Here is a 144,179-nt window from a genome sequence, read left to right as displayed (position 1 = left end):
TAATCATGGTATTTTAAAACCCAGGCTCTTTGGTTTAGATCTGCTAAAACTTGGGAGAATTCTGCTTGACTTATATCATGATATTGGAATCTTAATACAAATCTATATGCTTAATATACTTAATGTAAAATGAGCATCGTGTTGCTCTTATTTTAAAGGTCTTTTTTTAAAAAATTTACTTATTTGAAAGAGAGAGAGAACACACGAGCAGTGGGGAGGAATAGAGGGAGAGGGACAAGCAGACTCCCCGCTAAGCAGGGAGTCCAATGTGGGGCTTGATCCCAGGACTCTGGGATCATGACCTGAGCCAAAGACAGATGTTTAACCGACTGAGCCACCCATGCACCCTTATTTTAAAGGTTTTAAATAATTGTATTTCAACCTTGGTTTCAGTTTCCTACCAACCGCTCCTTTCTCCAACCATACTCTGATGGTGATTGACATCACGAAGGTCCAGCCACCTACGAACAGTTTTCAATAACACTTTCTTGAATTAATTATGCATATTGCTCAAAATAGGTTCAGAAGGCACCTACTGAAGCAGAATTAAATCAGAAAGGAATGTGGTGATCACAAAAACTGCTTATTTTTTGTATAATAGACAATTATCAGCATTTTCAGAATGAATAATAAATTGAGACAAGCACAATTAAAATGACCTATTTCTGCCAAATTTATCAGTTTATGAAATTTAATGTATAAATGTCAAGTCAACTGAATGTATAAATGTGACACATTTTATACTCATGAAGAGAGTTGGTAGGCAGTATCTTTATTTTTTCTGCCAACACATTATTCTAGTTGGTGCTAACTCTAGGCCCTCTGAGAAAATGCAAATTAAAAACAGATATACGGTCTTACCCTTCAGGAGATCTGCAATTTGCTGATGCCAAAAATATAAACATTAAAGAAATGCAAACATAAAAACCATAAGTATTTATTTAGATCCAACTCATTTTGTTTTCAGGAAATCTAAATATAATACAATATAATTTTTGAAAGAATGTATCCATTTGGATTTGCATTTTTGTATGTTATTTTTCATAATGGTATCATGAACGTACTCAATTTCATTGAATTTTATCTTAGTTTTAACATATACCTTTATTACTTGAAATCATTCTGTTCTTAGTTTATTATGCTCTTTCACATCATTAGACAGAATCTTATTTCTTCCAGGTATTCATATTCATTCAATATATATTTTTTACCCTACTGTGTGCAAGGTACTGTTCTAAGGACAAACATTAATTAGGTGTTACTTTCTGTCCTGTCCCATACGTAAAGGTCTTCCCAATTGCTGAATCATCAATCATCAAACCCCAGGAAATTTTTTTTTTTAAAGATTTTATTTATTTATTCATGAGAGACAGAGAGAGGCAGAGGGAGAAGCAGGCTCCCAAGGAGCAGGGAGCCCAATGCGGGACTTGATCCCAGGACCCTGGGATCATGACCTGAGCCGAAGGCAGACGCTTAACCATCTGAGCCACCCAGGCGCCCAACCCCAGGAAATTTTTGAGTCACTCATTTTCTCACTTCTTTCCATTCTTCAGTCTTTTCTATGGCTTCAAATTTTGCCTCTAAAAAAATGACCTCTGAGTCTTTTCTTCATCCCCCTGATGTCTTACCTGAATTTTATTCTCATGTTATCAAACACATATCAAACACTTCCATTTAGATACCCTTCTTTAAGCTGATCTTCGTCCAGAACATCCTTGACATCCTATGGATCCATCCTTGACTATCATTCTCCCTCTGCCCTCAGGCAGAGCCCTTCCACCAGATTTTATGCATTACTCAGTAGGAACACTCTGGTCTACTAAGAGAGCTTTTCCTCTGCACATCTCATAAGCCATGCTCACACTATCTCCTCTGTTCCTTTATTCCTTTTGCTCTGCAAATGTTTATTGGGCACCAGTTACGGGTCAAGCACTCTTCTAAGTGCATGGATAAAAAACAAAAACAGAAAACAAAAAACAAAACTGTCTCCATGGAGCAACATTCTAGTAGGTTCTGATACTGTCCTGGTTGAATTAGTAATAATAATAGCTAACATTAACTGAATGAATGGTTATGTGCCAGACACTGTGCTAATCTTTTTATATTCATTCAACAAATATTTATTGAGTGCTACTCCAGAATATCCTAGGTGCTTCATATATAACAGTGAACAAAATATATCCTACTGCTGGGAAAGAGACACTAAACATTGACCAAAATAAATTAGCAATTATAGAATATGTTAGAAGGTGACCATTATGGGAACAAAAAAAGAGTAGAACAGGATAAGCAAGAACAGGAGCCTCTGCAATTTTAGATATGGTGGTCAGGGTAATTCTCATTTGAAAAGGTAACATTTAAGCAAAGACATCAAGGAAATGAGGAAGTTAACCCTGTTGATATCTCGGAGAAGAACCTATAAGGAAGAGGGAACAGTCCATAAAAATATCCTAAGAAGATAGCATACCTGGCATGTTCGAGAACAGCAAAGAAGCTGAGTGTCTGCTGTAGAAGGTGCAAAATGTAGAAAGAGTAAAGGAGGTCACAGGAATAAGGTGGACGTTTTCAGCCAGTGTAAGGATTTCAACTTGGACTCTAAGTGAAATAGGTAACCATGGAAGGTTTGGAACAAAACTGGGATGTGTCTTAGGATTTTAAAAGATCATTCCAACTGCAATGTTGGGAATTAAGCATAAAGGGGCAAGGATTAAAGGGAGAAGATCAGTGAGGAAACTATTAAAAAAGATCCAGGAAGAGATGATAGCATAGCACCACTGTACATCAGGGGAAGTTTTACTGGATGAAAAAAAACAGAGCCTTAGCAAGCAGAAGTAACTTGTCCTTATCTAGACTGCACACTGAGCTCTTTAACTACTCTGTCTCCCTCCTGCCTCCCACTGAGACCGCTTTGAGCTCAAAACGATCTCATGAAGTCAGTATGAATGGTGCCTGGAAAATGGCAGATCATTTCATGAGGTAAGCCTTCAAACTGTTAAAGGAAAAACTGCTTCTTTAGCCAAATTACAAGTTCTGCCCGTCATTTAAAGTCCATTAGCAAGTTCCAAGAGCTACTCTGGCTCTTACTTGAAATCCTGTTGCATTATATTTGGTGCTACATATTCTCTCATATCTCTGTAAGTTTTTATGATTCCTCAATGGTATTGTGAATCCTTGAGGGCAGGAAACAGGATCACATCAATATCTCCAACATTGCCTGGAATAAAATAGGGATATTGATATTTTAAAATATTGACTGATTGATTTTCATCAGCATCTCATTTTGAAAGTGTTCTGCAAATAATGCAAATGTAAAATTATTTTTTAAAGGCTCATATGGAAGGGAAAGAAGATAAATGGTCTGTACTTTATATATAAACCCTGACATTAATAATATATGATAGATAAGGAATTTATTATGAAAGTAGAATTGTTCATATTTATATAGTACACTACTGATTACTTAGTCATTTCACACAAATTACTTATTTTGATCATTGTAGTGTCTGTGATTTTATTCTCACATTGATACTTTTTGAAAAGACCAAAATTATCAAATAATGCTTGATTAAAGATGCATAATGTATCAAGGGAAAAATCAATCCAAAATTAAATTTAAATTCTGTGCACTGTACCTTAGGATTTCTATTTTATAAGAACCACTAAAAAGTGGAAAAAATGATTAATTAAGAGTACATTCTGGTGACTTGAAAGTAGTGTGGGTTCTATGGTAAATACTTCTACTTTTCTCAAATATGTTCCACACATAGATCCACACATACTCCTTCTCACAGGTGAATTAAGCACATACTTAAAGCTGACCTCTCTGTCCTCTTTCAGCACCTTGCCATTTGATGTGGGTTTTAAATGTCATCTCCTCGCATATCCTTTTTTTCTCAACCACACAAAGACCATTAATCATGCTCATCTGTATGCAACATTGCACAGAGTCATATTAACTACGATGCATGCCTATAACTCCCATCCCTCTCAGATAGAATTACCACATTTGGGTTCTCAACCCTTCTTCAGATTTTCACCATTCATTCCTTCCATGGAATTCTAAATACTTTAATACAGCTTCCTCTTTATTATCTGTGCTAATGGCACACCAGGGTAAGTGAGAGTCACAGAAAACTTGTAACCTCAATTTAGCCTTTGAACCTCCCCCTTCACCGTCCTTTACATGAGTTGCTAATGAGCAATGAAGTTGACAGATTGAAATATCACCTCTTTCTGCCCTCTGATATAAGTGTTAATGAAAATGAATATGACAAGGGGCTGATAGGACATTAGGCAAAGAAAAGTAAGGGCCTGCCTGACCTATATGACAGTCAACTCTTCTTCATAATTGAGTTTATTTTAGCTATTTCTTTTACAAATTATCCTGTGAGTTGGGGTTGCATATTATACTCTTCTTATTTCTGATTTTGTAACCAAGTAAGTCACTGAGTACTTCCAACTCATGGGTTTTCTATATAGTCAGGTTGGTCAACTAAAATATTCATGGCAATTTCATAACTCAAAACTATAGGACATAGTTTTCCATTTCAGATTTGCTCTCTTTCAATTTCTCATTAAGAAACCCATAAAAAGGCAGAAAAGGATTATATGGCATAACAGAAAATCATGACTCAAAGCCATCTTGTTGCCAGGAAATGAGAATATTTTCTACCCCTGCATCATCAATGCAGCGGACTTCAGAATCCCACATGGTAGCTCGTGCATATTTTGCTTCCATAAATGGAACATATCTACCAAGCTGAAAAAGACTAAAGGGAAAGTTTGTACCCTCATAATTTTCTACTCCTTCAGAGACCCAGAGGCTACAGCAACAGGAAACTCAGCAGCTATCCTTCAAGACAGATGCTGTTGGAAAGAATACCCCTTCCAACACTATTTTTCTACTTCTCTTCAGAAACTAATTTCTAGAGGCGAACATGATGAGGGAAACAAAGGCAGAAGAAAAATTATTAAATTTCCTTACTACCTAGAGCCCACTGACAAGTCCTTGAAACAGGCATAGTGACATTCCTCTAGGGACTCAACTGCCTCGATGTTAATACTTTGCTAAGGGCAAAAGGCAATTCTAGTCTGACTCCCTTCCCCCAATCCTGTAAGTCTACTTTAACGTTTAAGAATTCCTTTGGAAACTTCCTTTATCTGTAAACCCTCTAAGATACATGTTGGCAATCATCCCCCAAGCGTATGGCCCACCGATATACATCTGAAGGGTCTCATGACTAAGGTTTTATTAGACAGTAATAAATGACCTTTTCCCAACAATAGCTAGCCCTCTCAAGGTCCTGGAAACCTTGCTTCCAAAATTCCTTAGAGACTTATGCTATCCCTAACCCCCTCCCAACTTGAAAATATATAATGGGACACTCCTCATGACCCCATTGCAGCTCTTTCTGCCCACGGGTCCTGTACCCGTGCTTTAATAAAATCACCTTTTTGCACCAAAGACGTCTCAAGAATTCTTTCTTGGCTGTCGGTTTCAAACCCTAATAACATCTTTCCCACATCAAACACACTTCAAAATGAGAGGTAAAGAGAGGTAGCAATGCTACATTACACAGCATTTAACTTGTTAAAGTCATAGCAACAACAAACTACAGAAACAAGAAGATCCTGACAATGGCATATACTGAGAAGGAAAATGATAGTGCCCCTCTCCGGGAAAAATGCCACTAAAGCCAAAGAGCCACCCTAGAAAGATGCCTGCTAGAGAAACTTTAACGCATCAACCTGTCTTCCAGTTGAAGATCTGAGGATATGTTTTACCAAAGCCCAAGGAGTCAAGGAGGCAGGAGAAGCGTCATCCACTCACCCGGCCTATTGGCAAATATGAAGATTAGAGAGATCTCATATCATTCCAGTGTGGGTAAGTAGAAAGAAAATAACATGGAATCCTGAAAATGTAGAAGAGTAAGAGAGATGGAAGATCATCCTGAAAGTTTAGAGTAAAAACATACTTTTCAAAATAATTAACGACAGTAACTAGAAGGTTTTTTTAAGATTATTAATTATGAATTATCAATAAGGTATAAAATTTTATGATTTCTCTGAAACAGGATGAGAAAGTCATGTAAAAAAGTACATGTAGATAAAATGACAATCCAATAAGTTATAAAGATAATATGCTGAAATGAAAAGAGATCTGAGTGAGATAAAGAAGGATTAAAAAATAACTAAATAAAAATAAAAGGAATGGAAAATGCAAAATGAGAAAGATGATAGTAAGAAGAGCAGACAAAACAGATCCAGTCCCCAAGGGATAGATATTCCTAAGGAAGAATTTAAGGTGGTTGAAAACAACATAACAATGAAGATATAATTAAGGAAAGTATCTCTGAAACCGAAAAAAAAAAATTAGCTGAGCATGTCAATTGAAATGTTTCCTTTTATTCCCTGATAAATTACTAGACCTATATTTATGTACATGCATTACTTTATTTTATAAACTTATTATATATTTATTATATAGCTATATTTATATATTTAAATATTAAACATTTATTATATTATACATAAATAAGTATATAAAATATTTCAAATATATAGAAAAACTAAGCCAGTTGCATCTTTTCTTCATTTTCTATATTTAAAAGATGTTATGAAATGTTTATTTATATCTTTCAAATTTTACCTAAAAGTCAGTTGTATCTTTAAATGACAGCTTTCTTTGAAAATTATATATTCTAATAAGTCCATTGCCCACAGACGGGGACCTATTGTCTTGTCTATGCAAAGGTATGTTCATACTGAGTAATGGCAAGAGTTAAATTGCTTGGTGTATTCAATAGCGGGAATTGAGTTTCTGGGGCATTCCAAGTGGGAGAAGTAAAGAAATTAATGGCATAGAGAGAAGAATGATGTAAGGGGAGATGGAATTGAGGGTCTAGGGAAAGAGGAGGCTAAAGAGAGTCAGCTAGTGACAGATTCCCAAGATCTTTAAGAATGCGGTGTTATTGTACTCCCCGCAAATGAGCAAATATTTATCAAAAACATGAACAAGAATGTTTATAGTGCTTTATCCGTAATAGTCCCAAACTGGAAACTACCCAAATGCCCATCAGCAATAGAATAGATAAGTACAATGTGTTTTACTCACATGAGGGAATACTACAAATACTTAAATACAAATACAAAATGATAGTAAACTACAACTTCAAGTGACAACATGGATGAATCTCATAAGTGTAAATTTGAGCAAAAAAAGCCAATACAGAAGCATGCTTTACTGTATGATTCCTTCTATATAAAGGTTAAAATAAGTAAAACTAATTTTGGCATTAAAAGTCAGGATAGTGATTATTCTTGGGGGGATTTTGACTAGACGAGAACACAGTCAGGGAATTTTGGAATGCTGGTAGCATGCTATGTCCTGATCTGGGTACCAGTCACAACTGTGTTAGGTATGTGAAAAGCTGTTGAGTTTTACAATTGTGATTTATACTTTTTTTTTTCTGAGTATTTGTTATCTAATAAAAAAGGAGGGGCACTTGGGTAGCTCAGTTTGTTAGGTGTCCGACTCTTGATTTTGGCTCAGGTCACGATCTCAGGGTTTTGAGATCAGAGTCCCATGTCAGGCTCTGAGCTGAGAGTACAGCCTGCTTAAGATTCTCTCTCTCCTTCTCCCTAGGAAAAATATGGGGACGTTTGTGCTGTGGGGGATCCTTTATGCTGCCTCAAGAACTCTGGTAAAAGTGTACTATATCTGAACCACACTGGGAGGAAATCAAGGCTGTATGTTCGCCACATATCTATATTATGAATGAAAGGGGTATGTATGTTTTGGTTATAAAATATACCTGCAAATCCCTTATTCACTCACCTTTCCTTACAAGCCTTCTCTATCAGATAGTCCATTCCTGCTTTTTCTCCTTTTTGATATCTATTTCCTCCTACATCCTCGGAAATATGGCTTCCATCTCAGCTGCTTTACCAAAATGACTGGTACCGAATTTCTTAAAAAATCTAATGGTCTTTCCTCTATCCTTTTTTTTTTTTTTCACCCAGTAGAGAAATATGCATTGAGGAGCAACCATGTGTGGGCCACTGTTCTAAGAGTTAGCAGTATGGAAGTGAATAAAACAGACCCAAATTCCTGGCCCTGTGATGCCTGTATTTTCTATTTTTGATAAATGTGGCGAATGATTATTCTCTCTTAACAACCATTATCATATACCATACCAGTGCCTTACTACATCTCCAAATCTCACTGTAGACACTAACTCCTGACTGCTAACTCTTGGGTGTTACGAGCCCTTTAATTTTTCTCTGATGTTCTCCCTTGGAGAGTTCACTTTTACACAAAGCTTCAACACCGGCCTACTTATTAGGGCTTATGGATCCATCTCTCTGGCCCTGACTGTGTACCCAGCCTAAGGCCCCATTTCCATTTCCATGATAACACCATCGGCATCCCCACTTCTCACTTCAATAGCACATGTGCATGATCGAATTCCTCTTCTCATTCTCCTCAAGTTCCTCATGCTTTTCAATAAAAATACCATTTTCCATGTCATCTAAACTAAAAACTTGAGATCAATTTTTAGTTTTTCTTCACTTACTACATTTGATTTGTTCTTAAATCCAATTTGTTTTTATCGAGTATGTCTAAAAGAGTACAGTAGTCCAATGCTTTATTTCCACATGACTGCAATAAATTGGATCTGTTTTCTAATTTCTTTCCAGCTTCCAGGACACCCTGCTTACCATAGTTTGGATAACTTCCCAAGATCCTGCTTTCATGGTCAGACCCCAGTGCCCACATAAGCTGGGTCCCAGCCCTGATGTCAGATAGGAAGGAGTATCCAGGGCTAAGGACACTATCGAAGGCTGTGTGGGACAAGAAAATGAAGATATTGCACAAGAAGACAGAAATCTGGGTGTCAGAAGAAAGCAGGTGACTGTTATATTTTCCAATTCTTCATTTTAATACATTTCTTATATTTTTTTAGTTAAAGGCTAACCAAATTCAACACCTAATGAATTCGTAGAATATGAAAATTTATATGTACAGAGGGCATGAAGAAAACCTGTTTAGTGGAAACACTACTAACATGTTCTTTTATGCTTCTGTTTGAGTTTTGGCTATTACAAAACAGAAACATAGAATTTTCCACTTCTGAACCTTTAACGAGGATGTCACAAAATTCACTGACAGAAAAGATCCGTTTGCAAGAAAGCACCAACAGTAAGCATTGACAGCTGCTGGACAGGAGCATCCCACAAGGCAAACAGGGACTCCGCAATGAGGCAGCATCTTGGAGGAGCAATTATTAAGGAAATGGATGTTGCTGTCATTGCAAGAAAGAAGGAAAATGCTAATGTTTTTCCTCTGAAGTAACATTTTCTTTCCAAGATCATGAAGTTGTGCCTACTTAGCATAGTTGGTTTTATCACATCTTATATTTAAAAAAAAATCAGGAAGATCATATGTATTTCAGAAAGTAAAAGTCAACATAAAGAACTTGGTGGAAAATTCTCTAATTCTTCAATAAGATTTGTGGCACATAATTTTTAAGCTATTTTTAAAATCCCAAGGCATTTTTGGACATATAATATCTAATTTGTGGTGCCCTTTCTTTATCCAGGGGGGTAATTGATATTTTTTAAAGAAAATTCCTGCATTTTGAGCTGCTATAGGTTTGCTCCATTTAATAGGCTTCCCTTTCCTAATACTGACCAACTCAGAACTATTGCCTATAAAAATGCATAGCCTTCCCCAGTTAACTATGGTTAGTTTTATTTTTTATTGTAGTAAAACACACATAGCATAAAACATACCATTTTAACCATTTTTAAGTGTAAAGTTCAGTGAACGTTAGGGCATTTACGTTGTTGCGCAGCTATCACCACCATCTATCTCCAGAACTTTTTCATTTCCTCCAACCGAAATTCTGTCTCCATTGAACACTAACTCCCCATTCCTCCTCCCCCCAAGCCTTGGCAACCACAATTCTGCTTTCCGTCCCTGTGAATTTGACTATCCCGGGTACCTCATATAAGTGGAATCATACAATATTTGTCCTTTTGAAACTGGCTTATTCATTTAGCGTATTGCCTTCAAGATTCCTCCGTCTTGTAGTGTATATCAAAATGTCCTTCCTTATTAAGGCAAAATAATATTCCAGTATATGGATATACCACATTTTGTTTATCCATACAGTAATGGACACGTGGGTTGTTTCCACCTTTTGGCTATTGTGAATAATGTTGCTGTGAACATGGATGTACAAATATATATTCGATTTCCTGCTTTCGCTTCTTTTGCCTATATATCCGGAAGTGAAATTGCTGGATCATATCATAATTTATGTTTATTCTTTGAGGAATCACCATACAGCTTTCCACAGTAGCTGTACCACTTTACATGCCCAGCAACAACACAAAAGTGTTCCAGTTTCTCTACACCTTTGCCAACACTTGTCATTTTTTGGTTTGTTTTTAATAGCCATCTTAACTGGTATGAATTGGTTAGTCTTGTATTTGTTTTGAACAAGAGGAAGAATGCTGTGCCCGAGCTAGATTAAAGTGGGGCTTTAAGGGAAGCTAAAACATTGCTGGACTAAATTAACCACATAACCTAATTTCTTCATGCCCCAACTTATATAAAACAGACCAATTGTAAATTAGCTGGTATCTTGAGTTAAAGGAGGGGAGGTGGAACTGAACTTTCTCTGGTGAAATTGGGCAAGTCATAGGCTGCAATTAAAGCTATGACCCCAAAGTTGAGACTCTCAGTCTGATATTGGTTGAAGTCAATAGCTGCAATTACTTGAAATTCTGAAACTAAATAATATATTATATAAAGCTGTTTACTGGCAATTTATTGTAATCTATTGTATAAACTAAAATTTAAAACTTTTGCTACCCTTCCTTGGAAGTTTTCTGGTTTTCACACACACACACACACATAATAGGTTAAGAGCTACAGAAATATAGGAATTTTTTACACACACAGAAGCCAGAAAAAATAAGTTTTAGACATGAATGGGATTTGAAAATGACTTCACAACTAAAATCACAGACTACATTATGTCATTTAGAGTCAAGAAACAGATGGCACACTTAAACCAGTAGAATTTCATAGATCTACAAAGTTGTGAGCAGGGTCTAGGGAAGCCAACAAGGGATTATGCCATTGAGTGAGCCCTTACCACTCCTAGACCTACAAGGGCAATGGAAGAGAGTAGTTTTCAGGGAAGGATGAAGCTGATCTGCAGCAACCCAGCGGGGAGGGACCTAGGAGAATTTCTACCCCAATCTTTCCTCCTGGCCTCCCATTGCCCGCTGATACTTAACAGTTGTCTGAATCCATTGGAAGCCAGGGGACAAAGCAGCCCTGAATGCAGGCGTACAGCCTCCTGTAACAAAGAGCAAGATGAAGAGTGGTGTGAGGATACAGAGGAGCAAACATATAAGTCAATCAGAGAAAGATATGTATCATACGATCTCACTGATATGAGGAATTCTTAATCTCAGGAAACAAACTGAGGGTTGCTGGAGTGGTGGGGGGTAGGATGGATGAGGTGGCTAGGTGATAGACATTGGGGAGGGTAGGTGCTATGGTGAGTGCTGTGAATTGTGTAAGACTGATGAGTCACAGACCTGTACCTCGGAAACAAATAATACATTATATGTTAAAAAAAAAAAAAAAAGAAGAAGATAGCAGGAAGGGAAAAATGAAGGGGGGAATCGGAGGGGGAGACGAACCATGAGAGACAATGGACTCTGAGAAACAAACTGAGGGTTCTGGGGGGGATGGGTTAGCCTGGTGATGGGTATTAAAGAGGGCACGTACTGAATGGAGCACTGGGTGTTATATGCAAACAATGAATCATGGAACACTACATCAAAAACTAATGATGTAATGTATGGTGGTTAACATAACATAATAAAATTAAATTAAAAAAAAAGAATATTTAGCAGAGTGGCCTCTATCTTCAGAAACTGGGACTAACACCATCCACTTATGAGTAACAGAAATACTAAGAAGAAATACTATTCTAAATATATATTTGAAAGTATATATTTAAGATATATACTTATATTCAGTGATTATATATTAAATATATTTTATATTCACTGACTATAATGAATCTTGAATTTTCAGCGTTAAAGAGATACATAATTTTAATTAATTCAAAATCAATTTTTCTTCCCTTCAGTAAACCAATATGATACCAATACTAAAAATATCAGATAAAAGGGGGGTCAATTATCATTCTGCCTGGGGCTCACATCTGCCAAAATCCAGTTCTTGTTCATTATCTGACATCCAATGTCTTCCAAACTATTGTTTCATATTTTGCTCAGTTTTATAGTTGTTTCAGGTGTGAGAGTCAATCTGGTCTCTATTCCTACATCTTGATCAGAGATAGAAGCCCTTGCCATTGTTAAATACTACATTCAAAGCAGTTTTATTTTTGGTTTAAGAGTTTGTAAAAAAAAATCATATCTTTAAAGTAAAATATAATACAAATTAATTTTCCTGTTTGTATTTAAAAATACAGAACATAAGTGCCAGTAACCATTATTATTTAACTTACTTAATTTCATTTTTATATAAATGTGAAACATTAACTTGATAAGTACAAGAAAATTATGCTTATCCTGTTCCAGTATTTTTAAATGTTCCATTCAAATAGTTATTTCTAAACCCCGTGGAGATAAGGGGGTTGAAACAGGTGTCTCTGGGTCCTTGTGCCTTGAACACAGCCTTCACTACAGCAATGCCACTTTTCATTTATCTTGAAGGTAAGATGTCATTTGGTTTTGGATGCCTGCTTCCACCACCAGTAAAAATTAGAGCTCTCATAGTCTCTTTCAAGGGTGTTAGAGTTGCTTGCTACAACTGTAAGCAAAGAACAGCTTCAAAAAATGCCAACTAATAACATGAATTCACCAGCAATCAGCAATTGAAACATTCCATGTATCTTCTCTTCCCTAAGATTCCAGTGTGTTCTTGGACTTAGAAATTTCACATGTGTTCTGTCCCTAGTAAATGCTAGATGTGTTTAATGGTAATATGATATTCAAGGATAAGAGATCTTCAGGCAAACCCTGGTTCTTCCTGATACTTAACTACCTGTTCTTTTCAATAAACATGGAATGTGCTGTATGGACATCAGAACAGTGTCTATAACCAAAATTCTTTATTTGTGTCTGTTGTGATCTTAAGGACTTCACTTCTTACTTGAAAGTTCAGAGGTAATCAGGGCTTTACTGGGAAAATCCATTTATTAGCCAATAAATAGCATTAGGATGAAACTATTGGAGATGATTGAAAATAGGATATTATAAATATTTTTTTCTCATTCTACTAAATTTCTGCTTTTTATGTTGGTGGAATCATAGACATTGAAACAATATTCAGATGCAATAAACACTGGCTAATGGATGGAGGGATCTCTTCCTCCATAACTACTGAAAGAATGAATAATAAAACTCAAGTTGTTCAACTCTTTAAAATGGGGTCTGCTTGGGGCGCCTGGGTGGCTCAGTTGGTTAAGCATCTGCCTTCAGCTCAGGTCATGATCTTGGGGTCCTGGGATCAAGCCCTGCATCGGGCTCCCTGCTCAGTGAGGAGCCTGCTTCCCCCTCTCTCTCTCTGCCCCCCCACCCCCACTCACTCTCTCTCCCTGTCTCTTTCTTTCTCAAATAAATAAAATCTTTAAAATGGGGTCTGCTTAATCCTTAAGATAATCCTTATTTCCTTATACTCTAGACTTATTTTTGCATGTATAATAAAATCTGTACTTTACCTTTGGGTAGAGTAGGTTACTAGCTCACAAAATAAGAAAACAAGAAAGCAAAATGAAAATTAATAATGTGTTTTGAAATTCAATTAAGTGGTGTTTGCTGGATGCTTTTAAAAAAGCATATGGAGACATAAATTATTTTTCTGAAAAAAAAAAAATGATTTTGGTATCTACCAACCAGGGTATCTCATCTGATAAATTTCTACCAGAACTTCTTCCTCGCTGGAACAGACCAGGCGCTCTGGACACATGACATGTGTTCTGCCTTCTGCCCCACATTCCCCGTCTCTCCCTTTACTCCCAGAGCCTCGCTAAGGACTTCCCAGTCTCAAGAGATCTGAGATGACACATCCCTCCTCCCTGCTGAATGGGCTTGTGCCCCTGCTTGTCTTCTTCCTATTCTCCCTTTCCCTCTCTTCAATACTACAGTCAAATACAGGATTTTCAAAATCCTCTCCCAACACCTCATCCACTAACCTCTCCACAAGTGCATCACCCACTACTGGAGTCAATTACGACCCATGAGCAGCTAATCCCTCCAGAAGGTTTCAGTTTTCCATGATATATGCAGATTTTCCCTGCAGAAAGGAGCTCACCCAAATTCCACCACCACAGTTGAAATCAATTCAGAAGCATGCAAATGAGACCAGAACTCCAGTGTTGGGGAAGCTCTGCTTTCTGCAACTCCCAGTTCATCAAACCAGGTCTTTTGAGGACAGGAGTTAGTGCTCAGTGATATCTGCTGCACTATGCTTTTTTTCAAATAACATGGAGAACCTTTTTTTAAATTAATCTCTTCTACCTGAACACTTTGGCTTTATTTTACCTGGCATTTCCAGGCTCTAGTGACTTAATTCAACAGATTATTAGTTAGCGTCTGTAGAGTATTTCCACTTTATTTTTTACAGTAGTATATTTTTTTGCCATCATCAGAATTAATACTCTTCCTTAATCTAGTCAAGATAACAATTCCAATTTTAAATTGTTGGTTGTTAATGGCTCATTAAACTTTTCACAAAAGTTGTAATAGCCCGGCATGTGTCTTTGTTCCCAAGGACAACTTTGGCACGGCCCACACTCTCTCCAGCCTGATTTGCCTCCCATTTTATAGGTGGTTCATAAGTGGAGCTGAGATTGTTTCAAGTCAGCCTGACCTCAGAGTTTCCACGCCCACATACCACCTCTGTAGCAGATACACTGCCTTGCCCTTTCTGTATGTTCAGTCGATGTCTGCAAACTAAACTAAAGGAGATCTAAAAGTTTCTATCATAAAGTAAAATGCAGAATTAGACAATATGCAGAAATTTATCAAAGCTATAGGTAGAAATGTCTAACATGTACAATGTGCTTATCTTTTAGGATACTAGAAAATAATGCCTTACTACTTAAGGAAGGGAGTGGGTAAACTTGAGAATATAATTTCTATTATGATGATACATAAATTCAAGACACTTTCTGGAAAAAATATGAAAAGGTACCTTAATGAATATTGAGCTTTTTACTCTGTGCTTTTCTGAAACTGTGACTCATCTATAAAACATTATTCTGTAAATATAAATTTTTATCCTCTTAGCATATAGGAAGGGTTTTCAAATGTACCCAACTCGGCTCAAATGGTTTATATGTAGTTTTCTTTAATTAACATATAATGTATTATTTGTTTCAGGGGTACAGGTCTGTGATTCATCAGTCTTACACAATTCACAGCGCTAACCATAGCACATACCCTCCCCAATGTAGTTTTTTATATACACCTAGCTCTGCCTAAATGATTTCTAGGTGATAAATGTTTCAGATCTCAAAAAGCCATTAGTAAAAATAACCTGTTGACATTGTGATTGATATTAACAGACTCTACTGTTACAAATAATTAAATGATATTATTAAAGTTAAAACCACAGATCTGATTATTATAGGTTATACTGGTAAAACTACCCATACTGCCTGGAGTAAATAGGTGACCTGTACCTTCAGCACAGCCCCACCAGACCACAGGCAGACAGTGTGACCAGCAGAGTGGCTGGGGACCACAGGCACACTCTGATCTCCACAGTTGCATCTGACTCTGACTCTGGTCCATCCCCTTAGATCCTCCATTCCCATAGTGGCCTCTCCATCAACAGCCACTGGTATTCCCAGGATGCCCTTCCTAAGTATACGGTATATTGGAGTCAACATGCATGTTTCTGAAACAAGTAGGTTTTAAGAAACACTTGTTAACATAATTAATTCAGATTTTCTAGAGCAGTGATGGTCCTTTGGGACCACTCTCTTCCCAATTCATATTGTTTCAGCTCAGCACAGAGGAACCCCATTCCACAGCCTTGTAGAACCTAGGGAGTTCTCCCTCCATTCCTCTCCCCCACTCCCCTCCTGCAGGTCTCACCTGCTCCTCCTCCTTCCTCACTTGCCTCATGTTTTCCCAGAGAAATCACTATCTATTATGCCCCAGACCTGAATTATAACATCATCGATGAGAAATTTCCAACCAAAACATTTATTTGCCATCATATAAGACAGGGTGACCCTTTCTTGATGTTTTTACACATTGCTGAATGCCATCTTGTGTATCTACTCTTTTCTTTTAAAGGTTTATTTATTTATTTGAGGGAGAGAGAACACGCACATGCGGGGGGAGGGGGTGTGCAGAGAAAGCAGACTCTGTGCTCAACTTGGAGCCCCACTTAGAGCCCAACATGGGGCTCAATCTCAGGACCCTGAGATCAGGACCTGAGCCCAAACCAAGAGCAGACGCTCAGCGGACTGCACCAGCCAGGCGCCCTGGGTTTCTACTCTTTACCCAAGGGGTGCCTCCTAACAGAGTAATAGGTGAGTAGATCAGGAAGACTTTTGAGAGTGCGTTCAGATACACCTAGCCCTTCATAAGAACTTAGGACCTCTTTGCTTGACTGAAAAATAATTATGACTTTTTAAAAATTCTCCTAAATTTCAGAATCCTCATCCGAAGGATGAATATTTCGTAAATTCTCTTTGTTGGATATTCTTTTGTTATAAAAAAAAAAAAGTACCCAGGATATTTCAAATCACCTTTTTAATGATATATTATTAACTTTATCCCCCCACACCAAAGTGAGGTAAGAATCTACTCTTCTTGGAAACTAATTAAAATATAAAAAGGTTGATGTTGTCATAGTAATAAAAATCCTGTTGCTGAGCACTTAGACATTCCCACATCATTTTATGGTATCCAGGTCCAGTTTAGATGTAATTGTGCAATGTGACCCAAGACAAGATTGAACGAGAACCAGATATTTATGAACAGATTAAAGTCTCAAAGTTTATTCCTAAGACTTTTTGCTCAAAAAATACAAGCTTCCACTAACCCCACCTGTTGGGCAGAGCTGACCCACTTCTACTATTGTAGGCAACTTTCTTCATATCTGTGAAATTTCATAAATGGGAAGTTTTAAGTCTAGGAGCTTCCTTAATAAAGAGAAAGTATTTTACATTGCCTACTGCCATCATCAAATCTGAGCTCATCAGAGAAAACCAATCATCAGTATTCTGTGGACTAACCTGACTTTTAAAACTCCAATAGTGAATAGAAACAGAGTTTCAGACTAAATGTCCATTCACATGTGGCCTTTTTTGAAAAGTATAACTAAGGACACCACCACCTTGTTTTTGAATTTACTCTCAAACAGAGCCACAAATGAAGTTAGAGTCACAGAAATAGTTGAAGTGTTATCAGCCATCTTTCAATTCACAGATGTGTAAACAGAGGCTCAGGGAAACAAGGCTCCGATGCCAGATCATCTAGGAAGTAGATGGTGGGACTCTCAGTCCAGGGCTCCTACAATGTGATGTCCTCTTCCTATCATGCAAGGGTAATGAGGAGAGAGTCAGGAGATTTAAAGTGCTTTTTGCTAGCTTGTTAGCCAAACCTTTGATTAACCTAAATCATAGTACTGAAGTCTGGTACATAAAGGATTTCACTTTAGTTATTTTAGAAATCAAAATAAATGGTAGGAATATTTAAATTGAAAATCCAGACTAAGCAGTATCTCTCAGTTCCACTATAAAGGAAAGATCTGAGTGCTGGAAATTCTAGATTCCCAGGCAACCTACTTTCTTTTGCATGACATTAGCCCTTTTCCTAAATGACATTTCATCTGACCATTGTGAGCACCTCACTCCCAGGTTTGTCAACTACAAATTATAGTATAAATCCTCCATGGTGTAAGACACAGTACATTCTGAATTAAGGCCTTCTTCATGAAACCTGCTCCCATTAATATCTATTATGTCTCAACTCCATGTGTGAGTAACAACAAAAAGAAAGGCCAGGAGATTGAAAGGGAAATAGAGCTGAACAGTTACATTATTTGGCTTTCCTTTACTTCCATGGTTTACAAAAAATGTGGCTGTCCTGTATCTTATATTTGCCTCTTTTCACAACTGAAGTGTTCCTTCACTTCATAATCTACTTTCCTATACTGCCTCGGTCTTTATCCTTTGTTTCCTTTGACAACAACATACCCCAGAGGAGAAGGATCAAGAATGCCCTAGAGGAAAAGGGTCAAGAACTCCTCAGAATTGAAGTGAGATCAGCCACAAGCCATTCTGAATCCTCCTCCATAACAGGCTAGAGAAAGAGAAGAGAAACTACCCAAAAAGATGGAAGGCAGAAGGTGTTTAAGAAGCTCTTGTGTATATTAGGTGTGAGGGGTTCAATGGGTGGCACATTCTGACCTTCTCAAGGCAGATGACAGAGTCTAAGGGGTGCCCATCTAGTCGGTTGAGCAAAGCAGCAGGGCAGTAGCTGTAAAGTTTCCTGAGGCAGCAGCTGTGCTAAGACAAGCTTGTAGCAGCCTCACGGCTCACAATGATCTAATGATTTGGCAGTTAGGGTCCAAATTCCAGCCAGAGGTTAGGATAAAGGAGACATTTACAGCCCAGAAGTGATAACCAAGCAGGTAGTAGGCAGGATCAGACTTGGGCCTGGGCCTTAGAAAATCCCAGGGACACCATTCAAATTACATTCTATGCAACTGAGCTCATCCCAGCCAAACTCAGGTTGAACCTAATGAAGAATAAAAGGAACTGGACAAGCATAGAAGGCCATGACATGGTCTGATTTCTGTTTGAAAAGATCACTCTGTCTAGAGTATAAAGAAAGTAGCCATTAGGAATCTTTGTAAGAGACCCAAAAAATGGCTTAGAGGGCATTGGTTAGTGCATGTTGCTGAAAAGTTTAGAGAAAGAAAGGGCTTTAGGCATGGATTGAAGGGGATTTTGCTCCATTTCTCTGAGATTCCGATAGCTCTGCCTTCTACTCCGGTGGCTTTATCCTCAGGCTGGCTGTGCAAGATGGCCCCCAATCTGCATACCACCTCATGCTATCTCCTCCATGTCCAGGAATAAAGAACAGGATGCCTTCCATCAACTATTTGACAAATGCCTTACGTTTTGCACTAACTGAACCATCTTGAACCAGTCTTTTGGCTAGATAGATGTCAGGGGCTGATTGGATTTGTGCTGAATTATCCAAACCAATTATGTTACAACAGGGTTTGGATTTTCTTGATAAGCATTAAGTCATTAGAGGTTGCCCTGGAGATGGGGGTGGGGCCAATCTCACAAAATCAACACAACTACCACAGCAGAGAGAGGTGACTGGAGGTTGTCAAGACAACCGTCATACCAACTGAGGGGAGGAAGAGAGAAAGAGCAGAACTAGATAGAATACTTTTTGTCACCATTGCCCAATTAAGAGAGGATAGTGGCTTGGCCTGGGATGCTGGCCATGCAAGTGAAAAGAAGTGGATAGATTCTGAAGGTAGAGTCAAGAGGACTTACCACTAGATTGGGATGGGGGGAGGGGTTATGTGTTAAATTTTTAAGTATGAAAACCAGGTCAGAAAGCACTGGGTGTTGCCCACTTCTGCTCCTAGTTTGTCTCCAGGCAGAATAAAGATCAGAACAGTGTTGAGTGGCAGGCTCAGCTCTGAGCCAATTTATACCAGAGAACAAGCCTCTCTGCTTTTCAATGCAAATTCCTTCTAGGCAGCAATATCAACAGGCAAGTCAGATATGAAAATACTTAATGATTAGTTGACATTTTAAAACAAGCGAGAAACCCAGTGTAGGTGTCATACCCAGAAGTTGATCATGCAGCCTCAATTTGACCCTCTTAAACACAAGCCAGTTTATTTTCCTCATGATCAAAGCTTCTATCTCAGGCACAAGCCCCTCCTATTTTCCTCTCTAGCTCCTTCTCAGTATATTATCATCATAGGTTGGAACCTGAATGAATTCATTACAATTCTATGTGCCAGGTTCTGTGCTAGGACTTACATACATTGCCTCATTAATTTGAAGGTAAGTGTCATCCCCATTCCCAAAATGAAGAAATTCAAGTTGTGTGGGCTGGAGATTTGGAGTGAAGGAGACTACAATTTTTGAAAGGCCACCGTCTTGCTTCACACCTTCTATGTTACATAGTGGTCATAACAATGCTAAGATTATCACTTGCATAAGAAAATGAGATTCTGAGAGATTCAGTATTGTGGACAGGTCACACACCAAATTAGGAGGAGAGTGGGGTTTCCAGCCCTGGTTTTTGTTTTCTGGATTCCCAGTCTTTCCACCACACCACGATGTCTTTCTGGGCAGAGATACCCATCACAGACTTGGGTGGAGAAATGCTGAGCTGAGCTGAGCTTCAACAAATAAAGAGTAAGAAGGTGCCTCTAGGAAGCCATCAGCACAGTCTTCTCTCCTGACTTTAAAGAAAGGTCCCAAGACTTTCCTTGGGAGATTTTCTCATCCAGGTGAATAAATTTTATCCTCCATCACCCCCACCAATCTGTTCTGCTCACCCTGACTCTCCACAGCAGTCTCTGCTTGAATGAGGACACTTTTTTTTTTAAAGATTTATTTATTTATTTGAGAGAGAGAGTGAGAGAGAGAGAGAAAAAAAGAGGGGGAGGGGCAAAGAGAGAAGGAGAGAGAGAATCTCAAGCAGACTCCACACCAAGCACAGAGCCCAACACAGGCTCAATCTCAGGACCCTGAGATCACAACCTGAACAGAAACCAAGAGTCAGACATTCACCGACTGACGCCCCTGAATGAGGACACTCTTGATGACCAAAGTCCATGCCTACAGGTGGTCATATACATATGGGAGGGAGTGTAATAGTAGTAATAATACATGTTGGAGCTTTTCCATACACATTCCTTTTCTCACTGGATCTTTCAGCAACTCTGAGAGATAAACAGAGTGGATCTTTTTATTCCTTCTCTGCTTATGAAGAAACTAAATCTCAGAGAGGTAAAGGGACTGATCCAATACTGTTTGGCCCCAGAAGGAATACATATGTTCTAAATGTATGTAAATGTATGCCACTGGGTGAAACTTACTTGCAAACAAAGGAATTGGGTTATTTTAATTTTTAATTTTAATTTTTTCCATCCTCTAACAACAGCATAATGAGTTAAGTAGTTGTTTCATGAGCAATGTTGTACAGAAGGATGAGCATATAAGAGGCGTTATAATTACCATATAAACCCTCTGAAGATCCCCAGCTTTCCCATCTGCAGACGACACTGGAGAACGCAGCACTTTGACGTGGATGCTCTGAATGCTAAGGCTGATATTGTTTCCCCTGTGTAGCTCCCAGGCCCCACCGCCCTGTGTGGAGGTGCCCGTGAGGCTGTGTGAGCCACGTGCTCCCGCTGTCTTTCAAGTTTTAAGGTCACGTTATTCTCCACCAGGCTGGCACCGCTTGTCTTCTCACCCTGCAGGGCCCCGTGCTGTCATCTGTCCAGAGCTTCCTCCAAATTTCAATGCAGATGAAATTCACCCAGACCATGTGTGACAGTAATTTGAAAATAGCAATATGCATGGAACACATTTGAGTTCATTCCGGGAGAAGGCACTTACTGAGCGCCTACCATCTTCTACACAAGATGCTGAAAGATGATTGATTTAAGGCCACAGATACTGAAGCACTTAAAATAGAATTTAATATCCCCTAAAGATAATATATACATTATTTATACATATATATGTGTATATATATGTGTGTGTGTATATGTGTGTGTGTGTGTGTGTGTGTGTTGCGGAAAAACATCTCTCAGTGTGCTTCCCTTCTTTCCACTACTAGAAAATAGTATCTTCCAAAGCAGGAACCATATCTGCTATATTCTCTTTATCCTTTCTTGGCACCTAGTGCAGTAAAACCAAATAAATGCTATTCACTGATTCAAAAACAAGTTGGTCTGTTTAAATGAAAGGAGAATTGATTTGGATTGATGCCTATGTCTGCTTCATTTCCTGACTACCCCCCCTAAAAAAATGCAGTGACCAAGAGTGACCAAAAAATGATATCATGGAGGAAAACTGAATAAAATTAAAAATACCTCTTTATCACCATATTTGGCTATTTGTTTGCATAAATCATAATTAGTATGTGGTGACAGGTCATTTTATTCTAAATGCGCTCACAGTGTAATGTTTGCTGAAAAGGTAAACTAAAAGCAATGTGCTTTACATGTATAAATTGTAAAAAATTTATTTTCAAATCTATTGTGCTTCAGAAGTTACTTAGTGGGAATTTTACCTGATGATTTTGAAAAGAAGAAATTAATCAACAAATTCTAAATGATTACTTCTTCATTGAAATAACTGTTTTGTTTTGTTTTTTCCTTAACTGTATGGGAAGGAGACCCCCTGTCCTGTATGTTAGCTGAGATCTCTTCACATTATGACTGGCATTTATGCCTAAAAGCCCAGTTCTCTAAAACATCCTTGTCCAATAAAAGGGACCTTGGCCACATGTTCTTAATTTGCTTTATAACATTTTAAAATCTTAACAGTAGACAAATCGAAAACATAGAACATTCTGTAAGACTCTTCAAAAAAGTCAGTGATGTAAAAAATGAACAAAAGAAGTCAGGGGACTGTTCTAGATTAAAAGAGTCAAAAGCAACACAGACAAATGCAATGCACGAAGCTTCATTAGATACAAGATTGAAAAAAGAAAACAGGCTATACAATAAGACATTTGGGGGACAACTGGGAAAATGTAAGTGCATTTTCCACAATAGGGAATTATTGTTAATTTTCTCAGGTGAAAGATACATTGTTAATTATATTAGTCTTACAACTTTTTAAATAGATTTTTAAAACTTCAAAATAAAAAAAATGAGGAGACAGAAACCCCAGGGGGGAGTAGGTATGAAAGAGGAGGTACTCCACCCTGTGTCTGAGTCTCCACCGTGAGCACCTGAACAGGGCTTACCCAGGTTTTAAATGTCTATATACTGCAAACAGGAAGTGTTGATATCAAGCTTGGCTACTGCTTACACATCATTAGTGGCAACATCACTGAATATGCCACAGGCCAAAAATGTTCATTCACTCAACTATTCCCTCAACAAACACGTACTAGATATCCCTATGTTGGATGCAACAATGAATAAGGAACCAATGTCTGCCTGCAAGTTGCTCAGAGAGATCTATATGTTGAGTGACCATAGAATTCTACAACAGTCACTACAGTGACCAGTGAATTCTACAAATTCTATGAATTTTTTAAAAGCCTTTGTTATATTGAAAAAATGAAATAAACAAAATAGTTATTTGAAGTACATACGCATGTGTTTCTATCATTTGCCTAGTTGCATCTGTCTTAAAATGGCACTAGTATTTCCTTGAAGAACGTATTTTTTTAAGATTTTATTTATTTACTTGAGAGAGAGTGAGCTAGAGAGAGAGAGAGAGAACAAGCTGGGGAGGAGTAAAGGGAGAGGGAGAAGCAGACTCCCTGCCAAGACCCTGGGATCATGACCTGAGCCGAAAGCAGAGGCTTAACTGATTGAGCCACCTAGGTGCCCCGAAGAATGTATTTATTAATATCTTATTATTTTTAAATTATTCATCAATTGTAATCTTCAGAATTTTACATTGGTTGCTAATACATTTGAAATTGCTGACACCTGAAATTGACACTTGTCTATACTTTTCCTTGATAAAATGCTGTGTCCATAAGGTGCTGAGGTAGCTAATAAACTCAAAGCCAATCATAGAGAATATTCCCAATTCCAAGTTTTCTGCTTAAATATGCAAATAGTTTACCCCAAATATTGTCACAGGTACCAATTTTGCCTCCATTCAGAGTACATTTCATTGATAAATCATTTTTGCAAGGAAAAAAAACTCGTTAAAAAAAGACTCTATTTATTATTCTTTTGAATATTTTGCCAAATATATAAACATTGAAAAATCTAAGTTTTTTTAGTATCTTTCAGTTCCAGTTGATGATATAAATTTATCCAAAGTAGGAGCTCCCTCAGTATATTCTTTCCATAAGTCAAGATATTCAAAGGCTCAACTGTAAATTTCAAAATTTGTACCTGTACACACTATTTGAGTTCTCTATAGTTTCTTCAGTTCCTCTGTGGTTTTGTAGAATTGAACTTTAATGTCTTCCATGTTATAGGATTTTTTTTTATATGTATTTATTTATTGAGAGAGAGAGCAGGCACATGTGTGAGTGGTGGGGGGGAGAGGCAGAGAGAAAGAGAGAGAGAACCCCAAGGAGGTGCCATGCTCAGTGCAGAGCCCGACCCAAGGCTCGATCTCACCACCCAGAGATCACAACCAAAGCCAAAATCAAGAGTCAGACACTTAACCGACTGAGCCACCCAGGCATCCCATAGGATTTAAAAAATGAACTATTTAAAAAAATGAACTTTCTCTTTTAGAAGTATTTTAGGTTTATAGAAAATTGCAAAAGTAGTACAGACAGTTCCCATATACCCTTCACGCAGTTTCTTGCTATCGTTAACATCCGACATAACCCTAGTACATTTGTCACAACTAAGAAATTGACATTGCTCCATTACTGTCTTAGTTTGGGCTGCAGAAACATATGAGCCTAGACTGGGTACCTTAACATCAAACATTAATTTCTCACGGTTCTGGAGGCTGGAAGTCTGATATCAGGGTGCCAGCATGATCGGGTTCTAGTGAGAGCCCTCTTCTGGATTGCAAAGGGCTGATTTCCCTTTGTATCCTCACATGGCAGAAAGAGAACTGGCTAGCTCTCTGGCCTCTTCTAATAAAGGCACTAATCCCATTCATAACAGCTCTACTCTCATGACCTGATTACTACCCAAAGCCCTCACCTCTAAACACCATCAGATTGAGATTAGGGTTTCAACATATAGATTTTGGGGAAACATAAACATTTAGTCCATAACAATACAAACTAAACTCCATCCTTTATTCAGATTTTATTAGTTATTCCCAATGTCCATTTCTGTCCAAGAGCTCATCTAGATTACCACATTACATTTAGTTGTCATGTCTCCTTAGTTGCTGCTGGTCTGTGAGTTTCTCAGTATATCTTTGGTTTTGATAACCTTGACCATTTTGAGGAGTAATGGTAAGATATTTTATAAAATGTTCCTCAGTTTGGGTTCATCTGATGCTTTTCTTATGATTACTCTGGAGCTATGGGTTTTAGGGAAGAATATACAAAGACAATGCCTTTCTCATTACATATATCAGAGGGCATGTGATATCAACATGACTTACCACTATTCATGTTAATACTGATCACTTGCTTAAGGTAGTGTTTGCTAGATTTCTCTACTATGACGTTACTATTTTTTTTTTTTTTCTCTCCATACTCTGTTCTTTGGATGTGAGTCACTAAGTCCAGACCACACTCAAGGAGGATGGAATTGGGGGCACTTGGCTGGCTCAGTCATGCCACTCTTAGAGCACATAACTCTTGATCTTGAAGTTGTGAGTTCAAGTCCCATGTGGGGAATAGAGATTACTTTAAAAAAAAAAAAAAAAAAAAGGAGGATGGAATTAAGCTCCAATTCCTAAGGAGAAGCCTGGTATTTACATAGAATATTTGGAATTCCTCTGTAGGAAAGATTTTGTCTCTTTTTCTCTATTTGTTTACTCTCAAAAAAAAAAAAATCTGTGTATGTGTATAAAATCAGCTGTAAATCTGTATCATCAAACTACTTGTGAATACAGTACCCAAAAATCAGCTTTAGAAGCATTTATTGAGCTGCAGTTATTCAAAAGAAAGCTAGCACCCAGTTCCTAGATTTTTGTTTCTAAAGAACATTCTCTAAAAAATCAGTATATATATATATATATATATTTTTATATATATATATATATAAAATATACACAGCCAGTAGATAAGACCTTTAAGAAGTATGACTATGAAAGCAAAAAGATAGGGCATTAGCTTGACGGGATCAAAGCAAAGTTTTAAGTTGTTTAAAAATAGGAAATGGGAAATAAGCACATTTAAATTTTGATTAGAAAGAATAAATAGGGAGTATTTGTGCAGGAAAGACAAAAACAAAAACAAAAAACTGATGTAATCCAGTCCCCATGCAGATAAAAGGCATGAGGCCCAGGGTATGTGGAAGGATGAGGTATAGGGAAGGGAAAGGAAGAAATTCCATTGTGATAGGAAGTAAAAATGTTAGATCAGCAGCAAGTAATTACATTGATTGAAGCAGGAAGTTGAAGGAGTTACTTCCTGATCTTTTTTGTTTTCTCTGTAAAGCAGGAAATGAGTTTAGGAAACAGTTTAAAAAGCTACCAGGGAGAATAGGAGAGCCAACTAAGGATGTAAAAAAAGACCACTAGGCAGTGTGAGAGCCCAAGTGAAGAGGAAAGCCAGTGTTTCTGTGTAATGGAGATAATCAGTGTATACTGCTTATCTCAAGAAGCTCTCCATCTATAAACATGGGGGGGCGCAGAGAGTTGGATTAATCTAAGCATGGAGCTCTTCCAGGTAAGTCCTATATTGGTTAGAGTAAAGGATGAGCAGCTGTGACCAAAAAACCCCAATGCACAGTTCCTTAAATAGAAGAGTTTATTTCTCTCTCATTTAATAGTCACAAGATAAAAAGTCCAAGTTGACCAGAAGGCTTGGATTCATGAGTTCATTCAGGGAACTAAATTCTTACCATCCCATCCCCATCTGTGTCATCAAAGTTGGTTAGCTGGTTCATCTGTGCTCTACCTCATGGGGAAGAGAGAAGAGGACGTCTGGAGCACGGTATTTTTTTTTTTAAAGAAAGGTAGAATTGCAGACATCACTTGCACTCACATTCATTGGTGAGAACTTAGTCCTATGGTCACCCCTAGCTAAGGGATGCTAGAAAATATAGAAGAGGAGAGGTATTGGCATGGAGGGGATCTGTAACCTTCAAGGGTATCAAAAAATGTCAAAGGTTAGTGGAGGGAAAGGCTGCTGGATGAACCCTGGAGCCTGGACTGAATCAAGGAGTAAAAAGAAGAACTCAAGAGACTGTGGTCTGGATAGAACACAGGCTTTGTAGTTAACAGTGAAAAGGGAACAATAGGTGTTAGTGACCGGAGAGTAGGGTTTCAGATTTCAGAGGTGGAGAAGTTCAGGGTGATAACTATTTCTGGGATATGACCAAGAAATTGTGTGACTGATGGGGCATGGAGATGGGGATGATTATAGGACACTGCAGAAATTTTCATTATTCATCTTTTCAGGTGTCACCTAACTATGGGCCTAACTAATGACATAAACTGGAGTATGAAACTTTGACCAAACACCTCTTATAGGTCTTAAAATGTGAATGGATAAAGAGAAGTTAGGGACTGCACATTGGTGTGTACCTGACCTATTAGGTTGGCACTTAGTTGGCACTGCCATCCAAGTGGCCAATGGTGAGAACTACATTTGGTGTTAGAATCGTCCCTGAGGTATTTGTATTTCCAAGACCCATCTTTCAGGTTGTGGAGGTCTACCAACTCTCTAGGGTAATATTTGTGTGACAACTTTCCAGTGAAATGAGCAATATGCCAATCCATTAAAAGAGAAGTGCACAAAAGATGTAGCCTGATAGATGAACTATTCTAGCACATTTTTAATTTTCTCTTTGATGATTTGGGAAAAGGCTATTTTCAGAAAAATTATATACTTATGAAAAAATGGAACTCTAAAACATGGGAAAACAGAAAAAGTAAGAATGCTGATACCATCCTTATAGACAGACTTGCATCTTCAGATGCTTGCAAATTTCTCAGTGTGGATGGACATGGCGACATGGCAGATGACATGGATATTCACAAGTGTCATGAACATGGTCTGCTCTTCTACCTTTCATCTTTTCTTGTATAATGAAGCTATTTTTACTAACACATAAGGACACTGTGTACCTTTGAAATAACCATTTGAAAGACAAAGATGAAACTAGTCAGAATTGAGAAGCACATAGTAAACCAGTAGACCCTCACCAATCTCTCCTTAATTGTGGCTTTTTATTTTTTTTATTTTTTTTTTTTAAAGATTTTATTTATTTATTTGAGAGAGACAATGAGATAGAGAGAGCATGAGAGGGGATACGGTCAGAGGGAGAAGCAGACTCCCCGCCGAGCAGGGAGCCCGATGCGGGACTCGATCCCAGGACTCCAGGATCATGACCTGAGCCAAAGGCAGTCGCTTAACCAACTGAGCCACCCAGGCGCCCCAATTGTGGCTTTTTAATAAAACTAGGTAAAAAGTGAAGATTGGAAGCTAAATGACTACCTTCATTTACTGAACAAATTCAGCAATTATTTATTGAGGACTTACTATGGGCCAGGTAAGTGTTTATTGTGTTCTGAGTCAATGGAGATAAAGTAATCAACAAAAGAGGCCCAAGTCCCTGTCCTCATAGAGTTTACATTCCAGTGGACCGAAGTAGATACTATTACCCCTGTGTCACAGATAAAGAAGCTGAGGTTCAGAAATACTGTATAGCAAGTAAGTGACATAATGAGGTTTTAGGCACATGTCTGTCCTACAATAAAACCTGTGTTTGTTTCCTCTATCCTACAAGCAAGTACCTCTGTCCCATTTGTCAGTCCCACAAATTCTACCATAATGGTCTTTACAGAGGCTTTCTGACACATGCAATATCCTTGGCACCTAAAATATCTCCCTAAGCTTACCTGATGAGAGTCAGACTAAGCTAAGGGCCTCCACATTCCTCTGTGACTGCCTTTTAATTATACTATTTGCTGCAGTATATTGAAACTGATCTATATATACATCTGTCTCCCCTTGCTGGATTGTGAGCTCCTTAGGGCGGGAACTACGTCTTACTTATCTTTGTGCCCAACAGCAAGCTCAGGCACTGGCAAGAGCAGGAACCAGGGGTAGAGAATTTACAAAGACTAGCATCTTGGAAGTGTTTATTGACTAGCACCCTCTGCCCACCTCACTACCATTACTATATCCTGACAGATTCTTCATAAATTTTTGTTGATCTGCACTTGTTTGATTTAGTCTGCAAAGAGGGAGTAGAGTTGCCAAAGGAAAGAGAGTCAGACTAAGAAGCTCAGCCTTGCAAGTAGATATATTTTATTATTTCCATGAGTACAATACCTCTAACTAGACTTAAGGACAAACCCTTAACTACCACTTAATAAAGTACTTTCTTATATTTAATCTATAGTAATAATAATTTATATTTAACACTTGTTTACTTTGTAGAGGCAGGGCAAGTTTTATTTTCCTTATTTTATCCATGATGAAGTTGAGACTCAGAAACATTAAACAACATTCCACACAGCACAAAACTTACAAAATGAGTCCTTCAACTTGGTTCCAATTTATGCCTAGATTCATACCTAGATCTGTCTTCTTTATCATGTTGTTCCTCTAATTTTTTTAAGATTATATTTATTAAGACTGGTTTTAGGGGCGCCTGGGTGGCTCAGTCAGTTAAGCGTCTGCCTTCGGCTCAGGTCATGATCTCGAGATCCTGGGATCAAGCCTCACATCAGGCTCCCTGCTCAGCAGGGAGTCTTGCTTCTTCCTCTGCTCCTCCCCCTGCTCATTCTCTCTCTCTCTCTCTCTCCCCCCCTCTCTCTCATAAATAAATAAATAATCTTTAAAAAAAAGACTGGTTTTAAATGATCCTCTAAATTTTAACATCAATTCTGCTATAAACATGTTTTGTAATTTAGAATTTGTCAAATACCTCATGCCTTTTTTACTGTTTAGTGCAGTTGTTTTTGCTCAGTACACAAGGATACCATATACCTTTGAAATAAAAAGAGATGAGGAGCACCTGGATGGCTTAGTTGGCTAAGCAGCCAACTCTTGATTTTGGCTCAGGTCATGATCTCAGGGTGGTGAGATTGAGCCCATCATGGGGCTCACGCTGGGCACGAAGCCTGTTTAAGATTCTCTATCTCACCTTCTCCCTCTGCTCTTCCCCCCTCCTACTCCCACACGAGCGTACACTCTCTCTCACTTAAAAAAAAAAGAGAGAGAGAGATGAAATTTGCCAGGATTGAGAAACAAATAGGTAACCAGTGAATTGTCTTCAATCTCCCTTTTGGGTTTATGGAAACTCTTTACTAAAATTGGGATAAAGTAAATCATTTTCTGAGTATCTGTGTCAGCAAAATGGAGAGCATTTATATAAATTTTTTTAAGATTTTATTTATTTATTTGAGAAAGAGAGAGCATGGAGGGGGAGGGGCAGAGGGAGAAGCAGACACACACCCCCACGCCCCCTACCCCTGCTGAACAAGGAGCCGAGGCAGGGCTGGATCCCAGGACTCTGGGATCATGACCTGAGTGAAAGGTAGACTCTTAACTGACTCAGCTACCCAGATGCCCCAAGCATTTGTAAATTATTAAAACAACAATTTGAAAATATAAATGCTATAAATATAAAAATGTGAGCTTTTAAACATTTCATAATTTCTCTTAAAAATGAACTCAGTATAGATTATAGTAATGGAATTAAGAATTGGATCTTTCTAAGAACAAAATCATTTTAAAAATCCCCTAAGATTGCAGAGCAATGGAGCACATCTGAAATGATTGCTCCAATTTTCTACCCAAAGCTGGACAAAGGGAGGTTGTTCCTGCTGGTGATGGACTTACTAGGGTAGATCCCCTTGCAAAAGATTCTTTTGTGTATCCAGACTGCTAAATTTACCATTGAGCACATGTCTGCTAGTACATTTCTAGATAACCAGTTGTAAGTTTGCACATTTATGATTCATAAGCAGTAACATATACTTTCAGACTTGTGCTAAAGAAACACAGCCAAAATGGTTGCTGTGCATACATCTGTACTGTGAGATGACATGTCTTCTTTCTACCTTCTTCTCTGCTCACTCTCTGAAACCAAGTTCAAATCACCACTGCTGAGTCTTCTCAGAGCCCTCCCACACAGTTAGTCATGCCTTCTTCTGTGCTCTCAGAGAATGTGTGTGTACCTGTGTGTTAATGTGTGTGTATGTGTGTTCATGAAGCTCATTCGATGGGCTTATAAAATGGCAAAACCTCAGAATTCTAAGCTACTGCCCGCTAGGAAGATACTAATGATGACCTGCAGGAAGTATCGTGGTACCTACATTTCTTCTCTGTTTCTAGGTTACACCTAATCCTGAAGACAAACACTCCCATCCCTTCCCCATAGGATGAGTAGGACACACAGGTGGTTGTCCCAGGCACTCACAACACTGGCATTAGACACTTATGAATAATCACCCTGGAAAAAAGGCATGAACTGGAATTGCCCCAAGCAAACTGAAATATATGGCAACCTGTGCAGTAAGAAGTATGCACTTCTCAGAGCATTTTAGAAGTCAACTATCTCTATAAACTCTGGACTCAAACTGAAACTTGAGCAAGTGAATTAGCTGAGACTGAAAATGAGGTCCTGGCATTTCCATCTCAGCCCAGGAAGCACTGGAGACATGGTGGAGACTTACTGAATCTGATGCAACAGGAGAAATATCAACCAGATTAAACCAGGGACAGTTTACTTAAATTTGCTTGATCAAACTTTTTCACAAATTCCTGAGGATGGAGGTGGATATGAACATCTACCCCGTTTCTATATTATACGCATTTTACCACATACAATTATGTTTAGGGTAACTGATTAGTAGACAGTATGCAGTTCTCATTCCAAAGATTAAAGGCAGTGGTTCACAGTGAAGCCCCTCTTATATTTTTTCAAATAACAAAAGCAAGACTGAGGATTCTCTACCTTACTAACCAGTCAAAATTCTGATCTCCAAAATGACCTTTTTCAGGAATATTCAACTAATATGTTGTACATCTATCTGGAAATATATAGCATACCTCCATTTCATACAGTACTGTAATTGTTGTTTATTTTTCCCACAAGATTGCAAATATCCCTCTTCATTGGCAGGGATGATATCTTGTTCATCTTTGTACCCCCAGCGCCTAGAATAATTATTGGTGTGTAGTAGATGGATTGGCTTGCTGGTTGAATGGCTGACTGGCTGCTTGGTTGATTTTCTAGTTAGTTGCTTGTCTGGTTGGTCAGTTTCCAATTTGTTGGTTAACTGGTTGGTTGGCTGACTGGCTGATTGGTTGGGTGGTTGACTGGTTGGTTGGCTGGCTACTTGGTGGGTTGGTTGTGTGGCTGAATGGCAGCTTGGTTTATATCTAGCTTGCTAACTGGTTGTTTGACCAACTTTTGCAATTTTCCATTAAAAAATTTCCAAAAATTTATATTGACACAATTTTACTAAATCACAAAATCCCAGGAAAAACAAATTAAGCTTAAGTAGATGATTATAATCCCCTTCAGCAGCAAATTATAACAACTTCAAGGTGTGAAGTCAATCCCAATTTTATTATTGGCCTAGCCCTAAGAGTATTTTCCAGTGCCTGCCAACTGCACACAAGATATGATTGAGAGATTGAGCAGAATATTGTAAAGTTCATCACTTGTCTTTCTACCCTTATAGACTAAGTTCTTCAAGTCTCTGATCATTTTGTCATTGGATATAGGTGTCTTTAAGCATGCCTTTAAAAAGTACCACTTAGGGGTGCCTGGGTGGCTCAGTCGTTAAGCGTCTGCCTTAAGCTCAGGTCATGATCCCAGGGTCCTGGGATCGAGCCCCACATCGGGCTCTCTGCTCTGCAGGAAGCCTGCTTCTCCCTCTCTCACTCCCCCTGCTTGTGTTCCCTCTCTTGCTGTGTCTCTCTCTGTCAAATAAATAAAATCTTTAAAAAAAAAAAAAAAGTATCACTTAAATACCTTAAGAAGAATACTGAAGTTTCACTAACACACTTTAGTTAATAGATAACACCTTACTATAGACCAACCAGCCCTGGGCAAATATAGTGTAAAGAAAGAAATTCACCTAAGAGAAGGAAATCGCACAAAAGTTCAACTGACTTTTCACTTTGTTTTAAGACATTCTAGGTCATAGTCATTTATGGTTGCTAAAACAGCTTACATGATAATCTATGACCATTCTTCAAAAAGTTGGGAAAAAATAAATTGTTGCATGTACCTCATTGTCAATAGTGAGTTTTGAACATAAGAACCTGTGAGTGTTGGAAATGAATGCATATGCCAAGGCCCCTTAAAGAATATATACAGATCTCAACTATGGTGCATAGTTACCGAAATAAATAAAAAGGGAGTTGTTACTTACATGTTTCCTAAAACCCTGTGTTTTCTTTGGTGCTTGGCATTGTGGCTAAGCTTGAAAAAGAGCTCTCCTATATATGCTCCACATTTCTCAAAAATAAGGAGAAACAGGGATTAACCAGTATTTCAGGTAATTCATTCTCATTTTTTATTCCAACGTGGTTTTTGAGTACCTTTAATAGTAAATATTAGATATGTGATTTAAAAAATGAAAGTAATTAAAATTGATCAATTTAATTTATTGGTCATTTATTTAAAAATAAATGTTCATATACTGATTATAAAATCACTTGAAATATGGCTGGCGTCAGCAGTGGAACATAGCTTTTGAATCATTTAGAAATTTGGAGCTGTACAATACAAGTCATTGATGGGAAATTCAGCAGCCATGGGAAAGTAAATGGGGACTTACTAATAAGCAAAATTTTAGAGAGCCTAATTAAGGCTTGAAAATCATTGACAATTGTTCTAAGAGTTCGTTTCAGGTTTCTTAATAGCAAGTCTACGATTTACATAAACTGCCCTTAATAATTTTTAAAAATTTCAAAGTGTATATTCCAAAAGATATTATTATGACATAAAGGTACAAAAATGAAATGAGTTTGGGAAGCAATGGTTACTGCAGTCCTTTTATATGTCAATGTGCATTATAACTCTCCAAGAGGGAGTGAGGAGTCATATAGCATACATTATGTCCCAAACCCTTTTGACCACTACATCAGTTATCTATTGCCACAATAATTCTGGATGGCAAACCATATCAAATTCAGTGGCTATAAACCATCAACATTTATCCTGACAGATCTACAGTTTGGCTGAAATAGCTCTGCTTCCAGCTGCTCGTCTGTGGATCTGGGTACTCCACACTTCTCTCACCTTTTTCAGCCCAGCAGCTTAGCCAGAACATTCTCAGGGAGTAGCAGAGGACAAAAGGGGCAATGAAAAGGAATGGCATCTCTTAAGTTGTAGTCTGAGAATTGTCACACTGTCTATCTAATCTAAAGTCAACTGGACAAAGCAAGTCACAGGGCCAGGCCCAAAGTAAAGGGGCGATGGAATATGCTCTGTCCACGATGAGGCCATTGTAAGCAAGTGGATCCAGAGAGGGCTAAAAGACCTGGACCAGTAATTCAATCTATCACAACCATAAAACCCTTTGTTTATAGGTCATTTAATGCATTAGTGTTGTACGGAACACTTGCAGAAACATTGCAATATCTCATTGGTGTTTATGCAATGCTCCTGTGAGTAGACACATAATTACATAAGACAGTAACACCCTGAGATGCAGCAGTCTGAGAGTTTGAAAACATCATAATCTACATTAGCATCCCCTGGGAGATTCCTAGCAAAGAAACAGTCTTTCTGTTGATGGGACTTTAAAATCCCTCCCACTGTCACAGCTCACTAATAATTCAACCTCTAGAGTGAATGTGAGCACAGTGAGTTCAGTTTGGGAAGAGAGCACTCCTTCCAGAATACTGAGCACTTCCAGAGCCTTTCAGCCAGGATACTGTTAAGCTTTTTGGAGGGAGGCAGATCCTCCTATAGGAGTGGAAGATTAGAAGTCAGTTGTCAGAGGCTGTGCTTTGGGTAAGTGTAGAGCCAAAGACCAAGCTGACAGCAAGTGGATTATAGAGAGAAGTGACATCCCAGCCCAGGCCAAGGTCCTCAGAAGAAAGCCATGCCAGGTCAGCACGGAGACCTCTCTGAACACTCCCTTAATGAGGAAGATTAAACACGGGAACCCACTGCATGCCCTTGCTACCCACACTTCTACACGTGTGGAGCACAACCAACTTCATTCACCTCAGTATGTATGGTCTGTCAACTCATTCATTCCTTTTGCTGCTTTTATAAGACCAGAATCAATGAATCTCCCCAGAAATTCTTGAACTAGATGAAAGTCTATCTGATAAGCACAGTCAGAAATCGGTGTCCAGGGTGGGACAAAACCAGGCCAGCAGCAGCTTCCCCACACGCTACCAGTAACACGGAAGTGGTTTCTCTCGAACCCCCAGACCAGTTTCCAGCTGAGAGAAAAGGAACAGATGTTCGAGGGATGAGGTTTAGTTCTGAGTTCTGGCTCCCCTAGTGCTCTCTAAGGCAGGTGACATCATCAAAAGAACTCCTGGTTTAGGATAAGAACTATATGGGATTCTATTTCTGGATTATGCGTCTACTTCACTGCCTAGCATTTATTCTAACTTTTACCTCAGCTTTATATTAGTGAAATGGGATTAAACCCATCCTACATATCGTCCAAAATTGTTATAAGTATGTGATGACATTTTTAAAGTATATATAAAATAAAAGTGCCGCCACAATACGAGATGAGGCCACATATCCTCCCTCAGTGTCTATGAAAATTGGCAAACATAAACAAGGGCGCAATTCAATCTCATATGGTGATATTTTCCTGAATAGCGGTCTGTAACACAGGCCTTTCAACTACCAATGCCTAGTAAAACACAATGCAATATATTGGGCTAGAAAAAAAAGTTGGTTTCTTCGCTTTTCCAATATGGCAACAACAACAACAAAAAGAGATTTATTCAGCCCTCATGTAGACTACACAAGTAGATAGAGTTTGATTGTCATCATTCTCAATCACTGGAACAAAGAATTGAAGTGGTAAAAATTATTATTGCAGAGAGCCCTGCCTTTTTAAAATGGATGCCTCCAGGTGAGAACTACAAGACAAGCGCTCCCCCCCCTCCCCCCACCAAGTCCCTTAAGTTTACTTGGAAAAGACTCAGAATCTGGTCAGGGATAAGAAAGTTGTACAGGGAGGGGCGCCTGGGTGGCTCAGTCGTTAAGTGTCTGCCTTCCAGCTCAGGTCATGATCCCAGGGTCCTGGGATTGAGCCCCGCATCAGGCTCCCTGCTCAGCAAGAAGCCTGCTTCTCCCTCTCCCACTCCCCCTGCTTGTGTTCCCTCTCTCACTGTGTCTCTCTCTGTCAAATCAATAAATAAAATCTTTAAAAAAAATACTTGTTAAAAAAAATAAAGTTGTACAGGGAAATAAACTTCAAGAATTTAATCTGGAGAACACGTAAGGTGTATGAACTCAGTAGACTGTGTTTTTATAGTAACAGAGAAATGCTTTTCAACAAGGATATTGCAGTGGAAGTTTCAATAACAGGTAAGAATTAGCCCAAGAGATGGATTAGGTGGGGTTTTTTTCCTTTTTCCTCAAAGGTGCCCTATAAAATCTCACGTGTCACCTTTGCTAATAATCACACACCCTTCTAGGATCTCGGCTGCTAAATCTCCCACTTTGAACTCTCTTTAAGTTCTCTTTAAATTCGATTTCCCATACTCCTCCCCTTGGCTTTTCTGCAAGAGATTTTAGAACACATACTCATTTTGAGGCAATATCTTTTCGCATAAAACACTAAGGTAAGTTCCAGTTCTAAAATTTATAATCAGTGACTCCATACTTGCTTTTAAACATTCTGAGCTGTTGAATTTTGGAGCCAATTTCTTTAATCTTTCAAGGTTTTTTATTTTTCTAATTTAATATGTACATACATGACATTTCACCATGGCACTCTGACCACTCAGATTCTAGAAGGAAGGAGGATTCTGAAAGGTGCTGTAATCACCATTAATCATCATAGGGACCACTTACTGAGCACTTACTACCTGCCAGGCATGGTTTAAGTGCATTTGCATATGCCATCACAATGAAGCCTCCCAGCATCCCTAGGAGAGAAGCACTTACGGTCCTCATTTTACAGAAGGGGCAACGGAGGATTGGAGACATTAACAAACCTGCCCAAGGTCAAACACCTAATAGTAAATTGTGAGGCTGGGATGGAATCAGGACTGTCTGTCTTCATAACCCTGTGAGGCTCTCTTGGGTAAGAAGAAGTGATCCAGGTCCAACTTTATAAATGTCACCTTATTTGCTAAGTAGCAACTGATCAGATTTGATCCATGGGAAAGCATGAAGCTCATGGTCACTATAAGCCGCTTTGTTGGTTCAAGTTTACAGTTTGGGAGGTACCAAAGAGATTTAATCAGGCTAAGCCAAAGTCCTAAAAAGAAACCAGCTCCTTGATGATATTGTAAGTTTCATCTCCCTCCTTCCCTCCCACCTTTCGATTGAATCTTTGGGCCATCAGTAAACATTTGTTGAAATAAAAAGCAAGTCAGAATTTATTCCCTCACTCTTTAGCTGAAAACACCTACAAATGTTCACAGGAACATGACTGATTACCAGTCACTAGAAACAATAGCTCCTCGAAGAGCAGAGACGTTTTAACATTGTATTCGCTAGGGCTTCCCAAGCTCCTAGAAGATCTCAGGGCTGATAAAGGTGCTGATTGAATGAAGTGGCTTTCAGTGGTAAGAGTAAGCCTCCTGTCTGGGGCTGCGGCCGTTTCTCTCTCCTGACACTCCCTTTGGAAGTGGAGGTAGATAGGGTTTGGCTCCAGACCTGTCCTTGACCGCGCTCCCGATCCAGACCCTCCCGCTCCTCCCCACCTTCCCCCGGACGGACCGCTGCCCGCGGCTTTGCATCGAGGACCCGTCTGCTAGGTGTCCGGTCCCGCACAGAAGGGCGTTCGGGCCGCTTGCCGCCGTGTCACTCCAGCGGGAGGACAGTGAGCCCTCAGGTGACGTTTCAGCTGGCCGTGGCTCGGAGCTCGAAGCCACAGGCGCCTAGAGTGGGCGCGCCCGGGGTGCTGCGGTCCGCGCTGGGGGGCTGTCCCCGCCGGCTCCACCCGCTGCTCCTCCCAAAGGGAGGGTTCGCTACAGGGGTCCGATCTCTGTGAGCATCTTCTCTCCAGCCCCGGAAGGTACAGAGTGTGCTTCTGTGGAGGCGCCTGCGGGGAGGAGCGGGGCGGGGGGCGACTACTTTCATACTCGGTGAAGAAAATGGAAACAAAAGTGGGAAAAGAAAGGCAGTATGGCTTTCAGGGAGGCAGCAGCCTCAGCTCAGAAAGATGGAGCGCACGGAGCTCGTCTCCGGGGGTAAAAAGGGTGGAATAGAGTTGGCAACGGGAGGCATTGATCACTGGGTTGTTTTCCTAACCCGGAGTTCAGGATCCCTTTTCTAAACTAGAAAAGCCAAGTACAGTTCCACACCCTTGGTAGATCTCCCTCTCTGCCTCTGCCTGTGTCCATGTTCGCTCACCCGTTGGGACGGCCTTCTGTGACGCCCCCTCCCCACTTGGCTAACTTTATATTACTCATAGATCACCGGAGGTGTGCAGGGGCATCTGAACTCCTCTGATGGCCTCCCAGGTAGCAGGGAACTGGGGTGAGAGGGAAGGAGGGTGCCTAGGCTTTTACACATCAGTCTGGGGCTTCTTAGAGCCTTTGAGAAATGCTTTCTTAAAGTTCTTTCTTTAGCAATGAGAGAGCAATGTGCTTTCTTATGCTTCTTAATAAGGTTTTGCCCCAAAGTCTGGTATCTTCATTTGTAGTAGAATCTTCTTATTAAAATGCCCCTGAAGCTACTACTAAAGAATCAGGCAGAAACATGGAATTGTTTCCACTTGAGGTATGCACAGAAATTTCACCGAATTTAGCTCAGGGCAGATTTGGGGGTGGGGTGTTTTTGGTGAATGTTTTCTAACTTTTTAATACTGCATTTTCTACTTAAATATATTTGTTAGTATAATATAGTGGGTGGAGATATGGGGAGGGTGTGCTGACTGGCTGGATATGACTGCGTTGGGTTGGTAACCCATTATTTGTATTTCATTTGGATCATGACATCTGTTTAATGTCACCATTGAATTGGCCTTTTGCAGAGCAGACTGGCCTCATCTATCGTCTCATGCCATGACAAGATAATTACAAGAGCAATATTATTTGACTCTTAGCCTAGCACTGGTTGTTAAACTGTCCAAAGCAATCCAATTCCAAGAAAAGAGTTTTTCAAGCCTAGGGAATAAAGTTCCATCAATACACAGGCCACCTAATGTTTCTGAAATATTAATATAGATTGTTAAACAGAGATCAAGTTGGGAAAGAAAACCAGCAGGCACTTTAAAGAGGAGCCAGGCATAGTCCTGTGGGACCAAGATGCTGTGAGAGAACCAATTTCATTTTTAGCATCAGCTTAGCTTTTCCCAAACACCAGAAATGGATTTGGGGGAGGGATCTATTGCAGTTTAGTGCTAAGTCCAGTATCAATCAAGAAGTGAGCCTGTAGCACTTAAGACAAGTGATGAGCTAAATGTATAAGGTGCAGCGGTTATGCCTTCGGACACCCCAAACTTCCCAGCTTACTAGGTTAGTCCCAGAGTAGGATACAGGGCTTTCTCTCAACAGGACCTTTGGAAGCCCATTAGCCCTGATGGGTGGGGCAGTGCCTGGTCAGAGGCCCTAGGTGCCTTGGGAAGGATAGTCACATCTCCCACGCCACAAAGGACAAAAGATGGAAAATCCTCCTGTGCCCTGAAGACATTGCCTTTCTCCATGACACCCTCTCCAGAACTATGACACTGCCTTCTGTAATCCACCAGGAAGGAACCAAATCTGTCACTTAGCTTCTGTCTCATATTTGTTCACCCCCAAAACTTTGTACATTTATCTTTAACATTCCAATCCTCAGAAGTGAAATGAAATAAATATAGATGGGGAAAATTGAGGAAAGCTGGAGATGGGGAAAGATCAGGCTGGGGCAGGAGGAGCCTTCTTTGTGCTTCAGGGGAGGAGAAAAGAAAAGAAAGAACTTTTGTCAAGAGCCTACTCTGTGTTAAGCAATGTCTGGATGCTTCATTTCATTAAATCTTCTCAAGAAATATGTAAGGTGGAGAATGCCACTCCTATTCACCAATGGGGAAACCATCACTGGGGAAAATGAGGCTCCGAGAGGTTGGTGACTAGCGGAAGTCACAGAGTTAGAAAGTGACAGGACTAAGATTGGGCCTTAATCTGCCTGATTCCTCCAGAGAGGTAAGTGTGCTTTACCTGTGAGGGCTGGTGAGAAAAGCCCGAGTGGCTCTCTTCTCCCTGTCTATCCACCCCCCAGCTTTCTTTGGGAGGAGGAGCTTAGGCTAAATCTGCCAAAAGCTATGCCCCAGGGACATGTATGGACACAGGGTCTCTTACAGAGGTAGTGGACCCCAGAGGCTGCTCTACTCCCCTCTTTTCCCCATCCTTTATCTCCATCCCTGCTCTCATTCCTCTTAAACCCAAACTCAAATGCTGAGGTTCCCAAGCATTGGCACATGCCCTTTCTCTCCCTGTGGTCCCACATTCTCACCTCATGCTGCGTTTCTTCTTTCTGTCCCACACCAAAATATTAGGGATGTTATAAAGATCCCTACAAATAAAGCAGGAAATTTACATTTAAGGATCCAAATGAGGCATGGCTTCAAAGTCTACCGAATCCAGGGCCTGCCATTTCCAAGCAGCTGGATTCCCTGATGAGGGTGGGGAGGGGGAGGGGGTGATGAATGGGAATGCTGAGCCAGATTTGGGGGAAAGGGCAGGAGGAAAAGCAAAAGGAAACAGAGAGGAAGAGAATCATTCTTATCTAGGCAAAACTGTATGACTATAGAGAAGTGTTTAGAAAATAGATTTGACTGTAAAATTAGTGCTTACAAAAAATTAGTGCTGGCAAAATGACAGTCCTTTTACAGTTTCCTATGGCTTGCAGCTAATTACCATGCAGCACAGTAACAACTGTGTTATTTCATTAAATACACATCAGAGTAACTTTGATACATTTTATTTAATTAAAATAAAAAATAAAATTCTTAACTCTATGTACTCAAGTCTTTTTTAAATGTTTTTATTTAAATTCCAGTTAGTTAACATACAGTGTAATATTAGTTTTAGGTGTACAATATAGGGATTCAACACTTCCATTCAACACCTGGTGCTCATCACAAGTGCATTCCTGAATCCCCATCACCTATTTCATCCATCCCCCAGCCACCTCCCTCCTGGTAACCATCAGTTTGTTCTCTATAGTTAAGAGTCTGTTTCTTGGTTTATCTCTCTCTCTCTCTCTCTTTTTTTCCCTCCATATATATAGCTCACTTCTTCTTTATCCATTCATCTATCGATGGACACTTGGGCTATTTCCATAATTTGGCTGTTGTAGATAATGCTGCTATAAACATCAGGGCGCATGTATCCCTTTGAATTAGTACTTTTGTATTCTTTAGGTAAATAGCTAGTAGCACAATTGCTGGAGGGTAAGGTAGTTCTCTTTTTAACTTTTTGAGGAACGTCCATACTGTTTTCCAGAGTGGCTGCACCAGTTTGCATTCCCACCAACAGTGCAAGAGGGCTCCCCTTTCTCCACATCCTCACCAACACCTGTTGTTTCTTATTGTTTGATTTTAGCCATCTGACAGGTGTGAGGTGATAGCTCATTGTAGTTTGTTTGTTTGTTTGTTCTATTCTTATGTTAATCCCCTACAGCTCATTGTAGTTTTGATTTGCATTTCCCTGATGATGAGTGATTTTGAGCAACTTTTCATATATCTGTATGTCTTCTTTGGAAAAATGTCCATTTTCATCTTCTTCCCATTTTTTAATTGGATTATTCATGTTTGGGGGTGTTGAGTTTTATAAGTTCTTTATAGATTTTGGATACTAACCCTTTACCAGGTATGTCATTTGCAATATCTTCTCCCATTCCATGGATTTCCTTTAGTTTTGTTTATTGCTTCCTTTGCTGTGATTGTTTCCTTTGCTTTTTGTTTTGATGTAGTCCCAACATTTTATTTTTGCTTCTGTTTTCCTTGCTTCAGGAGACATATCTAGGAAGAAATTGCTGCAGTCAATGTCAAAAAAGTTACTGCCTGTGCTCTCTTCTAGGATTTGTTATGGTTTCAGGTCTCACATTTAGGTCTTTAATCTGTTTTGAATTTATTTTTGTGTATGGGTAAGAAAGTGGTCCAATTTCATTCTTTTGCATTTTGCTGTCCAGTTTTCCCAACATCATTTGTTGAAAAGACTGTCTTTTTCCCATTGGATATTCCTTCTTGGTTTGTTGAAGATTAATTGACAATGTAGTTTTGGGTTCATCTCTGTGCTTTCTATTCTGCTCCATGGATCCATGTGTATATTTTTTGCCAGTACCATACTGTTTTGATCACTACAGCTTTGTAATATAATTTGAAGTCTGTCTGGTATTGTGATGCTTCTGGCTTTGCTTTTCTTTTTCAAGATTTCTTTGGCTATTTGGGGTCTTTTGTGGTTCCTTACAAATTTTAAGATTCTTTGTTCTAGTTCTGTGGAAAATGCTGTTGGTCTATATACTGATATCTAATAGAATTGCTCATGAATCCAAGTATCTATCATGATCATCCATTGCAATAAACACAGACATGCACACACACATGATAGTGTGTTTATTTTGTGACTCTAACATTCTGAGAGAACTAGATGGGAACCATGCTTCTTAAGAAGAAGTTTTATCCTTAGGGATTTATATTAAGCATCTAAAGCACTGGCAAAACTTTTGCCACAATGAACTCTAGTCTCATACATTTAGCAGCTCATTGCCACAATTTTCAAGTGTGTAAGTTAAGTACTATTGGGTTCTAAAGTCATCAGAAACATGAAGTCTCATCAACTGGTTCCCACCTTGTTCTAAATATATCCCATGTCCCACACCTTCTAAAAAACTGAGCTACTCATTTTACAATGCTCTGATCACTCAAGTTCATTAAGAAGGAACTTAGTTCTGGGTTTTTTTTAAGCCTATGACCTTGCAAATAAACTTGCATTAAAAAATGCCTTTCGATCTTGAAAATGTATAAAAATATCATGTATTGCCACTCTTTTTTAAAACTGTAGGTGAGGGAGGCTTCGTGGCTCAGTCATTAAGCATCTGCCTTTGGCTCAGGTCATGATCCCAGGGTCCTGGGATCAAGTCCCAAATCGGGCTCCCTGCTCAGCAGGAAGCCTGCTTCTCCCTCTCCCACTCCCCCTGCTTGTATTCCCTCTCTTGCTGTCTCTCTCTCTCTGTCAAATAAATAAATAAAATCTTTCTAAATAAATAAATAAATAAATAAAAGTCTATGTGAGTGTTTTCCTCCAACAAAATTATTCAGAAATTTAAAAGAGAAGCTACTCTCTTTGGTGGAGATCATTTCATAAAACACATATAAAAACATCTTTTCAAATAGAAATATCATAAAATTAACTATTAAAGCATTTCATTGTATAAATTCTACCTAAAATACTTTATATTTTCAAAATCTAGAAGGGAATTTATGCAGTTTGTTCTTTATAAAGAGCTTCTATATGAGATAAGAGTAATTTCTCAAAGTGTTTCTTGGTACTTTTCAAACAGCAATGACAAGGATAATCCATTAACCCAATGTCCCACAGGCTCTTTGGAGTAGTTTGGATCCCTAAAGGGAAGGGGACATTTCAGGGGAACTGTGTCTATTGCTTCACCCATCTTTTCAGCAGAGGTCAAAGACTGACCACACAGCCTTGGAGGCAGACAGAAATAGATTTTTGGCCCTACCACTCATTACCAGGGCGAACTGAGCAATGTCCTCATCCTCTTAGCCTCTGTATCCCCATTTGCAAAATGAAGATAGTAGTAGTATCTGCTATGAATGTGATTGTAAGAATTGAGATAATATACATAAGGAGCTGAGTACAATATCTGACACATTACACATATTCTATAAATTTGCTTATTATTATAATTGACACTTCTCTGTGTTGGTTTTCATGTCTTCCCCTTTTTCATGAAAATCTAGGCAGTAATTTTAAATTTGGGGTGTATTTCTGTACATATGATCTTGGACCCTCTTCGACCATTGTAAATGCTTATTTTTAACAAGTACTTTATGTTTATTTTTCTCACTGGAGTCACAGGTGTGTTTGTGGGTATGACTGCACATGCGTGTATGTGTAAATATCCATCTAGCTCTTGGAGACATGAAGCCTGGTCTCTTCACTGACTGATAAAATTAGTCATGGGTAAATATTTATTATGGCCATTCTTGGAGAGAAATCCAGTGTGTTATTCATTATATTAAAAAAAAGTTATAGACCTAATGATAGCAACTTGTGCCCAAAACAATCAACTGTTATAAGCAAAATAAAATAAAATAATAAAATAAAATAAAATAAAATAAATGGAGTTGTGGTCTTCACCCAGCCTATCCTGACCCTCACTGGTACTTAAGTGTCAAAAGTGAGAGACAGACTGGTCAAGGGTGAAGGGTAAAATCTTTCTGTTGTCTCCACCTATGACAAATGCTGTTGGTTGATTATTTTCTTCTCCTTGCATTGGGTTTGTGTGGCTGTGTGCATCAGGTGAGTCTATGTCCATCCCTAGCCCTGGGGTGGCCAGGGGGGAAATCTAGATTATTTTAGACTCATCACTGTAATTGTGCTCCACTTACTACTTATTAGTTTAGCAATGAGCAAGTGGCACAGTTCTAGCCATTGGTACTTGTGGGGAAGTCTGCAGGACAGGCTGCTTGGAAAGGAGTGCATGTTCTCCAACACTGTCCACAAAAAAGGGGTGGTTTCTTTTCTGGTCTTTGTGGTTATGTGAAGATGTGGTGTTTGGAGCTGCTGCCTCCTTCTTGTATCCCTGAGGGGACCAGCCTTGGAAAAAAGCTTACCTGATGAGGGTGCTGCAGTGGAGAAAGATGGAAAGACTTAGAACCTGATGTCACCATTAGGTCATCGAAATAAACAATCTAAGATCCACCACCGTGAATCTGGACTTGTCTGCTATGTTTAAGCTATTTAGGGTTGTTTCTTCTCAAACTTGAAGTTGAAGGCATCCCAAATGATTTACAAACCAGCCGAGGAAAACCAAACCAGAAATGTCTTGCAAGAAGCTATTCCTTGGGAGAGTGAATAGGTTAAATATTCTGCTACCATCTATAACTGTCTTTGTTCAAAGAATGCATATTATCCCTAATGATTTTTAACCTTATATTAATGCCTTTTAAAAAAAGATTATCTCTCTCTAGGCTTTAATCTCTTGTTTCCTTTTATTTGACTTTATTATTGGCTTGCAAATATCTTATAAAAAATACATATAATCTTTTGTATTCACATAGAATTTTTAAAATAATTTTTATTTTTACATGTTTTGTATCAGTTAATTGTAGTCTCTCTCATATATTTATTTATTTAGATTTTATCATGTTTCCTTTTTATCTCTTTTTATATTTTTGTTTATTTTTCCTGTGTACTGTTTTGATCTCTTTTGCTTTCAGTATAGTTTATCTTTTAAATATGTATGTGTTTCTACTTTCAAAAGAAGCATGATGTAGTGGAAAAAACACAAAATTTTGTGTCACACTTTGGTTTAAATACTGGCTCTGCCATCTACTTTTTGTGGGGCTTTGGCAAACTCCTCACCTACAGAAAAGGAATGGCAGGGGGCACAGAATGTATTTAACTGAGGAACCAACCCCAAACTGAGTGTAAGGATTAGGATGGCATGCTAGAGGCCCTGAACATTTGTAATTACAACCTATCAAAATTGGAAGAGGAAGAGGGAAAGAAGATGGGAGGTTTCTTGGGTGATACATGTGAGTCAAAGGATAATGTACCCAAGCTGACAAAGCAAGCACTTAAAATATAAAAACACTAAAATGTACAAAGCTAAAAACTAAAAGTATAATATGTTGACCCAAAATGGAGTAAAGAGGAGAGGCCAGATAGTTAAAGGCAAAGGGAAGAGCAAGTGTGAAGATGCAAAGATGGAGCAGTTTGTGGCAGGTTCCAGGAGCTGAACCAACAGTGTGAGGAGCAGGTGCAAAAGCTGAGGCAGGAGAGAGAAGCCAAGTCTGTCATCTAGCCTCACTGAGGTGATGTGCCTCAAGCCTGGGGGCAAGGTGGAGGCATTAAAGGGTATGTAAGCAGACAAATTATATCATCTGTTTAGTACTGGCTTCAGAGGGAGCAAGACAAGAAGCAAGGAAGCCAGTTATGAAGTTATTACAGTAACAGAGACAAAAGGGTACTTAGAGTGTCCAAAATCAGGGTAGTAGCAATGAGGCTAGAGAAACGTAGTTGCATCTGGGGAAAGGAACAGAATGGAGAGAATCTGCTACCTAATTAAATAGCAGTTGAGAATGAAGGCAGAGACAACGACAGTGTGCAGCTCGGCCAACTGGGCAGAAGTGGTGCCATCCTTGCAAACTGGGAACTATGGAGGATGATAAGTTTAGCTCTTAATGTATATTACTTGAGGTGCCTGTGGGAAATCCAAGGGTGATATTCAGGAATAAAGACAGAATTCTAGGATGGAAACAGGCACTGCAACGTGTAACAGTGCACGATCCAAGGCCAGACTCTGCCCTTATCTGTAAAATAGGATTAATAATAGTTCTACCTCATAGGTTTATTGTGATGATTAAACCACTTAATACGAATGAAATTCTTAAAGAGCTTGGCATGTACTAAGAGCTCAGCCCATATCATCTTCATCAACACCATGATTATCATTTTAGCAGCAATATACACACACACGTGCACACACACACAAAATCGTTGAAATCAGGAATAGATAAGACCTTGCAGAGGAGGAGGACGGGTAAGAGGTAAGAGGTAGCGGCTTAGGACCAAACATTAGGAGTGTCAACACTTTAAGGACTGGCAAGGGAAGAGAAACCAGCAAAGGAGACTGAGCAGAACATCCAGACAGTAACAAGAAAACTAAGCAAGTGCAATGTTAAGGAAGTCAAGAGAAAAGAGTGTTTTAAGGAGGAATTATGCAATGATGTTAGCTGTTGCCAGGAAATCAACTAAAATAAGAATTCACTATATGTAGTCAACCATCAGATTATATAAGCTTGACAAGAACAGTTTCATTGGAGTGAAGAGACAAAAGCTAGACTGTGATGATCTCAAATTCACTTTTTGGGGGGCATCTCGGTAGCCAGTGGTCAGTTAAGGGTTGCCCTTTGGCTCAGGTTGTGATCTCAGTGTCCTGGGATCAATTCCCACATCGGGCTCCCCACTCAGCGGGAAGCCTGCTTCTTCCTCTCCCTCTGCCTGCCACTCCCCCTGCTTGTGCTCTCTCTGTGTCAAATAAATAAATAAAATCTTTTTTAAAAATAACAAAAAATTCTCTTTTTGAAACAATTAGGAGAAGGCTTGCTTCCGAAAGTTCAGAGTAGCAGACGGAAGGATAATAAAAGAGGAGAGGGTCCTAGTTACAGGAAGGACGGTTGTCATGCATATTCTCCTGGCTTGGATGGCGCTTCGAGACATAATTCTCTACTCATGACATCCTCTATGAACAAACATCTAAGCATGAGGACCCAGGAGCAAGAAAAGTCCTTTTCCGGGGGGCGGGGGTGTCACTAACGTCATGGCTGGCACCAGCTACATACACCTTGAGGAAGACCACTCTCACCACAAAGTACCTTTTGAGATGTTACATTTGTAACATGCCTTGGTACTGTTACATTTCTGAGCAGTCACCCTGAGTAGAGTTGGGGAGAGGTGAGCTGATGTGAGCCATTAACTAAGGCTTAACTTAGGAGGCAGCTTTGAGGTGGACTATGAAAGACTGAAGAGGAATTCTGTCGTGGTGGGAGAGGAAGCTGCCCTAACCGAAGGAAGCAGTGGGGCTATGAGAAGGAGAACCCAAAGAAGATCCATCTTAATGGAACACAAAGACGGTGGGGAGCAAGTTGCCTCAGGGGCCATGAAATTACAGTCCGGAATGTGGAATTAGATGCAAGGTATATGGGAAGTTGTCAGGGGGATCAAGGGTTGGAGAGAGAAACTGTCTGTTCATTCAGTCAAAAAGCAGATGTTGAACATATGTCACGTGTTTACAGTAACTTACAGTTGGCGGGAAGAAAAATGTGAACACAGCACTAAAAATCATGAGATCCATACAAAACCTGAGAACATAGAGGCAAGTGAGACTCACAATCCTGGAAAAAAAATGGAGAATACTTCTCCAAGAAGGTGAGCCATTCCTAAAAAGAGGAGTTCTCCACATCATCAAGGAGGGACAGGTACTTTCATGCAGAGAGAACATGAGCAAAGGCGTAGATAGAAAATTAACAGTAACTACAGCAATCACCAGCACTTATTTCACACTTATTGTGTGCCAGGTACTCCCCCTATACCATCTCATTTCCTCAAAACAGCATTAGGAGATGGGCTCTATTATTCTCATTAAATGGGTAGGAAACTGAAGTTACAAGAAGTTGAGTAATTTGCCCACTTCTCAGTCCTGGCAGGGTAGAACCTGGATGCAGCCCCAGCGTCCCCAGTCTTATACCCACACTTCTTTGGCCAGGTCCCCTTTGAGGACAAGGACTTTCCCAGAGGCCAGACCCCAGTTTTGAGGAAAACAGCTCTGGTCACAAGCTGATGCCCAGGATTAGAATGTCTTTTTTTTATGGCCACCCTCTTCTTTGTTCTTGAAACTCTTACCTCTGCAGGGAAGTGTTTAGCAGAAAAATACCAATTATTTTTATCTCAACTACAGTAAATAGAACATCTACAAAATCTCCTATATAGGCCCTTTCTTTCCACAGCTATCTCCCAGATACATAGGAGAAGGAATTATAGAATATGGAGATGGGGTAGGAGAAGTGCTCCTTTCCATCTACAAACACTTATTTAATTGACGAGTCCTTTTTTTGCCCTCTGAAATCTTTTTTTTTAAGATTTATTTATTTTAGAGAGAGAGAGAAAGAACACAAGTGGGAGGGGCAGGGAGAGGGAGAGAGAACCTCAAGCGGGCTCCATGCTGAGTGTGGAACCTGACACAGGGCTTGATCTGATGACCCTGAGATCACGACCTGAGCCAAAACCAAAAGTGAGACACTTAATGGACTGTGCCTACCAAGCACCCGGCCCTCTGAAATCTTAAAGCAACACAGGGTACTCATGTGGGGGCAAGTCTGAGTGAGAGAGGAGGCAGAGAAGGTGCCAGAAAAAGGAAGGCAAAAGCACAAAGTTTGGGGAAAAGAGTGGGCCATTATATCAACAGATATACTCCTATCATTGGAAATTCAGTGGGCTAAGAGGACGCTAAGGAAATGTATTAAATAAACTAATAGTTGTCAATTTCATTTTCTGCACCAATACTTTAAAGACTATGGGCATAGAACTGTGAGGAGAATTAAATTATTAACCAATATTTATGAGCATTTACTCTACATCTGGCATGGGGCTTTAAATGCATTATTTCATTCAATTCTCAAAACAACCTTAGGAGGTAGGTACTATTATTATTCTCCAATTTACAGGTGAAGATTCTAAGGCATAGAAAAGTGAAATGACCTGCCCAAGGTCACAGATAGTGTCAGAGCCAGGTTTCAGTCTCAGGCACTCAGGCTCCAGAGCTTACACTCTTAATCGTGAGACAAGCCTCTAAGTCCTCTTGTCTTTTGTGACATTATTTTAATATTTTAGTGGCTTCAGGAATGTTTCCTAGGCTATGGCTGGGTTCATACTAAGCGTTCTTTCCCATAAGCACTCCTTATCATGGGGCACCATTCAATTCACTCAAGAGAGAGAGGGTCATGTCCTAAAAAGCCTGGGTTGAAAATCAAATGAGTCGACCCAAAAAAAATTTTTAAAAAGGTGCTATGTTCACACAAGACTACTTAAATAAAGCTAGCAGATTTTCAGCAACTTCTTTTTCCCCAGGATACAGGCTTAGGTGCCTGAAATGGGGAGGTTAGGTGCCCATGATTATTTTTTTAAGATTTTATTTATTTATTTATTTATTTATTTATTTATTTATTTATTTATTTATTTGAAAGCGAGAGAGCATGAGGCGGGGCGGGAGGGGAGAAGGGCAGAGGGAGAGAATCTCAAGGAGACTCCCTGCTGAGCGCGGAGCTCAACACAGGGCTCAATCCCACTATCCTGAGACCGTGACCTGAGCCGAAATCAAGAGTCAGACACTCAACTGACTGAGCCACCCAGGCGCCCCAGTTATTTCTTTTTTATTAAATAAAACATCTTTGTTTTTTGTCTTCAGTATAGAATAGTTAGTGATAGATATATGAATTGGTAACTTTTTATTTGGACCACAGCTTAGAACAGTCTGTACTTTTGAATTAAAAATAATAACAATAGGGGTGCCTGGGTGGCTCAGTAGTCAAGCATCTGCCTTCGGCTCAGGTCATGATCCCAGGGTTCTGGGATTGAGCCCTGCAGTGGGCTCCCTGCTCCTCAGGGAGCCTGCTTTTCCCTCTCCCACTCCCCCTGCTCGTGTTCCCTCTCTTGCTGTGTCTCTCTCTGTCAAATAAATAAATAAAATCTTTAAAATAATAATAATAATAATAATAATAATAATAAACAAGCAGATGAATCATTATCTTTGATGACCAAGTTAAGGATTAGCAGTTAGGAAGACCTTTGTTTTTTTTTTTACTGTAGTAGATTTCTGATTGTCAAACTAAAATGTTTCTTACTTTATGAGCATTTGACCTATTTGAAAGAAGTGTAAATTATCTAAGGGTTTCTTTTGTTAAATTCACAGCCCCATCTTGACATCTACTCAAATACATGGTAACTTTTTATCATAAAACCTGCAGCAGAAATGAATACTAAATATTTCATGCATCCCTTCTGGGATTGTACCATCTGAATGAATATATCTTCTCTTTGATGTTTTGGAAATTAGTTTTATGTGAGCCGTACCTGTAGGTGGACCACTGGATATTGAATAAAGGATTCTTCCACATTGTCATTGCTGTTATATATCTCACTCCCACTTTTTAGGACGACCAGGGTTTGATTCAACCCTGAAAATCCCAATATAGATGGTGTTTTATTGGCAGTAATGTCCTTAGAAAGATTATATCAGAAAGTTCTCTTTCTCTCCCTCTCTCTCAATCTCTCTCTCTCTCCATCTCTCTCTCTCTCTCTATCACACACACACACACACACACACACACACACACACACACCCATACAAAAGCAGCTTCAATCTCAGCCTGCCCTGACCTGACCTGGCAACCAGATGCTCCCAGGTAAGCATGAGAACAGTCCAGATTCAATAGAGTATACTGGCCTTCCTTTGGTCCATCTCACTCATGCCCAAAGGAGAGTCTGTGGTGCTGAGAAAAAGTCATATATCTAGAAATTGTATTTAACAAAGGTCCCTAGTTGATTGAGTAAAGCTTGCTAGTTGCTTTTAGAATGCTTACTTTCTCATTAGTTTATAGATAAACTACAAAACAATAAACTATTACAAAATAATAAAACTGTAAAACCATAATCAGTAATAAATGGAAATGATCAAATTTAACAAAAATCTGTCCCAAACATGAGTCACTATGTTCATACATTTTTCAGAAATTTTCTTCTTTAACCCTATTTAAGATTATGCCTCATATCATTCTTAGAGATAATATGAAGTAGATCAGAATTATATTAACTAAAGGGTATTAAACTGGTGATAATATAAATGATTATTGTATAAATTATTATCAAGGATTTTTTTCTAGTCGGCTTTCTAAGGCCGAGCTCTGTTTAGCAGAAATAGGAGCCAACAATGCAAGCCACATCTGTAACTTTAAGTTTTCTAGTAGCCACATTTAAAAAGTAAAAAGAAACAGGTGAAATTAATTTTAATAATATATTTTATAATAATATACTTTAGTTAACCCATTATATAAAAAATTATCATTTCCATATATAATCACTATGAACTAGTTATTGAGGAGCTATTTTCTATTTTTGCACACTTTGTCTTAAAAATTCAGTGTATTTGACACTTAATAGTGCATCTCAATTCAAACAAGCCATATTTCAAGTGCTCAGCAGTCACATGTGGCCAGTGGCTACCTTGGTTTTGGGGAAAGTACAATTTCACATGTAAACTGTGCTATATTATGTGATAGGAAAAAATGATGGAAAAAAACATGACTCCTGCCCTCAATAAGGGCAAAATGCAGGAATTCTTTCAGGCTGAGGAACTTCCTGAAGGGGTACAGGGCTACTAGCCTAAATGTGCCTTTCTGCAATTTAGAGACCCTCTCCTTCCCAAGACACTTGACTTCCATCTGTCAGAAAATGGATAAAATATGCCAATTTTATTAAAACAAAGTACTCTACTACCATCAGCCAGGAAACTGTTTTAATAAATATATAAACCTATGATGTCTACAAAGTAAATAAACCACCCTCCCTTAGATGTGGCACCCTTGCTCAGTGCACGACCTGCAAAATTGTAGCAGGAGCACTGTTGGTTCTCTTGGCCCAATTCTAGCCGTGGCACCTTCTCCTCTCCCCATTCCCTCCCTGCCCACACTCCAACCAACATCAGAAGAACAGGACTCTCTAACACTGCTTCAGAAAGTCCACTGTCCTCTCACTCTGATTACAGTACAAGTTATGAAGAAGGGTACCTGACCTCCTTTATCTGTATCCCTCCCACCCCACCCCCAACACGCTGTAGGCCAACAGATGACCTATACTTCTAAAGAACTGTCTTGAATTCTCATCACCTCTTCCAGATTCCAAAAGCTAGGCAAAACCGGGACATTCCCCCTTAATGCAGCCTGTTTTCTGAGGAAGTTCAGATGGTAATCCTTAATTCTGCATCATGCATTCAGTACAACACTTCATTTTCTCAGGGGTGTACATATTATAAGTAATATTTGCACTATGGATATGAAAGTCGACATTCTCAGTTAAATTAGTTTCAAGCATCATCAAGCATTAGTGGAGGGGCATCTTTCTCGAGCTGCTGAAAGGTTGTCTTTGGGTACGCCCCCCACCCTGACAGGCTGTTCAGTTGCACTTTCTTCCTTCACATTTCTCCATGCCTTTGCCACCTAATGCTAGACTCTCCGCTGAAGCTGATTCTTAGAGTGTTTTTTTTTTCTTGCCTACTCAATTTGTGGGTATAATTATTGAGTTTACCATACATTAGAAGCACTTACATTCAGTTTATATTTATTTCCAGAAATAAACATAATATGGCCAAGACAGAATGGTAGCATGATAAAGTATCCTCATCATCTAGAAAACGTCACCGTGGTTCCACTGACTGGTAATAATAGCCTTGTTTCTAAGTAAGTGAGTCGTCTTCACTCAAAGCTGAGGGAACAGCATGACATTTTTTTTTTTAAGATTTTATTTATTTACTTGAGAGAGAGAGACACAGCGAGAGAGGGAACACAAGCAGGGGGAGCGAGAGAGGGAGAAGCAGGCTTCCCGCCGAGCAGGGAGCCCGATGCGGGGCTCGATCCCAGGACCCTGGGACCATGACCTGAGCTGAAGGCAGACGTTTAACAACTGAGCCACCCAGGTGCCCCCAGCATGACATTTTGAGTTTCTAAGTCAACACTTTGTTGTATTTTTTTAACATAAGGGTAAGCGAAATTGATTTACCCATTAGGCATAGAAGCCACAAAGCCCTAGGGCCCACAAAATTTGGAGAGGCCAATAAAAATGTTTTAATTTTTTCTAAATTCAAAAGGGAAAAATAAATAGAATCCAACCTGGATTGTATCTGTATTTATACCAATGCAATTATAAGATATAATGTTTAAGTTTTTATGGAGGAAGGGGCTTATGAAAGCAAAACTATCTAGGACGAATGAAAGTAACGACACAGCCCTACTTTGGCTGATATGACAACTCCTGTGAACAATCTCATGGATACTCTGTTCTTCTTAAGCAAAGAGTATATTTCCTTCAAATTTTATTTCCAACTATTGTTTAAAAAAAAAAAAAAAAAGCCTTCTCTAGCAAAATGATAAGCTGGAGTTTTCCAAAGAATCTAAAGAGTTTAGAAAAAGGAGGTCTAGATGTGAGAGTCTGGACTCTTTAACCGGTTTTGAAATCTGCAAAGAACATTCTCTTCCAGCTAATACAGTTCAAGGTCAAAGGAGATTTTGAACGTGCTAAACAAAATGTTAGATAATGCTTGAGCAGAGGAAGACTCATTTTTATTCACACATTTTGAGAGTGATTCATGAATGAGTGGGATAACATGTCAGACTGTATCCCAGACCTTAATCACTTACCAAAAGTTAAGCATTTACTTACATCAAACCAAATTTACTAATATAACTTCATAATAAAAGTGAAATTAAACTTAAAACAAAATCAGTAAGTCAGGTAGGTATTAGCATTATGGTCTCTCTAAGCCTAAGATCACTTTTGATGTGGAATGTGTGAGTAGCTGACGAAGAAATGTGTGTGGCAAGGGGCCAGCAAGTATATGAGGCAAGAACTCTAGCGAAGGAGGCAAATCCCTTAAATTGAAAGTAAAACAAGTGTGTGCAGCAGGCCTTGGCTTCCAGCCAGCGCTCCTTACCTTAGCAAGGCCCGAGCAGTCCAGATGTAGAGGCTGAAAGGTGCCAGTAGAGAAGCAGCTACCAGAAAGTGAGCTGAAGCAGAACCCCGGGGCTCAAAGACCCTAGGTTCATCAATAAACATGGGTAGCTGGGGAAGGCTGTCAAAACGCTACAGGTGAAGCTTCATGAAAGATGACAGCTTGGCCAGCCTGCAGCAGCCAGACCTAAGGCAGCATTTCAGAACAACAGCATGGGCAGCTGGGGGCTTGAAGGACTGAGCTGTGGAGGAGCCAAGCTAAACAAGCAGTGCCTACAGCAGCCAGGCTCCTTCACACCATTCATCCCCACCAGTGGCTTCAGCTCCTAGGGCAATGGAGCCAACCACAGATGCCCCAAACCCATGCAGAATTGGTGTCCACCAGACTGTAAGTGGCTTTTACTTAGGCTAAAAAAAACTCAGACATTAAAAGGTTGCGACTTGTGCAAAATCACACAGTTAGCTAAAGCCCCTGGGTGGCTCAGTTGGTTAAGTGTCTGACTCCTGATTTAGGCTCAGGTCATGATCTCAGGGTCATGGGTTCGGCTCAGGTCATGATCTTGGGGTTGTGGTTCGGCTCAGGTCACGACCTCAGGATCATGGGTTCAAGCCCCGCATCAGGCTCCACACTCAGCACAGAGTCTGCTTATCCCTCTCCCTTCACTTCTCCCCCCACTCTCTCTCTCAAATAAATAAATAAAATCTTAAAAAAAAGAAAAAAAAAGGTTGAGACTTGTGCAAAATCACATATTTTCCTAAGGCTATAGATTCTGACCTGTGACAGAGATGATATTTTATAATCATTGTCATTTGTAGAGATAATTAAAGATTATGCAACCAAAACATGTAGGAGAAAGGTATTTGTTAGGCAATTAATAAAAATATTATGTTACTTTCCTGGATTTTGTGTTTAGAGTATTTTTAGCTTTTTAAAATTTGTAGTGTGTCATGTCTTTTCTCATTCTAAAGAAACATCTGCACTGAAATGTGTATTTGTAACTTTGTTTTTACTTAAACAGCACCCCTCCCCATTGAATAAGCTAAAGGACCCACAAATCTGTATCTGTTCCTGACCATCTGCATACCCACCACTAGATGTGAGATCCAATTCCTTCATCATTCCAATGAAGAGAACCTTCTTTGTGGTTAGTTGGGAAAAGAATCCAAATGAAGGATGGTGTGAATGTTTGAGGTAAAAAGTGAAATGCCTTTGTATCAATCAAGGATGACCATAAAGTTCGATTGGTTAGGCTGCATTGATTACAGTGTTAAGCTACTACTTACCCAAAGGAGACAGGTGACAGGTAGAAAGGAAGTGATGTGTATGTTCAAAACACACTCCCAGCCAATCTGGCCATATTTGTTCATCATCATCACCAGTTCATGGTATAATCTTCATTAGGATAAACTCTGTTAGTCCCTTCTCTCCAGCTTCTCTTTGTCACTTAGAGATATATGGGAAGCTGAGAAGTGAGAGTAACCCCTATAAGGTTTTCTTTCTAGCTGTGAGAGGTGACCAAGCCTGATTTCCCATGCTTAGATCAGGTCATTGTAGCTGCTGTCTAGACAATCAATAGATAGAGACAGGGTCATGGGAGTGATCCCTTTTCTTCTGGTTCTCTTTACTGTCTGAAGTGTTTTGAGCTAAAAACTGATACTATGTGATTAACATAACATAATAAAATTTAAAAAATGTAAAAAAACCTGATACTATATTTTGTTAAAGTGATTAATTAAATAAGGAGGCCATTCGACTGAGGTGGTCGTAATGCCTTGGTAGCTTATGTAATAAAAGCAAACCCTACGCTGAAGTCAATGTACTTGAATCCAAGAAAGTAACACTTCAGAACAAACCAATCACAAACAGCAAACGAGGCTTTCCCAAGTAAGACAACCATAAGCTACAGCCAATCAAATAACTTTCTTGCATTGCTTCTGTATCTTCTCTATAAAAACCTTTCCCCTTGCCCCTGTCAGTGGGGCGCTTCTAACCACTTTCAGTTTGATGTTACTTGATTCCAATCAATGTCTGCTCAAATAAACTCTTGAAAAAAATTTTAATGTGCCTCAGTTTATACCTTTTAACAGTTTCTAAAGCCACTCACTGTAGATTAAAGTTTAAAAAGTGGAGGGGCACCTGGGTGGCTCAGTCAGTTAAGTGGCTGCCTTCAACTCAGGTCATAATCCCAGGGTCCTGGGATCAAGCCCCACTTCGGGCTCTCTGCTCAGCGGGGAGTCTGCTTCTCCCTCTCCCTCTGCCGTTCCCCCTGCTTGTGCTCTCTCTCTCTGTCAAATAAAGAAATAAAATCTTTTAAATAAATAAATAAATAAATAACAAATAGTGGAGCCTTGGGGCACCTGGGTGGCTCAGTCAGTTAAGTGTCCAACTCTTGATTTAGACTCAGGTCATGATCTCAGGGTCTGAAACTGAGCCCTGGTTTGGGCTCTGCACTGGGTGTGGAGCCTGCTTAAGATTCTCTCTCTCCCTCTCCCCACCCCACCATCTGTATCTTGCTCTCTCTCTCATCTCTCTTCAAAAAAAAAAAAGTGGAGCCTTAACCTCAGCCCTGCCTTGGTTCACAGCTCCTACTCCTACAACTCTTGTCACTCTGTCCCCATCCTCAGGGATCCTCATAGGAGGCTCTATTACATTTGATGATGATGATGATGATGACGACTAGTTTAATTGAACACTTACTAGAACACATTGTGCTCAACACTTTTTCATATGATCACATTAATCATCACAACCATACTTTGTGATAGGTACTGTTATTATTACTGTTTTACCGGGGGTGGACTGAGACTTAGAGAAATTACTTAACCAAAGTTACAGATTGCAAGTGGCAGAATTCAGTACATTTTTATAAAGCATAAGCCCTTATATATTAGAATAATTCCAGGAGGTGGAAATCTTATTGATCTTGTTCTTTGCTATAGACATCATAAAGTTTGTTGAATGAATAAGTGACATGAAATAGAGCATGCCTGGAGTTAATTAAAATAGAGATTCCCCGGAAACCTGGGTGGCTCAGTCAGTTAAGCTCTTGATTTCTGTTCAGGTCATGATCTCAGGGTCCTGGAACTGAGCCCTGCAACAGCTTTCTTGCTTAGCAGGGAGTCTGCTTGAGAATTCTCTCTCCCTCTCCCTCTGCCCCTACCCCATTCACACACTCTTTCTCTCTCTCTAAAATAAATAAATAAATCTTCAAAAAATTAAAATAAAATAGAGATTCTCCAAAGAGAGGTTTTAATAGAATGGAAGGAGATAGGTGAATTAGGTGAAAAATAAAGAACCCCGATGAGGGGGGCGGAGCAAGATGACGGAGGAGTAGGAGACCTGGATTTCGTCTCCTCTCAGGAATTCAGCTGGATAGGGATCAAGCCATTCTGAACACCTACAAACCCAACAGGAGATCGAAGAAAGGAAGAGCAACAACTCTCTGAACAGAAAAGCGACCACTTTCTGGAAGGTAGGACGTGTGGAGAAGTGAATCTGAGGCGATATTCGGGAGGATAGACGGCGGGGGAGGGGCCTCCGTTGGCCACTTCTGGCAAGTGATAGAACCACAGAGCACAAAATCTGAACTTTTAAAAGTCTGCTCCGCCGAGGGATGTCACTCTGGTGGCTAAGCGGGGGGTGGAACCCTCCGGGACAGTGTGGTCTCAGGACCCTCGGGGTCACAGAAAGACCGGGGGTGCCTGAGTGTGGCAGAGCTCCCAGGTAACGGAGCAGGGAAGCCGGCTGCAGAGGCGGAGCCCAGGCGCGGGCCCTCAGCTCGGGGTGGCCATAAACCATGATCCGCGGCACAGTCGGGCCCCTGCTCCTCCAGCAGGGACCCAACAAGCCGCAGATCCGGGGAGACTCACCTTCTTCCCCTGGGAGGAGCCACGCGGGAGCGCACTGCGGGGATCTGCTGGGTTTGGAGACTCCACCCGGGGTCGGGGGCCAGAGATAGAAACGCACGGTCACAGGCCGGGCGAGCACGGGGTGCGGCCGGAGACCGGGGAGACGGGAGTGACTGACGGCTTTTCTCTGGGGGCTCACTGAGGAGCGGGCCCGAGTTCTCGGCTCCTCCGGGGCGGAAATTGGGAGGCCGCCATTTTCACTCTCCGCCTCCAAAGCTGTACGGGAAGCTCGCAGGGAACAAAAGCCCCGGAGAGCAAACCCGAGCAGATTACTTAGCCGGGAGGGGCAAGGGCGGGGCAATTCCGCCTCCGGCAGAGACATTTGGAAACCACGGCAACAGGCCCCTCCCCAGAAGATCAGCGAGAACAGCCAGCCAAGACCAAGTTTACCGATCAATGAGGACGGCAGAACTCCAGCACTAGGGGACTACTGCACATAGAATTCATGGCTTTTTTACCATGATTCTTTAGTCTTTTAAAGTTAATTTTTTTTAACTTTTTGTCTTTTTATTTCTTTTTGAATTTTTCTTTTTCCCTTTTTCAACCAACATCTTATCAATCCTTTTTTTTAAAAAAAAACATTTTTATTTTTCATTTTTAGAGTCATATTCTATCCCTTCATAGTAGTTACCCATATTTTTGGCTTATATATGTAAGTTGTTCTCTCTTTAAAATTTTGAGATAGTTTCTTCTAACAGATTAAAATATACCCTAAATCTCTAGTATATGGTGTTTTCTATTCCCCTGCCTGATCATATCCTCTCCCTTTTTTTTTCTTTTTTCTTTTTTTAAATCCTCTTCTTTCTTTTTTCAAACAACTTCTTATCAATTCCTTTTATAAAATTTTTTATAATTTCCATCTTTACAGTCATATTCCATCCCTTCTTCATATCAACCCTTATTTTTGTACATATATGTTTTTTTCTTTAAAATTTTGGGAGGCACTTTCTTCTAAAAGACCAAAATACACCCCAAATCTAGTGTGTGGCACTGATCTATATACCAGCCTGATCATATTTGATCACATTCTGGTTTTTTTGTTGTCGTTGTTGTTTTGTTTTGTTTGTTTTTGTTTTTATCTTTATCTTTTTCTTTTTCTTTTTTTTTCTTTTTCTTTTTTCTCTCTTTCCCTTTCTTTTCCCACTGCTTCAGGTCTTTTCTGATTTGTTTAGAGTATATTTTCTGGGGACGTTGTTACTCTGCTAGCATTTTGTTCTCTCATTCATCTATTCTCCTCTGCACAAAATGACAAGACGGAAAAAATCACCTCAACAAAAAGAACAAGAGGTAGTACTGACTGCCAGGGACCTACTCAATACGGACATTAGTACGATGTCAGATCTAGAGTTCAGAATCATCACTTTAAAGATACTAGCTGGGCTTGAAAAAAATATGGAAGTTATTAGAGAAACCCTTTCTGGAGAAGTAAAAGAACTAAAATCCAACCAAGTAGAAATCAAAAAGGCTATTAATGAGGTGCAATCAAAAATGGGGGCGCTAACTGCTAGAATAAATGAGGCAGAAGAGAGAATCAGTAATATAGAAGATGAAATGATGGAAAATAAAGAAGCTGAGAAAAAGAGAGATAAACAACTACTGGATCACGAGGGCAGAATTCGAGAGATAAGCGATACCGTAAGACGAAACAACATTAAAATAATTGGGATCCCAGAAGAAGAAGAAAGAGAGAGAGGGGCAGAAGGTATAATGGAGCAAATTATAGCAGAGAACTTCCCTAATTTGGGGAAGGAAACAGGCATGAAAATCCAGGAAGCACAGAGAACCCCTCTCAAAATCAATAAAAATAGGTCAACACCCCGACATCTAATAGTAAAATTTACAAGTCTCATAGACAAAGAGAAAATCCTGAAAGCAGCTCGGGAGAAGAGATATGTAACTTACAAGGGTAGAAACATGAGATTGGCAACAGACCTATCCACAGAGACCTGGCAAGCCAGAAAGGACTGGCAGGATATATTCAGAGCACTAAATGAGAAAAATATGCAGCCAAGAATACTATATCCAGCTAGGCTGTCATTGAAAATTGAAGGAGAGATAAAAAGCTTCCAGGACAAACAAAAACTAAAGGAATTTGCAAACACAAAACCAGCCCTACAGGAAATCTTGAAAGGGGTCTTCTAAGCAAAGAGAGACCCTAAAAGCAACATAGACCAGAAAGGAACACAGACAATATATGGTAACAGTCACCTTACAGGCAATACAATGGCACTAAATTCCTATCTTTCAATAGTTACCCTGAATGTAAATGGACTAAATGCCCCAATCAAAAGACATAGTCTATCAGACTGGATTAAAAAACAAGACCCATCGATATGCTGTCTGCAAGAGACTCATTTTAGAACCAAAGACACCCCCAGATTGAAAGTGAGGGAGTAGAAAACCATTTACCATGCTAATGGACACCAAAAGAAAGCTGGGGTGGCAATCCTTATATCAGACAAATTAGATTTTAAACCAAAGACTGTAATAAGAGATGAGGAAGGACATTATATCCTACTTAAAGGATCTATCCAACAAGAAGATCTAACAATTGTAAATATCTATGCCCCTAACATGGGAGCAGCCAATTATATAAGGCAATTAATAACAAAAGCAAAGAAACACATCGACAACAATACAATAATAGTGGGGGACTTTAACACCCCCCTCACTGAAATGGACAGATCGTCTAAGCAAAAGATCAACAAGGAAATAAAGACTTTAAATGACACACTGGACCAAATGGACTTCACAGACATATTCAGAACATTCCACCCCAAAGCAATGGAATACACATTCTTCTCTAGTGCCCATGGAACATTCTCCAGAATAGATCACATCCTAGGTCATTAATCAGGTCTCAACCGGTACCAAAAGATTGGGATCATTCCCTGCCTATTTTCAGACCACAATGCTTTGAAACTAGAACTCAATCACAAGAGGAAAGTCGGAAAGAACTCAAATACATGGAGGCTAAAGAGCATCCTACTGAAGAATGAATGGGTCAACCAGGAAATTAAAGAAGAATTAAAAAAATACATGGAAACCAATGAAAATGAGAACACAACTGTTCAAAATCTTTGGGATGCAGCAAAGGCAGTCCTAAGAGGAAAGTATATAGCAATACAAGCCTTTCTCAAGAAACAAGAAAGGTCTCAAGTACACAACCTAACCCTACACCTAAAGGAGCTGGAGAAAGAACAGCAAATAAAGCCTAAACCCAGCAGGAGAAGAGAAATAATAAAGATCAGAGCAGAAATCAATGAAATAGAAACTAAAAGAACAGTAGAACAGATCAATGAAACTAGGAGCTGGTTCTTTGAAAGAATTAACAAGATTGATAAACCCCTGGCCAGACTTATCAAAAAGAGAATAGAAATGACCCAAATCAACAAAATCATGAATGAAAGAGGAGAGATCACAACCAACACCAAAGAAATACAAACAATTATAAGAACGTATTATGAGCAACTCTATGCCAGCAAATTAGATAACCTGGAAGAAATGGATGCATTCCTAGAGATGTATCAACTACCAAAACTGAACCAGGAAGAAATAGAAAACCTGAACAGACGTATAACCACTAAGGAAATTGAAGCAGTCATCAAAAATCTCCCAACAAACAAAAGCCCAGGGCCAGATGGCTTCCCAGGGGAATTCTACCAAACATTTCAAGAAGAAGTAATACCTATTCTTCTGAAACTGTTCCAAAAAATAGAAATGGAAGGAAAACTTCCAAACTCATTTTATGAGGCCAGCATTACCTTGATTCCAAAACCAGACAAAGACCCCATCAAAAAGGAGAATTACAGACCAATATCCCTGATGAACATGGATGCAAAAATTCTCACCAAAATACTAGCCAATAGGATCCAACAGTACATTAAAAGGATTATTCACCATGACCAAGTGGGATTTATCCCTGGGCTGCAAGGTTGGTTCAACATCCGCAAATCAATCAATGTGATACAATACATTAACAAAAGAAAGAACAAGAATCATATGATCCTCTCAATAGATGCAGAAAAAGCTTTTGACAAAGTACAGCATCCTTTCTTGATCAAAACTCTTCAGAGTATAGGGATCGAGGGTACATACCTCAATATCATAAAGGCCATCTATGAAAAACCTACAGCGAATATCATTCTCAATGGGGAAAACTGAGAGCTTTCCCCCTAAGGTCAGGAACGCGGCAGGGATGTCCACTATCACCACTGCTATTCAACATAGTATTGGAAGTCCTAGCCACAGCAATCAGACAACAAAAAGAAATCAAAGGCATCCAAATTGGCAAAGAAGAAGTCAAACTCTCACTCTTTGCAGATGATATGATACTTTATGTGGAAAACCCAAAAGACTCCACCCCAAAACTGCTAGAACTCATACAGGAATTCAGTAAGGTGGCAGGATATAAAATCAATGCACAGAAGTCAGTGGCATTCCTATACACCAACAACAAGACAGAAGAAAGAGAAATTAAGGAGTCGATCCCATTTACAATTGTACCCAAAACCATAAGATACCTAGGAATAAATCTAACCAAAGAGACAAAGGATCTTTACTCAGAAAACTATAAAATACTCATGAAAGAAATTGAGGAAGACACAAAGAAATGGAAAAACGTTCCATGCTCATGGATTGGAAGAACAAATATTGTGAAGATGTCAATGCTACCTAGAGCAATCTACACATTCAATGCAATCCCCATCAAAATACCATCCACTTTTTTCAAAAAAATGGAACAAATAATCCTAAAATTTGTATGGAACCAGAAAAGACCCCGCATAGCCAGAGGAATGTTGAAAAAGAAAAGCAAAGCCGGCGGCATCACAATTCCAGACCTCCAGCTCTATTACAAAGCTGTCATCATCAAGACAGCATGGTACTGGCACAAAAACAGACACATAGATCAATGGAACAGAAGAGAGAGCCCAGAAATGGACCCTCAACTCTATGGCCAACTAATCTTCAACAAAGCAGGAAAGAATGTCCAATGGAAAAAAGACAGTCTCTTCAACAAATGGTGTTGGGAAAATTGGATAGCCACATGCAGAAGAATGAAACTGGACCATTTCCTTACACCACACACAAAAATAGACTCCAAATGGTTGAAAGACCTCAATGTGAGACAGGAGTCCATCAAAATCCTAAAGGAGAACACAGGCAGCAACCTCTTTGACCTCAGCCGAAGCAACTTCTTCCTAGAAACATCGCCAAAGGCAAGGGAAACAAGGGCAAATATGAACTATTGGGACTTCATCAAGATAAAAAGCTTTTGCAAAGCAAAGGAAACAGTCAACAAAACCAAAAGACAACCGACAGAATAGGAGAAGATATTTGCAAATGACATATCAGATAAAGGGCTAGTATCCAAAATCTATAAAGAACTCATCAAACTCAACACCCAAAGAACAAAGAATACAATCAAGAAATGGGCAGAAGACATGAAAAGACATTTTTCCAAAGAAGATATCCAAATGGCCAACAGACACATGAAAAAGTGCTCAATATCGCTCGGCATCAGGGAAATCCAAATCAAAACCTCAATGAGATACCACCTCACACCAGTCAGAATGGCTAAAATTAACAAGTCAGGAAAGGACAGATGTTGGCGGGGATGCGGAGAAAGGGGAACCCTCCTACACTGTTGGTGGGAATGCAAGCTGGTGCAGCCACTCTGGAAAACAGTATGGAGGTTCCTCAAAAAGTTGAAAATAGAGCTACCATATGATCCAGCAATTGCACTACTGGGTATTTACCCCAAAGATACAAAAGTAGGGATCCGAAAGGGTACGTGCACCCTGATGTTTATAGCAGCAATGTCCACAATAGCCAAACTGTGGAAAGAGCCAAGATGTCCATCGACAGATGAATGGATAAAGAAGAGGTGGTATATATATACAATGGAATATTATGCAGCCATCAAAAGGAATGAGTCTTGCCATTTGCAATGACGTGGATGGAACTGGAGGGTATTATGTTGAGTGAAATAAGTCAAACAGAGAAAGACATGTATCATATGATTTCACTGATATGAGGAATTCTTAATTGCAGGAAACAAACTGAGGGTTGCTAGAGTGGGGGGTGGGGTGGGAGGGATGGGGTGACTGGGTGATAGACACTGGGGAGGGTATGTGCTCTGGTAAGCACTGTGAATTGTGCAAGACTGTTGAATCTCAGATCTGTACCTCTGAAACAAATAATGCAATATATGTTAAGAAAAAAAAAAGAAGAAGAAGGTAGCGGGAGGGGAAGAATGAAGCGGGGGAAATCGGAGGGGTAGACGAACCATGAGAGACGATGGACTCTGAAAAACAAACTGAGAGTTCTAGAGGGGAGGGGGGTAGGAGGATGGGTTAGCCAGGTGGTGGGTATTGAGGAGGGCACATTCTGCATGGAGCACTGGGTGTTATGCACAAACAATGTATGGGGATTAACATAAGAATAAAAAAAATTAAAAAAAAAAAAAAGAACCCCGATGAGTTGGGCCATAACTTAGAAAGCAATTCTATACAACTTGGACCTGTAGGTGTGGGGGGGGAGGGGCAGGGGTATAATAGGTAAATGTAAGTGTTATATTTTGTGCTTTATGGCTATTAAAACATCCTTATTGATTTTGCTAGTTATTAGCAGCAGAACTTTTTCCCATATAATTTTTTTTCTGATATTTAACCTGAAAGGAGTAACAAGACAAACAGCCATAAAGCTGGCTCATCAGATTCACTTAATCCCATCAACATGATTATGTTCATTGAAATATAGTCGAGGATTATTATTTTAGGATTCATTTTTTAAAATAATCGAAATTGTGTGAAATATCACTGCAATGTACGTAAACTCATCATCTGTTCTTTTGATTTATTCTCTACATCATGCTCTTCTTTGCCATGTACGTTTTCCTATCACTTTTCAGACTTCTTAACACTCTTTTTCTTAAAAAAAAAATCCAATTTCCTTTATATCCATTCCTCCTTTTGCTTGTCCTAGTCATCATGAATAAATTGTGTATGTATGAAGATGTCAGTGTACATAGATGAACAATGTGAATCAGAATATATTAAACTGACACTGTCAGTCTTCTCTCAACACCAACCTCCCAAGCATAAATTTCACCCCCCCTTTTTTTTTAAGAAGGAAATCTTCCTACAAAAAGATGTCTTCAACTATTTAGGCCCAGATTTCTGGAGTTATATTTTACATAAGTGTCACAACTTGCAATTTAATAAATGAGAAAGAGTTTTACACCTAGACGTTTCAAGGGGAAATTACTTTCATTTAATACCTGGGTGGATGGATTTACCCTCGAGGTACCACATGAGAACAGATAGAGACAATACAGATAGTTTTCTGCAAAGGAGAATTTATTAAGTTAATCTTTTTAAAAATTTTATTGTTATTTCTTTTGAGAGAGAGAGAATGCAAGCACGTGGGAGGGGGGGGACAGAGGGAGAGGGAGAGAGAATCTTAAGCAGGCTCCAAGCCAGTGCAGAGCCGATGCAGAGGCTCAATCTCAGGACCCTGAGATCATGATCTGAGCCAAAATCAAGAGTCAGACGCTTAACCATCTGAGCCACCCAGGTGCCCTGAAGTTAATCTTATTTAAGTACTGGTTTCCCTTTTTCATTTTTTTAAATTTTTATTTAAATTCCAGTTGGTTGGGGCGCCTGGGTGGCTCAGTTGGTTAAGCGATGGCCTTCAGCTCAGGTCATGATCCTGGAGTCCCTGGATCGAGTCCCGCATCGGGCTCCCTGCTCGGCAGGGAGCCTGCTTCTGTCTCTGACCCTCCCCCCTCTCATGTGCTCTCTCTCTCTCATTCTCTCTGTCTCAAATAAATAAATAAAATCTTTAAATAAATAAATAAATAAATAAATAAATTCCAGTTGGTTAACATATAATGTAATATTACATTCAGGTGTACGTTTTAGTGATCCAATACTTAGGTACAACACCAGGTGCTCATCACAAGTGCTCTTCTTCATCCCCAACACCTATTTTATTGATCCTCCCACCAACCTCCCCTCTGGTAACCATCAGTTCGTCCTCTATAGTGAAGAGTCTGTTTCTTGGTTTGCCTCTCTTTTCTTCCCCCTATGATCATTTGTTTCTTAAATTCCACAGATGAGTGAAATGCACCCTGATGTTTATAACAACATTATCTACAATAGCCAAATTATGGAAAGAGCCCAAATGTCCATCAACTGATGAATGGATAAAGAAGTTGTGGTGTGTGTATATATATGTATGTATATATATATACACATATATATACAAAGAAATATTACTCAGCCATAAAAAAGAATGAAATTTTGCCATTTGCAACAACGTGGTTGGAGCTAGAGTTTTAACACTAAGCAAACTAAGTCAGTCAGAGAAAGCACTGGTTTTCATGATAAAATTAGAGGGACTTGTCCTGGATGAAAATGGCCCTCAGATATAATGAAATCTTACTTAAGAATTGAGAGATTCTCTGTCTAAAAGATTCTAAAAAAAAAAAAAAGCTTCTGAGTCCATATTAACAATATTTAAAATATGAACATAATTTAAATAAGTAATGCTTAAAACTCTTTCAACAGCTAATATTTACCAACCATCAGTGAATTAATACTTCATTTTTGTATATTTAACTAATGAACAGTTTTCTATTCAGGATTCGATAAGAATATGGCATAAGGATGAGAAATAGGGATAAGAAAGATAAGAATATGGTACTTGCTGAGCCTGAAGAAGCACCAAATATTGTCGGTCAGTAGCTTTTCATATTTAGTTTTCTCACGTTCATATGCCTAGAGGGAGAGCAGGCCACTGCCTGCCACAGCTAACAAGACAAGGTAAAGGACAAGAAGGTTATTTTCCTTGACATGGGCTTATTATTCAACTGATGCATTTCTCAAATTTGAAATTAGGTGAATTGGTAAAGCAAGAAATCTCTTATAAATATGATAGAAGGATTCATAAAATTTTAATTGTATAGAATTTTTACAGATTCAGCAATTTGAATTCCAACATTTACAGAAGATGCTACACAAAGGTTTTGGTTGACATTGAAAGAAAAACACTAACTGCCAAAGTAACAGGTCTCTTCACCTTGTCAGGTTTTTAATGACATGAGCAAAGGTTTTAGATTAAAGGTTACAGTTTACTTTCAGGGTTCTTTCCACACATAGTATTCTTTTATGGACAACTTTTCTCACTCTCTGACATTCCTGTCTTCCTCAGGAAACTTGAGAACTGGGATAAATAAAGGAAGAGGTACAGAGAGATGGAAAGGTGAGGCTGAAGGCATTTGGGCTGCGATTTTAATAGCCCAGGAGTTGTCGATCACAGGTGAGCCTTCTGACTGCAATTTTTTTTTTATTAAATGTTAAAAAAAATAACACATAGGCATATCAATTATACTCCTAAATCTTAGATGTGAGGCCATTAGTCTTAGAAACATGCTTATTAGCATGACTGTTGGCTAAAACTTGGGGAGTCATATTCCTGTAGATTATATTTGGAGAAGAGATAATTAAATACATAAATGATTTGGGAGATAATAGATATTGCTATACATAATTCATTGGAAAATGTTTACCCACGTCTTAAATTTAAATCATTTCCAAAAATGCATATACGTTCCCCAAACCTATTATTTTGAATATGTAAACCATATTTCCTTTATTGAACTTGTGGAAATACTTAAAAACAACTGTCGTAAAAGTTCATTTTCACCTGTTAAACACTAGATTTTTGTGTGCCCCCCAAAATCTTCCTTAAGCATTGGTTTTTCATGATCTAAATAACAGAATGAAAACTGAAATAAATTAGTTATCTTGGCTTTTACAAATAGCCACATTTTTTGCTTTTAAAACAACATGAGGTGCCTGACTGTGAATATGTTTCTCTGTGTGAGATTATTCAATGAGTTCAGCCAGTCAGTCATATAAAACTGTTTTGCTTGAAAATGGCTCTTTTGCAAAATTTTTTATATTTTGACATCAGCTTTCAGCATAACAGAAACACAATCAAAGTTAACATTTATATTAGCTGATTTTTAATGGTTGAAATAACAAGATGGAAAAATAAAAGAGCACAGAGGTAAAGCAGGAAAATTAAGCATAAGGAAAGTGTTAATAAAGGAGAAAGAACAGAGATTCAGATTATTGCCTTGTAGCCATACGGTTAGCTATTAGACTGCATTTTAGAAGCTATTTTTACTGTTAATATAACCTGCAGAGCCATACATAAAACCCTCCCATTAATCTGACTTTTCCAATTATCACTCCTTTGCTTTTCTTTATATTTTTACCATTATTATATCTATCCCTAATTACATAGATTGGTTTTTGCCTGTGTTGTTAAATTCTGCATAAATGGAATCATGCTATGTGAACTGTTGCTCTTGCCTAACCTTAAGTCAATAGATTCATCCATGTTATTGTGTGTACTTGCAGTCCGTTCCCTCTCGTACTGTGAAGCATTTCATTGTGTGAGTATATCACAACTGATTATCCATCCCATTGTTAATGGGCATCTTAACCATTTTCACTTTAAGATATTTAAGCCAAATATTTCTAAGAACACGCGGGAGCACTCATCCTGGTACCTATAAACGTATCTCTAGGTATATCCCATCTAGGGGGAAATCTCTGGGTCATGGAACAATATGTATATATTCAACTATAATAAATAATGCCTCCTTGTTTTCCACAGCGGTTTATCAATTTCTATTCCTACCAGTGAAGGTTGTTTCTGTGGCTCCACATCCTCACCAACACTTGGAACTCTCAGACTTGAAAGTTTTTACCAACCTGAGAGGTAGGTATAGATATCCCATTGTGGTTTTGATTTGCCTTTTCCTTATCACCAATGATATTGAATACCTTACAAAATGTTTATTGACCATTGGAAAGATGTTTTGTAAATGCCTATTGAAGTCTATGGGCATTTTTCTGTTGAGCTGTCTATATTTTTCTTATTGGTTTATATATATATTTTATATATTCTGAACAAGAGCCTTTTCTTGGCTATATGTCTTAGAAATATCCTGTGAGGCTTGCCTTTTTGCTATCTTAATAATATCTTTTTTTCTATTTTCCATGTTACCTTTTATTTTTTATGAACATATTTACCAATAGGCTACTGACTGAAATATTCCATCTAGAACATGAAATAGTCACTCTGCCCCATTTCTCAAACATCCATTTTGTCCTTTCACATACCGTTTTTATTATTGAGTTATCAATTCTCTTAACAAATTTTTAAGCGAACTAGTGTTGAATGATAAGCATAATGTTATACAGCAGATCTCTAGAACTTTTTCATCTTCCACAATTAAACTTTATACCCATTGAACAGCAGCTCCCCATTTCCCCTTTCTACTACCTTTGGCCTCCATTCTCTCTATTTCTATGACTTCAGCTTTTTCAGATTCCATATATAAAATGAGAACATACAGTATTTGTCTTTCTCTGTCTGACTTACTTCACTTAGCATAATACTCCCAAATTCTACCCATGTTGTCCCAAAAGGCAGGATTTCCTTCTTTTTCATGGCTGAATAATATTCCTTTGTGTGGTGTGTGTGTGTGTGTGTGTGTGTGTGTGTGATGTTTTCTTTATTCATTCATCCATTAGGCTGTTTCCATGTCTTGGCAATTGTAAATAATCCTACCATGAACATGAGAATACAGATGTCTCTTGGAGATACTGATTTCCTTTCCTTCAAATATATACCCAGGATTGTGATGGCTGGATCTTATGGTAATTCTTTTTCTAATTCATTGAGGAAACTCCGTATTGTTTCCCATAGTGGCTGTACTAATTTACATTTTTCCAATAGTGCAAAAAAATTCCCTTTCCTCCACATCCTCGCCTACACTTGTTATTTCTTGTCTTTTTTATTTTAGCCATTTTAACAGGAGTGAGGTGATCTCATTGTGGTTTTAATTTGCATTTCCCTGATGATTAGTGATGTTGAGCATCTTTTCATGTGCTTGTTGGTCATTTGTATGTCTTCTTTGGAAAGATGTCTATTCAAATCCTTTGTCCATTTTTTAATTGTACTCTTTGTATTTTACTATTCGGTTGTATGAGTTCCTTATATATTTTTGATAAAAACAGCTTATCAGATGGAATGTTGCAAATATTTTCTATCATTCCATATGGTGCCCTTTCATTTTGCTGATTGTTTCTTTTGCTGCTCAGAAGCTTGTTAGTTTGATGTAGTCTCACCTACTTATTTTTGCTCTTGTTCCTTGCACTTCTGATAACATTTCCAAAAAATTGTTGTCAAGACCAGTGTTGAGGAGCTTTTTCCCTACATTTTCTTCTTGTGGTTTTACAATTTAGGGTCTTACTTTTAAGTCTAATACATTTCAAGCAGTATACAAACAATGCTTATATCTTTGATTGCTTGCTGGCCATTAACCTCAAAAAATATTTTGAGAGTTCCCTGGGGCCTTGGGATAACTGTTTTCCCCTTCAAAAAGGATTTGCATTTGCATCTGCCTGCTACCTAGGGGCTTCACACTCCTGAACCATATCAGGCTAAATTCAAGTCTTGAGTGTCCCTGGTCTAATTAGGCTTTGCCTACTCAGGGTGCAAATCTGAGAGAGGATTCTTCTGGACCCTCCTAAGGAAGGGTCTCTGGAAGCCACAACCCCAGAGATCCATTTTCTTCTCCATTCCAAAGATAGCAAGGCAGCCATCTGAGCAGTTCCCAATGGCTGCAGAGGTAGGAGAGAAAAATCTAAATCCAATTCATCCATACCTGAGGATGTAACATCTGGGGCTCCAGCTGAGAGGAAGGGTTCTCCTGCAAAATTTTCCACTTTAGTAGGCTGTGGGCCTTGACTTCTCTCTGGACATGATTATAGACATGGACCCAGAGCTCAAATGGCTGCGGCAGCAATAAGTGTCTTCTGGATAAAGATAGCCTTTGTGCTTTAATGTTCTGCTTACCTCCCAGTTACAGGATCTCATCCAAACACTGGTCAGGGAGGTCCCAGTAACTTTTCAGATCTTGAATATTTTTAAACTGCTGTATACACAAACATGCACATATTCAAACATATACATATGAACTTTTGTCCAGCATATTTTATTGTTTTCAGTGGGAGGGTTAATCTGGGTTACCCAACTGACTCTCAGAAACAAGACTTAGATGGTATTTTTAAGTGTCTTTGTCAAGCAAATAATTTTTCAGATCTATTTGGTTTTGTTTCTTGTTTTTTTTAGCACATTTTTTCCTGTGCCATAATTATACTTTGTATTTGGTACCCCCCTAGCTATAACACTTTTCCTTCCTGCATTGTCCTTTACTGAGCTCTTTTTTTTAATGTATCCATTTCTGTCTTTTTTTGAGAGAGAGAGAGCACGGGGGCCAGGGGGGCGAGGGAGAGGAAGAGAGAAAATCTTAAGCAGGTTCCATGCCCAGCACAGTGCCCAACACAGGGCTCGATCTCATAACCTGAGCCAAAATCAAGAGTCAGACATTCAACCAACTGAGCAACCCAGGCACCCCTACTGAGCTAACTCTTATTCATCCTTTAAGATAGTCCAGGAATCATCTCAGCAAGTCTTATTGCATTCTATTCTCAAATAATTAGAGTTGGTGTCCCCATGCACTTTGCTGCAGAGAAGAAATACTTAACAACCTAAGTATTGCAGAGGTACTAGTCAATATAGGTAGACACACAGACTAATAAGAACAGATACCAGCTGTAAACAACCAGTACCAGCATGTACTGAGTAAATATCAGCATGTTCAAAGAATGTACTACAATAAGGTGTGATAATAAATGTATATTATCACAGTACACTGTTCTCTAATTTGCTGTTTACATATCCCCTTTGATAATCTGTGAGGCCATTATGGACAGGGAGCAGTCATATTCACCTGGAATCTTATGTTGCATGGATTCTTGGTGCAAAGAAGGCCCCAATAAATATTTTTTTCAATTAAGTTAAAGAAATGCTATGTTCATGGAACTGCCTCAAAAATTCATTAAATAAATCACTTCTTATCCCTTCACAGCTTTAACCACTAGAAGTTCATGAACAATGAATTCACTGTCCTCATCCTGTTGGAACACCTCTGCTGAACTTTTGAACAAATCCTGCAATAAAGAGTTTGCTGATCAAACCCTCAGCATTGTAGATACAATCATCCTCCCTTCTATGATTGGGATTATCTGTTCAATGGGGCTGGTTGGCAACATCCTCATCGTATTCACTATAATAAGGTAAGAGCTTCTACTGTTTTCCATAATTTAGGCACATTCTATACTCACTAAATGAATCCTTTTCCCTCTATAGGATTTTTCTTAATGAAATTGGTTTTGGAAATATTTGGTTAAGATCATTAAAGAAGATTCTACAGATATTTGCATCATGTATTAAGTAACATCTGAGTTGCAAAACTCAAAATGAAAAGACCTAAGCCAGTGCTTACTGCTGGGTTAATGAATTTTTAGAGCAGTGATTTTCAATCTTAGCCCCATACAGGATCACCTGGGGAGCTTTCAAAAATCCTAATACATAGTTTCATACTAGACTAATTAATTCAGAATCTCTAGAGCTGGAGTCCAGGCATGAAGTAAAACTGCAATGCAACCATTTTATTTTCAACTTTCAACAATAAGAGTTTTCCTGTGTACAGCCCAGAGATGTTTATACAGCTAATAAAGACAGAGTTTCTATATTTATTTTAAAAAACAACAACAACAACAACCTGTCCTCCTCAGGTTGTGAAAGAGACTATTTTGTACTCATTTGGGCAAGAGAGAGAAACTCCACCTGATTGCCCAAAGATTCAGGCCGTCACAGAGCGTGGGCTGTTCCCCTCGGTGTAGACTAGGCCCATGTAGGTCAAACTGAGAGACATCTGCTCCCAACACCTCCTGCCTTTGCTTCACATCTCCCACCTCATTCAGGTAATTTCCTCCTTCCTCTCAACCCCAGGGCAAAGAGCTCAACCTGGAAAATAAGAATAGATTTACTTGTTTCCCATGGTTCAGAGTTACTGTACAGAGTCAGTGTGCCCCCTCACTGCTTGATATCTTTGCTATCCTGATTATTTTCACATTTAAGTTTCACTTGTTTTAATCAACATAAGATGTTAAATGTTACTGCCCTAGTCTCTAATCATGCTTATAACCATCATTAAAGAAAATTTCATCCATGCTTCTCTATAAGAAAACACATTCAAAAGTACTTCCTAGTAGGTGTTTTCAGCATTATATTAACAAATAACTACAACGATCTTTTGTGTAGCATATTATACTTTACAAAGCGCGTTGCAACCTCATTTAATCCTCAGAAGAGCAGTACTATCATTATACCCATTTAGGGAAAGAGGCCTAGGAGAGAAAATAACTTGTCCAGCATCACACAGCTAGTAAGTGACTGTCCTGGCATTGAACTCAGATCCCATGATTGCAAATTCCAAGCTATTTTCTCCACACTGATAAAAACAAACAAATCAAGGCACCTGGGTGGCTCAGTCAGTTAAGCGTCTGCCTTCGGCTCAGGTCATGATCCCAGGGTCCTAGGACAGAGTCCCACATCGGCCTCCTTGCTCAGGAGGGAGCCTGCTTCTCCCTCTGCCTCTGCTCCTCCCTGTTCTTTTTCTTAAATAAATAAATTAAATAAATAAATAAACTTTTTAAAAAATCATCAAAACTAGAAAGATGGTTGGATTTACCATGTGGATAAAAGAATCCTCACAGAACCAATTAAGAGTAAGAGCAGCCTTCAGGATGGTGATGGAGATGACACTCACCATCCCTGAGAAAGCTCATAACTGGTCACTTTCTCCAGGTGGCTTCTCACCAGCAAGCCCACTTTCAAATTTTTATTGTCATTATCTCTGCCGTTAAATGTAGCATTATAAATGGTATTTTTTACACCATCCATATTGAAAATTTATTTAGTATATTAGAATTTTACTCTCAATGAATTCAGGCATTTTTTTTATTGTATCCTGTAAAGCCATTTGTGACTATCAAACATTTTATTTTTTTAATTTAAATTTTAGGTAGTTAACATATGGTGCAATATTAGTTTCTGGAATATCAAGCATTTTACATTAATTTTTTTAAGTGCTAGAAGTAGTTCAACGCAATACGTATTACTAATGCCTATTGCAAACCCAGCACCAAGGGTTATGAAAATACCAAAGAGGGGCGCCTGTGTGGCTCAGTTGGTTGGGCGACTGCCTTCGGCTCAGGTCATGATCCTGGAGTCCCCGGATCGAGTCCCGCATCGGGCTCCCTGCTCGGCGGGGAGTCTGCTTCTCCCTCTGACCCTCCCCCCTCTCATGCTCTCTGTCTCTCATTCTCTCTCTCGCAAATAAATAAAATCTTTAAAAAAAAAAAAAAGAAAAGAAAATACCAAAGAAATGTGGCAGCATCTGATTCTAAAAAGTTCATAGACTAGTGGAAAAGGTAAGATTTAAACACATAAAATTGAAAAACAATACAAGACATTATAAACACTCAAGTGAAAAAAAAAAAAAGGATGAGTTCAAATAATGAGTTCCAGGAAGGGTAATAAAAGTAATCAGATATTCTCAGGAAGCCTCAAGGAGGCAATAGCACCAAGTAGAAAGTTAATAGTCAGAAACATGAGAATGTTTCTAGCTCGCTCCTGTTTGCCAGTTGCTCCTGTCCACTTCTCCTTCCATCTTCCCCTCGTACGCCTTGGTATTTTTACTGTCCGCTCTTAGAGATATATGTAGCATGCCTCACACCCATACAGGCTTGGCCCCACTGAGGAGAAATCAAGTTCTTATAATGTGTTGGCCCTGCAGAAATGGTTGCATTTTTTACAGGCAACTTTTATATGCAAAGACTCTTCAATGTTAGATTTCAGACCCTGCGACAAGCTGCTGAAGAGGTATTGGGGCCAGAGAAAATTCCTGGTTCCCCTCAAATTACACCAATAGATAATGGCCTGATCCTATGTACTCATCTGGAGACAAAGCTGGAAAAAAGAAGAAATGTGGAAAATGAACTCTTCTAAAAGTCAATACTGAGATATAATTCCTGGAAACAGATTCTCAACATAAAGCAAATAATCATTTAACTGGAAAAAAGAAAACCTAAGCCATCATACTGACTAATTTATTTGCAATGATTGTGAAAAACCTGTCTTTTCTTTGTATCATTACCATTTTATAGATAATATGTGAGAAGATATATGTTAATGGAGCATTTAAGATGAATCTTTTAGTCTCTCAAAAAACATTTGGGAGCAACTTAATTTTAATTTTTATTACTAGGACTTTAATATTTTTCTTTGCAAATTGCTCTCCAAAAAAGTATTAGTCTTTCAAAAGTCATGTGAAAGAAAATTAATTTAAATTTTTTTTTGGCTTGGAATTTATCTAACTCTTTTTTTTTTTTAATTGCTCTCCAAAAATTTTAAGGTAATTTGTATTAATATTTTCATCATGCCTTGCCATAACCTTTTATTTGTTACCTTCTTACCAGATGGGTGGCTTAATTAAAATACTAAGACTACACTAAAAATAAGGAGAAATAGATACATTTAAAGATTTAGGGACTTTCCCATTTATGATGAATATTTGTCTCAGAAGAGGATGAATAGAACTAAAAGTCAGTAAGATCATTAGCAATGCTGGGAAGCAAGCAATGAACTAACTCCTGACTTTGCAAAGGAATACTAGAAACATGTATGAAAAAAATAGGTTTAAGGAAGATGGAGTTTCCAGAATAACAGGTTCTATGTGGTTGTTTTTAAAAGTAAGAAGTAGAGCGCCTGGGTGGCTCAGTCGTTAAGTGTCTGCCTTCAGCTCAGGTCATGATCCCAGGGTCCAGGGATCGAGTCCCACATCGGGCTCCCTGCTCAGCAGGAAGCCTGCTTTTCCCTCTCCCACTCCCCCTGCTTGTGTTTCTGCTCTCGCGATCTCTCTCTCTGTGTCAGGTAAATAAATAAAATCTTTTAAAAAAAATAAAATAAAAGTAAGAAGTAATTTGTGCATTAGGAAGGTGACTATAAAGTAATGAGGCCAGATGATTCCTAGTCTGTCACGCATTAAATTCACAGCTAGTCAAAAGGAAGCCAGATTAGAAAATGTAGGAGGGAAATTGGGCCAATTATAACATAATCATTTCTCCCTTTTATTCTTCGGAGAGAGATTAGTGAACTCCATTGCACAATTAGTTCCACAGTCACAGTGGGCCCTGGGAAGCTACTTCCACAAAGGGGAGGATGTTCTTCTCCATCAGTCCCTCACCCCCACCTCCTGAACACATCTTTCACCTGACAGACAGCTTCATGTGGGCAAAGACTCTAAGGGATGGCCTTCTTCCTGATAAATAAAAAGTCCTCGTTCTGTCATTCCCTGACCTCAACTCCCTGTCAACAAGTTCACACTAAATCATGAATTACTGCAACACCTTACTTTAAACCCTACCAATGGTATCTACATTTTATACAGAGATTACAAGAGGGTTAGTGCGTTAACCTGAAGGAACACTAACGATCTAATGGTGGAAGACCAGTTGCTAAGACAGATGGGGAGGGGAAATACTTAAAACAAGGCCTCTTCCTTTCTCCCACCCAGTTTAAATCATAACTACTGGCTCCCTCTGACCCAGCCCTCAGCCATTCTCAGAGTGTCAGCCACATGTAAGCTCTTGCTGGGGTTGACCATACTCTTGCTGCACACATACACTATGTTTTAGATACTGCAGAACCTCTCAGTTACGTCTGTTCCCCTGAACTGGAAAGTTGTTGAGAGAGCCTCCTTGCGATGGTCCAGTGCACCAAGACAACTCTGGAATCTAAATGGGTTGAATGCCTTGCCCAAGGACACGAGGGTGTAGAAAGGAAAATGGAATACCCAGTCAGGTTCTCTTTCAACTGTATTATACTACGTATCTAGAGCACGGTTGGCAAATAGGTCACTTGACCCTAAACTCTCCCATCCATGCCAACCATCTCTAATCTGTGCACAGGTTTGTCCTGTAACTAGTGCCTGTGTGTGTGAAGACTCGGAATTCTTCTCAGCACAGTGCTCTGCAAAATCACTACTAATCCACTGGGGTTGGCTCACAATAGGAATTTAATTCAACTGGAGTTAAATGCCTAACGGGGGCTGGTAAGGCAACCCAGAGATACACAAAAGCAGGAAGCTACTACTGTGTCCTACCACCATCTCCCACCCCACACCACCACCCTTCTGGCCCTGAGCTGGATGGAGAAAAGGAGGCAGGTGGTTTTACAGACCTCAGGAGTCTGGGCTGCTTGGTGGGGCCTATAGCCATAATGGGATCTGGGACCATGGAATAGGGGCTACAGGATGAAGGTGGAGCCATGGATGGAATGCAGCCACTGCCCAGAGATGCCAACAGCAGAAGGAACAAGGAAATGCGCTGGTCTCCCCTCTCCTCCATCTTCCAGTTTCTCCTCCAATAGTGCTTCCCATTGGCCAAAACCAACCAAAAGCCAGTTGACAAAGATACCTAGGAACACAACTGGAGAAGGGTGGGAAATGGATTTGAGAGCAAGCTGATCAGCAAAGCAGCCTCCTGCATGTGTGGTGTTATATGTTTTAGCAGTTTTCTTTAATCCATAGCATATATTGTTATTTCCGACTACAACATGTAAACACATTTTTAATAGAAAAATTTTAAAGTCAAATCAGTCCTACTACTATTACCTAATAATCATTGTAATCAATTGATACATGATTCCAGCATATTTTTAAACACATGTTGAAATAAAATTATAAATGTTACATAAATTTATGCTACATACATAATTGAGACTTTTTTACTTCAACAACTATATAATTCATTGTAGGATAATGTGGAATACCATAATTTATTTTATCATTCTTCAAATTAGTGAGCATTACATATGGCTATGTTAACCATATGGAAAACATGTTAGCTAAAATGATCACTAGTCTACATTTTTTATTTTACATGTTTGAGTCATGAGAGAGAGAAATCTAATGAAGTCTGTCAACAGAAAATCTGGAGATAAATTAGATCTAAAAAAAGAATATAAGTTGTATAGGTAGAGACTTTACAATTCCTCTTTATTTTTGTTTTAATTTCTATGTTGTCACTTTTAGTAAAGAAAGCAATAATAAACATAATGTGTTATTTTTATTGCCCTATTATCTTATGTCCAGATCATCGTTTGCTTCAGAATTCTCTTTTTCTATACAGAATATCATCTAGAAACACTTAATTTAATTCTTTTTAATTGCCAGTTAATAGCCTGTACTGTCCCCAACAATAGAATTACCATAATTCATTATCAGTAAATGATGGGTGCCTGTCTAGAGAAGAGCAAGGGCCGTGAATCTAATTGCTGCAATTAGACCCTAAGCAACCACTTATGGTTTATATCCCAATTCAAATGGAAAAAACATCTGTTTAGAGGCTAAGATTTATGGGGGTTTTTTGTGGTGTTTTTGCTTTGTTTTTTGTTTTTTTAATGTGGAACTCTTTCTACCTGACCTCTAGGGTCTATTCTCCTCCACCCCTCCCCTGCCAAAGGCCTGGAGAAGACAGAGAATGAGAGACCAAGGACAGTCCCTTGGCTGCTCTTTTGGTTGACCGATCTTTTCTTCAAATCTCTTCTCATTTTGCGTCTTTCTGATATGTCACCACCTGCTGGGGACAAGGACCCAACATGCTTTATAGTGGCATCAACAAGGCCCAGAGTGTGGTTGCTGAGTTAGGAACTCAATGGCAGTAACTCCCCACACAACATGTACTTGCCAGGGCCTGGGTAAAATATCCTCGCCGACTAGTCTCACAGAAGGATTCTCTGGCTTAGAAATAAAGGTCACAGGCTGTAGAATTTTCAGCCAATGAATAATAGAGTCAGACATTAGCCTCCAAACCACAGAGCAAAGCCCTGAGCTAGCAGTTGTGGCATAATCTTAGAGCTAACTTTTATGTGCTCTTTAAAGTCTTATTTGTCCTCAGTTCAGATGCCACTTTTGCCAAGAAATCTTCTCTGACTGTCCCCAGGGGAGGGGGCAGAGGCCCCTTTTGGGTACTCCTTGTGCTTCCTCTAGCTTTCTCCCATCACACTGCAGTGATCGTTCATTTAGACATATCTAGACTACAAGCTCCTCGATGTTACAACTTATAGATTACTTAGCTTTGCAGCCCCAGAGCACAATATAATGCTTGACATATAATTGGTGTTCAATAAAATATTTGTTGAATTAATGAATATTATCTCCCAGATAAAGATGTTACCTGTTTATTATTGAATGTTCCAACTCCTTGTACCTAGGGACCACCTGAATTTTAAATTTAAATTTCTGCTCTTAGAAAAATTCTTTTGCCTACAGAGTGTCATATCTAGATAGCATTGAATTCACTCTCCCCAGCAGGAACCATGAGATCATTCTCTGAGCCCTCTACCAGTTTACTCTTCAGATTCTGTCTCCACAATATCTGGATTTCAGGGTCTTAATTTATAGTCTTTGCTATTGGGTTAGATTTTGTAGGAATATTTCTAAGTAAAGGTTGAAATTTCTTTCACAATGACCTATTAGGATTGACTTCCACTTCAGTGGAGAAAAAAAATGCATTATACAATGGAAACCATTTGTTTTCCCTGTTCAGCTGTTTTTGGTGCTAGCTTGAGTGAGCTTAGAGTTGGTATAATTTGTTACTATGTAGAAATTACCCCCAAAACTTAGTGGCTTAAAACAATAAGCATTTATTATCTCACACCATTTCAAGGGGCGAGAATCCAGGAAGAGCTTAGCTGGGTGGTTCTGGCTCAGAGTCTCTCACCAAGTTGCAGTTAAACTGTCCTCCAAGGCAACAGTCATCTCGGCAGGAGTCGGAGCATCTACTTCCAAAGTAGCTCACTCACACACCTGGAAGACTGGTGCTGGCTGTTGGCAGGGGGCCTCATCTCCTCTCCATGTGGACCTCTCCACAGAGTTGCTTAAGTATCCTCTCAAGATGGCAGCTGGCTACCCCAGAGAAAGTGATCCAAGAGAGAGCAGGGAGGAACCCTATAATGCCTTTATGTTCTTATGTCATGCATTGTCATTTCCACCATATTCCATTTGTGAAAAGTGGGTTACTAAGCTCAACCACCCTCAGAGGGAGGGAACTAGGTTCCATCTTTTGAAATATCAGAGAATTTGTGGCCATATTTTTAAGCCCCCAAAGTAGTTATCAGATATATAGGTCAGAATGTTTAAATATGCACAAGACTAGGCATTTGTATGTGCATTTGTGTAGGTTTTCCTTTAACTTCTTTTAAAGTTCATTTTGACAACTAACAATTTGTAACAGGTGGCAGTAATTGAAGAAGGTGCACACTTTCAATATCAATCCTCAGTTTCCGTGCTTTTCTTTCAGGTCCAGGAAAAAAACTGTTCCTGACATTTATATCTGCAACCTGGCTGTGGCTGATCTGGTTCACATCATTGGAATGCCTTTTCTTATTCATCAGTGGGCCCGGGGAGGAGAATGGGTGTTTGGGGGGCCCCTCTGCACCGTTATCACATCCCTGGATACCTGTAACCAGTTTGCTTGTAGTGCTATCATGACTGTGATGAGTGTGGACAGGTAAGTGAAGAAACTTTGAAATAGCTTAACATAATTCAGAAGTGTCTGTACCTCCCCACTGTCATCCCAATTTAAGCAACATGGGTGCTAGTTTGTAACAGCCATGTTCCTCTTCCTTTGCTTGTCTCATTGTAGGACTTAAAAATCTTTTTTCCAACTTTCATAGAAATATATATTTTTAATGGAAAACTTAAAACACTAAAATCTCCTTTTTGCAAATCATTCTTTTTAACTTCAGTTTTATTTATAATTCACTGCAAGATAAAAATATCTTGAAATCATGAAATGTTGGAAACCAGAATGAGTGCATCATTCTTGCAATAAGGAAGCTGAGGTCCCAGGAAGTGAGGGGCTTTTCTGAAGGCACATGGTGAGTCAGTGGCAGAGCTGAGAACCGAAGTAGGTCTCCTCACTCTGTCCAGGGCTATTTCTGGTATGTTCAATGTCTCACTGGGATGTTCGATGTCTCACAGACTCCTGTTATCACCTAGCAGCTTGAAGGAATCTGGGGAATAGATTTGGGCTCCTGAATAGTTATGAAGAGATGTTCCAGTACCAGGAAGACCGTATTTTACATCTTTTACACCCCTTGTTATGACTGGTTAATGCAAATGCTGCCATTTTACATCATTAGAAGCGCTTTCGACTCTGACCTGGAATGTGCCAGAACCATATTCACCAACAATGTAAACTAATGTTATTAGAGGAGATGATAGTGATGGTGGGTACTTGTGGAGCAAGTGAGTGGTGGAGCCCAGTTCAGACCCAGGCTGTCTCTAGAGAGGGAAGGTTGCTCATAACTACCGCCTTATCTGGCCTCTGTAGGAAGCAGGCAAGTTAGGATGTCCCTGCATCATCCAGATGCTAGGACCTCCAGACTAGGTCTTAGCAGCATTCCCCAAATAGAAACAAGCCCTAAAGACAGAGTAATATGCATAACAGGAATTTTCTCAGAGAACAACCCACTTAAAATCTCCATCCATCTTCCCATCCCTACCCTAAGTTAGCACACTTGACTTCCCCCCCCTTGCTCTGATCTACTTTATCTTTCTCCCTTGCTGCCAATATATCACATAGTTTAATTTACTTTGTGTGTGGTTGTATGTGTGTACTGTTTATTGTTCAGCTTCCCCTGCCCCTCAAATGTAAATTCCACAAAGGCAGGGTCTTTGATCACGAATATGTCCCAAGTATCTGCGTGACACTGCCTGGCACAGGGGTGCTCAAAAAAATATTGATGAATGAATGACTGTCAGTCTTGAGGACTATGTTAAATTTCCCTGGGTCCATCCAGGACTCCTTCCTGAGCTCTGCCTCTTTAGCCTTCCACATCTGCCTTTGGGGTGGGGGAGTGATGAGCAGTTTTTCAAATGAATAAAAAAAGGACTAACGAGGTTCAAAGAAATCATTCACTGAATCATTATTATTCAGACATGAATAATGATGGTGATGTTTAATGCATTTTTTATAACCTGTTGCCTTCCTGTAAAAGAATTCTCGAAATACAGAGTGTGCTTCTCAATTTATAATTAACACCACATTTTAAAATCAATGTACTATGTAGGCCTGGTTAGTTCAGCTGAAGCCAGCTAATGCTGACACAGGGCAGGCCCACTGCAAGAAAGCAACGTACAGTACAGATCCTAACCAATCGTAATCCCATTCTCAGAGATAAGAAAAGCTTCTTCATACCCTGTACCCTGAAGGCAGGAGAGTATTGGCTTTTTCTCTAAAGAAGGGAAATCATACCTCTTCTGTAAACCTCTCACTGCAAATAAAGAGAACGGACATTGTCTGCGTTGGAACAGACCAACTGTACACATTTCCTAAGGCTCACAGGTTCTTTTCTTTGAGGGTGTTTGTGTATGTGCATGTGTGTCTTATACACCTGAATGTCATTTTTTTAAAATCTAATGGACACAGTGTGCTAAAATTTTACTTTAGAATTAAGACACTCAGGCCCTTATCCTTCTCTTGCCCTCCCTCTAGAGGATCACATGACCAAAGAAAAATGAAGATTCTATAAAACTGAACTTTTTCCTCTTCAGCATTTCTTAAAGTTCCAACTGTACTAAATGCATAAAACTTCAACAATATCTGTAATTTTGTAAAAAGAAACGGAGTTTTCTTTGCAAGGCCATAAACATGACACTGGTCATGTCAGTGCCATCAGTAAGCCTTATTATTTATACATTAAGTCATTTTAATTGCCAATTCAACAGAGCATAAATTTTAAGTGTTTCTAATAATTTTCATCCTTCTTTCTCTGATTAGTAATAACTACAAGTATGTGTAATATTTCAGTAGTGGGTGCCTACCTCCAAATCAACACCAAAAAATTATGTAAACACCCAAAATATTAAAAACATATACCTCCAGATGAAAGCTGCCTAGACTACTTTTGTAAATAAATTCTCTAGAACATCAAAAGTCAGTAAGTAGAAGCCAAATTCCCTATTCATTCATTCATTCATTCATTCATTCATTCATTCATTCATTCAACAAATATTTGAGTATGGCCATAGGCCAGGAACTATGCTGGATACAGGAGATAAAAGAACATTAAACTAATAGTCAAGGTTTCTGCCTTTGTGGGGTTTTCACTCCTGAGATGTAGACAGACATTAAGTGAAAAGTCACACAGGTGAATGTGTATTGCCACACAATGATACATATTAGGAAGGAAAAGGAGAGTTCCCCTACGATCTGCATGTATAGTCATGAGCCCTTGTATAGAGTGAGTGGTCAGGGGAAGCTTCGCTGAGACACAGACTGTTAGATAGAAACTCAAAGGAAGAGCAGGAGGAATTAGAGGGAGATTCTGCCAGGCAGGTAGGACAGCATGCACCTGGCCCCAAAAGGGAAAGGAGCTTGAAGGAAGGCCAGAGAAAGACTGACACAAACTACAGCCTAAGTGGCAGGCAGGGCCAGGTGGAGAAAGACTTTGCAAAAGCAATGGTAAGAATTTTGAATTTTATCCAAAAGGCGATGGAAAACCGGTGAGGGGTTTTCAGCTGGGGGAAGGAGGATGTTGGGGTGAGGATATAATCAGAGAAGATTCGCTAATCTATTGATCCCATGACTCCATCATCCTTTAATCCCAGACAGAATGATGGCTGGGCTGCTGTGCAATCACTACCCCATCCCCTTCCCCAGCAGGGGCAGGAGGGGTGGGGAGGGGTCCTTCTCTCCTTAGCCGCAGGTGATGAAAGTGCAGTATTCAGGAGGAGGAGCAGCTGGGGTGCCCTGGGCTGCAAGAATCTCCCTGCGTGCCAAAGGGTCCCTTAACTAAGTTTTCCCTTAAAAAGTCCTGCCTCTTATGCAAAATTGAAAGAACAGGGGATAGGAAATTTTTTATTTTTATAAATCTTCCTTAAGTAGCTCTACAAAAATTCAATGACCATCAAAACATATTTTACATTAATTTAATGTCTGCAAACGCTGCCTTCCAACACCCGCACCTCCAGCAAAAGTGCGCTTTCACAAATACTCTTCCTTCTGGGTCTAGGCTCTTTAGCTTTCAGTTGGCTCTGAAAAATTCTTCTTGGATTTTCTAGAGAACCAAATATATTTGGTATGTCAGGACTTCAAGTTTAATTAATGATTATCCTTTTTTTCTGAATCAGAAATAGAATAAAGAGAAGAAAGAAAACCCCTCTCCCTCTGAAATTAGCCCATTTCCCCTCTCTGGCCTCCAGCCTGAGTTCCCTGAGGAATTTGCATCGTCTGTACCAGTCACGTTTGTGTATCCTCACTGTGATTTCTGTGAACTGAACCTCCAGGAGCCTGGCGCCCCCACTGGAAAGCCATCTGGGCAAAATGTCTGTCCCAGTGGGCCAGAGCCTCATCCTGCCAGCAGACTCTCCTACCAGCCAGAGCACTCGCCTCCTTCCTGCCTCCATGGCAGTAAATCCTACTGGAAAGAGAGCCTCTCCCTCCTGGAGGAAACCCCAACTCAGAGACCACGTTTTCCAGAGCCTAGCCTATATAGGAAGCACCTTCGTAAAGAGAGAGTTTGCACAGGGCTGAATTTCACCATTATCAGTGTGTTCATGGAAATGACAGCTATTTCAGTGAGCGGTTTATTCAGACTTGCGGGGTCAAGAGTTGTTTTCTCTGCAGGTACCAGCCAGCTCTTAAAAAATATAACTTTCTTTTACCTGCTGGAGGGGTGCTTCAGGGAGGATAATAATACTAATAATTTACTCTTGTCATGAACCTTTCATCCTTGGAGCTCAGTGCTTTTATTGATTGTTCCCAAACCCCTTTTAACTGGCTTTGCAGGTACTTGGCTCTCGTCCAGCCATTTCGACTTACAAGCTGGAGAACGAGGTACAAGACCATCCGCATCAATTTGGGCCTTTGGGCAGCTTCCTTCATTCTGGCTTTGCCTGTCTGGGTCTACTCGAAGGTCATCAAATTTAAAGACGGCGTGGAGAGTTGTGCTTTTGATTTAACATCCCCTGACGATGTACTCCGGTAGGTTGTTAAAACTTAAGAAAAATAGAGTTGAATTAAGTTGTGAAGTGCTTCATCCTCCTTGTCAACATGTGAGCAGCCGCGGAGAGTGTCCTTGGGGATCCTCTAAGGGGCAGTCTCCCACTTACTTTTCCGCTTTCCACAATCAGGTTGGTAGCTTGCTTTTAAGAGGAGGGTAACCTTTAGAAAAAGATATGGAGTTTAATTATGTAGCCTCAATGGACACAAATATATTTAAATATGGATTTTAAAGATCCATGGCAACCAGACACAGCAGGAATGCAAAAATCAAGGGAGGAGCAAAATTTCCAAAATTGTCTAGGAGTTACTGAGACTCAGACCTCATTGGTATGCCACTGGAGTGTGGTTGAATGGTGTTTCCCCCCATATTCAAGTCCTAATCCTCAGTACCTGTGAATGTGACCTTATTTAGAAATAGGGTCTTTGCAGACATCATCAAGTTAAACGAGGTCCTGCTGGATTAGAGCCGGCCCCCAATCCAGGGATTGGTGTCCTCAAGAGGAGAGCAAGATTTGAAGGGACACACAGGGAGAAAGCCTGTGAAGACAGAGGCAGGGACTGGGGTGATGCATCTACAAGCAAAGTAACAGCAAGGTTTTGCCAGAAACCAGCAGAGGCGAGGAGAAAGGCATGGAGCAGATTCTCCCTCAGAGCATCCGAAAGGAGCCAACCCTGACAACAACCTTATTTTCAGACTTCTATCACCAGAATGGACACAATAAATTTCTGTTGTTTCAAGCCATCGGGTTTGTGGTATTTTGTTACAGCAGCTCTCAGTAACTAATACAGAAGCCAACACAGGGATTTCTCACATTTTAATTTGAAAGGAAAAATTAAGTCAAAAATTCTATTTGAAATTTTGAACACAGCATTGAAGTCCATGACTAAAATTTTTTGATGGCCTACTAAGGGCCATGTATTGTGCTAGGTGCTTTTTGCATACATTATCTCAAGTCAATCTGGAAGATTCCTTTTTCCCATCCACCACTTGTTAAATAGATGAGTCATTTCTGCATCATGTAGTCACAGCCCAAGAGGGATGGAGGTAGAGGCCCTTGCAAGGCTACAAATCCAGTAATGAAAATCTCCAGAGGACCGCAACATCAATAGGATTAATTGTTTATTCATTATTTCTCCCACCAGCACTGGCTGCACTCACAGATAAAAACCATCTGCCAATCTAAAGGTGAAATGATATTTAATCGCTGGTGGCCGATACATTACTATGGACCCCAATGTATCTTAAAGAGGAGCCCAACCTGAGATGACTGTAGAACTTCAGCCTGTGTCAAAGAAATAACAATGCTTCACTGTTTTGCACCAGCATCTGCTTCTGCTATTTTTGGTTGGTTATCATAAAGGATATTCTGAGGTTCTAGCCTCTGTTGATCTTCCCAGAATTAAGTTCTCATGGGGAACTGAGACTGGAACCACTGTGTGGCTTTCAGAGTCCCTCTAGTCCCAGGTGCTCTCTCTTCCTGCCACCCTGTCTACACCCACCCAACGTGGGCTGCCTTCTTCCACCAACGCCAAGGTTCTTCCAGGAAGGAAGACACCTGGCATCTGTGCAGAAATGGAGTTGGCTTACCTGAGAATTTCCCCTGGGGGAGCACCAAGGAAAAGACAGGCTCATTTCACAACAGGCCCTTTGAAAGGCCATCTGGAGCACTGATTACAAGTGTGGGTTGTGCAGCTGAACTGTCTGTCTGGGTTCAAATCCCACTTCTGCTCATTACTAGCTGAATAACCGTGGGCAAGCCACTTAACCCCACTGTGCCTTAGTTTGTTCTTCTGTAACATGAGAATATTAATGGCAATTGTACTCATGGGATTGCAGAGATTCAGTGGACTGAAGTATGTAAAGTACTCAGATCAGTGCCTATTATATAATAAATGCTACCTGCTATTCCATATTGTTGTTAATAACACTAAAAGATAATGGTAATACATATCTCACCTGTTCATACTCAGTAGCCTCAGGCTTGGCTAGAGAAGAGATAAGCTCTGTTGCTAGCAAACAATGAAGAGCAAGACTTTTTTTTTTTTTTTTTTGCAGTTTCTTTTCTTTTTTTTCTTTCAAGATTTTATTTAAATTTAAGTTAGTTAACATATAATGTAGTATTAGTTTCAGGGCTAGAATTTAGTGATTCATTACTTGCATAATAACACCCAGTGTTCATTACATCAAGTGCCCTCCTTAATGCCCATCACCCAGTTACTCCATCCCTCCACCCACCTCCCCTCCAGCAACCCTCAGTTTGTTCCCTATAGTTAAGAGTCTCTTATGGTTTGCCCCCCTCTCTGTTTTTATCTTATTTTATTTTTCTCTATGTAAAAGCAGCAAAGATCCTTAACTTTTCCAAGAACTTTTATCCTGGGCCCTGAAAAATTAGAGAATCATGCCTCATAAACTGTAAAAGTTCCTGGCATTGTGGATATGATAGTCATGTCTTCTCTCTCTCTCTCATTTTACAGGTATACACTTTATTTGACGATAACAACTTTTTTTTTCCCTTTGCCTTTGATTTTGGTGTGCTATATTTTAATTTTATGCTATACTTGGGAGATGTATCAACAGAATAAGGATGCCAGATGGTAAGTGCTTACCGTATCTTGCTTTATTTGTTGAAAGAACAATTCAGAGATCCTAAGACATCTACAACAGAATTTTAAACAACAATCACTTGAAACATACCACATTTAGACATATGGGCATTAATGTCTACCTGAGCAATTTGTGAAAACAGGACATGTTCTGAAGCAGCTATTTGAGGATCTCTCAGTGATAAATGTTGCAATCACTGATGAAACGGTTTCATAAAAATGTAAACAGAACTCAAGATACTATTTAAAGAATACTTTTATATTTGTCATCAATAATGTTATTTAAATGTTTTATTTGTACACTTTGCAGAGTTGTGTACATATGTAAATATCTTAGATGCCATGTATAACTTTCTAATTTTTGTGTTTTAAATTTTTAATTTGGAGGATAGGGATCTCATTAATATTTGAATACTTAGGACAAGATTGATTAGGACTAAATAAAACCGGAGACTTACCCTAAGACAATAGACTTGGGAAGAACCTTTAAAGATATTTGTCTCTAAAACTCTTATGAATAAATCTAAATTATTTTCTAGGGGGGGCCTTGGTGGCTAAGTCGGTGAAGCATCTGACTCTTGACTTTGGCTCAGCTCATGGTCTCAGGGTCCTGAGATGGAACCCTGCCTATGCTCCACACTCAGTTGAGGGGTAGGGGGTTGGGAAGGGCCTGCTGAGGATTCTCTCCCTCTCCCTCTCTGTCCCTCCCTCCCATGTGCACATCCTGTTTCTCTCTACACATAAATAAATAAATCTTTTTAAAAAATTATTTTCTAGGGGCGCCTGGGTGGCTCAGTCGTTAAGCATCTGCCTTCGGCTCAGGTCATGATCCCAGGGTCCTGGGATCGAGCCCCGCATCAGGCTCCCTGCTCCGCAGGAAGCCCACTTCTCCCTCTCCTTGTGTTCCCTCTAGTTGTGCTCCCTCTCTTGCTGTGTCTCTCTCTGTCAAATAAATAAATAAAATCTTTAAAAATAAAAAATAAAAAAATTATTTTCTACTTGAAATTATCCATACCAAGTTGTTCAAGTGAGTGAGTCAGTGAATACATAATATGTTGGATTTTAAAAATATTATTAAAATTTGTCCTTACAACAAATTACTGTATTTGCTTTGGACAGACAAGATCACTAGATTTCCCACACATAACCCCCTCTTAATTAATCCCCTCTTAATCCCCTTCACCTATTTCAACCACCCCCCCACCCACATCCCCTCTGCCAACCACTAGTTTCTTCTCTATTTTTAAGAGTCTATTTTTTTATTCGTCTCTTTTTTTGCTTTCTTCATTTGTTTTGTTTCTTCCACATATGTGTGAAATCATATGGTACTTGTCTTTCTCTGATTGACTTAATTCCCTCAGCATTATACTCTCTGGCTCAATCCATGTTGTTGCAAATGGCAAGATTTTATTCTTTTTTATGGCTGAGTAATATTCCATCATATGTATATATCACACATTCTTTATTGTTGTCTATCAATGGACACTGCAGTTGCTTCCATATCTTGGCTATTGTAAATAATGCTGCAATAAACACAGGGTTACATATATTTTTTTCAAATTAGTGTTTTTGTATTTTGGGGGGTAAATACCCACTGGTGCATTACTGGATCATATGGTAATTCTATTTTTAATTTTTTAAGGAACCTCCATACTGTTTCCACAGTGGCTGCACCAGTTTGCATTCCCTCCAACAGTGCAAGAGCGTTCCTCTTTCTCCACAACCTCACCAACACCTGTTTTTTCTTTTTTTTAATTTTAGCCATTCTGATATGTATGAGGTAGTATCTCATTGTGGTTTTGAAATGCACTTCCCTGATGATGAGTGATGTTGAGCATCTTTTCATGTCTGTTGACCATCTGTATGTCTTCTGTGGAGAAATATCTGTTCCTATCTTCTGCCCATTTTTGAACTGGAGTATTTGGTTTTTTGGTGGTGAGTTGTGTAAGTACTTTATATATTTTGGGTACTAACCCTTTATCAGGTATGTCATTTGCAAATACCTTCTCCCATTTAATAGGTTGTCTTTTTGTTTTGTTGATAGTTTCCTTTGTTGTGAAGAAGCTTTTTATTTTAATGTAGTCCCAATAGTTTATTTTTGCTTTTGTTTCCCCTGCCTCAGAAGACCTATCTAGAAAAATGTTGCCATGGCTGATGTCAGAGAAATTACTGCCTGTGCTCTCTTCTGGGATTTTTATGGATTCAGGTCTCACATTTAGGTCCTTCATCCATTCTGAGTTTATTTTTGCTCATGGTATGAGAAAGTGGTCCAGATTCATTCTTTTGTATGTAGTTGTCCAGTTTCCCAACACCATTTGTTGAAAAGAATGTCTTTTTCCCATTGCACATTCTTGCCTCTTTTGTCAAAGATTAATTGACCATATATATAATTGTGGGTTTATTTTTGGGCACTCTATTCTGTTCCATTGATGTATGTGTCTATTTTTTGTGCCAGTACGAGACTGTTTTGATTACTACATCTCTGTAGTATGTCTTGAAATCTGGAATTGATACCTCCAGGATTGTTCTTCTAAGATTGCTTTGGCTATTCAGGGCCTTTTGTGTTTCCATACAAATTTTAGGATTATTTGTCCTAGTTTTGTGAAAAAAATGCTGTTGGTATCTTGATAGGGACTGCATTAAATCTGTAGATTGCTTTGGGTAGTATGGACATTTTAACAATATTTGTTTTCCCATTCCATGAGCATGAAATATCTTTCCATCTGTTTGTCGTATTTTCAATTTCTTTCATCAATGTTTTATTGTTTTCAGAGTACAGATCTTTTACCTGCTTGGTTAAGTTTATTCCTAGGCATTTTATTATTTTTGCTGCAGTTGTAAATGGGACTGTTACCTCAATTTCTCTTTCTAGCTACTCATTACCAGTGTATACCAATGCAATAGATTTCTGTATATTTATTTGTATCCCACGACCTTACTAAATTCACTTATCAGTTCTAGTAGATATTTTTAGTGGAGTCTTCAGGGTTTTCTAAATATAGTATCATGTATCTGCATAATAGTGAAAGTTTTGCTTCTTTTCAATTTAGATGTCTTTTATTTCTCTTTGCTGTCCGATTGCTGTAGCTAAGAATTCCAGTACTATGTTGAATAAAAGTAGTGAAAGAGAACATCCTTGCCATGTTCCTGATCTTAGAGGGGAAGCTCTCAGTTTTCCTCACTGAGTATGATGTTAGCTTTGGGTTTTTCATATATGGCCTTTATGATGTTGAGGGACCTTCCCTCTAAACTATTTTGTTGAGGGTTTTTATCATGAATGGGTGTTGTACTTTGCAAAATGCTTTTCCTACATCTTCTGAAATGGTCGTATGGTTTTTATCCTTTCTCTTATTAATATGATGTATCATATTGATTGATTTGTGAATATTGAACCACCTTGCATCCCAGGAATAATCCCACTTAATTGTGGTGAATGATTTTAATGTATTGTTGGAGTCAGTTTGCTAATTTTTGTTGAGGATTTTTGCATCTATGTTCATCAGAGATATTGACCTACAATTCTCTTTTTTTTGTAGTGTCTCTATCTGGTTTTGGTATCAGGGTAATGCTGACCTCAGAGAATGAATCTGGAAGCTTTCCTTCCTCTTCTATTTTTTGGAATAGGTTGAGAATAGATATTAGCTCTTCTTTAAATGTTTGGCACAATTCACCTGTGAAGCCATCTGGTCTGGACTTCTGTTTGTTGGGAGTTTTTTGATACTAATTCAATTTCATTGCTGGTAATCAGTCCATTCAAATTTTCTATTTCTTCCTGATTAAGTTTTGAGAAATTATATGTTTCTAGGAATTTATTCATTTCTTATAGATTGTCTAATTTGTTGGCATATAATTTTTCATAATATTGTCTTATGATCCTTTCAATTTCTGTAGTGTTGGTTGTTATTTCTTCTCTTTCTGATTTTATTTGAGTCCTTTTTTTAAAAAATGAGTCTAGCTAACATTTTATCAATTTTGTTGATCTCCACAGAACCAGTTCCTGGTTTCATTGATCTGTTCTATTGTGGTTTTTTGTTTCTGTTTCATTTATTCTGCTCTAATATTTACTATTTCTTTCCTTCTATTGATTTTGGGTTTTGTTTGTTCTTGTTTTAGCTCTTTATGTATAAAAGTAGGATGTTTATTTGAGATTTTTTTTTTTTTTTTTTTTTTTTTTGCTTATTGAGGTAAGCCTATATTGCTATAAACTTCCCTCAGAGAACAGCTTTTACTGCATCCCAAGGATTTGGGACCATTATGTTATCATTTTCATTTGTGTCCATATTTTTTTATTTCCTCTTTGATTTCTTGATTGACTCACTCATTATTTAGTAGCATGTTATTTAACATCCATGTATTTGTGTTCTTTCTAGATTTTTTCTTGTGGTTGATTTCTAGTTTCATCGCATATGGTCAGAAAAGCATGCATGATATGACTTTGATCTTCTTTAATTTGTTAAGACTTGTTTTGTGGCCTAACATGTGATCTATTCTGGAGAATGTTCCATGTGCACTTGAAAGAATGTGTATTCCACTCTTTTAAAATGGAATGTTCTGAATACATCTGTTGGGTCTGTCTGGTCCAATGTATCATTCAAAGCTACTGTTTCCTTGTTGATTTTCTATCTGATCTATCCATTGATATAAGTGGAGTGTTAAAGTCCCCTACTATTAGTTTATCACTATCAATTACTTCCTTCATTTTTGTTTATAGCTGCTTTATGTATTGGGGTGTTCCCATATTGGTTCCATAAATATTTACAATTGTAATATGTTCTTGTTGGATTGTTCCCTATATGACTATGTAGTATCCTTTGTCTCTTGCATGGTCTCTTTTTTTAAGTCTATTTTGTCCAATATAAGTAATGCTACCCCAGCTTTTTCTTTACTTCCATTTGCATGATAAATGTTTTCTATCCATTCACTTTCAAATTGCATGTGTCTTTAGGAATGAAATGAGTCTCTGGTATGCAACATATAGATGGGTCTTACTTGTTTATCCATTCAGTCACCCTATATTTGGAGCATTTAGTCCGTTTACATTAAAAGTAATTATTGATAGGTATGTACTTATTGTCATATTTTAAATTATTTTATGGTTGTTTTTGTAGTTCTTCTTTGTTCCTTTCTTCTCTTACCCTCTTCTCTCATGGTTTGATGGCTTTCTTTGGTGATATACCTGGGTTCTTCTCTTTATATTTTGCATATCTATTACTGGTTTTTGATTTGTGGTCATCATTATGTTATATTTAACATTTTATGCATATAGCAGTCTGTATTAAGTTGATGGTCTCTCAAGTTTGAACCCTAGATCTAAAAGCACTAAATTTTTACTTCCTTACCCCCAATATTTTAGGTATATGGTGTTAAACTTTACATCCTTTTATTTTGTGAATTCCCAGGCTGATTTTTATAGATATACTTATTTTTTCTGCTTTTGTGCTTTCTACTTTTCTTACTCCTGCTTATGGTCTTTCCTTTCCACTCAGAGAATCCCCTTTAATATTTCTTGTGAGGTTGGTTTAGAGGTGATGAATTTCTTTAACTTTTATTTGTCTAGGGAACTCTTTATCTCTCCTTCTATTCTGAATGATAGCCTTGCTTAATAGAGCATTCTTGGTTGCAGGGTTTTGTTTTTTTTTTTTTTTTCTTTCAGCATTTTGACTATATCGTGACACTCTCTTCTTGCCTGCAAAATCAACTCAAAGTCTTATGGGGTTTCCCTTATATGTAAATGTTTTCTTTTCTCTTGCTGCTTTTAAAATTCTCACTTTATCACTGTTTTTTGCCATTCTAATTATTATGTGTCTTGCTGTGTATCTCCTTGGGTTGGTTTTATTGGGAGCTCTCTGTGCCTCCTGGATCTGAAAGTCTTTTTCCTTCCTCCAATTAGGGAAGTTTTCAGCTATTATTTCTTCAAATAAATTTTCTGCCCCCTTTTCTCTCTCTTCTCCTTCTGGAATCCCTGTGATGCAAATATTATTATGCTTGATTGTGTTGCTGAGTTCTCTTAATCTATTCTCATTTTTTATTTTATTTTTTCTCTCCTGTTCAGCTTGATTGCTTCCCATTATTCTGTCTTCTAGGTCTCTGATCCATTCTTCTGGTTCCTCTGTTTTACTATTTTGTGCTCACTTTGCCAGCACACATACCTCTATTCTACTATTAATTCCCCCTAGTGTATTTTTACTTTCAGTAATTTCTCAAGTCCAGTGAGTATCTTTATGACCATTACCTTAAATTCTCTATCAGGCATATTGCTCATCTCCATTTCATTGGCTCTCTTGCTGTGATTTTGTCCTGTTCTTTCATCTGGGGCCCATTCCTCTGATCCTCATCTTATCTAACTCTGTGTCTGTTTCTATGTGTTAGGAAAGTCAGCTACATCTTCTGCTCTTGAAAGTAGTGGCCTTATGAAGAAGAGGTCCTATAGTGCTCTGCAGTGCAATGTTCCCTGTTCACCAGAACCTGGCACTTCAGGGGTGTCTCCTATATGTGTTGCATGTGCCTTACTATTATGGCTGAACTGCATTTGCTTTCAGTCCAGTCATCTGCAATGGCTCTCTCTGCCTGCTATGGGCAGGGTTTGGTTCCTGTGTTGTTAACGGATCAGTATGGGGCTGCCTTGGGCTTGAGTTGGGTCAAACCAGGCATCTGCCAGAGTTGCAGTCACATTGAACTGGAGGGCACTCTCCCTGTGTTGTCCCCTGAGAAGCTTTCATTGGTGGGTGGGGCCTGCAGTCAGACCAGAGATGTCTGCCCCTAGCCCACTGCTGGGGCCACAGTGGAACTTGTGTGTGTGGTTATCGTCCCCTTTCCCCAGGGCAGGAGTCACTTTGTAGTGCTGCTGGCCACTGTCAGTGCTGTTTGCACACTGCCAAGCTTGTGGCAGTGTTTTGAATGGGCTCCAGCCAAAAGTATATTGGAGAAGGCAGATCCGCAGCATGTGGGGTTGGGGCACACAGGGTTAGCAAAATTTGCATAGATGTGCTCTGGGAGAGGACCTGTAGCCACTTTTGAGGACTGCCAAGGGGAGGTTGGAGAGGTCAGTTCTGAGGAGAGCAGGGGGGTGGGGCACGCTGTTAGCATACCAGGTAGAGAGTGTTCATGCTGGTTCCCTAGGTGTCCATTTATCTAGGCTGGAGGGCAGGAGAGGGAAATGGCACCACCAGCTCTTTTATTCTTGGAGAAGTCTCCTAATGATCTCTGCTCCTCCAGCAAATGTTCTGAGCTTAGTAAATAAATCTTCCAGTAAGCCCCATGCATTTTTCAAACTGCTGCTTCTATTCTATATCTCCAAGAAACTGTTTGTTGGCCTGTCTCCTTAAGGGTGGGAACTCAATTCCTACCACCCTTTGGCTCTCCCAGAGCTGAGCCTGTTAATTTTTAAAGTTCCAGGTGTTAAGCCTCACTGATTGTAAACATTTGTAAAGTTAAGCCCCTCTGGTTTAAAGCCAAATGTGGAGAATCATCTTCTGAGTTCAAATCCCCCCTGCCTGGGGTACCTGGTGTAGGGTCTGCTCCTCTGCCTTATTCATGCATGCAGCTTTCTGCTCTCCTGAAGACAGTCTCACATGTCAGTTTGGTTCTTCTTTGTCCTTCCAATCATTTTTGATATACTCTCTTCTCTATGATTAACTATGGAGAGTCTGTTCTGCCAGGCTTTGAGTCATTTTCTAGGCTATTTACACTGATGTGGGTGTTATGTAGGTGTATCCATGGGATACAGTGAGTTTATAACCCACCATCTCCCCTAGAAGTCAAATGGGTGATCAATTTGACTATGAGTAAAAATTCGTGGCAAACTCTGGTACCAAAATTTTAGGTGTTCTATTGACCCATGACACTTTTTCTCACTTAGCTTCTTGAAATTCTTTGGAAATATTGCATTCTTAAAGGGTGGTCTGTTTAGAATGGGAAAGGGAAGCAGCCACAGTTATAGAAAAATAACTTAGCCTCTAAAATAAATGTATCACAGGGAGCTGAGCTAGTGAGACAGTTGAAATGGAATCACATGAAATATTAAGACACTGACAGCTGGAGAGGATGCTTGAGCCCTTTGAAGACAGTTCTCCAAAGCAGATCACTTTGTTCCCAGCACTTTTCTCAGAAATGCAAAGAGCATCTTATGAAACAGAACTCATACTGCCAGTTATCCCTCAAAATGGAAGAACTTAGAAGAATGATGGTGCCTACTGTGATAAACTGCAGAGGAATCTTTACCTTACATAGACTTTCAGTTGCCATGCTTTTTTTATATTATTCCTCAGGCTTATTCATCTGCTTCAACTATGTCCCTGGGACATTTCTATTAAATGTCTAAATATAATATAACATGATAAAACTTGGGAAGTTTAAAATATTTTTTATTTTGGAATAATTTTAAATTAATAGAAAAGTTGCATAAACAGTAGAGAGAGTTCCTATATACTCCTCACTTTGTTTCTCCATTAATATCCTACCTTACCATGATGCATTTGTCAAAGCAAAGAAAATGGCATTAGTACATTACTACTAACTAAACTCTATCCCTTATTGGATTTCTCCAGTTTTTCCACTAAAGTCCTCTTTCTGGTCTAGGATTCAATGCAGAATACCATATTGTATTTAGTTGTCATGTCTCCCCAGTCTCCTCTGGTCTATGACAGTTTCCCACTCTTTCCTTATTTTTCATGACCTCAAGGGTATTAAGGAGTACTGGTCAGGTATCCTGTAGAATGTTCCCAATCCGGATTTGTCTGATATTGTATCACAATTAGACTGTAGTTATGTGTTTTGGGGGAAAATCAGTTCTTCTCATCACAACATATCAGGGGGCACATGGTAACTGCATTACATCGCTGTTGATGAAAGTTCTAGAAAATCATTGCCCATAATTTCTATGGTTGTTTATGTTTGTCTACCCTAATGTTTCCTTTATAGTTACAACACCAGTGTTCCAAAGGAGAGAGTGATGAAGCTGACGAAGATGGTGCTTATACTGGTGGCGGTCTTTATCCTAAGCGCTGCCCCCTATCACGTGATACAGCTGGTGAACTTACAGATGGAGCAGCCCACGCTGGCCTTCCACGTAGGCTATTATCTCTCCATCTGTTTCAGCTATGCCAGCAGCAGCATTAACCCTTTTCTCTACATCGTGCTGAGTGGGAATTTCCGGAAACGCTTGCCTCAAGTGCAAAGGAGAGTGACTGACAGGGAAATCAACAATATAGAAAATATCTTGAAATCAAGCTTTTAGGAGAGTACATGAATCACCAAAAGTCTAGATAGACTTGTCTATGTTATTGGTATTATTAGAAAGCGCAGGTTAAACAGTATGCTTGTGTCCATCCTTCTGTGTCCTTGTGACGCTTCGTAGCATGGAACGGAAGTGTAACCATTCAAATGCAATGAGTTTAATATGCTAACTTTAGTAAGATGTAAAATATTTGTCTGCATTGGGAGTAAGGAATGGAATAGTCTAAGATACCTGAGCTCCATGGTTGTGGATGTTATTTCAGCATATTAGAAACTAGTCACTGATAAAAAGGCCATCCATGACTATTAACTGAAAACTCACCAAGGAATCTGGCCTTGCCGGCCACACTGTGCTCACTGCAACAGTGCTCTTAAGGTTCCTAGGAGGGGAACACCTTACAATGAGGTCTGAAATTTGTCCATTTTTTATCTATAAAATTTCATATGGTCCAATCGAATGCCTTCGGTAATCAGCTCCACCTGTTAGCATAACAGTTACCATGTACTGAACATATGCAATATGTAAGATCATATGTAACAAACCTATGAGGTACATATTACCTCAATTTACTTAGCCTCAGAAAGGTTAAGTGATAGCTTGATGCTGCACAGCTACATAAGAGCTGGGCTAAAATCCAGGTCTGCCCGTTTCTGTCCTTTGAAAGCACCACTTTGGCAAACTGTAACTATCATTCTGGAGACAGTCAACAATGTGGAGGGCTTTGCTTTCTTCGACAGCCCCATAAGGAAATAATTATTATCTGTAAGAAATTAGTTGATGGTTTAAGTATATTTTGCATTAGCTTTGTTCTCATGCTTATGAATTGTAGAAACCAGCATCTGCATTTTAATAATAGCATTCTTCAGGATGTTAAGCATACACTCAAGATACACTCTCTTTAGGTACAGTATGTGTTTGTTCAAGGGTACAAAAGTAATACCCCTTAAATTTGTAGATGTTCATTATATCTATCTCTTCCTCTTTGGGCTTATATAAAACATGCACTTTGTATAGAAAGAAAAGAAAGAAATGCTTCTAAAGCCTGTATTTTCAACAAAGGTAAACACTGTTATTTTGTTTGTGGATGAAATCTATAAACCCACTTCCTTCATGTGAATCATAAAATCACTTGCTCCATGGATGTCTTAAACTGATTTTTAATCTACCCTTTACAGAAAAGAGTCAGAGACCAGCTTTTTTAACAACCTAATGGCCATTTTTTTATATCTCAATTGTCAAGACACATGACTTTTAACCCAATGCATTTGGTTCTAGATCTTCTAAAGACCATTTTGAAACAAGGTAATATATAAACACGTATCTGGGTTAAAGGTCATATAAACAACATGAGACTGATGTAGGTCACATCTGAGATATTTTAGTTCTGTAACTGAGCTCTACAGAGCTACACCCAGAGCCTAGGTGCTCCTTTACAATGTCAGAAGAAGCTGGGTCATGGCTACAGTCCAGCGACCTTCCTTCTCACTTCCCTAAGGTGCAATAGTCAGGGTTCAGTGAGTAACCCTGACATCTGAAGACCCAACACCATGGGTCATACACAGATGTTGTCACTTGGTAATTGAAAAACAGTTGAAGAGTTTACCTCCATTGTCTTTTTTAATACAGAAAATATTATGAATTTAAAGATATAAATGATTTTAAACCAAAAGACATTTTTCTAATAGCATTTCCAATAGGCCTCAAATAATTCCAATATGTAAATTGGTCAGTGATTTGTTTTAATTTATATGTATTAAGGGTTGTAAAGAATGTTAGCATTTAATCGAAGTACAAAATAAAAAGGGTGGCTATTAAATTCATTTCTGTGCCTTTATACAGTTTTTCTATACATAAGTGGATACACACACACAAACACACACACAGATGTAAATTTGCTGAAGTGATCTGATAGAGATTCTCTGTTTTGTATTTTTGCCCATAATATGTGTACATGTTTACTTCCAAGACAAGTTGATGATCAGTTTCCCATATCTAATTAATACTTGGGTATTTGTCATTACTTACAATCATAACTATATGCTTATTCAATTTTAGGTAGCTCATTTAAATTTTGACCAATTAATGTAAATCAATGAATAATGCTTATATATTTATTTACTTCTGGCTTGTAGCTTGTATTCTCAAGGCTTTCTTATATAAAGGATTTCATATTTCCTTAATATAGTTTATCCTTAGCAAAGCATAAAGAGTTCAGAATTAGTAAAATGTGTCCTAAATATGGCTAATAGTCAAATGACAGTATCACATCAGATTCTCGGGCACTTGTATTATACCTAAGTCCTAGAAATTACTGCTTTTCATGGGTTGATATCACAGGGGTCATGGAATCTTGGACTTGAAAGATACTTTAGAGATTATCCATGCTACAGATAAGAAAAATAATACCCAGAAAGATCGTTATTTTTGCACATTCAGAGAAACTTCTACAGGTAGCCTCCTCCCTTGCCTAAGGCTAGGAACAGCCCTACAGCTATGACTCCTTTATGACTTCACCCCAGGAAGGATAGTATTAAATCATTTTGTTTGCCCTTTCAGCAATTAGCTCAGATACAGCAATGTCCACCCAAAAGATTATGCTAAATTGGTATCTTGATTTTTGGTGTTTGTATATTCATTATTTAACAGGTATCTACATAACAATTTACCTCCAGGACACTATGCTGGGCTCCACTGGGGGGAAAAAAATTAAGGCCTAAAACATTACCCAATCTCAAGAATTAAAAATCCAGTGTCTCCTGTTTCCTGTAGATCAATTCTACCTCCTTGGGTGACGCAGAAAACATCTCCAGTGATTTCTCAATTCTAAAATACAATTCATGTGTAAAATGCACCATTAATTTAATAACTGCCTTTGGGAAATAAAAATACAACATTAAACATTCACATTCATAGTAAGACATACCCTAATTTCAAAAACACTAGCATGTAGGTAAGTGCACATCACTGAATTGAGAAAAAAAATATATTGACAATTCATCGTTGCATTTTCTTCTAAGATTAAATGTACTCATCTCAATCATTCAATGAAACAATTCTCTACCAACTGATTTCCTCCCTACTAATGAATACCTAAACCCAAATACATAAAAGAATCATATAAAAGAATCTAAATTAATTAAACACCTCACAAAATGTTTTACTTTTTTTCAGGCACAGGATTGAGAAAGAAATGTAAATAATTTTGAAATTTTATTTCTATAGCAACAAAGCCATAAGTACTTGCTACCTTAACAACTGAAAAACTTAACGTGGCATCCTGAAAATAAAACTTGAAGTTTCTTGAGAAAAAAACTTAACTTGGGTTCCATTACTCCTTACTGGGAATGTAATTCTGGGAGACTGCTTCAAAGGTATACTCTTATATCAGAAACCTATTCAGGGGCACCTGGGTGGCTCAGTCGTTAAGCGTCTGCCTTCTGTAGGGTCCTGGGATGGAGCCCTGCATTGGGCTTCCTGCTCAGCGGGGAGCCTGCTTCTCCCTCTCCCACTCTCCCTGCTTGTGTTCCCTCTCTTGCTGTCTCTCTCTCTGTCAAATAAACAAATAAAATCTTAAAAAAAAAAAAAAAAAGAAACCTATTCAGAAGTATAAAGTCGCGTCCTAATCAAAAGCAAAAAACATTTCTAAAATGCATGATTTTTACTGAGAATACAGTTGTTTCTCTAACACATATAATAAAATGTGTTGTTCTTAATTTTAATACACTTGCTATTTCTCTGAAAAAAAACATTCAAGACAAGTATCTCTTTCACTAAAAGATTTAAGTAATAGTAGGCACTTTTTAATAACAGCTCTCTAGGGATTCCTGGGTGGCTCAGTTGGTTAAGTGTCTGCCTTCAGCACCGTCATGATCACATGATCACAGGATCCTGGGATCGAGCCCCGCATCAGGCTTCTTGCTCAGCGGGGAGCCTGCTTCTCCCTCTGCTTGTGCTCTCCCTCTCTCTCTCTCTCCCTCTGACAAATAAATGAATAAAATCTAAAAAAAAAATAAGTTTTCTAAAATATCATATGTAGATTTGTTCCTGTTAAATAACAAAAATTCAAGCGAGTAAATTTTAAAGATTTAATTGACTTTATTAAAGGATTCATGAATCAGTTAGTATCCCATCTAGCAAACAGAAGGGCTCTCAAGGAGTTGTACAAAATGGAAGGTCCTTAGAGAAGGAGCATGGGGCAAGAAAGTTACTAACAAAAGAAAGGGATTATTCCAGGCAAGACTGCTTTCCCTTGGGGTAAAGTCAAGAGGTCTTACCAGGAAGATGACCTCATCTTCCTTTGGGGGATGGAGAAGGCCCATGCAACAGACTCGTTGGCACTGATCAAAACATTTCTGACCAACTAGTTAAGACGATGTTTCTGGAGAAGATTGAAACTGTAATGAGGTTAGGTAATAAGCCATGGTTTGGGAACCTGGTCTAAGTGACACTCTTTTGGACCTGTGGTTTTCTTTTTAACATTTTCAAACAGCTGACAAACTTATTTCCAGGAATAAGAAATAAGGAATGGGGTCCCTCTCCTCAGTTTTCAGTATTGTGCAAAAGCTCTGGAATTCCTAATGTGCAGTAGAGTTGGTTTCAGTTCCAGCCTCATCAGTCACTAGATATAAAAGACCTTTGGTAGAAACTATTAACCAAACTACTTAATTGTATGAATTAGAAAAATTGGAGCCCAAAGAGGGGTAGACAAAGTCAAACAGCTTTTTCGTGTTAAAACAAGGGCAAAATTTTGAAGCTCCTTCCCTGTTTCCAGCGTATCATTCTTTCTGGGCTGCACTCAGCAGTAGGAGGCGGTAAATTTCATGCAAAGAAGTTTGGCTCACAAATGCAGTAAAATGCTAATAAATGCAGTGGGAGGCCCTGAAGATTTTTGAGGAGAGCAGTATCACAATCAGATCTTTGCTGGTGGAAATAACTGGCACTGGAGTATAAGATAGAATGAATGGGAAGAGCCTAAAACTAGAACAGCAGGCAGGAAATTATCACAATGGTCCATTGGGAGAAAAAAAAAAATGCTGCCAACTAGACAATGACAATAGTTGTGTATGCTTAACTAACATTTGTTGAGTACACAAGATGTGCCAGATATTGAGCATAATCTTATATAATCCTCACACCAACCCTCAAAGCTACATCTTGTTATTGTTGTTATTGTCACCGTTTTATAGATGAGGAACTCAGAGCTTGAGGTAGCCAGCCTCAGATTACATAGTTAGCAAGGGGCACTCAGAATTCAAACCCAGATCTGATGCTCTTATCCCTTCACTATGCCATTGCTTCTCAAAATTTACAACGCATGCATATCAGTTGGGGATACTGTTAAAATACAGATTCCTTTTTTTCCCCAAGTTTTAACAGAGGATTTTTTCCAGATATATTAAAGTGTAATTGACAAATAGAATACTATTTTTAAGGTATACAACTTGATGTTTTGATATATGTATCAATTGTGAAATGATTACCACAATCAAGTTAATTAACATATCATACCCATCATTTAAGATCCACCCACTTAGCAAACTTCAAGTATACAATACAGTATTGTTAACTATAACCAGCATACTGTACATTAGATCTCCAGAATTTACTCATGTTGTAGAACTGACACTTTGTAGTCTGACCAACATCTCCCCCATGCACCCCACCTCCTGGCCCTTGGCAACCACAATGTCACTCATCACTTCTATGCATTTGACTATTTTAGATTCCACGTAAGTGAGATCATGCAGTATTTATCCTTCTGTGTCTTGCTTGCTTCAGCTGGCATAATGTCCTCCAAGTTCATCCATGTAGTCACAAATGGCAGGATTTCCTTCTTTTTTTTTTTTTAAAGATTTTATTTATTTATTTGAGAGAGAGAGAGCACATGAGAGGGGGGAGAGTCAGAGGGAGAAGCAGACTCCCTGCTGAGCAGGGAGACCGATGAGGGACTCGATCCTGGGATTCCAGGATCATGACCTAAGCCAAAGGCAGTTGCTTAACCAACTGAGCCACCCAGGTGCCCAGGATTTCCTTCTTTTTAAAAGCTGAATAATATTCCTGTGTGTATATGTATGTGTGTGTATGTGTGTGTCATCTGTGTGTATCATATTTTCTTTATCCATACATCTACTGATGGACCTTTAAGTTGTTTCCATATCTTGACTATTGGAAATAATGCTGCAAAAACATGGAAGTGCAGATATCTCTTCCAGATTTCATTTATTTTGGATATATACTCAGAAGTGGGATTGCTAAATCATATGGCTGCTCTATTTTTAATTTTTTGAAGAACCACCATACCATTTTCCATAATGGCTGTACCAATTTACATTCCCACTAACAGTGTACAAAGGTTCCCTTTTTTTCTCCACATCCTTGCCAACACTTATCTTTTGTCTTTGGGATAATAGCTATTCTAACAGGTGTGAGGTGATATCTCAATGTGGTTTCAATTTGCATTTCCCTGATGACTAGTGAAGTTGAGCAACTTTTCCTCTACCTGTTGGACATTTGTATGTCTTCTTTGGAGAAATCTATTTAGGTCCTTTGCCCACCTTTTTAATTGGGTTGTTTTCTTCCTATTGAGCTCTTTGAGTTCCCTATATTTTTTGGATTTTAACCCCTTATAAGATTTATGGTTTGAAAATATTTTCTCCCATTCTATAAGTTGTTTCTTCACTCTGTTTTTTGTTTCCTTTGCTGAGCAGCTGCATTTTACTTTGATACAATACTATTTGTTTATTTTTCCTTTATTTTTTTAAAGATTTTATTTATTTATTTGACAGAGAGAGACACAGAGAGGAAACACAAGCAGGGGGAGTGGGAGAGGGAGAAGCAGGCTTTCCTCGGAGCAGGGAGCCCGATGTGGGACTTGACCCCAGGACCCTGGGATCATGACCTGAGCCAAAGGCAGACGCTTAACAACTGAGCCACCCAGGCGCCCTGTTTATTTTTGCTTTAGTTACCTATGCACTTGGTGTCATATCCATGAAATCAATGCCAAGACCAATGTCAAAAGATTTTTCCCTGTTTTCCTCTTGTAGTTTTATATTTCAGGTCTTACATTTAAGTCTTTAATCCATATTGAGTTGATTTTGTATCAATTATCTCACATTTCTACACGGTATGAGATGAGTCCAATTTCCTTGTGCATGTGGATATCCAGTTTTTCCAACACTATATTAAAGAGACTATTCTTTCTCCACTGTGTGTTTATGGCACACTTGTCAGAGATCAGTTGGCCATAAATGCATGGATTTGTTTCTGGGTTTTCTATCCTGTTTCATTGGTTTACAGGTCCATCTTTATGCAAGTACCATACTATTTTAATTACTGTAGTTTTTAAAATATATTTTGAAATCAGGAAGTATGATGCCCTCCAGCTTTGTTCTTTTTGCTCAACATTGCCTTGGCTATTTGGGGTCATTTGTATTTCCATATGAATTTTAGCATTGTTTTTTCTATTTCTGAAAAGAAAGCCATTGGGATTTTGATAGGGATTGCACTGAATGTATAGATCATTCTGGGTAGTATGGACATTTTGGCTATATTATTTCCAATCCATGTACAAAGGATATATTTCTATTTATCTGTGTTTTCTTTAATATCTTTCATCAATATTTTATATTTTCAGTAGATTAGCTCTTCACCTCTTTGGTTAAGTTTATTCCTATTTTATTCTTTTACTTGGTATTGTAAATGAGATCATTTTCTTAATTTTCTTTTCAGATAGTTTGTCATTAGTGTATAGCAATGCCACTGATTTCTGTATGTTGATTTTGTATCCTGCAACTTTATTAAATATACTTATTAGTTCTAACAGTTTTTGCTGAGTCTTCAGGATTTTCTACATATATGATCATGTCATCTGCAAATAATGATAATTTGACTTCTTTCTTTCCAATTTGGTGTTTTTTATTTCTTTTTCTTGCCTAATTGCTCTGGCTAGGACTTTAAGTACTGTGTTGAATAGAAGTGGCAAGAGTGGGCATCCTTGCCTCTTACTAAATCTTAAAGGAAAAGCTTTTAGTTATTCACCATTAAGTATGAAGTTAGCTGCCAGCCTTTCATATATGGACTTCATTGTGTTGTGTAAGATCCTTCTAAAACTATTTTGTTGAAAATTTTTATTTCGAATGGATGTTGAATATTGTCAAATGCTTTTTCTGTATCTATTGAGATGATCATGTGGTTTTTATCTTTCATTCTGTTAATGTAGCAATTTGTGTATGTTGAACCATCCTTGCATCCCAGGGATAAATCCCACTGAATTGTCGTGTCCATACTGTTGAATTGTTTGTTAGCATTTTATTGAAGACTTTTGCATCTAAATTTATTAGAAATATTGGCCTGTATTTTTTTTAAGATTTTATTTATTTATTTGACGGGGGGAGGGGGAGAACAAGCAAGAGAAGCAGCTGAGCTGGGAGCCTGATGTGGGGCTCAATCCCAGGACCCTGGGATCATGACCTGAGCTGATGACAGAGACTTAATGGACTGAGCCACCCAGGCATCCCTGCCTGTAGTTTTCTTGTTGTATCTTTGGTATATGGGGATACTAGGCTCATTAAATAGTTTGGAAGTGTTCTCTCCTCTTATGTTTTTGGAAGAGTTTAAGAAAGTTTTTGGAAGAGTTTACTGGTGGAATTCACCAGTAAAGCCATTTGGTTCTGGGCTTTTCTTTGTTAGGAGTTTGTTGTTGTTGTTGTTGTTGTTGTTGTTGTTTTATTGAGTCAGTCTCTTTGCTCATTATTAGCCTGTTCAGGCTTTCTATTTCTTCTTGACTTAATCTTGAAAGGTTGTATGTTTCTAGGAATTTATCTCTTTCTATTAGGTTATATAATTTGTTGGCATATGATTGTTCATCTTCATTGTTCTTATGATTCTTTGTATTTTTGTGGTATCAGTTGTAATGTCTCCTCTTTCATTTCTAATTTTATTTGTCTTCTCTCTTTCTTTTTAAATGCAGATTCTGATTTAGCAGTTCTAGGTGCAATCTGAGATTCTGCATATCAAACAAGTTCCCATTTGACGCCAATATTGCTGGTCCACAGACCAGATTTTGAGCTGCAAGGAGTTACGTCCAATGGAAGTGCAAAAGAGGAGACAGACAGGAGAAACCTTCCAAAAAAACAAAGATGGTTATGCAGACTGAAGAAGACTAGAGAGAGAAACTTATTTTGAGATTTCTAGCCTATGGGAAAGTTACCAGTTGAAATAGTAACCCAAAAGGAGGGCCAGCTGCAATCTGTATTCATTAAATAATTTCTGCCTGTCTTTTCTTAAATCAATTTTATTACTATTTTTTAAAGATTTATTTATTTATTTGAGAGAGAGAGAAAGCACGTGAGTAGGGTAGGGGCAGATGGAAAGAATCTCAAGCAGACTCCCCACTGAGTGTGGAGCCCGACATGGGGCTCAGTCTTATGACCCTGAGATCATGACCTGAGCCAAAATCAGGAGTTGGATGCTTAACTGACTGAGCCACCTAGGTGCCCCTTAAATCAATTTTTTTAAATGGCTAAATAACATTCATAATAATAATAAAGATAAAAAATAAATAAAAAGGACTGAACCCACTCTCTTAGAAGTTATCAAAATCAGTAGTAGTTAACAATGCATAATCATCAACTTATTTATTCAACTCTATGGTTTATTAGCAGCCCAGCCACAACAATAATCTCTGGTTACTTAAATCAGGATTGATGGTGACATGGAAAGACATACCACAGACAGCAGGGATTAATTACTTCATAAAGAGTACAGAGAAAGGGAAGGAGGGGAAAACTATAGGCTATAAAATTAGTCAACTTGTGTTTGCATCCCTAAATTTGTGTAATGCTTTGAGCAAATTCTTTAGCTGTTCTAACCCTCAGTTCCCCGTCTATAGATTGAGGATGATGATATCCCCCAATTCATGCTTCTTTTGTGAGTTGTAAACACTTAGAGCACTTAGAATACTGCTTATTGTAAATACTTAGTACTTTTAGTATCATCATCACCCTCATCATCTTCATTATCATCATCACTTCAAAATACTCGACAAATTGAAAAATGTATGAACAATATTTTACAAACCCTCCTATTGAGAAGTAGTCTTTTTCCCCATGCCTTGAAGCTATGCTGACCTGGTGACTTCCCTTGACCAATAGATTTTGGCAGAAGTGATGTTGCGTCAATTCCAAAGTATAGGCCTCAAGAGAGCTTGCAGCTACTATCCTTGCCCTCTTAGAATCCTGCACTGAGACACTGTGTAAAAAGCCAGTCTAGCCTACTGGAGGATGAGAGGCCATGGGAAGGAGAACTGAGGCATCCAAACTGGTAGCCAATACCAGCTCCCAGATGTGAGTGAGACCATCTTGGACCTTATAGTTCAGCTGACTGTCCAGCATTCACAGTCATATGAGTGACCCAAATGAAAGCCACAGAGGAGCCACCCAACGAATCCACAGAATTATGAAAAATAATACTGTTGTTGTTTAAGTCATAGCTTTGGGGCAATTTATCCCACAGCAATAGGTAACCGAAATAGCATCCATGAAAGTAAAAATTAATAAAATGGCCCTTGGTGATAAAAAAAAAATTGTGAGCCTCTAAAGTATTACAGTTATTATAAACCTTGATTCCTTCCTTTCTTCCTTCATTCTATGAAGATTTATTGAGCATCTAGCATATTCCAGATAATATACTAAGCTTCAGGTATAAATTGATGAACAAAACATTCTCCTGCCCTTACAGAGCTTACAGTCCAGTTAACATTACAAATGTGAACACCGAAATACATATATAATTATAAATTGTGATAAGTGCCGAGAGGAGAGAATAACAGAGACATATCTTAGTTGTACTGGACAGTTTTTTGTCAGTGCTTAGACACATTTTATTTCACAGTGCTGTGAAATAAATTCTCTCCCATTGATTTTATTTTAAAAGAAATGACTATTACATCAAACTCAAAACATTTAAAGTATGAGGAAACTGTTGTTCCATCTCTTTTCTATTTAAAATAGTAGATATAAATAAACTATCTCCAGAGATGGAGAAAGCAGATGGATTTGAAAATTCAAGCTCACACTGAATATAATTAACTTGGAAAGGGAGAGAAGCTAATGACGCCTGAGATTATAGGTGCCCGGGAGACAGGCAAAGGGCTAACTTATTTTTAACACTACACTAGTCTCAGCAGTAAGGAAAATTCAAACTTGATTAAAGTCTCTGAGGAGGTGAAAAAGCAAATGAAGAGAGAAAAAAATGTGGCTATTGGAGAGTAATTAACATTTTGACCCAGTTGCCAGCCTGAGTAGGTGTTCACTGCTTATTAACAAAGCTGGGTTTCTTGGGTCATTGCAAATGAAAAGGTCTTGTGAAAGCACTCTGGGGATTGTTTACTCTTTGATTCTGAAGAAGGTACACCTGAAGAAACAAATGGGCTTAGGCAAAGCACTTCCTCAGCAGGAATGGAGGATTGCTTTCTGCACCAAGGAAGCCTTATTTGCATTCCCAAACAGAACCCTCTGGGATATTAGATCAGGCAGAGAAGAAGATGACCCTTGGCCTTGAAGAGCTTGATAATGGTCATGTCCCAGGTCACTGTGACTGAGACTTAAATATAGCCTGGTCTACAAAGCCCTTCACAATTGAACCCCAAGGGCCATTCCCCTCTACTCACCCTACAATTTGGTCAGTCATAGAGTATACATTCACAAATCCATTCTTTTTTATGTGCCATTCCTGTTACCTAGAATACTCTTTTCCTCTCCACCTAACAAACTCCTGCTCTTCAGACCCAGTGTAATTGTTATTTCTTTACACTTCCACTCCCAAAGCAAGCCAAATTAATCATTTCCTTGTTGGTATTTTCGTACTACTCTGTGGTGTCCTCTATTATGTATAGCATAATCAGTAATAGCATGATGTACTTGTCTTACCCACTATATCTGTAAACTCCTCAAACCAAAACATATCTAACTCATCTTGGTATGGTTATACTTAAGTATCTATCACATAACAAGTGCCCAGGAAACACTCAATTGATGGAGTAAACAAATAAGGAAAGGAAACAAAGAATACTTGAAGAGATGTTGGGGTGTCTGTGTGTGTTGTGTGTGTGTGTGTATCCATAGTCATATGTGGGCATGGAAAAATATATATCTAAGTGTTAACATATAGGAAAATTCCTCATATAAACTATGAAAAGACTTTTGTGATTGAAATATGTTACAAATCTCTTTAAACTTTTCATTTTTTATTTTGAATGTAGCAATAAAGCACTGGTATATCACTTGTGTATTAAAATGCTTGCAGACATTTTGCCTTAGTTAGGTTTTAGCTAAGGTTTTCTAAAAGGCATCTGATTTGCACTTCTTAAGATTTAATGTGAAAAAATATAAGTAAATGAGATAAAAGGATTTAATGTGGTTTCAAATGCCTTACTGTGAATCTAGAAGAACAATATTTGATAACTGTTGCAAGTGCTTAACTTAAAGCTTGGACCTCTGTAAACCAATTTCTAAACTTCAAAAATGCCTAGTACATTTAAGAACATTTGAAACTTCAAAGAATAACCTTTTCAAAATTACATAGTTACATCAGGTATCAAGCAGAAAATCCTCAATTCTGTCTTCTTTTTCTTTTTTTTTTTTTTTTAAGATTTTATTTATTTATTCATGAGAGACAGAGACAGAGAGAGAGAGAGAGAGAGAAGCAGGCTCCCAAGGAGCAGGGAGCCCGATGCGGGACTCGATCCCAGGACCCCGGGATCATGACCTGAGCCGAAGGCAGACGCTTAACCATCTGAGCCACCCAGGCGCCCCTGTCTTCTTTTTCAATGAATCAAAATCCCATAAATGTTATCAAGCAAATAACTACAGGTTCTAAAGATGGTTGGTTCTACCAAGTGTCTTCTCTACATGAATAAGTTCTTTCTTGCTTCCACAGAATTATTATAATTTGATGGGCATTTGAATATATTCTTGCTGTCAAGATATGTTTTTAAACATGCTTATTTCTTCTCTGAATTTATAAAAGATATAAAAATGCTCACTATAGAGAATTTGGGAAGCAAATAAGTAATTTTCTTTAGGAGAAAATAAAAATCATCCCAATTTTCAGCACCCCAAGATAATTATTGCTAATATTTTATTATAATAATATTTAATTAGAAAAATAATATAGCGGGGCGCCTGGGTGGCTCGGCTGGTTAAGCGTCCAACTCTTGATTTCAGCTCAGGTCATGATCTCAGGGTTGTGAGATCGAGTCCCACGTCAGGCTCTGTGCTTAGCCAGGCGTCTGCTTGAGATTCTCTCTCTCCCTCTCCCTCTGCCTACCCTCCTGCATGCTCTCTCTCTAAAATAAATAAATAAATATTTTTAAAAAAAGAACATAGAAAACTTAGAAATACAAAATCAAAAAATAAAATGAAAATCACAGTGTTTTCTAGATTAGTTTTTCCTCAGTATATATGTTATTTTAACACATACTGGATCATGGTATATATTTTTAAATAGAACTTAAGTTACTCTCAGTGTTGGTTTTGTTTTGTTTCGTTTTGTTTTGAGGTTATAACTAATACTGCAGTGGACTTTCTGTGTAGGTATTTGAGTTTTTAACTACTTCTTTAGAACAGATTTATAGAAGAGAAATAAATAGATCAAGAGTACCCAGCTTTTAAAACTCTTAATATATGTTGCAAAGATACTCTCCAAAAAGTTGCCACTATGGAACTTCCTACCTGCAATAGATAAAAGCATCTAGGGGCGCCTGGGTGGCTCAGTCGTTAAGCGTCTGCCTTCGGCTCAGGTCATGATCCCAGGGTCCTGGGATCAAGCCCCACATTGGGCTCCCTGCTCAGCAGGAAGCCTGCTTTTCCCTCTCCCACTCCCCCTGCTTGTGTTCCCTCTCTCAATGTGTCTTTGTCAAATAAATAAAATCTTTAAAAAAAAAAAAAAGATAAGAGCATCTATTTCCCATCTCCTCAATGATGCTCAGTATCATTTTTTTTGTCTCTGCTATTATGACAGGCCAAGGTTGTTTCTTAATAATTTTGCACACTTCTTCAACTATGAAGTGAAGTTAGGCATTTTTCACAGGTTAATTCGTCATTTGTATTTCATTTACTGTGAATTAAGCCCCTTGAGGACAGGGGTGTTTTTCTGCCACACTGTAATCACTCAATAACTGCTGTAAAAAAGAATCGTATTTTTACATATTCTGACCATTTGTTTTTTTTTTTTTTTAAGATTTTATTTATTTATTTGAGACAGAGAGAATGAGAGAGAGAGAGCACATGAGAGGGGGGAGGGTCAGAGGCAGAAGCAGGCTCCCTGCCGAGCAGGGAGCCCGATGCGGGACTCGATCCAGGGACTCCAGGATCATGACCTGAGCCAAAGGCAGTCGCTTAACCAACTGAGCCACCCAGGCGCCCTGACCATTTGGTTTTTAACATTTTTCTTTTTGGTTTCTAAAAGCCATTTTATATACTAGATATTTATTGTAATTATTTTCCCCCAACTTCTCATTTTCCTTTTAATCTTGTTTATAGTTTTCTTTGATGAACAGTCTTTCATTTTATATAGTCGTCCATTAGCCTTTTTACTTTGAATTTCTTCTATTGCTTTTAGGGCTTGATGAACTCCTTTTCAATTCTGAGATGACTTTTAGTGTAAACATAACTCACAGTTATTGTTGGGTGGGAAAGGGTATTTATTACTTCTGTTAAGGTATTTAATTTTCAGAAAAGGACTCAGTGCCTCATGAGAATAACTTGAGGAGTAATTGGTGCGTTCTGGCAATCCCTAAGAAGTGAAAATATGAGACTTTAGAAAGTATATATTTTTCCTTACAAGTATTCTTAATCTGGGGTGAGTCCTCTGAGCTGTTAAATTCAATGTGCACTTTTCTGGATAGATTCTGAAAAGATCTGTGATTCCAAAATCAAGTTAAGATTATGAGATTACATTTTTTTCTTAAATAAATGGGAATCTATCATTTATTGGTCTCTATCTATTCTCTAATCAATAAAAGAATGTCTTTCAAATATACTTGATTTTGACCTAGAATAAGAAATACATTTTCTTAAGAATGATGAGAAGTTCTTCAAGGATTTTTCACATTTGACACTATCTGGATTCCCCAGTCTTTAAACTTTAACAACCTTTCTTCAAATCCAGAGTTTGATAACCCACAAAGAAGAATAGGCTGAAGAATAGTGACTGATGTTTTTAAGTCAAAGAATAAATTTAGCACAAGCTTTCCTAAAGATGCTGTCATGCTGAACCCAAACTTAGCCGGTGATAACTTAGAACACTGGGTGCCAGCCTTACATGGGCACCAACCCGTGTGTATGTCATTGAAAATTCAATAGATGCTAAGGCCCAGTGTGTCAATCTTTTCACATAATTTAAACTCATAAAATCTCCCAATTGGATATGACTATATAAGCCTATGAGCCTTACAATCCCATATCACCATCCTCTCCAAAATATCTCCAACAGCAGTCACCAAATCTATGATTAAAGATTTCTAGGGATAGGAAGCTCTTTGCTTTTTAAGACAGTTCACTGCAGAATTTCTCCCTCCAGCCCTTATTTCACGAAGATCTAAGTTTTCCATTTATCTTCCTGAAACAATGGAGCCCAGGTAATCAGGCACACCTGCAGGAAATCTGCTGAAACAACTTTTTAGCCTTCTTAAATGGATGAGCTGAGACATAATCAAAACAGCATGTCACTGCTCTATACAGATTTCTTGCTGAAACATTGTGAGATTTTGAATACAGAGTGCTCCTTAAAAATGAAGGCAGAATTTAAGTTTTAAAAAGCATATAGTAGGGGCACCTGGATGGCTCAGTCATTAAGCGTCTGCCTTCAGCTCAGGTCATGGTCCCAGGGTCCTGGGATCGAGCCCCGCATCGGGCTCCCTGCTCCACGGGAAGCCTGCTTCTCCCTCTCCCACTCCCCCTGCTTGTGTTCCCTCTCTTGCTGTGTCTCTCTCCGTCAAATAAATAAATAAAATCTTAAAAAAAATAAAAATAAAAAGCATATAGTAAAGTATAAGCCAAACTGGTGTTTAGACCTTCTAATTTGGGGAAACAGAGCTGGTAGTCAATTTCTGTGTAGACAATCATTAAAGCATAAAGTATAAAGTCAAAGTATAAAGTCATAGATTAAAGTATAAAGTTTCTGTGTAGACAATCATTAAAGCATAAAGTATTTCCACAAAACTGGCCAATCATTTTGACAAAGCTAAGCAAATGAGCAGACATATTATTGATTTTGACTTGGAGAAATGTTCCAATGCCAACATGGGCAAATGTCTCTGGGGATTGTCCAACCTGCCATCTAGATTCCTATAACAATGGGGGGGGTGTAGAACTGAGTATGTAGTTGTTTTCTAGGAAAAAATGTGCATATGGATGCAAAAATATATGTGAAATAACTTTAATATCTTTAAATAATTATTTTTTAAATAATCTAATTATCAAAAATAACATACAGACTAGATATGGGAATTAGCCTGTTAATTTCTACATTACCCATAGCAATAAAGAAAGTTCAGAAACTCATGGGAAAGACAGGGCTCGATTAGGATGAACTCAAAGGTAACATGTTATAGACTCATCACTACCTCTAGATCCCTAAAGAAAAGAATCCTGCTCTAAACACTTTTTTGAGTCTTATGCTCTGCTTTAAATTATTACTATAAAGGGTTTTGGCATATGGCTTTTTTAATGCTTATCTGTTTATATAAAATATTACTAATAGTGTTTTTCAAGGTGCAGATCACAACCAGAGAGCCATGAGACCAGGTTAGTGGCTCTCGACCAGCTGTTTTTCCTCTCCCCCAACTTAATTAATAGAACATACAGAGTTTGTGTATATGTGTGTGTGTTGCGTATCCACATACATGCACTAGTATGTGATATAAAATGTATTTCATGTTCTAGGTCAAAATCAAGTATATTTGAAAGATATTCTTTTATAGATTAGAGAATAGAGATCAATAAATGATAGATTCCCATTTATTTAAGAAAAAATGTCCCTATCACCAAAATCTAGACATAATAATATTTTTCTTAAAAGTTTTTTCTACCATTTACTATCAAAGAAATGTTTTTAAATGACTTCATTCATCTCCTGTGTGGAAAAAATTGGATTTAATTAAATGGTGCTGTCAACTTCACCTTAAGGGAATGAATTTCTATAGATAGTAGCTGCCAATTTTTATTTGCCAAACCAAAGATTTTTCAAGAACATGGAATAAGATTTCTGAATTGTGACTAAGAATGAAATGTTAATTGTAATTTATTTCTGATGACAACAATTTAGATCAGGTCAAAGCACAGATTCAGGAAGCATAAAATACCATCTATACAGCATGTCTTCTTAACTTTCTTCTCTCAACAGTGAAGTCCCAGTTATCTAGAAATGGACTATCTACAGCGTGAATTATTCATGTAAAACTCTCACAGATAAAATGAGGGCATGCACATATATTCTCCATCGGCATGTTCCTCTTGCCTCTTTGGCTTAGACACAAGGTGCCAAATGCTTGCCTAAAGCACTGCTGGGAATTCAAGCTCCTAGATCACCATCCCAGACTTCCCTGACTGAGTCTCTGATATTAGCCAAACCCGCTTCCCACTCTACCTCTGCCTGTCCATCCCTAGTAAGGAGATTTCTGCGAAACCATGCATCCCCTTTCTTGATTATCTTCTTTGTTTATATCACACCATTTCTCAACAATAAATTCCAGTGCATCATGGCCATGCATTTGATTTGGAATCTCATGGTAAATTACAAACTTCACAGACTAACCTGTGAGATGCATCAGCTATAGTAAACTCCATCTTGTTTATTGGTCCAAATGCAGCTGGAATTTTTCCTCAGATCATTGAGACACTCTCGCAATTCCTGAGAGACTTAGTGGGGGAAAAATATTGTGATCATTTACTGTAAGGTGGTATGTTTATTGAACAGAATTAAACACATTCAGCATTCTTCTATTTTTCTTTCAATTGCAATAGACCTTCAAGCTTATATCCAACCCCACTAACTGTACAAAAGAAAGAGCTCTTAATTGGGAGTCATGAGAATAAGATACTTCCTATTTTCTATAATGGTAAACCCTATATCCTGTTCCTCCACCAATGAAATGATGCAGAACAGATCTAGGTGTTCACAGATAGGCACTGCAATCACCCTGTTGAAGCAAAAGTAGAGCCAAGCAAAAGTAGGGGAAAGACGGAGACATTATGAGAGACAAATACTGGGAGAAGATTGGACTTAGAAGAGTTGGTAAGAAGTGACTGATTAAGGGAAGGGTATAAAGAAAATTATAAATGTCAATGACTGCATTTCAAGCCTTATATCTTGGATAAATCTTTGGAAATATATTAAGCTGTAGTGGTTATCTTGTCATACAAAGCAAATTATTTCCAAACCAGTATTCAGTAATTCACTGGTTGTAATAAAAATACATTTCAAATAACAAACAGAGGTAGAATGAAGTGCTAAAATAGCCATTTTTATTTAATTAATCACTCTGTTCTGTCAAACGTCTGGTCAATTTAGTGAAGAGGAAAATGGACAAGTATTTGGCTTAACTAATTAATCAAACCAGTTTAAATGGTTGATTCCTTCATTCTACATAGATCCGCTCCCAGCCACCACCCCCCAAAAATAAGAAAACCAGGATTCAATTTCATAGCATTTATTTCTATGTCAATGTATTAGGTTCAGTTCTACCATAGTGAGAACAGGGATGTGTGGCATCCACCCATTTTTCAGGACCAATACATAAGATAAGACAGAAAAAGAACAGTCCAAGAAGGAAGGATTTCCAGAAAACAAGTACCAAAGGCAGAAGGGCCCAACAGACAGAACTGCCCATCAGGTGTGTAGACTTCAAGGATGTGATGGTCTCCAAGAACGTTCCGTCTTTCCTGAATACTTTTGGCAGATAAATAACAAGGACTAATTCATAACCCAGTAAGTTATGCTTTGAATTATAAAGAGACACTCCAAGAAAAGTTTAGACTTTGGGCATGTGAGACAGCTTGCATTTTGTAACTAAAGGAAATATAACTGCCCCATGCTGGTGAAATAGAACATCCATCCTGATTATAGTATCAAAATAAATTAATTCCCCAAATTCTTGAGGTAGGCTACAATGTCCTTGATTCAACAGTTTTATGTAAAAATGTATTATGTCTCAGTTATCCTTGAGTCTACCTCCTTCATTACTTCTCATTTATAAGAAATACAGAGCCATCATTCCCCAGTCCATCTTCAGAGTATTCTTCTAGCCCTCTCTGCACACGTCTCACCTCTGGATCTCTGGCTGCTCAATGCAAACATCTCACCTCTTTTTACCTCCTAGTAGAGTAAGAACTTCTGGAAGCAGCAGCTCCAACAGCAGCATGGCAGTGACAGTACCAGGGTGGCAGCTGATGTCTGGGTAACATACTCTTTTCTGATTTGCTCCTCCATCCTTCCAAAAAATTATCAACCGACTCTCTGCATTGATTCCTCTCTGCTTGAAATACCTAGTGCTTTCTATTTTCCTGACTGAATCCTCACTAATAGAGACCATATTTACCTTCATTGCCCATGTTTCTCCACTTATTCCTTATATTTTATTAATTTACAAATACTATAAAATTAAATGCTATAAATATGCTATGTACTTATAAATACTTTACTTTTTACAGGTAAGGAAACTTTAACCAAATAAATTATTCTTGAGTTTTAGAACTCTTGGATAGCTGTCACATTGCCCATTTATACACAAGAAGATTTAACTGATTGGTCGAAAATGGACTAGAGTCTGTTTTGATCTTCTGATGATAGAATAGCCACTTAACGAAATAATATTTTTACCAGTCCAATATCGTCTAAAGAACCTACAATGAGACCAGCCGGCAGAAGAAGATAAGAGTGTTTGAAGATTAACTCTTCTGAATCAATTTAGAACAAAGTGTGGCAAAAACAGACCATGTAAGTGAACATTAAATGAAATATGGTATTAAATTATCTCTGAGACACATGTGGGCCCCGAAACTACTGAAACTGAGTCTAAATGTGTTTGGAGTTGAGCATGAAATGTTCAGTTTGGTAAATATAATACCAAAAAAGATCCTTTTAAGTTTGATAAAGTGACAGTACTACCCTTTCCAAAGGCATTTTTTATCTACCGTGATTTTAAACTAACTAGCAGCTAATAGTATTGTTGCCTGAGCAATCAGAGATTTTGTTAAAAGTCTTAAGAACCACGTAATGTCGGGGCGCCTGGGTGGCTCAGTTGGTTAAGCGACTGCCTTCGGCTCAGGTCATGATCCTGGAGTCCCTGGATCGAGTCCCGCATCGGGCTCCCTGCTCGGCAGGGAGCCTGCTTCTCCCTCTGACCCTCCCCCCTCTCATGTGCATTCTCCCTCTCTCTCATTCTCTCTGGCTCAAATAAATAAATAAAATCTTTAAAAAAAAAAAAAAAAAAAAGAACCACGTAATGTCTTTTTTTGAACTGTCAGATATAGTTGAAAGCAATCAGTTAAGCATGGTGACAGAACCATGGTCTCCTTCTCTTAAGTGCCAGTTAGTTCTACTTGGTTTCATGCCATTGGGCTGCTCTCAAACCCCAAACAATTACCCTTCAAATACATTCTACTGGCCCCAAGAAAATGATAAAATCAAAGAATTATGGCATTTTAGAACTTCATCAGACCTCAGAAAACTTTTCAAGATATTACAAGATTTATACAAAGGTTTATCCAAAGATTTATCCACATTGATGAGTTGAGCAGTCAGGATAAGAACTTGAGCCCCTATACAGGTCATTTTGCCTCAAGTGCATGGATCAAGATCTTGGGAATGTGTCACCATGTGCAGGAAACTCGGAGCACGTTCTGCTTAAAGTCAGTGAATCACACATTCATTCGCCCTTCCTAGGTCTTCAGAATCCATTCCACTCCAACAACAAATGCTAAGTTGTGGTTAAAAAATCAGTCTGTAAGAAACTGTATTTTACTTGTGAATTTGTTTTCAAGGGGAATATATGCCTTCAGCTGTCTGTCTATTTTTAAGAAAATTTTCACAGGCTTTTATCCAGGTTGAGTTATCAAAGCTAAATCATAATAAAGCAGCTAATTCTATAGTAAATCAATAAATGCCAAAGTTGGTATACTGATACAGCTTATAACCTTAAGTGAACACAATTTTATATAGCAATGTTCTTGTAAATGTCGTTTCTTACAATAAACATTCTAGTCTAAAAGTAATGTATGTACAGTTTGGAGAAGTATTTAAAATTTTTCTTTGTTGTAAGAAAAGTCTTCCCCTTGATTAGCAAAGTGTCCTAGAGAGAATTATAACTTCACAGTGATAGGATACAAATAAATATTTATCAAATTTAAATTTTTTAGTGACAGGTAGTCAAATACTAATATTGTTCTTATCTAACAATAAGTAATGGCTAGCTGCATGCTTGTCCTCCCAAAGCACCTGTGTCCATAGTCCCCCTTTTCTCAAGGTTCTTAATTTATAGCCATTAACTAAGGATAGTAATTTCTGCTCTAACATATGCTTTTGACTAAGCTGAGGTAAAGTATGCAAGGCTTATAATTTTATGTTTCCACAACCTCTCTTTTCATTTTCACTTTTCTAGATCATCATTACCACAAGATGTGGACATAGGAAGGAGGCTGTAGCAATAAACTCCTTCAGGCATCGGCCTGCTCACCTGCTCCAAGAAAAATCCATTCTCTCACTGAAGTCAGGTTAATCCTCAAAAACTACACCACAGTCCCACTCACCCCTCTTGTTTTTTTACTTGTCCAAATCCTGTGTTTCCCTCCAGGATGGATCATGAAGTCTGTCCTTACTCCTCAATGATAACTCCTTCCACTGACTTTTCCTGTCATATATTGTCTTTACAGCTCACATGGCTTTTGTATGCCATTTTAAGTTATTATTCATCATCATTCCCATTCATATTCCCAGATCCTTATTTTATATTCTGATACCTTGCCTAGTGACCTGCTCATAGTAGGCAATTAATAGATTACTTGCTGATTTTGGCATTCAGTTGGTAAAAAATAGGAGCTTTGGGGTCAGACTGATTCTTGCAAACCCTAGCTCCACCCTTCTGGGTCACAGTTTTCCTCAACATGAAAATAATAAGACCTACCCTGATGGTTGCTGTAAAAAAAAAAAAAATAGAGTAATACAAAAGTGGTATTTGCTAGAATAGTAGCTGACATATATTTAGTGCTCAATAGCAGTAGTTTTGGTAATGAACAAAAGCCTGTATAGCATTATTAATAACCATATTGTTATGAGTAGTACTATCAATTAGTCATTATTAATAACAAACCAGAGCTTGAATCTCTTTAATTCTGTCTATTCCCACTATCCAATTCTTAGGTTGTTATCAAAACAAAGTGTTGAACTTTTCAAGCTTGATCACATAGTATCTGTATTTATGCACTTTATCTATGGAATCTATAAAGCAAGTATTTTTAATATGTTTACTTACCGTACTATGTTGTCTAATTTTCCCTTACATTTATCAAAATCTTACCTTATTTTTCTGCAGCAAAGTAACAAGTGATTATAGCTTGACAACTGTTCTACCTTTGATATGCCAAGTTGTAGTAGGGTCATTTTTTAATCTTGGTCTTAACACCTACATGACATTTCAGTAAGGCACAGGGAAAGCCATTGATTTTTCATGATGGAATTTTATTTTGCCTTCAAAAGTTGGCAGATTAAGTGATCTATTGCCAAGGACCTTTATAAATGAAATGTAAAAATTAGACAACTTTTGGAATCTTTTTATCCAGAAAATGGCAAATAGACCTTATGACAACTGAGGCATCCAAAAAACAAGTTGGTCTATTAGCAGAAGCCTCCATTTCCATGTCCCAAGCATGTTTCTGGTAGGGACAAAACACATTCAAAGGCAGTTCTACTCATCATGTTCTAAACATCTCAAACCACTCCCTATGACTGTGGAAATATTAGCAAACCCACTGGCTCACATGCATAATCTCACCATAGCCCTATCAGTTTCCTTGACTGTATTCAAGGTATTCACAGCATCCACATCTCTCACTCAGGATATCCTCCCTGACCTCATTGCCATCTCTTAACACTCATCCCAAGTCAGCCCATCATTCTGCATCTATTCTTCCCCAATCTGATGGCTCTGCATTTGGTTATGAAGCACGAGGCTATGCATTGTATTTCAAAGCATCCCAAGATTTCCCAATCAAAAGTATCACTTGGGTAGTGGATAATTAAATAGTAGATAGAGATAGGTAGATGATAGATGATAGAGAGATAGATAGATAGATAGATAGATAGATAGATAGACAGATAGATAGATGATAGCTATTCACAGAACCTTTTCCTGAAGATTCTGGCTTAGAAGTTCTGGGGATATCCCTGGGATTCTTGCTTTTAACCAGACCTCAGTAATACTTATGATCATGTGCCTGATTCGATAGCATCATCTTAGTTCAGAAATCCCAAACTCACAGAATATGGGCTATAGCCCACAAAGTGCTTTTCAAAAGTTTGAATTGAATGTCTTTAAGTGAAACACACACTCACCAATTCCCTCAGAGCCCACCCCTTGCTAGTATTATACGTTGGGGCTTCATGCCTTTAAGTCACTTGTCTGTCATGTCTGTCATCTGAAGGCATCTGAGTTTGTGAATTCTGCTTTAGTTACTATCTATATTCATGTTTCCTCTTTCACATAAAACTTCAATTCATTAAGAATAAGTAGGATATAATCATCAGGGAAATGCAAAACCACAATGAGATATCACCTCACACCTGTTAGAATGGCTATCATCAAAAAGATGAGAAATAACCAGTGTTGGCAAGGATGTGGAAAAAAGGGAACCTTCATGCACTGTTGGTGAGAATGTAAATTGGTGCAACCACTATGGAAAACAGTATGAAAGTTCCTCAAAAAATTAAAAATAGAACTACCGTACAATCCAGTAATTCCACTAGTATTTAGCCAAAAAACCAAAAATACTAATTCAAAATGATATATGCACCCCTATGTTTACTGCAGCATTATTTTTTTAAAGATTTTATTTATTTAAGAGAGAGAGAGAGAGCATGCGGGAGAGCATGCACAAGCAAGGGGAGGGGTAGAGGGAGAAGCAGGCTCCCCGTCAAGCAAGGAGCCCAATGTAGGACTCCATCCCAGGACCCTGGGATCATGACCTGAGCTGAAGGCAGTCACTTAACTGACTAAGCCACCCAGGTGTCCTACTGCAGCATTATTTACAATAGTGAAGATATAGAAGCAACCTGTGTCCATCAGTGGATGAATGGATAAAGATGTGAGATACACATACACACACACAAACACACACACACACACTCACACACAGGAATATTACTCAGCCATAAAAAAGAATGAGACTTTTGTCATTTGCAACAATATGGATTATGATTTCACTTATATATGGAATCTAAAACACAAAACAAATGAATGGGAAAAGACCCACAAATACAGAGAACAAACTGGTGGTTGCCAGAAGGGGGGTGGTGGGCAAAATAGGTGAAATCGAGTGGGAGTTACAGGCTTTTAGTTATAGGATAAATAAGTCACGGGGATGAAAGGTACAGCATAGGAATACAGTCAATGGTATTGTAATAGTGTTGTATGGTGACAGATGGCAGCTACACCTGTGGTGAGCACAGCATAACATATACAGTTGTCCAATCACTATGTCGTACACCTGAAAATAATGTGACATTGAGTGTCAACTACACTTCAATTTAAAAAATAAATTTAAAAAGCCACTGAAAAGGTTTTTATATGATTTTAAGGCCCATGTTTAGGTATTATTATCAACACAAAATCTATTATACTAATTTACTTTCTCATGTTATTTAAAACTATAAACTGAAAGTTATCCATTTAGGTTTCAAGTGCATTTTGTATATATGGTTATAATAAATCTGTAATCATAGGCTCTTAGTAGGGTTTAAGTGTTTGTTTTACACTTTATGCTATTAAAAATTAGAGATAAAAAAGATTAAGTAGAATAGATAAAATAGAATCTTCTCTTTTTGCAATACATTTAGCATTCAAGGAAGGGTTGGGGTTTTTTGGGGTTTTTTTTTTTTTTTTTTTGCTTTGTTTTCATTTATTTTGTTTTGTTTTTTTAAAGAGTGGCCCTCTCTAATGTATTCACTGACATTCTCTTAAACACCAAAAGCAAGCTGACAGGCACAGGATTCTGATTTCACCTTGACTCGGGTTTAGAGTAGCTGAGTTTATCTCTGCAATATTAAATCCCTCTGGCTTGAACTATCAGACATTGTTCTCTGAAGCAAAGAAGATGACATAGCAGGTACGCTGAAGCAGTTAGCATCCTGCTGAGACAACGTCCCCTCTGCACTCATTTGGAGTATTTACTCTGGGAAAAAGTGCCATCCACCATTCTCTATGCTAGTCAAGAGACTGGGTAATCCCCTTACCCTGCATAAACCACAGAGGATTGACCCCAGTGTTACACACAGCCATTTCTCCAACAAGAGAGAGGATTAGGTTCGCTTTTTTTTTTTTCACTCACCTTAACAATACTATTTTATAGGGTTCAGAAAATAACAAAAAGAAAAGAAAAAATGAGGAGGGAGAAGCAAGGAGAAGGGGAAATGTGCTTCAGGGGGAATATATTGGGGTTGGAATATATATTTCCTTTTAGCTTGAAAGAACTTAATTAGGGAAAACTTGCCAGTTGAAAGTAAATGGCTTCTAATGAGAATCACAATTTCTCCTTTCCCAGATCTCTCCAAGAGAAATGCCAAGAGACATGGGTTCTGGATGTTTCAGACTTTCCTTTCTGAAGTAGCAGAAGAATGGGGAAAAAAATGTGTCCTAAGTACTTTCAGCAAACATGTCCTGAGTGCTTATTGGGTGGCAAGGACAATTCTAAGCACTAGCATCCAAAGATAAATAACTCACTGCCCTCAAAGTCAAAACAGACCAGTAAAAATTAATCAATCAGTCAATCAGTGCTACATATTGGAAATAAATGCAAGGTGATATGTAGCATAGAAGATAAATTCTGCCTCTACCTAAGGGTAAGAGCAGGAAAGGAATCAGCAAAAACAAAACAAGTGGGAACATTTGGGTTACTCTTGATAGCTGAGTAAAACCTCACCAGGTATATAAAATAGGGCAAGACAAGCCAGGCAGGGGGCATTTCATGCATGTGGAAGTTTTGGAAAGTATTTTGTGTCAGATTTACTGGAATATGGACCAGCCTAATGGGTCAGAAGGGTTAGAGAGAACTCAGATAGGTGCTGGACCAATAGGCAGATGTTGGAATGTTGGGCGATACTAGGTTCATAGGCTAGGCCATCGCCCTCAATAGGATAGCCTTCCCCACAGACACATCTGATTGGCAAAGAGATATATACATTCAGGCATCAGAATTTGTCCAAGACCTGAAAGTTATCATGAGGGTCAGTAATAGCCACAAAGATCACCAGAAATATGATATCTAGAGCAAGAAATCCCTTCTGAAATCAAAAATGGTAACCTGAGTATTGAAAATGAAAGCAAACTTCCAGATAAATATGGTTAATTCCGCATGCATTTTTCTGGTCTCTCTCTTCTGCACCAAAAAGTCAGTAAAAGGGAGAAAACGTGTAATCCACAAGGCAAAGAGAATACAAAAGTAAGTGAGCAATACCCAAAAAAGGAAAATTGAAAGCAAATAGAAAAGTGGTAACTGATGGAAGAGTCGAAGTTGAAATCTAAGTGCTTACACAGAGAGATGACAAGGAGAAGCAAACCCAGCAGAACACAGAAAAGGCCAAGTATTGGGGATAATAGAGGGAGGCATGAGCCTGAATAAAAGAGGTGATGCACATCTTTATACTACATAATTACACACCTCTAACCCCCTTTGTCACCTCTGCAGTAAGAGAAGATCCCTCACCCATTCCTCCACACTCTTGCTATCAAATGCTAGCAACCAGGTATATTCATCTTAGTCAGGGACCTAGACAATTATTTACTGGAGATATTTAGTCTATAATGTCAGGAAAGGGTAGGCCTTGATGCAATAAATAATGAATGCTTTAAATAGTGTATTTCTTACTCATCACTGTCTGAAGCATGCCAAGTTGTCTTTCTCTATATTGTGTCTAAACATCCAGAATGTATGGCATCCAAGGGCCACAATTAAGGCTTTTGCCTACACTTTCCTCTCACTCATTCTGCCTCCTGGCTGACACTGGTGCTTCTTCATGTGGCCCTACATACCATGGCATGCCCCCTCCTCTTGGAAATTATGAATAATCAACTATCTTTTCAATGGTAATTATCTCCTGCTCTGTTAGAACTCACCCTATGTGAATAAAAATAAAATTGTGGGTACATTTTAAAACAATGTCCAGGAAAATCTTCCAACATGGAAAACAGAGACAATGTGAATACACAGGGGAAAAAATGACCAAAAGGAAATACAGACAATACAGGGAAAAGAAAAAAAATCTTAAATACCTACAAATACTATCCTCAGATAAAAGTGAAAATACTGCATTTTTATATAAAAATAGACTATGAAGATAAAAACAGATCAACAAATAAAAAAGACCTCTTAGAAATTAAAATAATGATGCTCCAGCTAAAATTCAAAAGAATTGTTGAATGATAAAAGTCAAAAATATCCAAGAAAAAATTTTTAATTGAAAATGGAAAAAAATAAGAGTTAGAGGATCAATCCAGGAGATCCAATATCTGATGAGTAACTGTTTCTGGAAAAAACAACAACAACAACAACAAAGGGAAGTAAATTATCAAAAGAATTACAAAACTTATTTCTCAAAACTGAAGTACATGAATTTCCAAACTGAAAGGGCCTCCAAAGGCCCAGTACAATAAATGAATAAAGACCTACACCAGGGCACATTATCGTGAATTTTCACAGTATTAGAGATAAAGAAAAATCCCAACAAATTCCAAATTAGAGAGAAAAAAAGATGAGGAATCATGCTGGTATTAAAATTTTTTAAATTATTAATATTTAGCAATGTATCCTAAATGTTAAGGAAAAATGATTTCTAATTCATAATCTTGTACCTAATCACCAATCAAGTATAAGAGAAAAATAAAATAAAAGACATTTTAAAACTTGTAGTGACCCAGAAATTTTATGTCCTATGTACCCTTTTCCAGGAAGATTCTGGAGAATCTACTTTACCAAAATTGAGAAAGTAAATCAAGAAAAAATAAGACATAGGAACCAAAAGAAAAATATCCAATGAAGGAGAGGGGCAAAGGAAATCTCCAGACAGTGGTAAAGACAATAGACAACAACACTGAAGTAGGCCTTAGACTGTTTCAGTCTGGATAATGGAAGATTCCAGGAAGGAGGTCTCCAGCAAAATAATAATAATAATAATAATAATAATAATAATAATAATAATAATTGATGGATTACTAGATGTATTTGAACACGTGGAAAATAGTAGTACAAGACATTCTCTAATTTGACATGTAAAGAGCTTAGAAGTCATCACTCCCACCGTTACAATAAGGAAAAGCCTGAAAATTTGAAAATCAATTACTTTTCTTAGATCATTCAGAAAATTGAAATCACAGGACAAACCACCACCCCCAAAATTGGACAGAGAGGTGAATACAGAGGATACAGATTAGTTTACCTAAGGCAGGAGCCACCAGTACCAGGAGCCATTCAAACACTTAAATGGTAACTTCAATGAACTGATAGGAGATAAGAGTAGACTAGCTTGAGAGTTTTAAATTACTAGGGGTCCAATCTTGGCAGAGTCACATTTATATGGGTTTTACCTCCAGGAGCTTCACCAGGTTCCTATGGTAAAGAGCAGAGAAAAATCCCATATTTACCTGGGAGTGGAAAAGTAACCATTTTGAAATAAACCACAAGCATTCTCCCCAACAAAGGCCTACCTGGCAGGAAATATATTTCATCAGAGCTTTATCAGACTTGGATAAAAGAAATTACCCAACTCTAGCCCCCTCTAGGCTTCCTGTCTCATCTAAGGCAGGGGGAGGTAGTAGAAGCTGAAAAATACTATGAAAGTCACATCCCAGAGGTACAGGCCCACTAAAAACCTGAGACTTAATCACAGAAATATAGAATGCTTCCCTTCCTCCTATATCTTACTAGCACATCAATCAGGGTTCTTCTTAAGGAGTCTCTAGAGAAAACCAGAGAAGAGAAGAGACAAAAATTAGGACACTAAAGGAAACTAAAGTCTCTGTTACTTAACAGCTAAAGCAAACAATAAACATAGCCTAGCTCCTAGCCAAACAGACATAAAACCTTGCACTAAAGACCTATCTCAGCTCCTATCATCTACTACATCATGTCCAGTTTTCAATGAAAAAAAAAAAGGAAGGCACGGTAAAATGCAAAAAAAAAAAAAAAACACAAGGCATGTTTAATAATACAAGAAAAAAAAACATAATCTGAAGAGACAAACATCAAAACAAGACTCAGATATGTTAGAGATTTTGGAATTATCAGACCAGCAATTTTTTTTAAAGATTTTATTTATTTATTTGAGAGAGAGAGAATGAGAGAGAGCACATGAGAGGGGGGAGGGTCAGAGGGAGAAGCAGACTCCTTGTCAAGCAGGGAGCCCGATGTGGGACTCGATCCAAGGACTCCAGGATCATGACTTGAGCCGAAGGCAGTTGCTTAACCAACTGAGCCACCCAGGCACCCCAGACCAGCAATTTAAAATAATTATGGTTAATATGCCAAGAGATATAATGGTAAAACACAAGAACAGATGGGTAATGTGAGCAGAGAGCTAGAAACTCTAAGAACAAATTAAAAAGAAATGCTAGAAATCCATTGTAACAGAAATGAAAAAATACCTTTGTTGGGCTCATCAGTAAATTGGATGTAGACAAGGAAAGAATCAGTTATCTTGAAGCTATGTCAATAGAAACCTCCAAAACTGAAATGCAAAGAGAAAAGGGAAGGAAAAGGGGGGAACTGATTATCCAAGAACTGTGGGACAACTACAAGGAAGTATAACATATGTATCATGCGAATACCAGAAGCAGTAGAAATAGAGAAAGAAGCAGAAGAAACACTGAAGTAATAATGGCTGAGAATTTTCCATAATTAAAGGCAGATATCAAATCACAGATCCAAGAAGCACAGAGAACACCACACAGGATCGATATCCATAAAATCTACACTTAGACATACCGTATTCAAAATACAGGAAGCCATAAGAGAAAAACACCTTAACTTTATAGAAATAAGAACAGGACTTCTTGTCAAAAAAACATGCAAGTAAGAAGAGAGTAAAGTGAAATATTTAAAATGTTGGTAGAAAAAAACTTTAAAATTCTGTACCAAGCAAAATTATCCTTCAAAAATGAAGGAGAAATAGACTCCTTTAGATAAACAGAACTGAGGCAATGTATTGCTAGTTGACCTGGCTTGAAAAAAATCTTAAAAGTAGTTCTTCAGAGAAAAGAAAAATGACATAGTTTTAAAATCAGATCTATATAAATAAAGGAAGAGTACCAAAGGTGTAAGTGAAAGTAAAATAAATTTTTATTTTTCTTCTTCCTTCCTGATCTAATAAATATTTGTTTAAAGTTATAACAGCAACTGGGTGCCTGGGTGGCTCAGTTGGTTAAGCAACTGCCTTCAGCTCAGGTCATGATCCTGGAGTCCCGGGATCGAGTCCCTCATCCGTCTCCCTGCTCAGCAGGGAATCTGCTTCTCCCTCTGACCCTCCTCCCTCTCATGTTCTCTGTCTCTCATTCTCTCTCTCACAAATAAATAAAATCTTAAAATAAATAAATAAATAAATAAAGTTATAACAGCAACTATTACATAAGTGAGATGAATACAGCAATGTTATACATCATGGGATGAAGAAATTGGGAATAATCTGTTATAAGGTACATGTCCTACCCATAAAGAGTCAAGAGTTATTTGAAAGTCAACTTAGAATTACTGAAAACGTATATTGCAAACTCTAGAGCAACCACTAAAAGAAGAGTTTTAAAGGAGTATAATTGATATGCCAAAAGAGGAGAAAAAGGAATCATATATAAAATCGCCAATTAAAAGCAGACAAGGAAGGGAAAGAGAGGAAGACATCCCATAAAAGAAAACAAAAAACAAGTACAACAAACACAAAACAGTTATAGATATACTAGAATATCTGGGGGGAAAATCATCAATATGTTCAAAGAACACTGCAAAAATAAAACATGAGGCAGAGTGATGTCAGCAAGATGGTGGAATAGGAAGCACTGGATTCTTCTTTACCCAATGGACACACAAGTTCAACATCAAAAATGGATGAATTTCCTTTGTGAAAAAGCCAGGAACTAGTTAAGAGGCTACTACATCCTGTACAAGTGCAAAACCAGCCACACTGAAACTGGTAGAAAAAGTGGAGATGCCCTCCTTCCATAATCCCCCTTCCCAGCACAGCACATGATCAGAACTCTAGCTGCAAGTTTCTCCCTGAGGACGGAAAAGGCTGGACCACACAGCCAACATCCCAGCTTTTCTGAGTACTGCCCAAGGGACTGGCTTCTATTTTGCCTATCTCAGAGCACTGATGGGACCTAGCAGATGCTAGACCCTGGAGACTATAGACAGAAAAACAACAGTTTGAACTAGCATGTGAGCACTCACCACAACGTCTCCCCACCAGCTCAGTGCAGCACAAGTGGGCAGGGGGAAAAAAACAGCTTCCAGCTTCTCTAGTGGAGGAAATGAGTTGGACCACACATAACATTCCCAATTTTCTAGGGGTTGCCCAGAAGACTGACTTCTTTCTTGCCTGTCTCAGAGCACTTTTGGGACCAAGCATACTCTAGATTCTTGGGGGCCACTAAGAACAAAGATGGTGCTTCGTACCAAGACACACCATAATCAGATTGTCAAAAGTCGAAGACAGAGAATTTTGAAATCGCCAAAAGAAAAGCAATTCCTCATACACAAAGGAATCCACATAAGACACTGAGTGGACTTTTCAGCAGAAGCCTTTCAGTCCAAAGGGAGTGGGATGATATTCAAAGTGCTGGAAAAAAAAAAAAAAAAAAAAACCTGCTAACCAAGATTATACCTCGTAAAACTGCCCTTCAAAAAATGAAAAAAAAAGGAATAAGGAAACCCCAGGACCCAGCAACAGTGAAAAGCCATCATGACCTGAAGCTTGACAGGGAAAGAGAAAAAGGCAATAGGCCTGGAATCAGAAGAGAAGGGAGAGGGGCTGCCCACAGGAGTTGTGGTATTAGGTAAAAGATCCAAGTCTCAATCCAACTTAGCTCAGCATGGAAGAAGCCAGGAAAAGAAATATCCCAACTTCTCCGTCCTACTTGCTTGGTATTTCCAGCTGTTGCCACCCTTCAGCCAAACTCAGCCTGAAGTCCAAGGGTAAAAGAACACAGATGTGTTGAGCAGTCAGATCTGGTGTATTAATTAAGAATATGCAAATTATGACATCCTGAATGAGTAGGCACAAGCCACACACACAGGGTTGGCAGGTAGCTTCCTCAGCATCTGAATACACTCACACAAAGGAGGTCAAGTATTAAGATTTATCACTTGCAACTTCCAGAAACAGGGCAGGGGAGGGTGGGGACATAACAAGCAGGGGGAAGAGCAGTCCTTCATCCTAGCAGAGCAGGGTAGCAGGCACCTATTCCTTATAATGAGGTTGAGACAAAGGTCACTAAATTTAGTGGGGGGGCAGGGAGTGAAGCTTCAACCCTAAGTGGTTATTTTAAAAGGTGTCCCAGGAAAAGCAAAGCAGGAACTTGGGGTTGGAATTTTAAGTTCAGGTCTTTACCTAAATGTCCAAACTCTGGTTGTGAGCAGGGTTGTCATGCTATAAAATTCCTAGCCAGCAACTCAATATAACCATTTTCTCATCACACTAGGTGACACAGTCCTCAGAGATCAGCCTCCCAGGGCACAAAGAAGGGCAGGGAAAGGTACAAAATGGGCATAGCCAATTATCTCCAAACATTTTATCATACAACACAAATAAATTCTTATTTCTTAAAACCAAAGTTAGGTTTCCAAACACACCCTAATTGAAAAATCCATGAATGTAGTCCAATCAAGGTCCTTTGCTTGGTAGAGGGTAGCCTGGATTGGGGCTAGTACAGAGCTCCACCAGGGTACAGTAGATAGGAATGGAAAATGGAGAGGAAAAATCTCAAAGACAAAAATCCTTATTGTCAATGAGATGGGATGTTAGAGGTAGGGGCAGACTTTAGCATAGTCTCACAAAGTTACTTACATTTAGGGTTCTCTGGTTTTTCTGCTGAATTTAAGGTGGCAAGCAGATGTACTGAGAAGCTAAGTCACATGAAACACATCTGGTGCATTTTAAAATAGAGATATTGAAGGGGGCACTCCAGAAACTGACCCCCATGACCTCTGGACCCCAATATTACCTCATCTGGGAGGCTGTAAAATCTGAAGATTTCACAGAGGAAGGGGGCTTCTAGGTCATCTGTGGTCTGGACCAGTTTCCCTAGAAACAGCTCTAGGCCTTCAGGTTAAACGTGTCAATATTAATTTACACTGATCTAGGTCACACAGTAGCTTAGTTGGAGAAAGCAGACCCAGAATCCCCACAGGATGGTTAAAGGTAAGGATATATGTCCAGAAGGTTTTAAATAAGGTTTCCAGGACATGGATGACATGAAAATTGAACCATATGAATAACAATGGTTTCTGCACCCATCACTAGCTAAGTTGCTTGGGAGTATATGTTGGGATTTAAAGGCCAAATTAAATAACATTCCTTTGTCACGTTTGGAACTAATTGAGAAATAAGAACCAAGAAACAGATATATGGAGATTAATATGTCAGTTTTACTTTTGGTAAATACGGCTTTAAATCGGTGGGTTTTGTGGGCATCCTGAGTCAACTTCAGAAATATTCTTACCTGCCCCACCATACATTGAACTGGAAACCACAGACCACCCCTTTAAAAGCGAAGCCTGCCCAGTAATCTTTCCACATTCCTGGGAAAAGCCCAAATATGCCCTCTACGTAGGTCAGCAGTTTTGAGATAGCTCAGGAGGTTTAAAGGAACTGATTTTCACTTCTTCCCCTAGACTCACCAATCAGATAAGTCACTCACCCTGCCTCAGACAGGAGTAGGTGAGGAAGCTATATTGGAAACTCCTTTTGGCAATGGAGTTTAAGTGGCTACTCCTCTGTTGACTATTATGGCAGGGAAGGGTGTTGGTGGGGAAGGCACTGTCCCTACAATATGGAAAAAGTTCAAAGTCAGATCCTTACAGGGAATAATAACAGGGCTTCATGGCCAGGATTTCGTTCTCAACATAATCAGCTCGATTTCATTTTACCAAGAGTTAGCACAAGCAAATAGTTGGCCAACTGACAAAGTTTCTTAAGACAGGGAAGAACATACGCTTATATCAATGCATTAGTCTGTATCATAAATGGGTAATTGGCTTAGAGAAAACCAGAAGTGGAGCCAAAGGGAAATGTGTTTATATAAAAGGCTTCCTAGACAACCATAGGCCACTGGAACAGCTGATATTTTATCAGTAGGTCCACAAGGGGAACATTTGAAAAGTGGATAGAGGAACCACAGAAGCGCCAAACATCCCCCATGTCCCCTGTCATCCCCACCCCAGCATGACACCAACCAGATGTTAACTGCTGGGCTTTTTCTCAGGGGCTACCCTTTGACTCCTCCTCACTACTGTTGTCAAGGAACAATGGGCTTGTGTGAGTGTCTGATGAGGGTGACGGTCTTGGCATGTGTTTGGAAAGATGCCTGTTCCTTCTGTGGGAGCAGGCTTTGTGCTAAGAATTAGCCACAAATCCAGACGAAGCAAGAAAATTAACAAGTGAACAATGCTAACAAAGTCCTTATCAGAAATATTAAAAGCTTGGATGATTTCTTATTGATGCAATGTTTCTACCCTCTTACTCACCTACTTAGCTATCAGCCCCCAGGGGGGGAATTAAATTGCAGTGGAAAATGAATTGGCTGCAGGAGATTGTCCTCCATGGATAATGCTGGTTGGGGCCTACCACTGTTGTGTTTAATGTTAAGGCCAGTGGGCTGCCCATAGAAGTGTCACATGGAGGGAATTCATCAGCCCAGGTCCCGGGCCAACGTGAAATTAGATCCAGCTCACAAAGTTGTAGTTTGTCTTCTCCGGTATCAGTCTACTGCCAATAACTCGATTTACCCCCCAAGGAGGTTCTCATCTTTCCCCAGTAGGGGATCCTGTGCTGCACATATGAGCCCATTTTTCTGCTTTCCCAACACCAGGTAATCCTGAGCATGTTTCCAGCTGGATCTGAGCTTTCCATCAGCCTGGGCCAGGGCTTATGTCCTCAAGGGTCTAATTCTCTTTGGGGAGATTTCTGGCATACAGGAAGAAGTAAGTTGCCACCCATTCTTCCGGCTTATCCAAGGCTAATATGGTTAGTTGAAGCACTTCTTTCAGAGAATAATGTTTGTACATTGCAACTGCTAATTTGGGGATCAGAAGTAGTCTTTGCCACTCTTATTACTGTAATTTCCATGAGTTCTCATGGCTTAGAACACAAACAAACAAAAACATATCTTTTATAGGGTTTCCAACTTTTTATTTTATTAAATAAGAACAATTTGTAAAATAGCTGCCATTCTCCTATGACTATATTTTGTGAAAGAAAAGATAATTAAACAGGATCATAGAATGAAGGTTACTCCTTTAAAATGACTAAATTTAGCCTTAAGGGGAAGAAGCAATATTGTCTATAGTCGCTAAATTTACTGATAGCCAATGGAAACTTTGTTATAGTCTGGTTTTTGTGAACCACTGCTCTTCAACATTAGGTTAAAAGTACACAGATAATATAGAACACAAATGATTATTTAAACATAGGAGGAAGAAGGCCTAATAATATACATTTTTATTCAGACAAGTTATTTACAAAACCTACACTCACATCAAAATACTTACAAAGCAGCTTCCCTCCCACTAGTGGCTTTCTTAGAAAACAAAATTATAATTTTTTTAAAAAGATAAATTATACAACAGTACAAACTCAAATAAAAGCTAAAAACCAATTCAGCCCTGGGCATCAAAATGAACAGCATGCATAAAATTCGAAGGGCACAGTTAGCAATAAATTTTCTTCATTATAAAGCTAATGTTTTTCCAGTGGGTAGAAACAGATTTTGGCTAGCAAAATTTTCAATAAATTAAAGTACAGAAGCCGAAAATGAATGGAGAAACGATCCCAGCAAGGTCCTTTTCAGAAAGCATGTATTGAGAGCCTGTACAATTTGATGTTTATTTATCTTAATAAATATATTCTCATCCGACCCCCCTCCCAATGTCTCCCCTCTCTCCAACAATAAACACCCATCCATCATCTTCTAAAAGGAATTAATCTGTAGTGGAGGATGAATCACAGTTATATCATTAAGACTATGGCCTCATCCCTAGAATATTAGCACTGCAAAACAATACAACAATGACTGGTTCAAAAAAATGTTCTGGAAGGCCATTTTAGGTACTGAAAGATGGAGAGTTTTACTTCAAACTTAGAAAAAAATTATTCAGAATTAATGGCGTCGTGCATACACAGTCAATAAATACTGTTACTAGGCACTGTGGGGCATTCAAAACTGAACAAGACACAGTCTCAGCCCTCCAAGAACTCAAATGTAGTAGTTAAATGATACACAGCCCTCCTCAGAGGCCATTAGAAGAGGCCTAGTACTGAGAAGGGCCACCAATAAAATCATTTATTTAAATTTCATCTTTCATTTTATCTAGTTTTACTTACAGAAAATCTAGAAAGATTATTATTTCACTCTTTTCCAGTATGATGATAAACAATGGAAGGCAGTAACTGTACCTTGCACAGGACATCTGTATTCTAAGTAAGTCCTTCATGTGTCATTTTTCACTGATGTTACTTGCTGTCATGATACATTTAGTTATGAACATCATATTCACAATCATGTCAATGATAAGTCAAACAGACACTTAGGCTTCAACTTTGGAATATTACTATGTGATTCTTACATATTCATCTTTAAAAAAAGAGAGACACTATTATTTTACTGGCTAAAGACAGGACAAAGAGAAGGGAAAACCTTTAAATGTTACATAAAGAGAAGCTTCTCTCCTTCCTTCAGCATCTAGCCTCCTGAGTGTGGATGTGAAGTTGATGGAGCTGCACTGCTATATTTATATTAATGCTACTATATTTATAGTTGCATTATTCATAGTCACCACAGACTGGAGGCCACCAAGCATGTCTTTCAATAGGTACAACTGTGACACGTCAATGCAATACAACATTATGCAACAAAAAGAAAAATAAGCTATCAAGACATGAAAAGGCATGGAGGAAACTTAAATGCATATTACTAAGTGAAAGAAGCCAGTCTGAAAAGGCTACATACTGTATCATTCCAATTGTGTGACATTCTGGAAAAGACAATACTATAGAGACAGTAAAAAGTAGTTGCCAGGGATTAGAAGAGGGTGGAGGGTAGATGGGGGGAGCACAAGGGATTGGTAGAGCGGTAGAATGGTGAGACTATCCTGTATGATCCACCACTGTAATGGTGGATACATGACATTATGCATCTGTCAAAGTTTATAGAACTCCTTTGCAGGAAGGAAAGCAGACTGGGACAAAAGAATCTAACCATATTACAAATGTATAAAACAACCTCACTGAAGGGGGTGGAGGGAGAGGTTCTGATGCAAGTAACTTTGGAAATAAATGAAGTCTGCAAGAATAAAGGTAAAAATAACTGCAAATAAGCACTTTACTCTGGTTGATAAAGTTGTTTCTCATGTATAGCACTAATAATTCTGATACTGCTATCTATGTATACTGGAATTTAACAATTAAGTAAATGGATGGGGGATGGTGGAAGACACATTTTTCACTATTAAAGTAGGAATTTAAGCAAGGGGAGGAGGCTAGAATAATCCATGTGATCATGGGTTAGGGTCTGAAACACCAGTAAGAACTCACACTTAACTTAATATAGATATAGATAGTTACACATAGAACTATTTATAGATATGTGGATATACATGGGTTAGTATACACACATATATTTCTTTGCTTGTCAGCTGAAAGGGCATAAAAGAAAAGATACTCTTGTAGCAAAGAATATACCTAGTTCCCAGATGAGCCAGGGTTTCTTAAGAAATGGCCAATCTAAGGTAGAAAACTTACAAGATGGGCCTGGAATATCTTGTAGTGACATAAAGTAAGAAAGTGGTCAAACACATGCAATGACGGGGTTAAGTTAAAAGGACACAGGAGCCAACTGAAAGAGTTCTCAACATCCAAAGCTGGAACAATTTGAACAAAAATAAAGTAGTATTGGATTATAACCTAAAATATTTTAAAAATCATAAGTCTATACCAACAGAAATAATTGAATAAACTAATAAATGAAGGAGAAGAGGTAAATCTCCCACGCAAAAGAATTCCAAATAAATTATGTCAATACTTCACCTTAAACAAGGAGGAGCATAACTTCTTAAGTGTGGGCTGCACATAGTGACTTCCTTCCAAAGACTACAGCATGGGAAGGGGAGAAAGGAGACTAACTGTATAGCAGAGAGACCTGATAAACTAGTGATCAAGTTCCACACCAACATCATAATGTCTCCATGAAGGAGGCGAGGAAATGAGACTTTACCTTTGTGATCTTCCTCCTCAAAACTCATAATCCCAGTTGAATCATGGGAAAAACAGATGCTCAAGAGAGGAATCCTATAATACATATGACCAGTACTCCTCAAAACTGTGAAGATTATCAAAAGAGGAAAATATGAGAAGCTATCACAGCCAACAGGAGACTAGGGAGACATAACAAGAAAATGTAATGTGGTATCCTGTATGGGATGGGATCCTGGAACAGAAAAAGGACATTGAGTAAAAACTGAATGAAATCTGGGGCACCTGGGTGGCTCAATCAGTTAAATGGCCGGCTCTTGGTTTCACCTCAGGTCATGATCTCAGGGTCCTGTGATCAAGCCCCATGTCTGACTCCACCCTCAGCGGGGAGTCTGCTTGAGCATTCTCTCTCTCCATCTCCCTCTGCCCTTCTCCCTGCTCTCTCTCTCTGAAATAAATAAATAAATCTTTAAAAAAAACTGAATGAAATCTGAATAAACAATGGACAATATATTGCTGTATCAATATTGTTCAATGTATCAATATTGGTTCAATATATCTATATTTTTTCATTAATTGTAATGTAATAATGTATCAATATTGGATCAATGTGTCAGTATTATAATGATGTATTAATGTTGGTTGATTAACTGCAACAAATGTACCACACTAATACTAGATGTTAATAGGGAAACTCTGTGCAGGAAGAAGGGAATATATGGGAACTCTCCATACTTTCTGCTCAACTTTTCTATAAATCTAAAGCCATTTTTTAAAAAATAACACTTATTAATTTTTAAGAGGTTCTTTAAGGCTTTATACACCTCTGGGTGAAATTACTTTCCCACCTGTGTGTTAAAGCCTCCATTGGAATTGGTCACTGAACCTATACCTCTATCCATGGAGAAAACAATTTATGGCTCAGGATACTGATCCAAAGAGGGTTCAACAGTGGGCTGGGCAGTGTGAACATTCTGAGGGAATGTGGACATCAGGAAGAGAGATGAGACACAAGAAAAGTAGATAGCTAAGTCTCTCAAAACTGTCCTGGGGTCACAGACATGAGAGATCTCCGCTTTTAAATGTACTTTAAAAATTAATAAAAGAGGGGAGCCTGGGTGGCTTAGTCAGTTGAGCATCTGACTCTTGATTTCAGCTCACATCACGATCTCAGGGTCCTGGGGTCAAGCCCCCTCCCCAGGCTCCACACTCAGTGGGGAGTCTGCTCGAGGATTTCTCTCCCTCTGCTCCTCCCCTCCAATATATAAATAAATCTTTAAAGAAAATTAATAAAAGATAAGGTGATACACAAAAAAATCATTTTGAAAGAGCAAATAGTCTCCGTCCTGTGTAACCAGCCAGGAGAAACTCATTTGCCAGCTCCTTACTGAGTACCTGAGGCCTGCTCACTCTCCCCTCCCCACTCTCTACCCTGAGGGAGCAGGAGTCCTCTCTGTTACCCCTGATACTATTACCCATTGGCTGCCTTCTGTTGCAACTGCCAGTTTTGCAACCTTGCAACAATCAAGTGAAAAATAAAAACCTCTAGGGTTACAGTTATTTTACTTAGCAATAAACTGAGCCAATTCAAGAAAATTCAACAAATATGCCTTAGACACTATTTGCAAACATTGTTCCATATGATGGAAGAAGATACAAAGGCAGATAAAGCACAGCTTGTGCCCTCAAGTCCAGCATTTAATGAAAGAGATGAGTTGACCTCAAAAAAGTCTTTGGTGTTACAAACCTAAGGAATTACAGAAATTAACTTTATTAATAGAAACAAGACTTTAAGTAGGATTAGGTTTGGAAGGAAGATATTTTGAGTGTCCTGGGTTTCAAGCTTCAAGTAACAGCATTGAGCTAGAACTATAGACATGGGAATTTTGCCAGATACCTTACTCACCCCTCCAAATCTACTCTCCACCTTTTTTCACCCTGCTGTCAGCTCTAGGAGCCTGACCTGTGCAGATGAACGTGAATCATGGCACCCTTTGGCTTCACCTTGGGTTCTGTCAACAGGAGATTGGAGGGAGATAAGAAAGTGATGTCAGAGTGTTTATTCCCTAGGTTCCCTCCCTGTACGGTTGCTTCAGATGGGCCATGCCCCTGACAGAAGGTCACCGCTACTTTATCTATTCCCTTCTCTCTTTCTGGATTCCAATAACCTCTCCCACCTCTGTCTCTTCAGACTTGAGGGGTTACAGTGACACTTATACTAGCCCTGCACCACCCCTTGAAGTTCCCCTAGGCTCCACTCACACCTATATGAGTTCTTTCATAAGTAAACTCTCCTAGAATTATCCTAATTTGAGTATGCCTTTGGTTTTCTCTTGGGACTCTGACTGAATCAAGAGTCCCTGAATAAATAATACTTTCCCCCAAAAGGGAAAAATGCAGAAGAGAATCAACAGAGAAAAGATCACTTGGAAATCCTTTGTAACTCAAGAGGAAAAAGAAGCCACAACAAAGGAAACTAACTGTGAGAGAGACGGAGAAAGTAAAGGATAGGTCAAATGGTGTGCAGACTGAGACCAGCCTCCATTCCGCGCGCTCACTGAAAGATATATAATGATTACTGTCATAAAAAGATGGCTATTTTGAGACTTGATGCTTAGGTCTACATCTTTCCAAAACAAACTTTCTCTAATTTCTCTTACATTACTGCTGAGCAGAGATTTAGCGGCTGAGTGTGTCCCTCCCATCATCAGCCACCAGCCACTGCCAGTCACCACCTGCCCACCAGGCACACCACTCAACCACCCTCAGTCTTGCCATCCTACCCTTCTATAGTAACCCAGACTCTGCTGGAGGATTGAAGGGCTTATTCCCCAGCTGCTGAGAGTCCTGACAGCTGAAAATCCTCAGCAGAGAGCCCTCTTTGGAATTTTCTATGCAATCATTATTACTGAAAGGTTGCTAGACCAATTAGAGAATGCTTCAGTGCTCTGTGTGATGGTTCTGTCTTTGAATTGATTTTTCAGTCTAAGTGCATGGGATTTGGTGAGTAGAAGTTGATGCCCCAAATTTGCATTAGAACACAGATTTTCCAGCTGATTGCTAAGTCATACAACAGGAATCGGGGCTTTCATATGCTTTATGTTGTTTAACCAGAAATGTAAAATGATTCACTTTCAGAATATTTGACCTCAGTCTATGTCTTCATAAGAGAAGCATTTCTATTTCTAATACCAGATAACTTCTGTGCCTGCTAAAGGCCAAATATCCCTAAAAACTCTCCCTAATTTTTCAGGATAAACACTGTTCTAATGATAACACATGTAAAAATGTTGACTTATGTGGCATTGATATGTCACTGAATGATATTAGACAAAAAATAATCAAAAAACAAAAAGTTTTAAAAGTCTTTAACTAATATATTTACCCTTAAGCAACTCATGCGTGATTTAACCTGAAACTTATGACCATTTATGAAGTACCCACTCTGAGCCAGGGATCATCCAGGCATTTTATATTTATGCATGCATCCATTTAAAAATAGTTATTACTTCTTAATCTTCATTTAAAAAACTTTTGGTTATTGGAATGCCTGGGTGGCTCAGTCGGTTAAGCGTTTGCCTTCAGCTCAGGTCATGATCCCAGGGTCCTGTGACTGAGCCCCACATCAGGCTCCTTGCTCAGCCCTGAGCATCTTCTCCCTCTGCTTGCAGCTTCCCCAGCTTGTGCGTTCTCTCTCGCTCTTGCTTTCTCTCTCTCTCTGTCTCTGACAAATAAATAAATCTTAAAAAAAAATAAAAATTTAAAAAATAAAAAACTTTTTGTTATTACTTTTCCATTGTTTATTTTTTTGTGCTCTCAGTAAATATTTATTGATCACCTACTCTATGTAAGGCTCTGTGCTAGGAACTGGGTTACATAAGGTGAATAAAACACACACAATCCCTGTACATCTGGAGCTTATGAAAGTGACCAACAGTATTAAATATCACACAGTTAAATGTATAGCTGTGATAAGTGATATGAAGGAAAAGTATATCTTGTTGAGAGATGAAGAAAATAAGGGTCTGAGAGATTAAGCAATATTCTGGCATCCTGCCTCCATGAGTGCATGATCTGCTTCATAGCATTATGGTTGTAGCTGGCCTTTCCCAAGCAGCGCCCCCCCACTCCACGAGTAGTAGCCTGCTGCCCCCTCTGTGGGAGGACCCCTACCCACAACTGCTCTGCACACACCAGGACCCATGCAGCTAGTCTATCAGCCTTCCTTCTGGAGCATGATTAAATTGGAGGAAGTGTCACATAACTCGTAGGGCAACATATCTGGCACCAGGACAATAATCTAAGTCACAGTGGTTTGGAGCTTATTTTAAAAGAGCCCTGCCATACTGAAAATCCCACATTAGATTAACCCTTTCAAAGCAATCTTCATGTTATGGCTTACATTACAGCTGTCTGTGTCCATGAACTTACTCATCTTTGTAGCCTCACCTTGAAGCACTTATCTAAATAAATCTCTGTTGATAGAAACGGAAAAAGAAAGAGAGAGCAAATATTCCCACAGTTATAGGCAAACAAGAAAAAAATTAGTATAACAACAGGGAGGGTCATTTTCAGGAAAAAAACAGCAAAAATAAAAAATCAAATAATATCAGTATTTCTATTCTAAAACAGTTATAAACCTAGTTAGGATATAATTAACACACAGAAGGTAGTATGAATACTCACTATATATACACAGATATTCCTTCATTGTACATCAACATTTTGTAACTGGTGGGTGTGAAATATGTAATTATCAGGTTGATTTTGTAAATGTTCCAACATCCTCAAAAATAAAACTTACCTTCCCCATTTTCAGTTTTGCCAAGTGAGTGACGTATCTTATTTAATATGAATGTGTAGGCTAGAAACTACCTTTTCCACGGCAAGTTGCCTAGTTTGACCATGACACTAAACAGGTAAGATCCATTGAGAGCATGCGTGCTTTAATGGGCACCTGTTATAAAAATTCTGCCCCATCCCAGACATGGCAAGCTGAGGATTAGGCAAATCATGGCTTCTGGGAATATGACAATGTACAACGCATATCTTTAGAATATTACAGGGTGTGTTACACTTGTCCCCAAATACATAAAAATATTAAATCATAACGAACGCCATGATGAATAGAAAAAATCATCAGCACTTCCTCTGAGTGGCTCAGGTTCCTGATTTAGTTCGTGTGAACATTGCTCAATGTATAAACTTGCGAATAATAATTTAGGGTGAAGTTAAAGTCTTCCAAATGAAGACTTTAAACAATTAGAAAGAGTTTCTATCACTTTCATAGAATTTCTTGGTAGTTGCCTGGCAAGGAAGAGTAGTGTAATAATCATTCAATTATTTTGATCCACATTCACTTGAAACTAGAGGTGATAAATCTGTATCAGGCTGTAAAGGCTTTGCCATCTGTTCTAATCACTCATGGAAGAATAAAAAATGCAATCATAAGATTATTACCTTCATGACTAGTTTAAGAGGAAAGAAAAATGGAATCTTGGTTTATGAACTTTTCTTCTAATAAAGTTAGAATTTGAAATGTGGTATCAATACTGTAACTTGTCATAACTTCCTGACATTTGCTTGAGGCTTTACTTATAAATTAGGTTCTGATTTAGTAGGCCCCAGAAAAATTAGGCTTCAGAATTTAAAAATAAATAAACAAACAACAACTACAACAACAACAACAAAATCCCCATTACATGCTCCACGATCTTCTTAAGCACTCCAAGTATTGATCTGATCAAGGTGGGAACCCAACCCAATAGCAACTCAACCCAGAAGACCGCATAGCTGGTGTTTCACAGAAACTGACTCTAATCTAAAGACAACACCTCTGGGTAGAAACAGAAATCTCTTTCTTCCCCCCCAGGAAGTCTTTCCTTCCTTAGTTTCTCCCTAGAAAATGCAGTGTTGAGAAGGATTCTGCAGCCTCATCTCAGGTTGCAGGGAGAGTGCTATAACTAATTGTCACTGTCTCCCTGTGTCATGAAACACCAAGACTGTGACAAATAAGAGTTCTGCCCATTATAACATTTCTGATCCTCTTCCAAAGTAACTCTTCTGCCCTTTGATGACAACCCTCAGAGGTAACATTTTCTTGTGTTAGCTGCTAAGAATCACTTGTGAAAAAAAGAAAATTATCACTCCTTTTGTCCCTACTCTTAAAGTTTACTTTGGCTTTCATACAGGAAAAGAAAAAAGAAAAAAGAAAAAAAAAAGAAAACCTCTCCCATTAAATGTTATAAGCTTCAAAAGTAGGATAAAATCTAGTAATATCTCGTAATTAGGAAAAATGTCATCAAAGCCAAGGAACTCCATCAACTGTTTGAAATACAGAAAGAGGAGAAATATGCATGATACTTACCTCAATCTTCATAATTCTTCAAAGAAGTTATAATCCTCATTTTACAGTTGAAGAAACAGAAGATCATAGACATTAAATAAATTGTTTAATGTCTCAAAGCTAAAGTATGTGCCTAGGTCTATCAGTGCCCAAATTACAGACAGTTGGGTGAGTCTCACACAAGATTTGGGGAATATTTTTGGCAATATGATCACCCATGGAAGCTGATTTATACCAGAACTAGTGTAGTAGTGATACAAGTTGCAGTAGTGTTCCTTTTACTTCTCCTAAAGAACTAAATGCTTTCTCCTTAGATCTTTCCACATTCTTCCGTTCACTCTTCACCTGGCTAATTCCTACTGTCCCTTTATGACTCAGCTTAAATAGCCTTTCTTCCAGAAAGTCATTCCCAAGTTTCCAAAAACATACCCCATAGAATCCAGTAGTCTCTGTCACCATTTTGATAATTGCTTTTTATGTTTTCTTCATTATACTCCTTAAGGGCAAGTCTGGGTCTCCTCTGCCCTCATATCTTCAGTGCCTAACACAATGACTAGCCCATAATAGGAACTCACATTTGTTGAAGGTAGTTAAGAAAGGAGGTAATGTGTGTGTTTTTTTTTTTTAAGATTTTATTTATTTGTGAGAGAGAGAGCACAAGCAGGGGCAGGGGCAGAGGCAGAGGGAGAAGCAGGCTCCCCGCTGAGCAGAGAGTCCAATGCGGGGCTCGATCCCAGGACCCCGGGATCATGACCTGAGCCGAAGGCAGACGCTTAACGACTGAGCAGCCACCCAGGCGCCCCAGAGGTAATGTGTTTTAATCTCAGTACCTGTGCAAAATATTAATAACCCAAATAATAAAGTGGTTAATGATTCCCGAAGACTGGAATGGAGTTAATGTAATGAGTACTAGTTAATAATGTAAAGAGTAATAATGTAAAGAGGCCCCAAGCCTCTTTTTAGTATATAGGGTCTTTGGGGGTCTTGTGTTACTTAAAAGAAGGCCAAGGATTAGTCAAGCTCACAGAACTTTAGAAGAGTTCATTGGTATCATGAGCCCCATAACACAATGAGAGCTAGGTATGAATATCATCTGCCTAACTCTAAAATGATCCTTTATGAATAAGAAAGGAGGAAGACCTCTTTGTCTAGCCCCAGATTTCATTTTTTTCTAGTTCCAATTTTCTCGCAGCATAATAAACCACCCTCATACTACAAGGGGTTAGGAGAAAGAAATGTCGTCATTGTAATGGGACTGCAAATTCACTCACAACAACCTCCACTACTCAGCAAAAGCACAGTATGTGTTGTTTCCAACTGACATGATCTCCCTCATAAACCCCAGTGTACTGGGGCATAGTCTACTTTCAGTTAATATAGCATCCAATCTAATAAATAAAGCAATCTTTTACTAGGTATCATTCACCTTTTGGATAAAAGCACTCAGTCTATCTTAACCTTGCATTTTCTCTTATTTACATTCACGACTGCACTCCAGGTTGATGTCTGGGTTCACAAGTAGTTGTTGAGTTAATGAGTGAATGAAGAACTGCATGCAGGCAGGATGAAAGAGCCCTCACATTCTCATGGTAACCTCCAAATACTTGCAGAACCCACTGTGGAATGGCTGGTCTGGCATAGATATGGAACACAGCTGACCTGACCCTGACCGTCATCTAGCATTCTGCTGCCATCCACTGTTGCTATTCACAGCTGTAAATTTGTGGCCTTTTTTTCTTGACTTGGCCAGGGTCTGGTGGAACATTACTACTGGCTCAGTATATTACCCAATCACATTTCTAGCTTCTACAAACTTGAT

The 144,179-nt window shown here is 38.6% G+C and overlaps 1 protein-coding gene across 1 annotated transcript; it reads left to right on the top strand.

Annotated features, from left to right (window-relative positions):
- The first annotated feature begins 37,683 nt into the window (after window positions 1-37,683).
- MCHR2 (melanin concentrating hormone receptor 2) lies at window positions 37,684-99,130 on the top strand. The gene is made up of 8 exons (XM_034991605.1): window positions 37,684-38,048; window positions 67,609-67,716; window positions 69,085-69,189; window positions 72,410-72,617; window positions 80,751-80,960; window positions 85,245-85,439; window positions 87,936-88,055; window positions 96,984-99,130. The coding sequence occupies exons 4-8, from the start codon at window positions 72,436-72,438 to the stop codon at window positions 97,297-97,299; spliced, it is 1,023 nt and encodes a 340-aa protein (XP_034847496.1). The 5' UTR covers window positions 37,684-38,048; window positions 67,609-67,716; window positions 69,085-69,189; window positions 72,410-72,435; the 3' UTR covers window positions 97,300-99,130.
- The last annotated feature ends 45,049 nt before the right edge of the window (window positions 99,131-144,179 follow it).

The sequence above is a fragment of the Mirounga leonina genome, unplaced genomic scaffold (genome assembly GCF_011800145.1).
Source record: "Mirounga leonina isolate KUSES-001 unplaced genomic scaffold, KU_Mleo_1.0 Mir_53, whole genome shotgun sequence".
NCBI lineage: Eukaryota > Metazoa > Chordata > Mammalia > Carnivora > Phocidae > Mirounga > Mirounga leonina.
Note: the sequence above shows the minus strand (reverse complement) of the source record. Positions and strands in the feature narration are given on the sequence as shown.

Coding starts and splice junctions, on each gene's coding strand:
- MCHR2 (XM_034991605.1), top strand. CDS start 72,436: ATGAATTCACTGTCCTCATCCTGTTGGAACACCTCTGCTGAACTTTTG. Junction 72,618..80,750: donor ATCGTATTCACTATAATAAG/GTAAGAGCTTCT, acceptor CTTTTCTTTCAG/GTCCAGGAAAAAAACTGTTC. Junction 80,961..85,244: donor ACTGTGATGAGTGTGGACAG/GTAAGTGAAGAA, acceptor CTGGCTTTGCAG/GTACTTGGCTCTCGTCCAGC.